General features: G+C 31.8%; 5 protein-coding genes across 6 annotated transcripts; 4 read left to right on the top strand and 1 right to left on the bottom strand.

Moving 5' to 3' along the window:
- The first annotated feature begins 2,144 nt into the window (after positions 1-2,144).
- Positions 2,145-20,343, top strand: LOC131801210 (gustatory receptor for sugar taste 64a). Of its 2 annotated transcripts, none has more exons than XM_059119445.1 (9): positions 2,145-2,789; positions 11,165-11,356; positions 11,416-11,610; positions 11,674-11,849; positions 16,873-16,995; positions 17,267-17,421; positions 17,517-17,679; positions 17,742-17,831; positions 20,105-20,343. In XM_059119445.1, exons 1-9 carry the CDS (start codon positions 2,471-2,473, stop codon positions 20,192-20,194), a joined length of 1,503 nt encoding a protein of 500 aa, XP_058975428.1. In that variant the 5' UTR covers positions 2,145-2,470; the 3' UTR covers positions 20,195-20,343. The 2 variants fall into 2 exon arrangements, with proteins under 2 accessions (XP_058975428.1, XP_058975427.1); XM_059119444.1 differs by lacking the exon at positions 2,145-2,789 and adding an exon at positions 5,698-6,445.
- Positions 20,344-24,110: 3,767 nt separating this feature from the next.
- Positions 24,111-27,042, top strand: LOC101892467 (gustatory receptor for sugar taste 64b-like). The gene is made up of 8 exons (XM_059119819.1): positions 24,111-24,472; positions 24,538-24,735; positions 24,801-24,961; positions 25,037-25,159; positions 26,092-26,246; positions 26,422-26,587; positions 26,705-26,794; positions 26,899-27,042. Exons 1-8 carry the CDS (start codon positions 24,412-24,414, stop codon positions 27,040-27,042), a joined length of 1,098 nt encoding a protein of 365 aa, XP_058975802.1. The 5' UTR covers positions 24,111-24,411.
- Positions 27,043-29,537: 2,495 nt separating this feature from the next.
- Positions 29,538-47,107, top strand: LOC131801285 (gustatory receptor for sugar taste 64b-like). Its single transcript, XM_059119818.1, has 9 exons — positions 29,538-29,559; positions 39,172-39,363; positions 39,423-39,620; positions 39,707-39,867; positions 39,925-40,047; positions 45,799-45,953; positions 46,086-46,251; positions 46,397-46,486; positions 46,724-47,107. Exons 1-9 carry the CDS (start codon positions 29,538-29,540, stop codon positions 46,874-46,876), a joined length of 1,260 nt encoding a protein of 419 aa, XP_058975801.1. The 3' UTR covers positions 46,877-47,107.
- Positions 47,108-61,415: 14,308 nt separating this feature from the next.
- On the top strand, positions 61,416-66,996 carry LOC101893328 (gustatory receptor for sugar taste 64b-like). The gene is made up of 9 exons (XM_059119817.1): positions 61,416-61,485; positions 62,250-62,441; positions 62,506-62,703; positions 62,796-62,956; positions 63,014-63,136; positions 65,758-65,912; positions 66,041-66,206; positions 66,352-66,441; positions 66,662-66,996. Exons 1-9 carry the CDS (start codon positions 61,416-61,418, stop codon positions 66,812-66,814), a joined length of 1,308 nt encoding a protein of 435 aa, XP_058975800.1. The 3' UTR covers positions 66,815-66,996.
- A 2,318-nt stretch (positions 66,997-69,314) lies between these two features.
- On the bottom strand, positions 69,315-84,160 carry LOC101889888 (gustatory receptor for sugar taste 64c-like). The gene is made up of 9 exons (XM_059119816.1): positions 84,079-84,160; positions 78,287-78,481; positions 77,987-78,187; positions 77,653-77,813; positions 75,555-75,677; positions 75,289-75,443; positions 74,965-75,127; positions 69,762-69,851; positions 69,315-69,597 (listed from the first exon to the last, which is right to left on the bottom strand). Exons 1-9 carry the CDS (start codon positions 84,158-84,160, stop codon positions 69,502-69,504), a joined length of 1,266 nt encoding a protein of 421 aa, XP_058975799.1. The 3' UTR covers positions 69,315-69,501.
- Between the last annotated feature and the right edge of the window lie 37,736 nt (positions 84,161-121,896).

Below are 121,896 nucleotides of genomic sequence, written 5' to 3'. Positions count from 1 at the left end.
TCCTTGAAAAAAATAATCTTTAAAAAATCCACGTTTATTTGGTCCTTGAAAAAAATAATCTTTAAAAAATCCACGTTTATTTGGTCCTTGAAAAAAATAATCTTTAAAAAATCCACGTTTATTTGGTCCTTGAAAAAATAATCTTTAAAAAATCCACGTTTATTTGGTCCTTGAAAAAAATAATCTTTAAAAAATCCACGTTTATTTGGTCCTTGAAAAAAATAATCTTTAAAAAATCTACGTTTATTTGGTCCTTTAAAAAAATAATCTTTAAAAAATCCACGTTTATTTGGTCCTTGAAAAAAATAATCTTTAAAAAATCCACGTTTATTTGGCCCTTGAAAAAAATAATCTTTAAAAAATCCACGTTTATTTGGTCCTTGAAAAAATAATCTTTAAAAAATCCACGTTTATTTGGTCCTTGAAAAAAATAATCTTTACAAAATCTACGTTTATTTGGTCCTTTAAAAAAATAATCTTTAAAAAATCCACGTTTATTTGGTCCTTGAAAAAAATAATCTTTAAAAAATCCACGTTTATTTGGTCCTTGAAAAAAATAATCTTTAAAAAATCCACGTTTATTTGGTCCTTGAAAAAAATAATCTTTAAAAAATCCACGTTTATTTGGTCCTTGAAAAAAATAATCTTTAAAAAATCCACGTTTATTTGGTCCTTGAAAAAAATAATCTTTAAAAAATCCATGTTTATTTGGTCCTTGAAAAAAATAATCTTTAAAAAATCCACGTTTATTTGGTTCTTGAAAAAAAAATCTTTAAAAAATCCACGTTTATTTGGTCCTTGAAAAAAATAATCTTTAAAAAATCCACGTTTATTTGGTCCTTGAAAAAAATAATCTTTAAAAAATCCACGTTTATTTGGTTCTTGAAAAAAAAATCTTTAAAAAATCCACGTTTATTTGGTCCTTGAAAAAAATAATTTTTAAAATTCACGTTTATTTGGTACGTGAAAAAAAAATAATTTTTAAAAAATCCACGTTTATTTGGTCCTTGAAAAAAATAATCTTTAAAAAATCCACGTTTATTTGGTCCTTGAAAAAAATAATCTTTAAAAAATCCACGTTTATTTGGTCCTTGAAAAAAATAATCTTTAAAAAATCCACGTTTATTTGGTCCTTGAAAAAAATAATCTTTAAAAAATCCACGTTTATTTGGTCCTTGAAAAAAATAATCTTTAAAAAATCCACGTTTATTTGGTCCTTGAAAAAAATAATCTTTAAAAAATCCACGTTTATTTGGTCCTTGAAAAAAATAATCTTTAAAAAATCCACGTTTATTTGGTCCTTGAAAAAAATAATCTTTAAAAAATCCACGTTTATTTGGTCCTTGAAAAAAATAATCTTTAAAAAATCCATGTTTATTTGGTCCTTGAAAAAAATAATCTTTAAAAAATCCACGTTTATTTGGTTCTTGAAAAAAAAATCTTTAAAAAATCCACGTTTATTTGGTCCTTGAAAAAAATAATCTTTAAAAAATCCACGTTTATTTGGTCCTTGAAAAAATAATCTTTAAAAAATCCACGTTTATTTGGTTCTTGAAAAAAAAAATCTTTAAAAAATCCACGTTTATTTGGTCCTTGAAAAAAATAATTTTTAAAATTCACGTTTATTTGGTACGTGAAAAAAAAAATAATCTTTAAAAAATCCACGTTTATTTGGTCCTTGAAAAAAATAATCTTTAAAAAATCCACGTTTATTTGGTCCTTGAAAAAAATAATCTTTAAAAAATCCACGTTTATTTGGTCCTTGAGAAAAATAATCTTTAAAAAATCCACGTTTATTTGGTCCTTGAAAAAAATAATCTTTAAAAAATCCACGTTTATTTGGTCCTTGAAAAAAATTATCTTTAAAAAATCCACGTTTATTGGTCCTTGAGTCCTTGTAAAAATATTCTTTAAAAAATCCTCGATTATTGGTCGAACTGTCCTTAAACAAATATTCTTTAAATATCCACGTTTATTTGGTCCTTTTCCAAATCTACTCCCCTTCCCTAATCTCACTATTTGTTCATCCATAATATATCCTTGCTTAAGAAAGTGATGTTTCCCTTTACACAAGGCTTCCCAGTCCCTCTGGTCACCTTATTTGTTTGTCATTATTTGCTTTTTGCAAAATTTTTTTCGCAAAACATTTTTTGCGGCATTAGTATTGTCGGCGGCGTTGCATGACAGGAATGTTGGTCAAAGACCGTACTTTATGTTCGCATTAACCGGTACTTATCTCATAAAATATTCATCATCCGAGTGGTTGACACTTCTGTGTCTGTGCAATGCAGAGGAAAACAATAACGCCCCCGTCTTGGTCATGTGGTGGCAGTTAAGATATAAAAACAGCAAACACCATAGACGACCTTTTCATTATCCGCAAAATCGTAAACGAGTGAAAACGTGAGAAATTTGGGAATTTACTTAAAAAAATATTTTGAAAAAAATCTTGAATAATTATCCTCCCATCATGAGTCAATCGAATTGCATTGATCGATTTTCGAAAAAATCAAATCTCTCTTTACGAAATGTTGTCAACAAATCGGTCGGGAAAACTCTGATTGTCGAAGAGGTGAATTATGTGCAAGGCAGTCCAAATGGCGAGGATAACGATTACGCTTTGCCTAATTATGATCGGAACGGGGATAGTGCAGATGAATCGAATAATTTTGCGGAGTCGCCGATTTATAAACCGAATAAAAATTATCCTGTGGAATCACAGCTGGAGGAGGAGGATGTGGTGGACAATAACAGTACGGATGATACGTTTCAAAAAGCTGTGAGTCCAAGTAAGTATGAGGCATTTTTACAACATTAAAATACCACGTTTGAGGTCCTTGGAAAAAATATTCTTTAAAAATCCTCGTTTGAGGTCCTTGGAAATAATTCTTTAAAATTCCACGTTTATTGGTCTTATGGACCTTGGAAAAAATATTCTTTAAAAATCCACGTTTGAGGTCCTTGGAAAAGATATTCTTTAAAAATCCACATTTATTGGACTTTTGGTCCACGTTTGAGGTCCTTGGAAAAAATATTCTTTTAAAATCCACGTTTGAGGTCCTTGGAAAAAATATTCTTTTAAAATCCACGTTTGAGGTCCTTGGAAAAAATATTCTTTTAAAATCCACGTTTGAGGTCCTTGGAAAAAATATTCTTTAAAAATCCACGTTTGAGGTCCTTGGAAAAAATATTCTTTAAAAATCCACATTTGAGGTCCGTGGAAAAAATATTCTTTAAAAATCCACGTTTGAGGTCCTTGGAAAAAATATTCTTTAAAAATCCACATTTGAGGTCCTTGGAAAAAATATTCTTTAAAAATCCACATTTGAGGTCCTTGGAAAAAATATTCTTTAAAAATCCACGTTTGAGGCCCTTGGAAAAAAATTTTTCTTTAAAAATCCACGGTTATTGGTCTTTTGGTCCTTGGAAAAAATATTCTTTAAAAATCCACGGTTATTGGTCTTTTGGTCCTTGGAAAAAATATTCTTTAAAAATCCACGGTTATTGGTCTTTTGGTCCTTGGAAAAAATATTCTTTAAAAATCCAGGTTTATTGGTCTTTAGGTCCTTGGAAAAAATATTTTTTTTAAAAATCCACGTTTATTGGTCTTTTGTCCTTGGAAAAAATATTCTTTAAAAATCCACGTTGGAGGTCCTTGGAAAAAATATTCATTAAAAATCCACGTTGGAGGTCCTTGGAAAAAATATTCATTAAAAATCCACGTTGGAGGTCCTTGGAAAAAAAATATTCATAAAAAATCCACGTTTGAGGTCCTTGGAAAAAATATTTTATAAAAATCCACGTTTGAAGTCCATGGAAAAAATATTCTGTAAAAATCCACGTTTGAGGTCCTTGGAAAAAATATTTTTTAAAAATCCACGGTTGAGGTCCTTGGAAAAAATATTTTATAAAGATCCACGTTTGAGGTCCTTGGAAAAAATATTTTTCAAAAATCCACGTTTGAGGTCCTTGGAAAAAATATTTTTTAAAAATCCACGTTTATTGGTCTTTTGGTCCTTGGAAAAAATATTTTTTAAAAATACAGGTTTATTGGTCATTAGGTCCTTGGAAAAAATATTTTTTAAAAATCCACGTTTATTGGTCTTTTGGTCCATGGAAAAAATATTTTTTTAAAAATCCATCTTGAGGTCCTCGGAAAAAATATTTTTTTTAAAAATCCAGGTTTATTGGTCTTTTGGTCCTTGGAAAAAATATTTTTTAAAAATCCAGGTTTATTGGTCTTTTGGTCCTTGGAAAAAATATTTTTTAAAAATCCAGGTTTATTGGTCTTTTGGTCCTTGGAAAAAATATTTTGTAAAATCCACGTTTATTGGTCTTCTGGCCGTTGGAAAAAATATATTTTTTAAAAAACCACGTTTATCGGTCTTTTGGTCCTTGGAAAAAATATTTTTTAAAAATCCAGGTTTATTGGTCTTTTGGTCCTTGGAAAAAATATTTTTTAAAAATCCAGGTTTATTGGTCTTTTGGTCCTTGGAAAAAATATTTTTCAAAAATCCACGTTTGAGGTCCTTGGAAAAAATATTTTTTAAAAATCCAGGTTTATTGGTCCTTGGGTCCTTGTAAAAATATTCTTTAAAAAATCCACGTTTATTGGTCCTTGGGTCCTTGTAAAAATATTCTTTAAAAAATCCACGTTTATTGGTCCTTGGGTCCTTGTAAAAATATTCTTTAAAAAATCCACGTTTATTGGTCCTTGGGTCCTTGTAAAAATATTCTTTAAAAAATCCACGTTTATTGGTCCTTGGGTCCTTGTAAAAATATTCTTTAAAAAAACCACGTTTATTTGGTCCTTGAAAAAAATATTCTTTAAAAAATCCACGTTTATTGGTCCTTTGGTCCTTGAAAAAAATTAATCTTTAAAAAATCCAGGTTTATTTGTCCTTGAAAAAATTAATCTTTAAAAAATCCACGTTTATTTGTCCTTTGGTCCTTGAAAAAATTAATCTTTAAAAAATTCACATTTATTTGTCCTTTGGACCTTGAAAAAAGCAACCTTTAATAAATCCACGTTTATTTGGTCCTTAAAAAAATATGCATTAAAAAATCCACGTTTATTAAGTGGAAGGTCCTTGAAAAAATATTCTTTAAAAAATCCACGTTTTTTTGAGTGGAAGGTCATTAAAAATATATTCTTTAAAAAATCTATGTTTATTGGTCCTTGGGTCTTGAAAAAATATTATTTAAAAAATCAACGTTTTTTGGTCTTTGGGTCCTTGAAAAAATATTTTTTAAAAAATCCAAGTTTATTGGTCCTTGAAAAAACATTCTTTAAAAAATCCAAGTTTATTGGTCCTTGAAAAAATAAAATATCTTTAAAAATCCACGCCTATTGGTTCCATACAAAATTTCCTTAAAAATCAACGTCTTTTGGTCCTTGAAAAAGAAACGTTAAAAAATCAGGTCTATTTGTCGTTTGGTCCTTAAAAAATATTCTTTAAAAAATCCACGTTTATTTGTCGTTTGGTCCATGCAGATATATTCTTTAAGAAATCCACGTTTATTGGTCTAATGGTCCTTGGACAAATATCCTTTAAATATCCACGTTTATTTCAACTTTTTATAAAAACCACTCCCCTTATCTAATCTCACCATTTGTTCGCCCCTAATATATCCTTGGGTGATGCGATGTTTCCCTTTACACAAGGCTTCCCAGTCCCTCTGGTCACCTTATTTGTTTGTCATTATTTGCTTTTTGCAATATTTTTTTCGCAAAACATTTTTTGCGGCATTATCATTGTCGGCGGCGTTGCATGACAGGAATGTTGGTCAAAGACCGTACTTTATGTTCGCATTAACCGGTACTTATCTCATAAAATATTCATCATCCGAGTGGTTGACACTTCTGTGTCTGTGCAATGCAGGGGAAAACAATAACGCCCCCGTCTTGGTCATGTGGTGGCAGTTAGGATATAAAAACAGCAAACACCATAGACGACCTTTTCATTATCCGCAAAATCGTAAACGAGTGAAAACGTGAGAAATTTGTGAATTTATTTAAAAAATATTTAGAAGAAAAAATTGAATAAATATCCTCCCATCATGAGTCAATCGAATTGCATTGATCGATTTTCGAAAAAATCAAATCTCTCTTTACGAAATGTTGTCAACAAATCGGCCGGAAAAACTCTGATTGTCGAAGAGGTGAATTATGTGCGAGGCAGTCCAAATGGCGAGAATAACGACTATGCTTTGCCTAATTATGATCGGAATGGGGATAGTGCAGACGAATCGAATAATTTTGCGGAGTCGCCAAGCAAACGTAAATCTCAAACACCAATTGAAAATATGAATTTGAATGAGAGTTTTTTTTCGATTTATAAACCGAATAAAAATTATCCTGTGGAACGGCAATCTCAGATGGAGGAGGAGGACGTAGTGGATAATAACAGTACGGATGATACGTTTCAAAAGGCTGTGAGTCCAAGTGAGTATGAGAGATTTTCAGAGCATAAAAAAATATACGATTATTTGTCTGATGATTTATTGGTATTTTGGTCCTTGGAAAAAATATTTTTGAAAAATCTACGTTGGAGGTCCTTGGAAAAAATATTCTTTAAAAATCCAAGTTGGAGGTCATTGGAAAAAATATTCTTTAAAAATCCACATTGAAGGTCCTTGGAAAAAATGTTCCTTAAAAATCCACGTTGGAGGTCCTTGCAAAAAATATTCTTTAAAAATCCACGTTGGAGGTCCTTGGAAAAAATATTCTTTAAAATCCACGTTGGAGGTCCTTGGAAAAAATATTTATTAAAAATCCACATTTGAGGTCCATGGAAAAATATTTATTAAAAATCCACGTTTGAGGTCCTTGGAAAAAATATTCTTTAAAAATCCACGTTGGAGGTCCTTGGAAAAAATATTCTTTAAAAATCCACGTTGGAGGTCCTTGGAAAAAATATTCTTTAAAAATCCACGTTGGAGGTCCTTGGAAAAAATATTCTTTAAAAATCCACGTTTGAGGTCCTTGGAAAAAATATTCTTTAAAAATCCACGGTTATTGTTCTTTTGGTCCTTGGAAAAAATATTCTTTAAAAATCCACGGTTATTGTTCTTTTGGTCCTTGGAAAAAATATTCTTTAAAAATCCACGTTTGAGGTCCTTGGAAAAAATTTTTTAAAAATCCACGTTTGAGGTCCTTGGAAAAAATTTTTTAAAAATCCACGTTTGAGGTCCTTGGAAAAAATATTTTTTAAAAATCCACGTTTATTGGTCTATTGGTCCTTGGAAAAAATATTTTTCAAAAATCCACGTTTGAGGTCCTTGGAAAAAATATTTTTTAAAAATCCACGTTTATTGGTCTATTGGTCCTTGGAAAAAATATTTTTCAAAAATCCACGTTTGAGGTCCTTGGAAAAAATATTTTTCAAAAATCCACGTTTGAGGTCCTTGGAAAAAATATTTTTTAAAAATCCACGTTTATTGGTCTATTGGTCCTTGGAAAAAATATTTTTCAAAAATCCACGTCTGAGGTCCTTGGAAAAAATATTTTTTAAAAATCCACGTTTATTGGTCTTTTGGTCCTTGGAAAAAATATTTTTCAAAAATCCACGTTTGAGGTCCTCGGAAAAAATATTTTTTAAAAATCCACGTTTATTGGTCTTTTGGTCCTCGGAAAAAAACATTTTTTTTAAATTCCAGTTTTATTGGTCTTTTGGTCCTTGGAAAAAATATTTTTAAAAATCCAGGTTTATTGGTCTTTTGGTCCTTGGAAAAAATATTTTTTAAAAATCCAGGTTTATTGGTCTTTTGGTCCTTGGAAAAAATATTTTTTTTTAAAAATCCACGTTTATTGGTCTTTTGGTCCTTGGAAAAAATATTTTTTTTTAAAAATCCACGTTTATTGGTCTTTTGTCCTTGGAACAAATATTCTTAAAAAATCCACGTTGGAGGCCCTTGGAAAAAATTTTCATTAAAAATCCACGTTGGAGGTCCTTGCAAAAAATATTCTTTAAAATCCACGTTGGAGGTCCTTGGAAAAAATATTTATTAAAAATCCACATTTGAGGTCCATGGAAAAATATTTATTAAAAATCCACGTTTGAGGTCCTTGGAAAAAATATTCTTTAAAAATCCACGTTGGAGGTCCTTGGAAAAAATATTCTTTAAAAATCCACGTTGGAGGTCCTTGGAAAAAATATTCTTTAAAAATCCACGTTTGAGGTCCTTGGAAAAAATATTCTTTAAAAATCCACGGTTATTGTTCTTTTGGTCCTTGGAAAAAATATTCTTTAAAAATCCACGGTTATTGTTCTTTTGGTCCTTGGAAAAAATATTCTTTAAAAATCCACGTTTGAGGTCCTTGGAAAAAATTTTTTAAAAATCCACGTTTGATGTCCTTGGAAAATATTTTTCAAAAATCCACGTTTGAGGTCCTTGGAAAAAATATTTTTTAAAAATCCACGTTTATTGGTCTATTGGTCCTTGGAAAAAATATTTTTCAAAAATCCACGTTTGAGGTCCTTGGAAAAAATATTTTTCAAAAATCCACGTTTGAGGTCCTTGGAAAAAATATTTTTTAAAAATCCACGTTTATTGGTCTTTTGGTCCTTGGAAAAAATATTTTTCAAAAATCCACGTTTGAGGTCCTCGGAAAAAATATTTTTTAAAAATCCACGTTTATTGGTCTATTGGTCCTCGGAAAAAAACATTTTTTTAAAATTCCAGTTTTATTGGTCTTTTGGTCCTTGGAAAAAATATTTTTTAAAAATCCAGGTTTAGTGGTCTTTTGGTCCTTGGAAAAAATATTTTTTAAAAATCCAGGTTTATTGGTCTTTTGGTCCTTGGAAAAAATATTTTTTTTAAAAATCCACGTTTATTGGTCTTTTGTCCTTGGAACAAATATTCTTAAAAAATCCACGTTGGAGGCCCTTGGAAAAAATTTTCATTAAAAATCCACGTTGGAGGTCCTTGGAAAAAAATATTCTTAAAAAATCCACGTTTGAGGTCCTTGGAAAAAAATATTCTTAAAAAATCCACGTTTGAGGTCCTTGGAAAAAATATTTTATAAAAATCCACGTTTGAGGTCCTTGGAAAAATATTTTTCAAAAATCCACGTTTATTGGTCTTTTGGTCCTTGGAAAAAATATTTTTTTAAAAATACAGGTTTATTGGTCATTAGGTCCTTGGAAAAAATATTTTTTAAAAATCCACGTTTATTGGTCTTTTGGTCCTTGAAAAAATATTATTTAAAAAATCCAAGTTTATTGGTCTTTTGGTCCTTGAAAAAATATTCTTTAAAAATCTAAGTTTATTTGTCATTTGGTCCTTGAAAAATATTCTTTAAAAAATCCACGTTTATTTGTCATTTGGCTCTTGAAAAATATTCTTTAAAAATCCACGTTTATTGTTCTTTTGGTCCTTGGAAAAAATATTCTTTAAAAATCCACGGTTATTGTTCTTTTGGTCCTTGGAAAAAATATTCTTTAAAAATCCACGTTGGAGGTCCTTGGAAAAAAATTTTTTAAAAATCCACGTTTGATGTCCTTGGAAAAAAATATTCTTAAAAAATCCACGTTTGAGGTCCTTGGAAAAAATATTCTTTAAAAATCCACGTTGGAGGTCCTTGGAAAAAAATTTTTTAAAAATCCACGTTTGATGTCCTTGGAAAAAAATATTCTTAAAAAATCCACGTTTGAGGTCCTTGGAAAAAATATTTTATAAAAATCCACGTTTGAGGTCCTTGGAAAATAATTTTTAAAAAATCCACGTTTATTGGTCTTTTGGTCGTTGGAAAAAATATTTTTTAAAAATCCACGTTTATTGGTCTTTTGGTCCTTGGAAAAAATATTTTTTAAAAATCCACGTTTGAGGTCCATGGAAAAATTTTTTTAAAAATCCACGTTTGAGGTCCTTGAAAAAATATTTTTTAAAAATCCACGTTTGAGGTCCATGGAAAAATTTTTTTAAAAATCCACGTTTGAGGTCCTTGAAAAAATATTTTTTAAAAATCCACGTTTATTGGTCTTTTGATCCTTGGAAAAAATATTTTTTTAAAAATACAGGTTTATTGGTCATTAGGTCCTTGGAAAAAATATTTTTTAAAAATCCACGTTTATTGGTCTTTTGGTCCTTGGAAAAAATATTTTTTTAAAAATACAGGTTTATTGGTCATTAGGTCCTTGGAAAAAATATTTTTTTAAAAATCCATCTTGAGGTCCTCGGAAAAAATATTTTTTTAAAAATCCAGTTTTATTGGTCTTTTGGTCCTTGGAAAAAATATTTTTTAAAAATCCAGGTTTATTGGTCTTTTGGTCCTTGGAAAAAATATTCTTTAAAAATCCACGTTTATTGGTCTTTTGGTCCTTGGAAAAAATATTCTTTAAAAATCCACGTTTATTGGTCATTAGGTCCTTGGAAAAAATATTTTTTTAAAAATCCAGTTTTATTGGTCTTTTGGTCCTTGGAAAAAATATTTTTTAAAAATCCAGGTTTATTGGTCTTTTGGTCCTAGGAAAAAATATTTTTTAAAAATCCAGGTTTATTGGTCTTTTGGTCCTTGGAAAAAATATTTTGTAAAAATCCACGTGTATTGGTCTTCTGGCCGTTGGAGAAAATATATTTTTTAAAAATCCAGGTTTATTGGTATTTTGGTCCTTGGAAAAAAATATTTTTTAAAAATCCAGGTTTATTGGTCTTTTGGTCCTTGGAAAAAATATTTTTTAAATATCCAGGTTTATTGGTCTTTTGGTCCTTGGAAAAAATATTTTGTAAAAATCCACGTTTATTGGTCTTCTGGCCGTTGGAAAAAAATTATTTTTTAAAAATTCACGTTTATCGGTCTTTTGGTCCTTGGAAAAAATATTTTTTAAAAATCCACGTCTATTGGTCTTTTGGTCCTTAGAAAAAATATTCTTTAAAAATCCACGTTGGAGGTCCTTGGAAATTATTTTTTTAAAAATCCACGTTGGTCCTTGGATTTTTTTTTTAAAATCCAGGTTTATTGGTCTTTTGGTCCTTGGAAAAAATATTTTTTAAATATCCACGTTTATTGGGCTTTTGGTCCTTAGAAAAAATATTCTTTAAAAATCCACGTTTATTGGTCTTTTGGTCCATGGAAAAAATACTCTTTAAAAAACCACGTTTATTTGTCCTTTGATCCTTGAAAGACAAAAGATTCTCTAAATTGTTTTTTTATTTTTTCTAGTTCTCTTTCTAGGCCAATGTTTTGCCATTCTACCCGTGCGTGGTATCCGACGCTCAAATCCGAAACATTTGAGATTCTCTCTAAAGTCCATTCAAGTACTCATAACATTGTTCTTCATGTGCTGCAATTTAATACTAACCCTGACAACATTAAAACACTTACTCAAGATTGGTATAAATGCGAAGAATTTTGGTGAGTAAAGGTCCCATATATACCCCCTCTATGTTAACCACATTCACCATAATTTCTAGTTGGTTTGGCATTTTTCGGCTGTGTTCAATGCTCTTGTGTTCTATTCGCGCTGTTGGCTCCCCACTGGCCGAGATTGATGCGTTATTGGTATCGCATCGAATCGATTTTTACCCAAAAGCCCTATGAGATGCCCAAGAGGAATCTGGCCTTTCGGATACGACTGGCGGCCACGGTTATTATTTTGATGTCGGTTGGTAGGTTGATTGCATAATTGTTCGAATAAATGGTTTTAAAAATGTAATTTTCCCCCTTTTCAGCTGAACATGGCCTCTATTTGGCATCAGCAGTTTTCTCCTTTAAACGAACTCAAGAGACCTGTGCTCCGCTGATCAACGCCACAGCGGATATTTCATTCAATAATTATATTCTAAAAAATTATGATTACGTTTTTCAGATTCTACCACACAACATGTTTATTGGGGTTTTTATTTTGGTAAGTACTTTTCAGTCCTTAGATTTTTTAAAGATATTATTTCAAAGATCAATAAACGTGAAAAGGACCAAAAGACCAATAAAATTGGATTTTTAAAGATTATTCTTCAAGGACCTTCTGAGCAATAAAAGTGGATTTTTAAAGGAATATTTTTCAAGGACCAAAAGACCAATAAACGTGGATTTTTAAAGGAATATTTTTCAAGGACCAAAAGACCAATAAACGTGGATTTTTAAAAGAAATTATTTTTAAAGGACCAAAAGATCAATAAACCTGGATTTTTAAAGGAATATTTTTCAAGGACCAAAAGACCAATAAACGTGGTTTTTTAAAGGAATATTTTTCAAGGACCAAAAGATCAATAAACCTGGATTTTTAAAGGAATATTTTTCAAGGACCAAAAGACCAATAAACGTGGTTTTTTAAAGGAATATTTTTCAAGGACCAAAAGATCAATAAACCTGGATTTTTAAAGGAATATTTTTCAAGGACCAAAAGACCAAGAAACGTGGATTTTTAAAGGAATATTTTTCAAGGACCAAAAGACCAATAAACGTGGTTTTTTGAAAAATATTTTTTCCAAGGACCGAAAGACCAATAAACGTGGATTTTTAAAGGAATATTTTTCAAGGACCAATAAACGTGGATTTTTAAAGGAATATTTTTCAAGGACCAAAAGACCAATAAACGTGGATTTTTAAAGGAATATTTTTTAAGGACCAAAAGACCCATAAATGGGGATTTTTAAAGGAATATTTTTTAAGGACCAAGAGACCCATATACGTGGATTTTTAAAGGAATATTTTTCAAGGACCAAAAGACCAATAAACGTGGATTTTTAAAGGAATATTTTTTAAGGACCAATAAACGTGGATTTTTAAAGGAATATTTTTCAAGGACCAAAAGACCAATAAACGTGGATTTTTAAAGGAATATTTTCAAGGACCAATAAACGTGGATTTTTAAAGGAATATTTTTCAAGGACCAATAAACGTGGATTTTTAAAGGAATATTTTTCAAGGACCAAAAGACCAATAAACGTGGATTTTAAAGGAATATTTTTCAAGGACCAATAAACGTGGATTTTTAAAGGAATATTTTTCAAGGACCAAAAGACCAATAAACGTGGATTTTTAAAGGAATATTTTTCAAGGACCAATAAACGTGGATTTTTAAAGGAATATTTTTCAAGGACCAAAAGACCAATAAACGTGGATTTTTAAAGGAATATTTTTTAAGGACCAAAAGACCCATAAATGGGGATTTTTAAAGGAATATTTTTTAAGGACCAAAAGACCCATAAATGGGGATTTTTAAAGGAATATTTTTTAAGGACCAAGAGACCCATATACGTGGATTTTTAAAGGAATATTTTTCAAGGACCAAAAGACCAATAAACGTGGATTTTTAAAGGAATATTTTTTAAGGACCAAAAGACCCATAAATGGGGATTTTTAAAGGAATATTTTTTAAGGACCAAAAGACCAATAAACGTGGATTTTTAAAGGAATATTTTTTAAGGACCAATAACGTGGATTTTTAAAGGAATATTTTTCAAGGACCAAAAGACCAATAAACGTGGATTTTTAAAGGAATATTTTTCAAGGACCAATAAACGTGGATTTTTAAAGGAATATTTTTCAAGGACCAAAAGACCAATAAACGTGGATTTTTAAAGGAATATTTTTCAAGGACCAATAAACGTGGATTTTTAAAGGAATATTTTTCAAGGACCAATAAACGTGGATTTTTAAAGGAATATTTTTCAAGGACCAAAAGACCAATAAACGTGGATTTTTAAAGGAATATTTTTTAAGGACCAAAAGACCCATAAATGGGGATTTTTAAAGGAATATTTTTTAAGGACCAAAAGACCCATAAATGGGGATTTTTAAAGGAATATTTTTAAGGACCAAGAGACCCATATACGTGGATTTTTAAAGGAATATTTTTCAAGGACCAAAAGACCAATAAACGTGGATTTTTAAAGGAATATTTTTTAAGGACCAAAAGACCCATAAATGGGGATTTTTAAAGGAATATTTTTAAGGACCAAAAGACCAATAAACGTGGATTTTTAAAGGAATATTTTTAAGGACCAAAAGACCCATAAATGGGGATTTTTAAAGGAATATTTTTTAAGGACCAAGAGACCCATATACGTGGATTTTTAAAGGAATATTTTTTAAGGACCAAAAGACCAATAAACGTGGATTTTTAAAGGAATATTTTTTAAGGACCAAAAGACCCATAAATGGGGATTTTTAAAGGAATATTTTTTAAGGACCAAGAGACCCATATACGTGGATTTTTAAAGGAATATTTTTCAAGGACCAAAAGACCAAGAAACGTGGATTTTTAAAGGAATATTTTTAAGGACCAAAAGACCCATAAATGGGGATTTTTAAAGGAATATTTTTTAAGGACCAAGAGACCTATATACGTGGATTTTTAAAGGAATATTTTTTAAGGACCAAGAGACCCATATACGTGGATTTTTAAAGGAATATTTTTCAAGGACCAAAAGACCAATAAACGTGGATTTTTAAAGGAATATTTTTCAAGGACCAAAAGACCAATAAACGTGGATTTTTAAAGGAATATTCTTCAAGGACCAAAAGACCAATAAACGTGGATTTTTAAAGGAATATTTTTCAAGGACCAAAAGATCAATAAACCTGGATTTTTAAAGGAATATTTTTCAAGGACCAAAAGATCAATAAACGTGGTTTTTAAAGGAATATTTTTCAAGGACCAAAAGATCAATAAACCTGGGTTTTTAAAGGAATATTTTTCAAGGACCAAAAGATCAATAACCTGGATTTTTAAAGGAATATTTTTCAAGGACCAAAAGACCAAGAAACGTGGTTTTTAAAGGAATATTTTTCAAGGACCAAAAGACCAATAAACGTGGATTTTTAAAGGAATATTTTTCAAGGACCAAAAGACCAAGAAACGTGGATTTTTAAAGGAATATTTTTCAAGGACCAAAAGACCAATAAACGTGGATTTTTAAAGGAATATTTTTCAAGGACCAAAAGACCAATAAACGTGGATTTTTAAAGGAATATTTTTCAAGGACCAAAAGACCAATAAACGTGGATTTTTAAAGGAATATTTTCAAGGACCAAAAGACCAATAAACGTGGATTTTTAAAGGAATATTTTTCAAGGACCAAAAGACCAATAAACGTGGATTTTTAAAGGAATATTTTTCAAGGACCAAAAGACCAATAAACGTGGATTTTTAAAGGAATATTTTTCAAGGACCAAAAGACCAATAAACGTGGATTTTTAAAGGAATATTTTTCAAGGACCAAAAGACCAATAAACGTGGATTTTTAAAGGAATATTTTTCAAGGACCAAAAGACCAATAAACGTGGATTTTTAAAGGAATATTTTTCAAGGACCAAAAGACCAATAAACGTGGATTTCTAAAGGAATATTTTTCAAGGACCAAAAGACCAATAAACGTGGATTTCTAAAGGAATATTTTTCAAGGAACGTGGATTTTTGTAGAAATTTCATTTCAAGGAACCTTAGACTTGGATTTTATATTTTTTTTTTTATTTTACGGACCTTAGATGTGGATTTAAAAAAAAAAAAAAAAAAAACATTTCAATGACCTAATGCGTGGATTTTTTAATAATTTCTATTTCAAGGACCTTAGACGTGAATTTCATAAAAATTTTTTTAATACAAGGACCTTAGACGTTGTTTTTATAAACAAATTTATTTCAAGGGCCTTAGACGTGGATTTTATACGAATTTTTATTTCAAGGTCCTTGGACGTGGATTTAATGACAATTTTTATTTCAAGAACCTTAGACGTGGAGCTTATAATAATTTTTATTTCAAGGACCTTAGACGTGGATTTTATAAGAATTTTTATTTGGAGGACCTTAGACGTGGATTTTATACGAATTTTTAATTTCAAGGACCTTAAAAGTGTATTTTTGAAGAATTTTTATTTTAAGGACCTTAGACGTGGATTTTATAAGAATTTTTATTTCAAGGACTCCAGACGTGGATTTTTGAAGAATTTTTATTTCAAGGACCTTAGACGTGGATTTTTGAAGAATTTTTGCTTCAAGGACCTTAAATTTTGCTTCAAGGACGTAAATTTTATAAGAATTTTTATTTCAAGGACCTTAGACGTAAATTTTATAAGAATTTTTATTTAAAGGACCTTAGGCGAGAATTTCATAAACATTTTTATTTTAAGGGCCTTAGACGTGAATTTTGTGAGAATTTTATTTCAAGGACTTTAGACGTAGGGTTTTGAAGAATTTTTATTTCAAGGACCTTAGACGTGGATTTTTGGAGAATTTTTATTTCAAGGATTTTAGTCGTAAATTTTATCAGAACTTTTAATTCAAGGATAAAAATGTGGAATTTGTAAGAATTTTATTTAGGGACCTTAGACGAAAATTAATTAAAAAAAAAATATTTCAAGAACCTTAGACGTAACTTTTTTAAAAATTTTTAATTTATGGACCTTATTATGGAATTTTGAAGAATTTTAAATTCAAGAACCTTAGACGTTGATTTTATAAGTATTTTTAATTGAAAGACATCAGACTTCGGTTTGACGAATTTTTATTTCAAGGTCCTTGGACGTGGATTTTAAAAGAATTTTTATTTCAAGGTCTTTAGACGTGGTTTTACAAGAATTTTTATTTTAAGGACCTTAGTCGTAAATTTTATAAATTTTCTCTATTTCAAGGAACTTAGGTGAGGATTTTATAAGTATTTTTATTTCATGGACCTTAGACATGGATTTTCTAATTTTTTTTATATCAAGGACCTTAGACGTGGATTTTCTACATTTTTTATTTCAAGGACCTTAGACCTGGATTTTCTATTTTTTTTTATTTCAAGGACCTTAGACGTGAATTTCATAAACATTTTTATTTCAAGGATCTTAGACGTGTATTTTAGAAGAATTTTTATTTCAAGGATCTTATTTTATTTTTAAGAAATTTTCCCAATAACTTTCTTTAAAAATGCTCTTATTTTTCAGATTGTCAATGGCCTGTGCACCTTTATCTGGAACTACATGGACATGTTCATAATGATGATTAGCAAGGGCATTGCCTATCGTTTCGAGCAAATAACAACACGTATAAATAAATTGGCTAACAAGGTGAGTTGGCACGTGAAACAATTTTCGCACCTCTAAATTGCTGGGCGGCAAATCGAACAAAAAAAGGAGACAACTCTTCAATTTGTCATGTCTAGACTCTCTCGAAATGAAAATTGAAAATCGTTGTCAATTTTGGGGGCAGTCAATTCTTGGGATAAAATTTTCTCCCCAATAACTTCCTTCCCATTTGCGATTACCAACAACTAAACTCCCAAGAATTGAATTTCTATTGTTTCCTCTTGTTTTTTTTTCTCAACGGATTTTGCGGCAGGAAGTACCCGAAACGGTGTTCATCGAAATACGTGAACATTATGTGAAATTGTGTGAACTGCTCGATTGTGTCGACGAGGATTTGTCGGGTATAATTTTGCTGTCGTGTATCAACAATTTGTATTTCGTTTGTTATCAATTGTTGAATGTGTTCAAGTAAGTATGGAGGTGGTTGTCAATTGTTCGCAAGGCCAAAAAGGATTCAATTGAATTTCTCTCCCCTGCACTCTCTCTCCCCCTCTCTTTTAAAGTAAACTCCGCTGGCCCATCAATTACATTTACTTTTGGTATTCTTTGTTGTATTTGATTGGCCGCACCGCATTTGCCTTCCTTTCGGCAGCATCGATAAATGATGAGTCCAAAGGTGGCCTGGCTGTGCTGCGTCGCGTCTCCAGTCGCACGTGGTGTGTTGAGGTAAGTATGTGAGTGTGGAGGCATGTGTGCATTATAAAAGCGGGATTTTGTTTTCTTTTTAGGTGGAACGTTTAATTTTTCAAATGACAACCCAGACGGTGGCATTGTCGGGTAAAAAGTTCTACTTTTTGACCCGTCGCCTATTATTTGGGGTAAGGTATAAATATTTTTTTAAGGGCCATCCCAGCAATAGGCGTGGATTTTTTAAATATTTTTTTTCAAGGGCCATCCCAGCAATAGGCGTGGATTTTTTAAATATTTTTTTTTTCAAGTAATAGGCGTGGATTTTTTAAATATTTTTTTTTTTCAAGTAATAGGCGTGGATTTTTTAAATATTTTTTTTCAAGTAATAGGTGTGGATTTTTTAAATATTTTTTTTTCAAGTAATAGGCGTGGATTTTTTAAATATTTTTTTTTCAAGTAATAGGCGTGGATTTTTTAAATATTTTTTTTTTCAAGGGCCATCCCAGCAATAGACGTGGATTTTTTAAATATTTTTTTTCAAGGGCCATCCCAGCAATAGGCGTGGATTTTTTAAATATTTTTTTTTCAAGGGCCATCCCAGCAATAGGCGTGGATTTTTAAAATTTTTTTTCAAGGGCCATCCCAGCAATAGTCGTAGATTTTTTCAATATTTTTTTTTTCAAGGGCCATCCCAGCAATAGGCGTGGATTTTTAAAATTTTTTTTTCAAGGGCCATCCCAGCAATAGTCGTAGATTTTTTAAATATTTTTTTTCAAGGGCCATCCCAGCAATAGGCGTGGATTTTTAAAATATTTTTTTTCAAGGGCCATCCCAGCAATAGGCGTGGATTTTTTAAATATTTTTTTTCAAGGGCCATCCCAGCAATAGGCGTGGATTTTTTAAATATTTTTTTTTCAAGGGCCATCCCAGCAATAGGCGTGGATTTTTTAAATTTTTTTTTCAAGGGCCATTCCAGCAATAGGCGTGGATTTTTAAAATATTTTTCTTTTTCAAGGGCCATCCCAGCAATAGGCGTGGATTTTTTAAATATTTTTTTTCAAGGGCCATCCCAGCAATAGGCGTGGGTTTTTTAAATATTTTTTTTTCAAGGGCCATCCCAGCAATTGGCGTGGATTTTTTAAATATTTTTTTTCAAGGGCCATCCCAGCAATAGGCGTGGATTTTTTAAATATTTTTTTTCAAGGGCCATCCCAGCAATAGGCGTGGATTTTTTAAATATTTTTTTTCAAGGGCCATCCCAGCAATAGGCGTGGATTTTTTAAATATTTTTTTTCAAGGGCCATCCCAGCAATAGGGGTGGATTTTTTAAATATTTTTTTTCAAGGGCCATCCCAGCAATAGGCGTGGATTTTTTAAATATTTTTTTTCAAGGGCCATCCCAGCAATAGGCGTGGATTTTTTAAATATTTTTTTTCAAGGGCCATCCTAGCAATAGCCGTGGATTTTTTAAATATTTTTGTTTTTAAGGGTCATCCTAGCAGTAGGCGTGGATTTTTTAAATATTTTTTTTCAAGGGCCATCCCAGCAATAGGCGTGGATTTTTTAAATATTTTTTTTTCAAGGGCCATCCCAGCAATGGGCGTGGATTTTTTAAATATTTTTTTCAAGGGCCATCACAGCAATAGGCGTGGATTTTTTAAATATTTTTTTCAAGGGCCATCCCAGCAATAGGCGTGGATTTTTTAAATATTTTTGTTTTTAAGGGTCATCCCAGCAATGGGCGTGGATTTTTTAAATATTTTTTTCAAGGGCCATCCCAGCAATAGGCGTGGATTTTTTAAATATTTTTTTCAAGGGCCATCCCAGCAATAGGCGTGGATTTTTTAAATATTTTTGTTTTTAAGGGTCATCCCAGCAATATTGGTGGATTTTTAAATTTTTTTTTCAAGGGCCATACCAGCAATAGGCGTGGATTTTTTAAATATTTTTTTTTCAAGGGCCATACCAGCAATTTTTAAAATTTTTTTAGGGACATCCCAGCGATAGGCGTGGTACCCCTTTTGTATTTGAGGAAGCAGTAAATTTGGTAGAGGGTGAAGGGATGTTGGAATCACAAATTGGAAATTAAGGTCTCTGTTGATATTTGGGATTCAGATATGGAGGAGGTGTTTGGAAAGATCGAGCTGGTTTTGGGCTGTACGAAGAGTTGGGAAATTAAATTTGACTTGACAGTCTTGACACATGTAAGCCTTCGTGGGCTCTAGCGTCCACTTGAGCTGAACCAAAATAAAATACCGGACTTTATTATTTCATATTTTAACATCTTATATTTTGAAATCAAAAACATATTTTTTCCCGATTTTTTTTTAAGAATTCGCAACTTTTATTCGAGATTTCAATTTAAAAAAATTTTTGAATTTAAAAAAATTATTTTAAAATCTAAGTATCCGAAACTTAAAACTTGGGGTCATAAAAAATATATTTCTGTTTTGTTTTTCAGATGGCCGGCACCATAGTGACCTACGAATTGGTTTTGCTGCAATTTGATGCACCAAATCGTGCCAAGGGTTTGCCGGATCTTTGCGGTTGAAGAAATCAAAGCGTGTGTGTATGTGTTTGTATTAAAGGAGGGGAGTTTTGTATTGAATATTATTATTTACATGACATATAAATATTGTTGTTGCTGTTTTTTTTTTTCGCTGAAGCCCTTGCGGGATATATTTTTAAATTAATAATGAGATATTGAATAAATGAAAATAAGACAAATAAGGTTTTCTTTTCTGGTATTGACAAGGGTTTGAGAATCCAATTGCATTTGCCCACAATGCGTGGGCGTTCATTAATACGAGACCACAAAAAAGAGGTCAAAATCAGTGAGGGAAAGGAGGACAGGTGTTGATGATTGACTTGGTAAGTGTAGGAATTCGGTGCGGTATTATTGTTTGTCATTCATTTGTAATTCATAGCGAACAAATTAAATGGAGACATGCGACAACATCCATGGATGGAGTGGCATACTCGCATACACACATTGATAGCCTGGCTATTTGTTATCTGTGCAATAAGGACCTGTACTCACATACACACATGCATGTGTGTGTGTGTTTTATCCTTGTTCATATTTGTTTTAACTCAAAGGTAAAGTTTTCCGTTTTCTGTGTGCTGATTTACTTGTAGTTTAAAATTTGCTCATTAAAGTCAGACGCTTTTGTCAACAGCAAAAGTTAACTTGGCGTTTTTCAATCGTGGCATCGTGTTGAGAGTGCCAGAGAGAGAGAGGGGAGTGAGTGCTAACATTGTGGTTGTATTACGATATGTGACAGTGAAATAAAAAAACTCTATGTGGAAAATATTATTTAATTAAATGTGTGATTACATTCGAAAACTATACGTAAAGTCATGGAACAGCAAACTTTCCATCAGTCAGTGCGGAAAAGTAGGTGTTGTATTTCGAAAAAAAAAAAAAACAGATCTGATTATATTCTTCATGATTTCAATTTGAAAAATATATATTTTAAAATAAGTAATTAAAATCCAGCTTGATTCATTGGTGGGAATGCTATGGCAACGTTGCTTGAGTGACGGAAAAGGCTGAGAATAGAAAAAATTCCATGGCACACATACATGGCATGTGTTGGGCATAAATTAAAAAAAATAAGAAAAATTATTTCAAGGACCTTGGGCACCATACCAGGATTTTATAAGAATTTTAATTTCAAGGATTTTATAAATATTTCTATTTCACGGACCTTAGACGACATTTTATGAACATTTTTATTTCATGGAACTTAGACGTGGATTTTATAAAAAATTTTATTTCAAGGCCCTTAGACGTGATTTTAAAAAAATTGTTATTTCGAGGAACTTAGACGTGGATTTCATAAAAAAATGGTTTCAAGTACCTTAGATGTGGATTTCTTAAGAAATTTTATTTCGAGGACCTTAGACGTGGATTTTATAAACATTTTTATTTCAAGGACCTTAGACCTGGATTTTATAAATATTTTTATTTCAAGGACCATAGACGTGGATTTTATAAAAAACAAGTAAAAAAGCTGTAAGTTCGGCCGGGCCGAACTTTTAATACCCTCCACCATTTGGTACAAATTTGGCAATTTCCTAAAAATAAAACCCGTTAAAAATTCTGTTAAAATCTTAAAAATACCGAATGCTTATACGACGACGTGGGCCTGCATAGGCAACTTTTGTCATAAATCATTACAATATTTAAATGCGAAACTTGAAGAAAAAACTGTATATAATGTAGCTAAAATCGTCAAAATACCGAATATGGGGGGTACCGTTATATGGGGGCTATACGAAGACGTGGACCTGCACAGACAATTTTCTGGCATGGGCTGAAGTATCCATTACGAACTTCACATACGAAATTTGAAACAATCCCTGTAAATAACGTCGCTAAAATCATTAAAATACCGAATATCGGGGGGTACCGTTATATGGGGGCTATATGAAGACGTGGACCTACATGGCTCATTCTTTGACTTTGGATGAAGTATCCATTACGAACTTCAAATACCAAATTTGAAACGATTCCGGTAAACAATGTCGCTAAAATCACCAAAATACCGAATATCGGGGGGTACCGTTATATGGGGGCTATATGAAGACGTGGACCTACATGGCTCATTCTTTGACTTTGGATGAAGTATCCATTACGAACTTCAAATACCAAATTTGAAACGATTCCGGTGAATAATGTCGCTAAAATCATCAAAATACCGAATATCGGGAGGTACCGTTATATGGGGGCTATATGATAACTTGGACCTACATGGCTCATTCTTTGACTTTGGATGAAGTATCCATTACGAACTTCAAATACCAAATTTGAAACGATTCCGGTGAATAATGTCGCTAAAATCATCAAAATACCGAATATCGGGAGGTACCGTTATATGGGGGCTATATGATAACTTGGACCTACATGGCCCATTTACGAACTTAACCTGCCTACTGGGAAAAAATACATGTTTGCAAAATTTTAGCCTTCTATCTCAATTTGTTCGAAAGATAGCGTGATTACAACAGACAGACAGACAGACACACAGACGGACATGGCTAAATCGTCTTAGAATTTTACGCTGATCAAGAATATATATACTTTGTTGGGTCTGACATGAATATTTCGAGGAGTTACAAACGGAATGACAAAATTAATATACCCTCCATAGTATGGTGGAGGGTATAAAAATTATTTCAAGGATCTCAGACGTGGATTTTATAAACATTTTTATTTCAAGGACCTAAGACGTGGATTTTATAAATATTTTTATTTTAAGGACCTAAGACGTGGATTTTATAAAAAAAAATTATTTCAAGGATCTCAGACGTGGAGTTTTGAAGAATTTTTATTTTAAGGACCTTAGACGTGGATTTTATAAACATTTTTATTTCAAGGACTTTCGATGTGGATTTTAAAATAATTTTTATTACAAGGACCTTCGTCATGGATTTTAAAATAATTTTTAGTTCAAGGGCCTTGTCATAGACGTGGAATTTATAAGGATAAGGACCTGAGACGTGGAGTTTATAAGGATAAAGACCTTAGACGTGGTTTTTAAAGGAATAAGGACCTTAGACGAGGGTTTTAAAGGGATAAGGACCTTAGACGTGGTTTTTAAAGGGATAAGGACCTAAGACGAGGGTTTCAAAGGGATAAGGACCTTAGACGTGGTTTTTAAAGGGATATGGACCTTAGACGTAGATTTTAAAGGGATAAGGACCTTAGATGTGAATTTTTATAAGGATAAGGACCTGAGACGTAGATTTTAAAGGGATAAGAACCGTAGACGTGATTTTTTTGGGATAAAGACCGTCGATGTTGATTTTAGAAGAAAAAGGGCCTTAAACCAGGATTTTATATGGATTATGACCTTAGAGTGGATTTTATAAGGATAAGGACCTGAGACTTCAATTTTTATAAAGGTGTATTTCAAAGACCATTACGTGGATTTTATAAGCATAAGGACCTACGACGTGAACTTTTATAAAAATGTATTAAAAGGACCTCTGACGTGGATTTTAAAAGGAAAAGGATTAGGAATTTCAAAGTATATCTTTTCCAACGTGTCTTTTTAATTTTTTTTTCAAAGGACCTCCGATTTTAAGATTTTTTATCTCAATGTGAATTTTTAAAGAATGTTTTGCCAAAGATTTTCGGAAACATAAATCTGGAGTTTTAAGGATTTTTTGAAGGACCTTTCCACTATAAAATTGGATTTTTTTTATCTAAATGTGAATTTTTAATGAATTTTTTGCCAAGGATTTTCGGAACCATAAATGTGGATTTTTTAGGATTTTCTTGAAGGACCTTCTTCACTATAAAATTAGATTTTTAAAGAAATTTTATTCCAAGGAACCTTCTCCAGGTTGAATTTTTAAGAATTTTTATTTTAAATATTTTTTTGTTGGAAAATTTCGAATTTCTTTAAGCATTTTTATTTTAAGGATATTTAAGGCATATTTTCGAGGACCTTCGGCACCACAACTATAATTTTTTAAGGAATTAAAAAATTTTGGGTCTTTTTCTAAGGGCCTTCGACTTTCTATGGATTATTTATTAACTTTTTTGATTTTTTTCGAGGACTATTTTCCCAAAGACCCTTAAAACTGCCTTTTTGATTTTTTAAATAATTTATTTACGTCTCTCCAGTCCTTTTCATATCCCAATGTTTTGGCTTATTGCCCGTCTCAAATCTGTGGCAAAAAAATGTCAACAAGCTGAAATTCAAATGGGTGAGCATACCGAGCATATACTCAGGAGTGATCCTTGTTTTGGACATCATGGAATTTGGTGTGGTTATATACTACATATGGCAGACGGGGGTGAATTTTCATACCTCTGGTAAGGTATTAGAAAGACTTTCCCCCGAATCCAAAATCCCTCATTTATTGTATTCTCGTTTTTAGGTACCGTCTCTCTTTTCTTCGTCTGCATTTGGGAGCACATCATCTTCTGGCGTCTGGCATTGAAGTGGCCCAAGCTGATGCGCCAGTGGCGCCAAGTGGAGGAGCTATTCCTGCAGGTACCCTATCAGCTGTATGTGACATTCAATATGAAATTTTGGATATGGTTTTGGTATTTGCTCATCATGTTTGGTGGTAGTTGTGAGTGGCTTCTTTTCAGAATTCGATTTAAGAACAGAAAAATACCGAAAGTTTCTTTGTTGCAGGTGAACATGTATTGCTGGTTTTCAATTCATTTCAAAAAAGTGATTTGGAGCGAAGGCAATGTAATTTGAATGTCAGCTATTGGGAGACGTTGTATGGGCGCGAGAGGCCCCATCTTAGTATGGTGATACCATTTCAATATTGGACCCTGCCCATATATGAGGTGAGTTCGAGAATGAGGGTTAATTTTTGTTGTGGGAAATAATTTCTCATATTTTGAAAATTTTCTCATTTTCAGTGGCTCAATTTAACCCTGGCATATCCTCGCTCATTTACCGATGTTTTCATTATAATTATCAGCATTGGTTTGGCGGCCCGATTTCGTCAACTCCACCTTCGCATGAAGGCGGTGCAAGGAAAGGTAACGTGGATTTTAAAAGAATTTTTATTCCAAGGACCTTAGACGTGAATTTTTAAATAATTTTTATTCCCAGGACCTTAGACATGGATTTTAAAAGAATTTTTATTCCAAGGACCTTGGACGTGGATTTTTAAATAATTTTTATTCCCAGGACCTTAGACGTGGATTTTAAAAGGATTTTTATTCCAAGGACCTTGGACGTGGATTTTTAAATAATTTTTATTCCCAGGACCTTAGACATGGATTTTAAAAGAATTTTTATTCCAAGGACCTTAGACGTGGATTTTTAAATAATTTTTATTCCCAGGACCTTAGACGTGGATTTTTAAATAATTTTTATTCCCAGGACCTTAGACGTGGATTTTTAAATAATTTTTATTCCCAGGACCTTAGACGTGGATTTTTAAATAATTTTTATTCCCAGGACCTTAGACGTGGATTTTAAAAGGATTTTTATTCCAAGGACCTTGGACGTGGATTTTTAAATAATTTTTATTCCAAGGACCTTAGACGTGGATTTTTAAATAATTTTTATTCCAAGGACCTTAGACGTGGATTTTAAAATAATTTTTATTCCAAGGACCTTGGACGTGGATTTTTAAATAATTTCTATTCCTAGGACCTTAGACGTGGATTTTTAAATAATTTTTATTCCCAGGACCTTAGACGTGGATTTTTAAATAATTTTTATTCCCAGGACCTTAGACGTGGATTTTTAAATAATTTTTATTCCCAGGACCTTAGACGTGGATTTTTAAATAATTTTTATTCCAAGGACTCGCACTTAAGGCTTAGTTCAATTCCATCCTTAGATTTTTAAAATTGTGGATTTTTAAAAAAAGTATTCTTTAAAAAAATCTTAAAACGAATATTTGTTAAAATTTACGATATTCCTCCATCTCTTCCTCTCTCTCTCTCTCTCAAAATTCTAGCCCATGCCGGCCATATTTTGGCTGGAAACTCGTGAACATTATCTGGTGCTGAGGAAACTTTTGCGGCTTGTCAACAATGAGCTATCCGCCCTGATTTTGTTGGCCAGTGCCAATAACATGTACTTCATATGTTTTCATTTATTCAATAGTTTTGTGTAAGTCCAACAAGAAAAAACAACTACAACAACGAAACATGAATTCGAATAAATCGATTTCTATGATAACATCAATGGACGTCTGAAAGGACAAAAGAACAACTTAACTTTGTCAACTTCTTCTTCTCTTTCTCCCTCTCTCTCTCTCTCTCTCTCTTGTTCTGTTTTCTTGCAGCAACATTGGTGTCGATTGGGTAGCTGAAATGGCCTTTTGGTTCTCTTTGCTCTACAACATAGTTCGGACCCTGCTCACCCTCTATCTGGCATCGTTGGTCAATGAGTATACGAAAAAAATTGTATCCTGTTTACGTGACGTCCCCTCCAGGAGCTGGTGTGTGGAGGTAAGGTTGCCAACATGCTTGTCCCTTTTGTTGTTAAGATTTCCAAAACTTTTTTTCCTCTCTTCTTAATTTTGTTTATCTTTTGTGTCATTTTTTCTGTTGGTTTCTTATTCAAAGACTCAGCGATTTAGCCAACAACTATCGGTGGATGTTACAGCCTTTACAGCGGCGGGGTTCTTCTCATTGACACGAGGCCTAATATTGGGGGTAAATATTGATTCTTTGTTGTTGTTTGTTTTGGGATTTCTTTTACATGACTTTTAATGAAAAAATGTATTATTTTTTTTTGGCTGGGAAACTTGAAACCATAGATGGCCGGCACTGTTGTCACCTATCAACTGATGGTCACCGATGTCATCAATGAGGGCTCCATCAAGCAGGTCACCGATTATTGTGAGAAATACGAACACATTGAGGATAATTTTGATTTGTACAATGAACAAAGTGTCGAATGAAATAACGTTTTTTTTTAAATAAAAAATATGTATTTTTCTAGGACCAAATAAACGTGGATTTTTAAAGATTAATTTTTCAAGAACCAAAAGGCTAATAAACATGGATTTGTTAAATATTAATTTTTTAAGGATCAAAGGACAAATAAACGTGGATTTTTTAAAGATTAATTTTTTCAAGGACAAAAAAACGTGGATATTTTAAAGATTAATTTTCTCAAAGACCAAAGGACAAATAAACGTGGATTTTTTAAAGATTACTTTTTTCAAGGATTAAATAAACGTGAATTTTTTAAGATAATTTTTTCAACGTGGATTTTTTAAAGATTAATTTTTTTCAACGTGGATTTTTTAAAGTTTAATTTTTTCAAGGACCAAACGACAAATAAACGTGGATTTTTTAAAGTTTAATTTTTTCAAGGACCAAACGACAAATAAACGTGGATTTTTTAAAATTTAATTTTTTCAAGGACCAAACGACAAATAAACGTGGATTTTTTAAAGATTAAATTTTTCAAGGACCTTCCGACAAATAAACGTGGATTTTTTAAAGATTAAATTTTTCAAGGACCTTCCGACCAATAAACGTGGATTTTTTAAAGATTAAATTTTTCAAGGACCTTCCGACCAATAAACGTGGATTTTTTAAAGATTAAATTTTTCAAGGACCTTCCGACAAATAAACGTGGATTTTTTAAAGATTAAATTTTTCAAGGACCTTCCGACCAATAAACGTTGATTTTTTAAAGATTAAATTTTTCAAGGACCTTCCGACCAATAAACGTGGATTTTTTTTAAAGATTAAATTTTTAAAGATTAATTTTTTCAAGGACCAAAGGACAAATAAACCTGGATTTTTTAAAGATTAAATTTTTCAAGGACCTTCCGACCAATAAACGTGGATTTTTTTTAAAGATTAAATTTTTAAAGATTAATTTTTTCAAGGACCAAAGGACAAATAAACCTGGATTTTTTAAAGATTAAATTTTTCAAGGACCTTCCGACCAATAAACGTGGATTTTTTTTAAAGATTAATTTTTTTCAAGGACCCAAGGAAAAATAAACGTGGATTTTTTAAAGATTAATTTTTTCAAGGACCCAAGGACAAATAAACTTGGATTTTTTAAAGATTAATTTTTTCAAGCACCCAAGGACACATAAACGTGGATTTTTTAAAGATTAATTTTTTCAAGGACCAAAGGACAAATAAACGTGGATTTTTTAAAGATTATTTTTCAAGGACCAAATGCCCAATAAACGTGGATTTTATAAAGATTATTTTTCAAGGACCAAAAGACCAATGAACGTGGATTTTATAAAGTCAAATTTTTTCAAGGACCAAAGGACAAATAAACGTGGATTTTATAAAGTCAAATTTTTTCAAGGACCCAAGGACAAATAAACGTGGATTTTATAAAGTCAAATTTTTTCAAGGACCAAAGGAAAAAAATAAACCTGGATTTTATAAAGTCAAATTTTTTCAAGGACCAAAGGACAAATAAACGTGGATTTTATAAAGTCAAATTTTTTCAAGGACCAAAGGAAAAAAATAAACGTGGATTTTATAAAGTCAAATTTTTTCAAGGACCAAAGGACAAATAAACGTGGATTTTATAAAGTCAAATTTTTTCAAGGACCAAATAAACGTGGATTTTTTAAAGATTAATTTTTTCAAGGACCAAATAAACGTGGATTTTTTAAAAATTAATTTTTTCAAGGACCAAATAAACGTGGATTTTTAAAGATTAATTTTTTCAAGGACCAAATGAACGTGGATTTTTTAAAGATTAATTTTTTCAAGGACCAAATAAACGTGGATTTTTTAAAGATTACTTTTTTCATGGACCAAATAAACATGGATTTTTTAAAGATTCATTTTTTCAAGGACCAAATAAACGTGGATTTTTTAAAGATTACTTTTTTCATGGACCAAATAAACATGGATTTTTTAAAGATTCATTTTTTCAAGGACCAAATAAACGTGGATTTTTTAAAGATTACTTTTTTCATGGACCAAATAAACATGGATTTTTTAAAGATTCATTTTTTCAAGGACCAAATAAACGTGGATTTTTTAAAGATTACTTTTTTCATGGACCAAATAAACATGGATTTTTTAAAGATTCATTTTTTCAAGGACCAAATAAACGTGGATTTTTTAAAGATTAGTTTTTAAGGACCAAATAAACGTGGATTTTTTAAAGATTAGTTTTTAAGGACCAAATAAATGTGGATTTTTTAAAAGATTACTTTTTTCAAGGACCAAAAGAACAAATAAAGGTGGATTTTTTAAAGATTAATTTTTTCAAGGACCTAATAAATGTGGATTTTTTAAAGATTAATTTTTTCAAGGACCTAATAAACGTGGATTTTTTAAAGATTCATTTTTTCAAGGAACAAATAAACGTGGATTTTTAAAGATTACTTTTTTCAAGGACGAAATCAATGGGGATTTTCTAAAAATTATTTTTTGCAAGGATTAAATAAACGCGGAGAAAATGTTCGATGATTTTCTATTATGTAAGTATGAAGACAGTGAGGGATGCCTTATAAAAGTCTAGAAGGTCTACAGGGTGAGATGAAAAAACTGCAACCAACTTCAGACTACTGTCATTTCTAAGCCACTCGTCCGACAGCTGTTAAAATTATTCCAGTGATAGCTCATAATATTATTAACCAGAGGACAAAAGAATTTTGATGAGAATTTTCCAGAAAAAAAAAAATTATTCGTGATTCGGAATTTAAGCGGGACAGTGTGATTTCTTTATATTTGGCTGGAAAACAACAATTGACTATCCTTAGAGCACTGCTGTACTTAAATGTGCATAAATCTTTTGTGTCTCGTGCCATCGCTCGTTACCGATTACGTGATACTGGTAGCTTAGCCCAACGTCAAGAAAGTGGACGGAAGAAAACAGCAACATCAGCAGAAATGATTCGAAAAATATTAAAGCGACTTGATTGAAACCCAGGTCGCACTGGTCGAGCTGGCTCGTGAGCTGAACATATCACAATATTCCATTCGGCAAATATTGAAAAATGAGCTCGGGATTAAGCTATTGAAATTCCAAAAAGTGCAAGAACTTACACCGCAACAGAAAGAAAATGGACTCAAAGGAGCTAAAAAGTTGCTTCGTTTGGCCGAAAGTGGTGGGTGAACTGCCGAATTTGGTTTTCTCCGTCTCCGATGAGAAAACATTCGTTGTCCAGCAGTTTTTAAACAACAACAACATGATGGTGTTTACTTGCCAAAGAGGTCAGCTGAAAATGTGCACTTTCGGTAGGCCACCAGAACTCAAGCCTCAAGCTGGCCATGGTGATGGTGGTGGCCGCCATAACAGCCGATGGTCTCTCTTCGCTCATATTAATAGACCGTGGCATCAGAATAAATGCCGAATATTATCACGAAAATATTCTGGAGGGTGTATTAAAGCCTTGGTGGCCCGCAAACATTTTTGCCGTAGACCTTGGATATTCAAACAGGATTCAGCACCATCGCACTCATCACCCAAGAATGGTTACAAAATGAGGTTCCTCGCTTTATTTCCAGCTCACAAAATGGCCACCAAAATCTCCGGATACCAATCCGTTGGACTATTGTGTCTGGAGTATTTTGGAAAGCAAGGTTGGCACTAAAAAATGGATTTTTTAAAGATTCATTTTTTCAAGGACCAAAGGACAAATAAACGTAAATTTTTTAAAGATTATTTTTTTCAAGGACCAAATAAATGGGGATTTTTTAAAGACTATTTTTTTTCAAGGACCAAATAAATGGGGATTTTTTAAAGATTATTTTTTTCAAGGACCAAATAAACGTGGTTTTTTTAAGGATTATTTTTTTCAAGGACCAAATAAACGTGGATTTTGTTGATGGTTTTTTTATCTCACCCTGTACCCATAGAAGCTTCGAAGTAAGACCTCATGGAAGTCTAGAAGTTAGTTTTCTTTGCAAGGAGCTCCTGGACTTCTCATATTTTTTTTGTTTGCTACAGCTCTTCCTGGAAGGAATATCAAATTATGTTAAAGAAAAAAACTTACCCCAAAACTTTTCGAAGTCATCCCAAATTTCCTACGAAAACATGTTAGTTTGAATGTCCTCCAACCCCATTCCCACCTCCACACAACGACCTTGACTCAAGTAAATCACTGTTTATGACGTTAGTACAACACAATTAAATTATTAAAATAACAACAAAAACAATAACAACAACAACAGCATACAGTGACTAACTTGTCACAGCCACGAAATTCAGATATTTTTTTTATTTTGCTGACAGTCTTTTTCTTTTGTTGTTCTTGTTGTTGTGATTTTGCAAAACCCTTGTTGCCATAATTATACCCTACAACACTATGTGTTGGGGGTATTATAAGTTTGATTGGGCCAAAAATTATGTAACACCTCGAAATATTGGTTTCCCACATAGGAAAGTATATATGGATCTTCCTAGCTCGCCGAGCTGAGTCGATCTAGCTGTGTATGTCCGTCCGTCCGTCTGTCCGTCTGTCCGTCTGTCCATGTTAATTTGTAATCACTCTACAGGTCGCAATTATGGCCCGATCTTCACGAAATTTAGAATGGAGGTGGGTCTGGGGTCAGAATAGAACCCTATTTCTTTTGGAGATGATCGCCAAATGTTTAGGGGTTGAAATGGACCAAATACTGAAAAAATGTCGGATTTTGCAGTATCTATACAGGTCGCAATTATAGACCAATCGACTTCGAATTCGCATGTAGCTAGAGTTTAGGGCGGGGAAGAAGCTACCAATTTGGGTGGTCATCGGATAATATTTAGCGGGTAAAATAGACCATATCTTTTTTGTTGAAAAAATTCAAAATTTTTCATTAAACCGCGAATATTTTAAATCCCGGAGAAATCACAAAGCCATGACAAGGTTACTTCGGATCTTTATATTGATGTTAACATCCAACAAATCGGATATATAGCAAAATATGTGCGACATATATGTCTATCAAAGAAGATATGCTTGAATAATCTCTTATATGTCGAGAACGGCTGAACTGATTTCTACAGTTCTCATTAATTCAGAATGGCCTTTTGGCAGGAAAGAATAAAAAACGCGTAAAAATATCTCTCTAAAGATGAAAATATTGATTTTGTAAAATTTTCTCATATTTTTTCAATTTTGTCATATTTTTGGCATATTTTCATTTTGAATTAAACATTTGGTGATATTTCTACAGCTAACAAAACTAAGTAGTTAGGATATCAGGATATCATATACAGATCGCATTTATGGCCCGATCCTAACGAAATTTTGCATTGGGATAAGATGAGGATCAGAATAGAAGCCTACTCTTTTTGGAGATGATCGCCATATATTTAGGGGTTGAAATGGACCAAAAAACTGCAAAATTGTCAGCAGGTCGTAATTATTGCCCGATCCTCACGCACATTTGAATGGGGGTTACTGGGCATTGCAAAAGCCAAGCAGTTTCGGATGGCCATCCAAAAATATTCAATGTGTGAAATAGTTTGCCAACTTTTGTAGACAAAATACGAAAATGTCCATTCCAGTGACTTCTTGGAGAATTCACAAATACAGGAAAGACGCACTTCTGACTATTTTTTTTAATGCTGATTTCGTTGAAGAAGGTAGTCAAATGTCTGTATCTCATATAGATGCGTTTCAGTCAAAAACCAATAATAAATGTTAATCTTTTGCCACTTCTGAGAGATTATAGGTCTTTGGGAAATATTGGTTCCAGATCTAGGAAGACCATTTACCAATAAATTGGAAATGAGCGGATTAGTTTAAGTTGCTATTATTCGAAAATTAGAGAACGAAATCTGATGGTTTTCTTTTATTATTTGTCACAATATCTTGTGGAATTCTTTCGAGTATCTCGCCTATATAAACTGTATCGTTTATTATAGTGTTGTAGGGTATTCAACGGTCGGCCCCGCTCGACTGTAGCCTTTGCTTACTTGTTTTTTAATGCAAAGTGATAATCTGAAATAAATTTAATAAATGCGTGTCACCGGCTAATTTTATTAGTCATAACTTTTTTAACTTCTCGTCGTGGTGGTGGTGGTGCAGCGGTGTGTAACGAAGAGGATAATCTAATATTGGGCAGATTGCAAGCAAGAAGCGGAACCGTGGGAGAGAATTTTTTCTTATTTGAATATGAAAGTTTTGAATTTTTGTTGTGGACAGATGAAAGTTGTTGTTTTCAATATATCAAATATGAAATTTTTGTAAAAAATATTAGGAAATTGAGGGTGGAGGTGATATTCAAAATAATTATTTGATATTTTAAAACTGATTTTTTTTCAAAACAAGTAAAATAGTATCAGTCGGTTTTGACGACAAATGTATACCCTTAGCCAATGTTCGATTATTTAAATATATTTTGACTTCTGTTATGATTATTCAAATTTTTGATTCTCTATGGAGTAGGTTCCGAAGAAATGGGCAAATATTGACCATTTCATTTCGGACCTCTATCGGATGATGTATTGCGACGAGCCTGGTTTGGACCGTGTTTTGGTTTATTCCCGGCAAAGTGCTTGCTTGAGGTCATCGACACCTTGGTATTTTTTAGTGCCTACCTTGCTTCCCGAACTACTCCAGACATAATAGTTCAACGGATTGGTATCCGGAGATTTTGGTGGCCATTGTGCGCTGGAAATGAAGCAAGGAATCTCATTTTGTAACCATTCTTGGGTGACCCGTGTTGGGTGCGTTTGTGCTGAGTCCTGTTGGAATGTCCAAGGTCTGGGGCCAAAATGTTTGCATACCTAAGGTTTTAATACACCCTCCAGAATATTTTCGCTATAATATTCGGCATTTATTCTGATGTCCATAAATGCCGAATCTGACGTCTAATGTCCGGTCCATTTATGCGAGCGGAGAGCGATTATCGGCTGTTATGGCGGCCCACACCATCACCACCATGTCCGGCGCTTGAGTTCTGGTGGCCCACCGAAGGTGCACATTTTCAGCTGACCTCTTTGACAAGTAAACACGATCATTTCGTTGTTGCTGTTCACAAGCTGCTGGACAACGAATGTTTTCTCATCGGAGATGGAGAAAACAAAATTCGGCAGTTCACAACTTTCGGCCAAGCGAAGCAACTCTTTTGATCGGCTCTTTTAGGACTATTTTCTTTCTGTTGCGGTATAAGTTCCTGCACTTTTTGGAAATTCAATGGCTTTACCTCGAGCTCATTTTTCAATATTTGCCGAATGGAATATTGCGAAATGTTCAGCTCATGGGCCATTTTTCGGCCACTGCGACGCGGGTTTCGATCAAGTCGCTTCTTTACTTTTCGAACCATTTCTGGTGATGTTGCTGTTTTCTTCCGTTCACTTCCTTGATATATGTGGAGCTACGCTACCAGTATCACGGTAATCTGTAATGAGCGATGGTACGAGACACCGATTACGAGATTTATTCACATTTAAATGCTGGAGTGCTCTAACGATAGCCACTTGGCTGGAGGTTTTCCAGCCAAATATGAAGAAATCACACTATCACCCTTAGATTCCATCGCGAATAACTTTTTTTCTGAAAAATTCTAACCGAAATGCTTTTGTACGCTTGTTAACAATATAATGAGCTGTCACTGGAATAATTTTAACAGCTGTCGGACGAGTGGCTCAGAAATGAGAGCAGTTTGAATTTGGTTGCAGCTTTTTTTCTCACTCTGTATAGTACATTTTATTACTTTTCGTACACTTATAGTGAAAAAACCACCTTTAGTACAAAAATTGAATTTTGTCGCACAGTGTAATAATAACAACAATAAATCCATTGTTGTCCGGTCAACAGAAGTAAAACAAAATTGTTATTTGTATATCACATTGTCCACATCTAAACAGTAATCAGGACATATATTATAGGAAATCAACGACAACAATGACATTGTTTACTTGTCCGGAGTTATCGTAGGAGGACAGAAGGTGTGTGTGGGTGTGTGTCCTGGCAGACTTTGTAATAATACTTGTGGTATTTTTTGTTTATCGCAGAGTTTCAGAAGATTTTTGTTTGCAAAAAGGCTTAATTGAAAATTTCCCGTATAGCCCGTAAACAAGCAAAATTTTGTGGTTCAAAAAATAATAAAATATAACAAAAAAATAAAAACTCTTAACTTTGGATTACAAAATACAAGACTTCATGGAAAAGCAAACTTTTCATCAATCGGTGCGAAAAAGTATGTGAAAAAATGTTATCTTTTGAGTGCGAAAATAAAAATTAAAAAAAAAAAAAAAATAAGTAAAAAAGCTGTAAATTCGGCCGGTCCGAACTTTGAATACCCATTGGAACCTTTTGGAACAAATTTGCCAATTTTCAAAAAAATAAATAAATAAATTAAAATCCGTTAAAAATTCTGTTAAAATCTTAAAAATGTCGAATGTAACCGTTATATTAGGATTTATATGACGACGTGGACCTGCATGGGGAAATTTTGTTGTAACCATTACAATATTCAAATGTTAAATTTGACAAGTCAAAAAGCAATAAGTTCGGCCGGGCCGAACTTTGAATACCCTCCACCATTTTGAACGAATTTGGAATTTTAAAAAATAAAATCCATAAAAAATTCTGTTAAATTTTTAAAAATACCGAATATAGCCGTTATTTTGGGGTCTATACGACGTTAACCTACATAGGCATTGTTTGTCATAAGCCATTACCATATTCAAATTCGAACTTTGAAATAAACAGTGAATAATGTAGCTAAAATCATCAAAATACCGAATATAGGGAGGTACTGATATATGGGGCCTATACGAAGACGTGGACCTGCACAGACAATTTCCTGTCACAGACTGTAGTTCCCATTACGAACTCTAAATACATAATTTGAAAAAATTCCGGTGATTAATTTCGCTAAAATCATCAAAATACCGAATATCGGGAGGTACCGTTATATGGGGGCTATACGAAGACGTGGACCTGCACAGGCAATTTTCTGTCTTATGCTGTAGTATCCATTACGAACTTCAAATACCAAATGTGAAACAATTCCGGTGAATAATGTCGCATAAATCACCAAAATACCGAAAATAGGGTGATACCATTATATGGGGGCTATACCAAAACGTGGACCTACATGGCTCATTTTTAATATCAAAAGTCCTGCAGACATAATATACATTTGAGTAATATTTGATCAACCTACTTCATTTCGATCGGAAGCTAGAGTGACTTCCACAGACGGATGGAGATCGCTAAATCGACATAGATATTTATGTAGATCAAGAATATATACAGGGTGAGATGAAAATTTCAACAAATGCAAAAAATGTCACAAATAGCATCAAATTTTTGAATATGTTTAGATTTGTTCGAATTGGTCACCTTTGGTACGAATTATGGCCATCAAATGGCCAATGAAACCGTCACACGCTGCCCGAATGTTGCTCTGCTGTATTTTGGCCCATTCCCGGCGAAGCGCTTGTTTGAGGTGATCGACACTTTGGTATTTTTTAGTGCCAACCTTGCTTTCCAAAATACTCCAGATACAAAAGTACAACTGATTGGTATCCTGAGATTTTGTGGCTATTGTGCGCTGAAAATGAAGCGAGGAGCATCATTTTGTAACCATTCTTGGGCGACGCGTGCTGAGTGCGATGGTGCTGAGTCCTGTTGGTCTGCGGCCAAAATGTTTGCGGGCCCAAGTATTTAATATACCCTCCAGAATATTTTCCTAATAATATTCGGCATTTATTCTGATGCCACGGTCGATTAATACGAGCGGATAGCGATCATCGGCTCACACCATCATCATCACCATGGCCGGCGCTTGAGTTCTGGTGGCCAACCGAAAGTGCACATTTTCAGCTGACCTCTTTGGCAAGTAAACACACGAATCATTTTGTTGTTGTTGTTGTTTACAAACTGGTCGACAACGAATGTTTTCTTATCGGCGACGGAGAAAACCAAATTCGGCAGTTCACCACTTTCGGCCAAGCGAAGCAACTCTTTAGCTCTTTTGAGTTTATTTGCTTTCTGTAGCGGTATAAGTTCTTGCACTTTTTGGAATTTCAATGGCTTTACCCCGAGCTCATTTTTCAATATTTGCCGAATGGAATATTGTGACGCGGGTTTCGATCAATTCGCTTCTTTACTTTTCGAAACATTTCTGCTGATGTTGCTGTTTTCTTCCATCCAATTCCTTGACGTCGGTCTACGCTGCCAGTATCACGGTGAAGAGCGATGGTACGAGACACAAAAGATTTATTCACATTTAAATGCTGGAGTGCTCTAACGATAGCCCCTTGGTTGGTGGTTTTCCAGCCAAATATAAAGAATTCACACTATCACGGTTGAATTCCATGGCGAATAACTTTTTTTCTGGAAAAGCTGTCACTGGAATAATTTTAACAGCTGTCGGACCAGTGGCTTAGAAATGACAGCAGTCTGAAGTTGGTTGCAGTTTATTCATCTCACCCTGTATATCCTCTCCATATGGCTGAGGAGATAAGAAAATAACCTATTTAAGTCAACACTACTCCCCAAATTTTATTTTTATACGACATGGTACATACCTTAACAAAAAACAAGTTAAAAAGCAGTAATGTCGGCCAGGCCGAACTTTGAAAAGCCTCCACCATTTGGAACGAATTTGGAAATTTTTTAAAAAAATAAAACCCTTAAAAAAATCTGTTAAAATTTAAAAAAGACAAGTTAAAAAGCAGTAATTTAGGCCGGGCCGAACTTTGAATACCCTCCACCATTTGGAACGAATTTGGAAATTTTCAAAAAAATATAATACTTAAAAAATTCTGTTAAAATTTTAAAAATACTAAATATAGCCCTTATATTGGTGTCTATACGACGTGGACCTACATAGGCATTGTTTGTCATAAGCCATTACCATATTCAAATTCGGAACTTGAAATAAACTGTGAATAATGTAGCTAAAATCATCAAAATATCGTATATAGGGAGGTACGGTTATATCGGAGCTGTGTGAACACCTGGATCAGCATAGGTCCAGGCTATAGGCTATATCATCCAATACGAACGTCAAATACGACATCTCAAACAATTTCGGTGGTTATTGTACCTAAACTCGTCGAAATACCGAATATCGGGAGGTACTGATATATGGGGCCTATACGAAAACGTGGACCTGCACAGACAATTTTCTGTCACAGACTGTAGTTCCCATTACGAACTCTAAATACGTAATTTCAAAAAATTCCGGTGAATAATGACGATAAAATCATCAAAATACCGAATATCGGGAGGTACCTTTGTATGATGGCTATACTAAGACGTTCACCTGCACAGACAATTTTCTGTCTTGGGCTGTAGTATCCATTACGAACTTCAAATACCAAATTTGAACCCATTCCGGTGAATAATATCGCTAAAATGTGTGACATGAATATTTCGAGGAGTTACAAACGGAATGACAAAGTTACTATACCCTCCATGGTATGGTGGAGGGTATAACAAAAACTTGCGGAATTTAGTGCTGTTTAGTAACCTTAATACGCTTCTAGTCCAAAATTCGAAAAACCTTCCGTTATGTTACCCTTACCCACCAACATTGACCCCGATGCAAAATATCAGCTTCAGCCATTTCGCCTGGGCATTGATGAATCAGTCACTCAATCAGCTTGTGAACGGTGCGTATGATTAATTTCGTTAATTGAAATTTCTGTGAAAGTACATCAATCATACGCCCAATGTCGCAGGGAAAAATGCGTCGGATATTTACTAGAGCTATGCCAATCTAGTTCTTTATCTATTTCCGGTCGTTTGTATGAATACTCTGCGTATGAGTAATGGGAAATTTATGAAATCACTCATACGTTTAGGAACTATGATGTACTGAGCTATGAACTAGATTGACATAATTGGCAACGGCCATATACGCTTCGTACTAGGCAAAATATAATGTACGGGGCGTATGATTTATAAAATTTAAATTTCTGTGAAATTACATCAATCATACGCCCATTAACCCAATAACTAATGTTTTTTAATAGAGACCTTCGGCTTTCTCAATGAGCTTAAATTGATTCAATTTTGCTTTATATTCTGATATAGCCCCATACCAAACCTTAAGACCTCAAACTCATGACACATAACACCAATCCCCTAATAAAAAAAAACTTAGATATTAAAAATAACTCCTTCATTTACTTGCAGTCCTTTTCATATCGCAAATTTTCGCCCTATTTCCCATCTCGAATGTCTATCATGGCAGTATTGCGAGGCTGCGCTACAAATGGCTAAGCCTTCCGGTTGCCTATGCCTCGGCCATAATGATTTTAAATTTTTTGGAATTTGTGGTGGTAATTTATTACAACTTTGTGACGGGTATTAATTTTCATTCGCTGAGTAAGATCGAAATTCAGGCAATGGAAAAAAATATTTTCAAATAATTGGATGTTTTCCAGGTACCATTGCCCTGTTTCTAGTGTGTCTGCTGGAACATTATTTCTTTTGGCGTCTCTCTTCGAAATGGCCAAAATTAATGAAACAATGGCGTCAAGCGGAGGAGGTGTTCTTCAGGACCCCCTATCCGAATTATTTGACATTTAATATGAAATTTTGGCTGTGGCTTTGGTATACGGTCATTATGTGCGGTGGATTGAGTGAGTATTTTGTTTTTATATTTATATTTATTTTTAATTAATTATTTATTATCTATTTTTGATTTTTCCCTCCTGCCCATCCCCAGTGGAACATTGTTTGCTGGTCTTCAATTTCTTTCAGAACGCCGATTTGGAACGTACCCAATGCAACCTGAATGTTAGCAATTGGGAGATCTTATATTACCGCGAGAGACCCCATCTCAGATTGGTAATACCATTCCAATATTGGATGTTACCTTTGCTGGAGGTTTGAATTTTTAGCATCAACTTTCAAATAATTGATTTTGGAAATCTCCATTTCTAGTGGCTAGATCTAACTTTGGCATATCCTCGCAACTTCACCGATGCCTTTATCGCCTTGGTCAGTGTGGGCTTGGCGACGAGATTTAGACAGATCTATTTGCGCATCAGGCATGTACAAGGAAAGGTAAGAAGGGGTTTTAAGGTTTTTTCTTAGAATATTATTTTAAAGACCAAAACTTTTACAAACTGCGATTTTTAAAGAATATTTTTGTCGAGGACCAATTAACGTGGATTTTTAAAGGACCAAAAGACCAATAAACGTGAATTTTCTAAAGACTATTTTTTAAGGAACGTCAGACCAAATAAACGTGGATTTTTTACAGAATATTTTTCAAGGATCAAAAGACCAATAAACGTGGATTTTTAAAGGAATATTTTTTCAAGGCCCAAAGGACAAACAAACGTGGATTTTTAAAGAAATATTTTTTCGAGGACCAAAAGACTCATAAACGTGGATTTTTAAGGGAATATTTTTCAAGGACCAATAAACGTGGATTTTTAAAGGAATATTTTTCAAGGACCACTAAACGTGGATTTTAAAAGAATATTTTTCAAGGATCAATAAACGTGGATTTTTAAAAGAATATTTTTCAAGGACCAATAAACGTGGATTTTTAAAGGAATATTTTTTCAAGGCCCAAAGGACAAACAAACGCGGATTTTTAAAGAAATATTTTTTCGAGGACCAAAAGACTCATAAACGTGGATTTTTAAGGGAATATTTTTCAAGGACCAATAAACGTGGATTTTTAAAGGAATATTTTTCAAGGACCACTAAACGTGGATTTTTAAAAGAATATTTTTCAAGGATCAATAAACGTGGATTTTTAAAAGAATATTTTTCAAGGACCAATAAACGTGGATTTTTAAAGGAATATTTTTTCAAGGTCCAAAGGACAAACAAACGTGGATTTTTAAAGAAATATTTTTTCGAGGACCAAAAGACTCATAAACGTGGATTTTTAAGGGAATATTTTTCAAGGACCAATAAACGTGGATTTTTAAAGGAATATTTTTCAAGGACCACTAAACGTGGATTTTTAAAAGAATATTTTTCAAGGATCAATAAACGTGGATTTTTAAAAGAATATTTTTCAAGGACCAATAAACGTGGATTTTTAAAGGAATATTTTTTCAAGGCCCAAAGGACAAACAAACGTGGATTTTTAAAGAAATATTTTTTCGAGGACCAAAAGACTCATAAACGTGGATTTTTAAAAGAATATTTTTCAAGGACCAATAAACGTGGATTTTTAAAAGAATATTTTTCAAGGACCAATAAACGTGTATTTTTAAGGAATATTTTTCAAGGACCAATAAACGTGGATTTTTAAAATAATATTTTTCAAGGACCAAACGAACAATAAACGTGGATTTTTAAAATAATATTTTTCAAGAACCAAAAGAAAAATAAACGTGGATTTTTTAAAGAATATTTTTCAAGGACCAAAAAACCAATAAACGTGGATTTTTAAAGGAATATTTTTCAAGGACCAAAAGACCAATAAACGTGGATTTTTAAAGGAATATTTTTCAAGGACCAAAAGTCCAGGAAACGTGGATTTTTAAAGGAATATTTTTCAAGGACCAAAAGTCCAAGAAACGTGAATTTTTAAAAAAATAATTTTCATGGACCAAACGAACAATAAACGTGGATTTTTAAAATAATATTTTTCAAGGACCAAACGAACAATAAACGTGGATTTTTAAAAGAATATTTTTCAAGGACCAAAAGTCCAAGAAACTTGGATTTTTAAAGGAATATTTTTCAAGGACCAAAAGACCAAGAAACGTGGGTTTTTAAAGGAATATTTTTCAAGGACCAAAAGACCAAGAAACGTGGGTTTTTAAAGGAATATTTTTCAAGGACCAAAAGACCAAGAAACGTGGGTTTTTAAAGGAATATTTTTCAAGGACCAAAAGACCAAGAAACGTGGGTTTTTAAAGGAATATTTTTCAAGGACCAAAAGACCAAGAAACGTGGGTTTTTAAAGGAATATTTTTCAAGGACCAAAAGACCAAGAAACGTGGGTTTTTAAAGGAATATTTTTCAAGGACCAAAAGACCAAGAAACGTGGGTTTTTAAAGGAATATTTTTCAAGGACCAAAAGACCAAGAAACGTGGGTTTTTAAAGGAATATTTTTCAAGGACCAAAAGACCAAGAAACGTGGGTTTTTAAAGAATATCTTTCAAGGACCAAAAGACCAAGAAACGTGGGTTTTTAAGGAATATCTTTCAAGGACCAAAAGATCAAGAAACGTGGGTTTTTAAATAATATCTTTCAAGGACCAAAAGTCCAAGCAACGTGGGTTTTTAAAGAATATCTTTCAAGGACCAAAAGACCAAGAAACGTGGGTTTTTAAGGAATATCTTTCAAGGACCAAAAGATCAAGAAACGTGGGTTTTTAAAGAATATCTTTCAAGGACCAAAAGTCCAAGCAACGTGGGTTTTTAAAGAATATCTTTCAAGGACCAAAAGACCAAGAAACGTGGACCAAAAGAACAATAAACGTCAAGGACTAATAGATCAATAAACCTGGATTTTTAAAGGTCCCATGGTCCTTGAAAAAATATTCTCCAAAAAAATCCAGGTTAATTTCTCTTTTGATCCTTGAAACATTTTTCATTAAAATGTAAATGTAGATTTTTAAGAGAATATTTTTTCAAGGACCGAATAAACGTGGATTTTTCAAAATAAATCTTTTTCAAAGATCAAAGGACAAATAAACGTGGATTTTTCAAAATAAATATTTTTCAAAGATCGTAGGACAAATAAACGTGGATTTTTCAAGGACCAAATGACAAACAAACGTGGGTTTTTCAAAATAAATTTTTTTCAAGGATCAAAGGACAAATAAACGTGGATTTTTCAAGGACCAAAGGACTAATAAACGTGGATTTTGCAAAATAAATATTTTTCAAAGATCAAAGGACAAATAAACGTGGATTTTTCAAGGACCAAAGGACAAATAGACGTGGATTTTGCAAAATAAATATTTTTCAAGGATCAAAGGACAAATAAGTGTGGATTTTTCAAGGACCAAAGGACAAATAGACGTGGATTTTGCAAAATAAATATTTTTCAAGGATCAAAGGACAAATAAACGTGGATTTTTCAAAGACCAAAAGACCAAGAAACGTGGATTGTTTAAAGAAATATTTTTCAAGGATCAAAAGACCCATAAACGTGGATTTTTCAAAGACCAAAAGACCAAGAAACGTGGATTGTTTAAAGAAATATTTTTCAAGGATCAAAAGACCCATAAACGTGGATTTTTCAAAGACCAAAAGACCAAGAAACGTGGATTGTTTAAAGAAATATTTTTCAAGGATCAAAAGACCCATAAACGTGGATTTTTCAAAAAAATGTTTTTCAAGGATCACAGGACAAATAAACGTGGATTTTTCAAAATAAATATTTTTCAAAGATCAAAGGACAAATAAACGTGGATTTTTCAAAATAAATATTTTTCAAGGATCAAAGGAAAAATAAACGTGGATTTTTCAAAATAAATATTTTTCAAAGATCAAAGGACAAATAAACGTGGATTTTTCAAAATAAATATTTTTCAAGGATCAAAGGACAAATAAACGTAGATTTTTCAAAATAAATATTTTTCAAAGATCAAAGGACAAATAAACGTGGATTTTTCAAAATAAATATTTTTCAAGGACCAAATGACAAACAAACGTGGGTTTTTCAAAATAAATATTTTTCAAGGATCAAAGGAAAAATAAACGTGGATTTTTTCAAAATAAATATTTTTCAAGGATCAAAGGACAAATAAACGTGGATTTTTCAAAATAAATATTTTTCAAGGATCAAAGGACAAATAAACGTGGATTTTTCAAAATAAATATTTTTCAAGGATCAAAGGACAAATAAACGTGGATTTTTCAAAATAAATATTTTTCAAGGATCAAAGGACAAATAAACGTGGATTTTTCAAAATAAATATTTTTCAAGGATCAAAGGACAAATAAACGTGGATTTTTCAAAATAAATATTTTTCAAGGATCAAAGGACAAATAAACGTGGATTTTTCAAAATAAATATTTTTCAAGGATCAAAGGACAAATAAACGTGGATTTTTCAAAATAAATATTTTTCAAGGATCAAAGGACAAATAAACGTGGATTTTTCAAAATAAATATTTTTCAAGGATCAAAGGACAAATAAACGTGGATTTTTCAAAATAAATATTTTCCAAGGATCAAAGGACAAATAAACGTGGATTTTTCAAAATAAATATTTTTCAAGGATCAAAGGACAAATAAACGTGGATTTTTCAAAATAAATATTTTTCAAGGATCAAAGGACAAATAAACGTGGATTTTTCAAAATAAATATTTTTCAAGGATCAAAGGACAAATAAACGTGGATTTTTCAAAATAAATATTTTTCAAGGATCAAAGGATTTTTAAAATAAATATTTTTCAAGAATCAAAGGACAAATAAACGTGGATTTTTCAAAATAAATATTTTCCAAGGATCAAAGGACAAATAAACGTGGATTTTTCAAAATAAATATTTTTCAAGGATCAAAGGATTTTTTAAAATAAATATTTTTCAAGGATCAAAGGACAAATAAACGTGGATTTTTCAAAATAAATATTTTCCAAGGATCAAAGGACAAATAAACGTGGATTTTTCAAAATAAATATTTTTCAAGGATCAAAGGACAAATAAACGTGGATTTTTCAAAATAAATATTTTTCAAGGATCAAAGGATTTTTCAAAATAAATATTTTTCAAGGATCAAAGGACAAATAAACGTGGATTTTTCAAAATAAATATTTTCCAAGGATCAAAGGACAAATAAACGTGGATTTTTCAAAATAAATATTTTTCAAGGATCAAAGGATTTTTTAAAATAAATATTTTTCAAGAATCAAAGGAGAAATAAACGTGGATTTTTAAAGGAATATTTTTTCAAGGATCAAAGGATTTTTTAAAATAAATATTTTTCAAGAATCAAAGGAGAAATAAACGTGGATTTTTAAAGGAATATTTTTTCAAGGATCAAAGGATTTTTTAAAATAAATATTTTTCAAGAATCAAAGGAGAAATAAACATGGATTTTTAAAGGAATATTTTTTCAAGGACCAAAAGATGGACGTGGATTTTTTTAAAGAATATTTTTCATTTGGATTTTTTAAAAAAATATTACCCATAAACGTGGATTTTTAAAATAATATATTTGAAATAATATTTTCAAGGACCAAAAGACCAATAAACGTGGATTTTAAAGGAATATTTAAATCTTTAAAATATCCACTTTTATTTGGTCCTTGAAAAAAAAATCTTTAAACAATCCACGTCTAGTTTGTCCTTGAAAAAAAATAATCTTTAAAAAATCCACGTTTAGTTTGTCCTTGAAAAAAAGCTTTAAAATATACACCTTTAGTTTGTCCTCGAAAAAAAGTAATCTTTAAAAATCCACGTTTATTTGGTTCTTGAAAAAAGTAATTTTAAAAAAATCCACGTTTATGTTGTCCTTGAAAAAGTAATCTTTAAAAATCCACATTTATGTTGTCCTTGAAAAATGGAATCTTTAAAATATCCACGTTTATTTGATCCTTGAAAAAAGTAATCTTTAAAAAAATCCACGTTTATTTGGTCCTTGAAAAAAGTAATCTTTAAAAAATCCACGTTTAGTTAGTCCTTAAGAAAATTCATCTTTAAAAAATCCAGGTTTATGTTGTCTTTGTAAAAAGAAATCTGTAAAAAATCCACGTTTAAGTCGTCCTTGAAAAAAGTAATCTTTAAAAAATCCACGTTTACTTGGTCCTTGAAAAAATATCCTTTAAAAATCAAAGTTTGATCCTTAAAAAGATATCCTTCAAAACCCATTCTTTTATTTTTTCCTTTAGCCCATGCCCTCAATATTTTGGCTGGAAACCCGAGAACATTATTTGATGCTTAAGAAGCTCCTGCGAGATCTCAACAAAGAAATGTCCGTTTTGATTTTCTTGTCCGGGGCCAACAACATGTACTTTATTTGTTGTCAGTTATTTAATAGTTTTACGTAAGTATATATTCTCGGAGAGCGGGAGAGAATGAGAGGGAGGAGTATCTTGTAAATTTACATTATCTTTACAAATTGTGTTTCCTTTATGTAAATATCGTTATCGTCCTGCTCGTATTCCTGTCTCTCCAGCAACATTGGTGTCGACTGGGTGGCCGAAATGGCATTTTGGTACTCGCTGCTCTACAATATTTTCCGCACAATTCTAACATTTTCCCTGGCCTCCATGCTGGACGAGTACACCAGGAAGATAATAATTTGTTTGCGTGATGTACCCTCCCGGTCGTGGTGTACAGAGGTAGGTATTCGGGGCTGTGAGATTTCATTCATATTCAATAGTTATTAAAAATGGATTTCATTTTTGTTTTGTTGATTTTGATTTTCGTTGTTCCATGGCTTGTGTCTAACTGCTCTGACTGGATAATGATGTGTCCGCACTGAAGACCCAACGCTTCAGCCAACAACTGGCGGTGGATGTAACAGCTTTCACGGCTGCCGGTCTTTTTACATTGACGCGCAAACTAATTTTGGCTGTAATGACAATTTATATTCGATGTTGTTTTTGTTGTTGCCAGATTATTTTAATTAATGGATGTTGTTTTTTTGTTGTTGTTTATTTTTCTCGTTAAATTTTGATTTTGGCAAATTTGTTGACCTGCATATCTGCCATGGATGGATATTGGTGCTGCGATGCCAATAATGATGATGATGACGGCGATGATGATGTGCAAAAATTCCTGCTGCTGCTGTTTTTTGGTTTCGTTGACTAGATGGCCAGCACTGTCGTCACTTATCAGCTGATGGTCTCCAATGTTATTAATGAGGGCGCCATTAAACAAGAGACAAATTATTGCAAACATTACGAACGCTTTGAGGAAACTTTTGCTGCTGCTGCTGGAGATAATGGCGAACAAATCTCCTAGAGCTTCGCCTCCAGGGCTAATGTAAATAATTCGTTTTGAAACATTAAATAAATTATTGAAAAATGAAGTCCATTTGAATGTTAATATAGTTGATGTTGCTATTCGCTGTTGTTAGATGGCCACATGGAGGCAAGATAAATATGAATATTTATGTAGCATAATTAAAAGTTAATAAATAATTGGTGTTAGTAAAAAAAAAACAAAAGAAGATTATATGAAAAATAAGTTAAAGTTAAAAATAATATTTTTTGAAAGAAAAATGGTGAGTTTTTATTAAAGAATATCATTTTAAGGACCAAAGAAGGTGAATTTTATAAAGAATATTTTTTCAAGGACCAAAGGACAAATAAACGTGAATTTTTTAAAGAATCATTTTTTTCAAGGACCAAATAAACGTGGATTTTTAAAAGATTAATTTTTTCAAGGACCAAAGGACCAATAAACGTGGATTTTTTAAACATTAATTTTTTCAAGGACCAAAGGACCAATAAACGTGGATTTTTTAAACATTAATTTTTTCAAGGACCAAAGGACCAATAAACGTGGATTTTTAAAGATTAATTTTTTTAAGGATCAAAGGACCAAAAAACGTGGATTTTTTAAACATTAATTTTTTCAAGGACCAAAGGACCAATAAACGTGGATTTTTTAAAGATTAATTTTTTCAAGGACCAATAAACGTGGATTTTTTAAACATTAATTTTTTCAAGGACCAATAAACGTGGATTTTTTAAAGATTAATTTTTTCAAGGACCAATAAACGTGGATTTTTTAAAGATTATTTTTTTCAAGGACCAAAGGACCAATAAACGTGGATTTTTTAAAGATTAATTTTTTCAAGGACTAAAGGTTCAATAAACGTGGATTTTTTAAAGAATATTTTTTCAAGGATTAAAGGACCAATAAACGTGGATTTTTTAAAGATTAATTTTTTCATGGACCAATAAAGGTGGATTTTTTAAAGATTAACTTTTTCAAGGACCAAAGGACAAATAAACGTGGATTTTTTAAAGATTAATTTTTTCATGGACCAATAAAGGTGGATTTTTTAAAGATTAACTTTTTCAAGGACCAAAGGACAAATAAACGTGGATTTTTTAAAGATTAATTTTTTCATGGACCAATAAACGTGGATTTTTTAAAGATTAACTTTTTCAAGGACCAAAGGACCAATAAACGTGGATTTTTTAAAGATTAATTTTTTCAAGGACCAAAGGACCAATAAACGTGGATTTTTAAAGATTAATTTTTTCAAGGACCAAAGGACCAATAAACGTGGATTTTTAAAGATTAATTTTTTCAAGGACCAATAAACGTGGATTTTTAAAGATTAATTTTTTCAAGGACCAAAGGACCAATAAACGTGGATTTTTTAAAGATTAATTTTTTCAAGGACCAACGGACCAATAAACGTGGATTTTTAAAGATTAATTTTTTTAAGGATCAAAGGACCAATAAACGTGGATTTTTTAAACATTAATTTATTCAAGGACCAAAGGACCACTAAACGTGGATTTTTAAAGATTAATTTTTTTAAGGATCAAAGGACCAAATAAACGTGGATTTTTTAAAGATTAATTTTTTCAAGGACCAGAGGACAAATAAACGTGGATTTTTTAAAGATTAATTTTTTCAAGGACCAAAGGACCAATAAACTTGGATTTTTTAAAGATTAATTTTTTCAAGGACCAATAAACGTGGATTTTTTAAAGATTAATTTTCTCAAGGACCAATCAACGTGGATTTTTTAAAGATTAATTTTTTCAAGGACCAATAAACGTGGATTTTTTAAAGATTAATTTTTTCAAGGACCAATAAACGTGGATTTTTTAAAGATTAATTTTTTCAAGGACCAATCAACGTGGATTTTTTAAAGATTAATTTTTTCAAGGACCAATAAACGTGGATTTTTTAAGGATTAATTTTTTCAAGGACCAATAAACGTGGATTTTTTAAAGATTAATTTTTTCAAGGACCAATAAACGTGGATTTTTTAAAGATTAATTTTTTCAAGGACCAATAAACGTGGATTTTTTAAAGATTAATTTTTTCAAGGACCAATAAACGTGGATTTTTTAAACATTAATTTTTTCAAGGACCAAAGGACCACTAAACGTGGATTTTTTAAAGATTAATTTTTTCAAGGACCAGAGGACAAATAAACGTGGATTTTTTAAAGATTAATTTTTTCAAGGACCAAAGGACCAATAAACTTGGATTTTTTAAAGATTAATTTTTTCAAGGACCAATAAACGTGGATTTTTTAAAGATTAATTTTTTCAAGGACCAATCAACGTGGATTTTTTAAAGATTAATTTTTTCAAGGACCAATCAACGTGGATTTTTTAAAGATTAATTTTTTCAAGGACCAATCAACGTGGATTTTTTAAAGATTAATTTTTTCAAGGACCAATCAACGTGGATTTTTTAAAGATTAATTTTTTCAAGGACCAATAAACGTGGATTTTTTAAGGATTAATTTTTTCAAGGACCAATAAACGTGGATTTTTTAAAGATTAATTTTTTCAAGGACCAATAAACGTGGATTTTTTAAAGATTAATTTTTTCAAGGACCAATAAACGTGGATTTTTTAAAGATTAATTTTTTCAAGGATCAATAAACGTGGATTTTTTAAAGATTATTTTTTTCAAGGACCAATAAACGTGGATTTTTTAAAGATTATTTTTTTCAAGGACCAATAAACGTGGATTTTTTAAAGATTAATTTTTTCAAGGACCAATAAACGTGGATTTTTTAAAGATTAATTTTTTCAAGGACCAATAAACGTGGATTTTTTAAAGATTAATTTTTTCAAGGACCAATAAACGTGGATTTTTTAAAGATTAATTTTTTCAAGGACCAATAAACGTGGATTTTTTAAAGATTAATTTTTTCAAGGACCAATAAACGTGGATTTTTTAAAGATTAATTTTTTCAAGGACCAATAAACGTGGATTTTTTAAAGATTAATTTTTTCAAGGACCAATAAACGTGGATTTTTTAAAGATTAATTTTTTCAAGGACCAATAAACGTGGATTTTTTAAAGATTAATTTTTTCAAGGACCAATAAACGTGGATTTTTTAAAGATTAATTTTTTCAAGGACCAATAAACGTGGATTTTTTAAAGATTACTTTCTTCAAGGACCAAATAAACGTGGATTTTTTAAAGATTACTTTCTTCAAGGACCAAATAAACGTGGATTTTTTAAAGATTAATTTTTTCAAGGACCAATAAACCTGGATTTTTTAAAGATTAATTTTTTCAAAGACCAAAGGACCAATAAACGTGGATTTTTTAAAGATTAATTTTTTTAAAGACCAAAGGACCAATAAACGTGGATTTTTTAAAGATTACTTTCTTCAAGGACCAAATAAACGTGGATTTTTTAAAGATTAATTTTTTCAAGGACCAAAGGACCAATAAACGTGGATTTTTTAAAGATTAATTTTTTTAAAGACCAAAGGACCAATAAACGTGGATTTTTTAAAGATTAATTTTTTCAAAGACCAAAGGACCAATAAACGTGGATTTTTTAAAGATTAATTTTTTCAAAGACCAAAGGACCAATAAACGTGGATTTTTTAAAGATTACTTTCTTCAAGGACCAAATAAATGTGGATTTTTTAAAGATTACTTTCTTCAAGGACCAAATAAACGTGGATTTTTTAAAGATTATTTTTTTCAAGGACCAAATAAACGTGGATTTTTTAAAGAATAATTTTTTCAAGGACCAATAAACGTGGATTTTTTAAAGATTATTTTTTCAAGGACCAATAAACGTGGATTTTTTAAAGATTAATTTTTTCAAGGACCAATAAACGTGGATTTTTTAAAGATTAATTTTTTCAAGGACCAATAAACGTGGATTTTTTAAAGATTAATTTTTTCAAGGACCAATAAACGTGGATTTTTAAAGATTAATTTTTTCAAGGACCAATAAACGTGGATTTTTTAAAGATTAATTTTTTCAAGGACCAATAAACGTGGATTTTTTAAAGATTAATTTTTTCAAGGACCAATAAACGTGGATTTTTTAAAGATTAATTTTTTCAAGGACCAATAAACGTGGATTTTTTAAAGATTAATTTTTTCAAGGACCAATAAACGTGATTTTTTAAAGATTAATTTTTTCAAGGACCAATAAACGTGGATTTTTTAAAGATTAATTTTTTCAAGGACCAATAAACGTGGATTTTTTAAAGATTAATTTTTTCAAGGACCAATAAACGTGGATTTTTTAAAGATTAATTTTTTCAAGGACCAATAAACGTGGATTTTTTAAAGATTAATTTTTTCAAGGACCAATAAACGTGGATTTTTAAAGATTAATTTTTCAAGGACCAATAAACGTGGATTTTTTAAAGATTAATTTTTTCAAGGACCAATAAACGTGGATTTTTAAAGATTAATTTTTTCAAGGACCAATAAACGTGGATTTTTTAAAGATTAATTTTTTCAAGGACCAATAAACGTGGATTTTTTAAAGATTAATTTTTTTAAGGACCAATAAACGTGGATTTTTTAAAGATTAATTTTTTAAGGACCAATAAACGTGGATTTATTAAAGATTACTTTCTTCAAGGACCAAATAAACGTGGATTTTTTAAAGATTACTTTCTTCAAGGACCAAATAAACGTGGATTTTTTAAAGATTAATTTTTTCAAGGACCAATAAACCTGGATTTTTTAAAGATTAATTTTTTCAAAGACCAAAGGACCAATAAACGTGGATTTTTTAAAGATTAATTTTTTTAAAGACCAAAGGACCAATAAACGTGGATTTTTTAAAGATTACTTTCTTCAAGGACCAAATAAACGTGGATTTTTTAAAGATTACTTTCTTCAAGGACCAAATAAACGTGGATTTTTTAAAGATTAATTTTTTCAAGGACCAAAGGACCAATAAACGTGGATTTTTTAAAGATTAATTTTTTCAAAGACCAAAGGACCAATAAACGTGGATTTTTTAAAGATTAATTTTTTCAAAGACCAAAGGACCAATAAACGTGGATTTTTTAAAGATTAATTTTTTCAAAGACCAAAGGACCAATAAACGTGGATTTTTTAAAGATTAATTTTTTCAAAGACCAAAGGACCAATAAACGTGGATTTTTTAAAGATTAATTTTTTCAAAGACCAAAGGACCAATAAACGTGGATTTTTTAAAGATTACTTTCTTCAAGGACCAAATAAATGTGGATTTTTTAAAGATTACTTTCTTCAAGGACCAAATAAACGTGGATTTTTTAAAGATTATTTTTTTCAAGGACCAAATAAACGTGGATTTTTTAAAGAATAATTTTTTCAAGGGCCAAATAAATGAGGATTTTTTAAAGAATAATTTTTTCAAGGGCCAAATAAATGAGGATTTTTTAAAGATTAATTTTTTCAAGGATTATATAAACGTGGATTTTTTAAAGATTAATTTTTTCAAGGATTATATAAACGTGGATTTTTTAAAGATTAATTTTTTCAAGGACCAATAAACGTGGATTTTTTAAAGATTATTTTTTTTTTCAAGGACCAAATAAACGTGGATTTTTTAAAGATTAATTTTTTCAAGGACCAATAAACGTGGATTTTTTAAAGATTATTTTTTTTTTTCAAGGATTACATAGGCGTGGATTTTTAAAGATTATTTTTTTCAAGGATTACATAAACGTGGATTTTTTAAAGATTATTTTTTTCAAGGACCAAATAAACGTGGATTTTTTAAAGAATAATTTTTTCAAGGGCCAAATAAATGAGGATTTTTTAAAGATTATTTTTTTCAAGGGCCAAATAAATGAGGATTTTTTAAAGATTATTTTTTTCAAGGACCAAATAAACGTAGATTTTTTAAAGAATAATTTTTTCAAGGGCCAAATAAATGAGGATTTTTTAAAGATTATTTTTTATCTAGAATCAATTTTTTTTGCTTTCATTCAATAAAATTAAAAAAAAAAGTAAAAAATATGGCGTTTGACTTTGTTGCAGTTTTTTTATCTCACCCTGTAACCATAGAATACTCGAATTAAGACCTCATGGAAGTCTAGAAGTTAGTTTTCTTTGCAAGGAGCTCCTGGACTTCTCATATTTTTTTGTTTGCTACAGCTCTTCCTGGAAGGAATATTAAATTATGTTAAAGAAAAAAAAGTTACCCCAAAACTTTTTTGAAGTCATCCCAAATTTCCTACGAAAACATGTTAGTTTGAATGTCCTCCAACCCCTCCCCCACTCAACGACCTTGACTCATGTTTATCTCTGTTTATGACGTTAGTACAACACAATTAAATTATTAAAATAACAACAAAAACAACAACATACAGTGATTAACTTGTCACAGCAACAAGGTCATCCTTCAGATTTTTTTTTATTTTGCTGACAGTTTTTTCTGTTCTTGTTGTTGTTGTGATTTTGCAAAACGCTTGTTGCCATAATTTTTTAATGCGAAGTGATAATCTGAAATAAATTTAATAAATGCGTGTCACCGGCTAATTTGATTAGTCATAACTTTTTTAACTTCTCGTCGTGCTGGTGGTGGTGCAGCGGTGTGTAACGAAGAGGATAATCTAATATTGGGCAGATTGCAAGCGAAGCGGAACAGTGGGGGAGAATTTTCTATTTTTTTTTTTTTGGAATATGAAAATTTTGAGTTTTTGCTACTGGGTGTGTGGGGACAGATGGATATCAAAGTTCATGGTGATTTTTTGAGAAAACTTACATGGCGGAATTTTGGAAAATATTTATATTTATTTTGAGATTGACATTAACCTTAAAATAATAATAATAAATAAATAATAATTCTTTTTTAGGGTGAAATGCATTACCCATTAGACGATGTCGTCACAAACGTCCTATGTCGGACTCAAATGCTACCGGCACAGCTTACGCATAACTTCGAGGTAGTTCTTTTATTTGGTGTAAATCATTCCATTCATCGGTTTGTAATTGTGTCCAGGTCTTGCCACTTGGCTATTAGTACACCTCCGACAAAGACTTCTACCGTCTCCCAGATACTCTCACTCTGCGTAATTTCCATATGGCTAGAGACGGTATAAATATCATTTGATACGGCCAAAACGTGCCCCATCGAAATAACGGTTTTAGAGCCTAGGTCTCTTTGAACCAAATACGTTTCAGGACATTTGGAGGCGATCTAGCAATGTCCGTCCGTCCGTCTGTCTGGCTGGTGCACACAATAACTCTCGAAGGGAGTATCCGATTTGATCCTAACTTAGTACTTCGTAATATTATTGTCAAACATAGATCGAGTTCGAAGATGGGCAATATCGTTCCACTCTTTTTGGTCCTCTCCCACAAAATATTAAAATTTTCAAAGAAAATATTTTACTGCACAGAGAGAGAGATAGAGAGAAGGGATAATCCGAATTTGCTCCAACTCTGCGTATCTTAATATTTGTAATATTTGTTCTGGGTCAGGTGTGAAAATGGACCATATCGGTCCACTCCATCAAGTACCTCCCCCACAAAGTATCAACATTTTGAATAATTATTATTTCCATAAAATGTGATATACGTGTCCGATTGTCTTCAAATTTCAGACATGACAATATTTTTATTAACCCAAAGTCTGGTGTGAAGATGAAATATATCCGTCCACTCCTTCTGGTACCTCCCCCACAATGGGTAAACATTTTGAAAAACTATGAAGCTCATAAAATGTGAAATTAACATCCGATACCATTCAGACTTGGCACTTCCGAATATTTCTATTGACCTAAGATCTGGTATAAAGATGGTAGAGATCGGGCCATTTCTTCTTTTACCTCCCCCCTCAAAGGGTCAAAGTTTGGAATAACCAAAATGATCATAAAATCTGAAAGAATCACTTGATTCTCTTAATAATTCACAAATCCCATTATTTCTACTAACATAAGTTCTGCTGTAAAGATGGGATATATTTTGGTCTACCCCTTCGGGTATCTCCCCCACAACAGATCAACATTTGGTTTAGCCATAAAGCTCGTAAAATGCAAAATTATCATTCGATTCTCTTCAAATTTTATAAATCTTAAAATTTCTACTAACAAAAGATTTGCTATAAAGATGGGATATATTGGTCTACCCCTTCGGGTATCTCCCCCACAACGGGTCAAAATCTCGAATAACCGTGAAGCTCATAAAACGCGAAATGGGCATCCGATTCCTTTGAAAGTAGGCCAATATTTCCAATTCCAATATTTCAATCAGTACAACGTCTGGTGTGATGATCAGGTTTTCAATACATATATTTTTTTGGTACAATTCCAAAACCACTTCATATCTCAACCCTAAACACCTATATCGACTATAATTAAAATGTTAATACCATTTAGTACCTTTAACCTTTAGTACCATATTACCTTTAACTTTGCTACCACATTCCAAATAGATTTACACAAATCCAATTTGTACCCAATTTAGTACACATAAGTATGAATTTCTGAAAACCCAGTGCTCTACTCCAACTTTAATTTCAATTTTAAATTTCAGGTTTAGAGCCCGATCGGTCCAAAGCTTCCTACATACCTCAATCATACACTTCAAATTTCTAAAACTACCCCAATACTCCATTCATACAATCCCATTGAAAATAGAATTTCCATAACTGCCCACATCATAGAATCCAATGAAAATCTTGACTGTACCAAATTTTGTACCAATTATTACAAATAAGTACGAATTTCCAAAACTTTCCACATACGCCAATCATATACTATTATTATTTCAAAATTTCAGGATTCCAACTCTATCGGTTCTCCCAAAACGTAAATTGTAAACCAGTAAAGAAAGTCTTAAAGTCGGGCGGAGCCGACTTTATGATACCCTACACCACTTTGCTAATTTAGTAGAGCTCCGCATAACAATTAAAAGTTTTTTTATGGGAGAATTCAATCATACACGCTATGATTATAATTATAATTTAAAATGCAAAGGACTAAATATGCCGAAGCATTTGTATCTTTTAAATTCGGAATTGTATTGCCCATTTGGTGCACAATTAATTTGAAATCGGATAAAAATATGTTGAAAGCTATATCCAAATCTGAACCGATGTTGATAAAATTTGGCAAAGATATTTCTGAGCTGTATTTGATATATTTCCCTGAATATCGTTGTTACGGAGTGCATATTACAGCTGTGGATAACAAATATAACAAATCGGATGAATAATATATATGGAAGCTATAGCTATATTTGAACCGATCTTCACCAAATTTGACATACTAGCTTCTAGACTCAATTCGGTCGTAAGTGCCAAATTCCATCCCATTTGGACAAATATTATACGTTTGGTGCACAATAAAAGGTAAATCGGACGAAGTTATATATGGGAGCTATATCCAAATCTGAACCGATCTCGATAAAATTTCGCAAGTGTATTTCTGAGCTGTATTTGATATATTTCCCCAAATATTATTGTTGCATAGTGCATATTACGGCGGCGGTGGACAAAAATAACAAATCGGATGAACAATATATATGGGAGCAATATCTATATTTGAACCGATTTCGATCAAATTTGGCATACATATTTTCAGGCCTAATTTGGGTGTATATGCAAAATTCCATACAATTCTGACTAACATTACACGTTTGGTGCACAATAAAAGGAAAATCGGACGAAGATATATATGGGAGCTATATCTAAATTTTGACCGATTATCTCCAATTTCAATAGGGTTCGTCCTTGGGCCAAACAAAAGATCTGTGCAAAATTTCAATAAATGCGACCTGTACTTTGTTTACAAAAATACATGGACAGACGGACAGACGGACGGACGGACGGACGGACATGCATAAATCGACTCAGAATGTGATTCTATGCAGATCATCAAAAGGAACTATGGGTCTATCTCGTTTCCTTCTGCCTGTTACAAACAAATGCACAAAGACATAATACCCTGACCACCTTGTGGTGTAGGGTATACAAATTGCGTACCATTTAGAACACATAGGTACTAATTTCCAAAACTAAGTACATACCTCAGTGCTACAAACCATCCATTTTGCACCATGCAGTACATAAAAGTACGAATTTACAGAATATACTACACGCATACATCCTACACTCTAATAGTAATCTTATTTCCAAACTTCAAGCAGGTTTCCAGCTCCATCCGTTCCTCCAAATTCGAATTGTACCAAATTTCGTACCGTTTAGTAATTTTCGTATACATGAGTGCACCATTTTGAAACTGACCCCTTGCATCACTGACCCTACTCCTCAACCTTGATCGCCATTTCAAAATTTCAAGTTTTTTGCTCCAATCAAAACGGTACCAAATATAGTACATCTTTAGTACAAAATTGAATATTGTCGCACAGTGTAATAATAACAAAAATAAATCCAATGTTGTGTGGTGAACAAAAGTAAAAATAAATTGTTATTTGCATAGCCCACTGTCCACTTCTAAACAGTAATCAGGACATATATGATGGGAAATCAACGACAACAATGTCATTGTTTACTTGTCCGGAGTTATCAAAGGAGGACAGAAGGTGTGTGTGGGTGTGTGCTCTGGCAGACGTTTTGATAATACTTGTGGTATTTTTTTTGTTTATCGCAGAGTTGTAGACGTATTTTTGTGTGCGAAAAGGTTTAATTGAAAATTTACAATTTTGGAGGAAGAAAGCCAAATTTAGCGGAATTAAGAAATTAAATAAAAAAAAAATTGAAAAAATATAAAAATTCTTAACTTTGGATAATAAATATAATAATTCATGGAAAAGCAAACTTTTCATCAATCGGTGCGAAAAAGTATGTGAAAATGATTTTTGGACTGTGAAAATGAAAAATTAAAAAAAAAAAAAAAAATATTAAGTTCGGTTTTCAAAATACAATAAAGTGGAAGGAAAACGTTACATGGGTGCCACACCAAAACGGAAAGTTGTCTAGAGAATTTTTTTCTACAAGGATTATTATTTTTTACGAGTCTCAAACAGCAAATTTGAAACGATTCTGTGGAAAAATGTGGCTAGGATCATCAAAACACCGAATATTTTCATACACCGAATATTTGAAGTACAAACACCAAATTTTAAACCAATTCTGAAAAATATGGCCCAAATCGTAAAAATACCGAAACATTAAAAACTCTTAATAATATCCTCAAAATCCAATACCAAATGTAATAATATTTAGTACAATTATAATATACATTTCCAAAATCTCCTTCATATCTCAATGTCAGATACCAACAGAGACCTCAATAGCAAATTTCGTGATTCCAGCCCTATCCTTTTATCCAAATTAAGTACAATTTAGTGCTTTTCGTACAATTATAGTTCACATTTCCAAAACCATCTATATATCTCAAATCCAGATTCCAACGAAGACCTCAATATCATATTTCGGAATTGCAGCTCTATTCCTTCACCCAATATAAAACTTAGTACCACTTAGTACTTTTCGTACAAGACTAGGACTCATTTTCAAACCACCATGAAATCCCAAACACAGATACCATCCGTAATCTAAATATTTAATTTCAGATTTTTATCTCTCTCTCTCTCTCTCTCTCTCTCTATCTCTCTCTTCCCACAGTACCAAATATAGTAACATTTAGTACCTCTTGTACAAATATAGGACTCATTTCCAAAGTCGTCTTCATATCTTAACCACATACACTAAGAGTGACATCAAAAATAAAATTAAGGATTTCATGGCTATTCTTCACCCAATACCAAATTTAGTACTTTTCGTACAATTATAGTACACAATTCCAAAACCACCATCATATCTCAATTCCAGATATCTCAATGTGAAATTTGAGGATTCCAGATCTATCCCTTCGCCCAATACCAAATTTAGTACCTTTCGTACAAATACAGGACGCCTTTTCCAAAAACAACCGCTAAATCCCGGACACAGATAACATCAGTAATCTAAATATTAAATTTCAGAATTGTATATCCCTACCACCAACCCCAATACAAAATTTCAGAATTCCAGTTTCATCCGTTCACCCTAAACCAAGCTGTTTCAAATTTAGTACCATTTAGTACAGTTCGCACACTTATTACACATTTTCAAAACCCCCTTCATATCTGAAGTGCATATACCAACAGGGACATCAGTATAAAATTTGAGTATTCCAGCTCTATTCTTTCACCCAATATCAAATTTAGTACCATTTGGTACTTTTCATACAAATATAGGACTTTTTTTCCAAAATCATGGCCAAATCCAAACACAGATACCATCAGTAATCTAAATGGCAAATTTCAGAATTTTGTCTCTCTCTCCCTTCACCCAATATCAAAAATAGTACCATTCAATATTTTTCGTACAACTATAGTACAAATTTCCGAAACCACTTCCAAATGTCCAGACTTCACATGAACAGCACTAATACCAAATTTCAGATTTCAAGCACTATCTGTTTACCCAATAAAAAATTGTACCAAATATAGTACTATTTAGTACTTTTCGTGCACTTGTAGTACACATTTCCAATACCACCTCTTTACACATCAACCTCATTTCCAAGATCTGATTATCATGGCAAATTCCTCCTCTAACCGTTCATATAATTTCAAAAGGTACCAAATTTAGTAAATTTTAGTTCATTTGGTACACGTACATACAGGGTGAGATAAAAAAACTGCAACAAACGCCATAATTTTTATTTTTTTTTTTAAAATTTATTAAATGAAAGCAAAAATATCGGAAATAGCATCAAATTTTAGAATAAGTTTAGATTTGTTCGAATTGGCCATCTTTGGCATGAATTATGGCCTTTAAACCGCAAATGAAACCGTCACACGCTGCCCGAATGTTGCTTTGCGGCATTTTGGCCCATTCCCGGCGAAGCGCTTGCTTGAGGTGATCGACACTTTGGTATTTTTTAATGCCAACCTTGCTTTCCAAAATACTCCAGACACAATAGTCCAACGGATTGGTATCCGGAGATTTTGGTGGCCATTGTGCGCTGGAAATGACGAGAGGATCCTTATTTTGTAATCATTCTTGGGTGGCGCGTGCTGAGTGCGATGGTGCTGAGTTCTGTTGGTCTACGGCCAAAATGTTTGCGTGCCCAATGCATTAAAACACCCTCCAGAATATTTTCGCCATGATATTCGGCATTTATTCTGATGCCACGGTGGATTAATACGAACGGAGAGCGACCATCTGCTGCTATGGCGGCCCACACCATCACCATGGCCGGCGCTTGAGTTCTGGTGGCCAACCGAAGGTGCACATTTTCAGCTGACCTCGTTGGGAAGTAAACTTGATCATTTTGTTGTTGTTGTTTAAAAACTGCGGGACAACAAATGTTTTCTCATCGGAGACGAAGAAAACCAAATTCGGCAGTTCACCACTTTTGGCCAAGCGAAGGAACTCTTTAGCTCTTTTGAGTCTATTTTCTTTCTGTTGCGGTGTAAGTTCTTGTATATTTTGGAATTTCATTGACTTTACCCCGAGCTCATTTTTCAATATTTGCCGAATGGAATAATAAAGTCTGGAGAGGCTTTATGGATTCATCAAACGTCAGAGATGTTTTAGAGGGAGTGTTAATACTACAGAGACCATGTAGAGCCGTGAATGACCAGTAAGACTATATGCACCAACTGACAGGCAAAGGCCTGACCTGGTTGCATGGTTTTTCCATGGTTCTCTTCTTTGCCTGAAAATGGTTAGATGGTTAGCCAAGCGAGTGAGAGTTATTGACAGTAGAGTGGGATGGTTCATTGAGGCTCCATGACTCCTTACGAGTCATTTTTCGGCCACTGCGACGCGGGGTTTCAATCAAGTCGCTTCTTCACTTTTCGAACCATTTCTGTTGATGTTGCTGTTTTCTTCCGTCCACTTCCTTGACGTCGGGCTACGCTACCAGTATCACGTAGTCGGTAACGAGCGATGGTACGAGACTTGAAGGATTTGTTCACATTTAAACGCTGGAGTTCTCTGACGATAGCGTGGTTTTCCACCCAAATATAAAGAAATCACATTATCACGCTTGAATTCCATCACAAATAACCCTTATTTTCTGAAAAATTCTCACCAAAATGCTTTTGTATGCTTTTAAACAAAATAATAAGCTGTCACTGGAATAATTTTAACAGCTGTGGGACGAGTGGCTTGGAAATGACAGCAGTCTGAAGTTGGTTGCAGTTTTTTCATCTCACCCTCTCTAGCCATATGGCTGGGGATATAAACATTTAAACATAAAACACCCACAAGAGACCTCCAAAAATAAATAGATTCCGATTTTGATCCAACCTTCCATAGATAAAAAATTTTCTTAAATTCTTCTTCCCCACTCTTACCCGGCTGCTTCATTTGAAAGCGTGGATTTTTTACATAAAATCTTTGACAAATCTTCCAAGGTTGTGGTATTAGGATCCTCAATATTCACCAGCTGTGGAATATTGCTACAGGCCAAACAATTTTCCGACTTTTCCGCAGCATAGGTGTACGTATAAATGCCATCGATATCATTGAAGTTCATGTAATTGCACATGCTGTCGTAACAACTGCCACTTTAAAAATTTCGTGTCACAGGCGGCAGCAATAACAGCATTGGTACTAGCCACTGCCGGGATAATATGTTTAATTACACCCTGGACGAGACGATACGTAACACCCGTAATGTTATATTGCGTTGCCCGCTCCAAGGCTCGCTCATAAACCCAGGCAATGTGCTGAGGATCATCGCCATCCACCGCACATCTCCCCAAATTTGATTTTTATACGAATTTATCGGATTTTTATCGGAGTGCTTTTTAGTACCCTTAGTACATATACAATCCGAAATTCTAAAAACCTACCCACCAACATTGAGGCTGATGCAAAATTTCAGCTTCAGCCATTTCGCCTGGGCATTGATGAATCAGTCACTCAATCAGCTTGTGAACGGGGCGTATAATTAATTTCGTTAATTGAAATTTCTGTGAAGGTACATCAATCATACGCCCAATGTCGCAGGGAAAAATGCGTCGGATATTTACTAGAGCTATGCCAATCTAGTTCTTTATCTATTTCCGGTCGTTTGTATGAATACTCTGCGTATGAGTAATGGGAAATTTATGAAATCACTCATACGTTTAGGAACTATGATGTACTGAGCTATGAACTAGATTGACATAATTGGCAACGGCCATATACGCTTCGTACTAGGCAAAATATAATGTACGGGGCGTATGATTTATAAAATTTAAATTTCTGTGAAATTACATCAATCATACGCCCATTAACCCAATAACTAATGATTTTTAATAGAGACCTTCGGCTTTCTCAATGAGCTTAAATTGATTCAATTTTGTTTTATATTCTGATATAGCCCCATACCAAACCTTAAGACCTCAAACTCATGACACATAACACCAATCCCCTAATAAAAAAACTTAGATATTAAAAATAAATCCTTCATTTACTTCCAGTCCTTTTCATTTCACAAATTTTCGGCCTATTTCCCATCTCGAATGTCTATCATGGCAGTATTTCGAGGCTGCGCTACAAATGGCTTAGCCTTCCGGTTGCCTATGCCTCGGCCATAATGATTTTAAATGTTTTGGAATTTGTGGTGGTAATTTATTACAACTTTGTGACGGGTATTAATTTTCATTCGCTGGGTAAGATCCAAATTCAGGCAATTGCAAAAAAATAAATATTTTAAAATAATTGGATGTTTTTCAGGTACCATTGCTCTGTTTCTGGTGTGTTTGCTGGAACATTATTTCTTTTGGCGTCTCTCCTCGAAATGGCCAAAACTAATGAAACAATGGCGTCAAGCGGAGGAGGTGTTCTTCAGGGCTCCCTATCCAAATTATTTGACATTCAATATGAAATTTTGGCTGTGGCTTTGGTATACGGTCATTATGTGCGGTGGATTGAGTGAGTTAAAATTATTTTTTTTAATTTTATTTTTAATTAATTATTTATTATTTATAATTAATTTTGGATTTTTCCCTCCTGCCCATCCCCAGTGGAACATTGTTTGCTGGTCTTCAATTCCATTCAGAAAGCCGATTTGGAACGTACCCAATGCAACCTGAATGTTAGCAATTGGGAGATCTTATATGGCCGCGGGAGACCCTATCTCAGATTGGTAATACCATTCCAATATTGGATGTTACCTTTGCTGGAGGTTTGAATTTTTAGCATCAACTTTCAAATAATTGATTTTGGAAATCTCCATTTCTAGTGGCTAAATCTAACCTTGGCATATCCTCGCAACTTCACCGATGCCTTTATCGCCTTGGTCAGTGTGGGCTTGGCGACGAGATTTAGACAGATCTATTTGCGCATCAGGCATGTACAAGGAAAGGTAAGAAGGGGTTTTAATGTTTTTTCTTAGAATAAATTTTTAAAGACTAAAATTCCTACAAACTGCGATTTTTAAAGAGTATTTTTGTCAAGGACCAATAAACATAAATTTTTAAAGGAATATTTTTCAAGGACCAAAAGATCAATAAACGTGAATTTTTTGAAAAATATTTTTTTAAGGACCTTCAGACCAAATAGACGTGGATTTTAAAAAAATATTTTTTCAAGGACCTTCATTCCAATAAACGTGGATCTTTAAAAAATATTTTTTCAATGACCTTCATTCCAATAAACGTGGATTTTTAAAATAATGTTTTTCAAGGACCAAAAAAACCAATAAACGTGGACTTTCTAAAGAATATTTTTTCAGGACCAAAGGACAAATAAACGAGGATTTTTTAAAGAATATTTTTCAAGGACCATCCGACCAATAAACGTGGATTTTTAAAATAATATTTTTCAAGGACCATCCGACCAATATACGTGGATTTTTAAAATAATATTTTTCAAGGACCCAAAGACCAATAAACGTGGATTTTTTAAAGAATATTTTTCAAGGACCATCCGACCAATAAACGTGGATTTTCAAAGGAATATTTTTCAAGGACCATCCGACCAATAAACGTGGATTTTTAAAGGAATATTTTTTCAAGGACCAAAAGACCGAGAAACGTGGATTTTTAAAGGAATATTTTTGCAAGGACCAAAAGACCAAGAAACGTGGATTTTTGAAGGAATAATTTTCAAAGACCAAAAGGCCAATAAACGTGGATGGACCAAAGACAAAAGTAATCTTTAAAAAATCCTCGTTTATTTGGTCCTTGAAAAAATTAATCTTTAAAAAATCCTCGTTTATTTGGTCCTTGAAAAAATTAATCTTTAAAAAATCCACGTTTATTTGTCCTTTGGTCCTTGAAAAAAGTAATTTTTAAAAAATCCTCGTTTATTTGGTCCTTGAAAAAATTAATCTTTAAAAAATCCACGTTTATTTGTCCTTTGGTCTTTGAAAAAAGTAATTTTTCAAAAATCCACGTTTATTTGAACTAAGTTCCTTGAAAAAATTAATCTCTATAAAATCCTCGTTTATTTGTCCTTTGGTCCTTGAAAAAAGTAATTTTTAAAAAATCCTCGTTTATTTTGTCCTTGAAAAAATTAATCTTTAAAAAATCCACGTTTATTTGTCCTTTGGTCTTTGAAAAAAGTAATTTTTCAAAAATCCACGTTTATTTGAACTAAGGTCCTTGAAAAAATTAATCTCTATAAAATCCACGTTTATTTGTCCTTTGGTCCTTGAAAAAAGTAATTTTTAAAAAATCCTCGTTTAGTTGGTCCTTGAAAAAATTAATCTTTAAAAAATCTAAGTTTATTTGTCCTTTGGTCCTTGAAAAAAGTAATTTTTAAAAAATCCTCGTTTATTTGGTCTTTGAAAAAATTAATCTTTAAAAAATCCACGTTTATTTGTCCTTTGGTAATTGAAAAAAGTAATTTTTAAAAAATCCACGTTTATTTGGTCCTTAAAAATTAATCTTTAAAAAAACCTCGTTTATTTGGTCCTTAAAAAATTAATCTTTAAAAAATCCACGTTCATTTAGTCCTTAAAATAATTAATCTTTAAAAAATTCGCCTTTATTTGTCCTTTGGTCCTTGAAAAAAATTAATCTTTAAAAAATCCACGTTCATTTAGTCCTTAAAATAATTAATCTTTAAAAAATCCGCGTTTATTTGTCCTTTGGTCCTTGAAAAAAGTAATCTTTAAAAAATCCGCGTTTATTTGTCCTTTGGTCCTTGAAAAAAGTAATCTTTAAAAAATCCACGTTTATTTGCCCTAAGTCCTTGAAAAGAAATAATCTTTAAAAAATCCACGTTTATTTGTCCTTTGGTCCTTGAAAAAAGTAATCTTTAAAAAATCCGCGTTTATTTGTCCTTTGGTCCTTGAAAAAAGTAATCTTTAAAAATCCACGTTTATTTGCCCTAAGTCCTTGAAAAGAAATAATCTTTAAAAAATCCACGTTTATTTGTACTTTGGTCCTTGAAAAATGTTCTTTAAAAAGTCCAGGTTAATTTCTCCTTTGGTCCTTGAAAAAATAATCTTTAAAAAATACACGATTATTTGTCCTTTGGTCCTTGAAAAAATTAATCTTTAAAAAATCCACGTTTATTTTATCCTTGAAAAAATTAATCTTTAAAAAATCCACGTTTATTTGGTACTTGAAAAAATTGATCTTTAAAAAATCCGCATTTATTCGGTCCTTAAAAAATCCTTTAAAAAATCCACGTTTATTTGGTCCTGAAAAAAATTAATCTTTAAAAAATCCACATTTATTTGGTCCTTAAAAAAATTAATCTTTAAAAAATCCACGTTTATTTGGTTCTTAAAAAAATTAATCTTTAAATAATCCACGTTTAGTTAGTCCTTAAGAAAATTCATCTTTAAAAAATCCAGGTTTATGTTGTCTTTGTAAAAAGAAATCTGTAAAAAATCCACGTTTAAGTCGTCCTTGAAAAAAGTAATCTTTAAAAAATCCACGTTTACTTGGTCCTTGAAAAAATATCCTTTAAAAATCAAAGTTTGATCCTTAAAAAGATATCCTTCAAAACCCATTCTTTTATTTTTTCCTTTAGCCCATGCCCTCAATATTTTGGCTGGAAACCCGAGAACATTATTTGATGCTAAAGAAGCTGCTGCGAGATCTCAACAAAGAAATGTCCGTTTTAATTTTGTTGTCCGGGGCCAACAACATGTACTTTATTTGTTGCCAGTTATTTAATAGTTTTACGTAAGTATATCCTCGGAGGGAGTGAGATAGAGAGGAGGGAGTATCTTGTAAATTTACATTATCTTTACAAATTGTGTTTCCTTTTTGTAAATATCGTTATCGTCCTCGTCGGGTTCCTGCCTCTCCAGCAACATTGGTGTCGATTGGGTGGTCGAAATGGCATTTTGGTTCTCGCTGCTCTACAATATTTTCCGCACAATTCTAACATTTTCCCTGGCCTCCATGCTGGACGAGTACACCAGGAAGATAATAATTTGTTTGCGTGATGTACCCTCCCGGTCGTGGTGTACAGAGGTAGGTATTCGGGGCTGTGAGATTTCATTCATATTCAATAGTTATTAAAAATGGATTTCATTTTTGTTTTGTTGATTTTGATTTTCGTTGTTCCATGGCTTGTGTCTAACTGCTCTGACTGGATAATGATGTGTCCGCACTGAAGACTCAACGCTTCAGCCAACAACTGGCGGTGGACGTAACAGCTTTCACAGCTGCCGGTCTTTTTACATTGACGCGCAAACTAATTTTGGCTGTAATGACAATTTATATTCCATGTTGTTTTTGTTGTTGCCAGATTATTTTAATTAATGGATGTTGTTTTTTTGTTGTTGTTTATTTTTCTCGTTAAATTTTGATTTTGGCAAATTTGTTGACCTGCATATCTGCCATGGATGGATATTGGTGCTGCGATGCCAATAATGATGATGATGACGGCGCTGATGATGTGCAAAAATTCCTGCGTCGGTGTCTAGATGGCCAGCACTGTCGTCACTTATCAGCTGATGGTCTCCAATGTTATTAATGAGGGCGCCATTAAACAAGTGACAAATTATTGCAAACATTACGAACGCTTTGAGGAAACTTTTGCTGCTGCTGCTGGAGATAATGGCGAACAAATCTTCTAGAGCTTCGCCTCCAGGGCTAATGGAAGTAATTCGTTTTGAAACATTTAATAAATTATTGAAAAATGAAGTCCATTTGAATGTTAATTTAGCTGATGTCGATGTTACTGTTCGTTGTTGTTAGATGGCCACATGGATGTAAAATAAATATGAATATTTATGTAGCATAATTAAAAGTTATTAAATAATTGGTGTTAATGAAAAACAAAAGAAGATTAAACGAAAAATAAGTTAAAGTTAAAAATAATATTTTTTGAAAGAAAAATGGTGAATTTTTCTTAAAAAATATTATTGCAAAGACACAACAAGGTGGAATTTTTTAAGAATATTTTTTCAAGGACCAAATAAACATGGATTTTTTAAAGATTAATTTTTTCAGGGGCCAAATAAACATGGATTTTTAAAGAATATTTTTTTCAGGGACCAAAGGACCAATAAACGTGGATTTTTTAAAGATTAATTTTTTCAAGGACCAAAGGACCAATAAACGTGGATTTTTTAAAGATTAATTTTTTCAAGGACCAATAAACGTGGATTTTTTAAAGATTAATTTTTTCAAGGACCAATAAATGTGGATTTTTTAAAGATTAATTTTTTCAAGGACCAAAGGACAAATAAACGTGGATTTTTTAAAGATTAATTTTTTCAAGGACCAAAGGACAAATAAACGTGGATTTTTTAAAGATTAATTTTTTCAAGGACCAAAGGACAAATAAACGTGGATTTTTTAAAGATTAATTTTTTCAAGGACCAAAGGACAAATAAACGTGGATTTTTTAAAGATTAATTTTTTCAAGGACAAATAAACCTGGATTTTTTAAAGATTAATTTTTTTCAAGGACCAAAGGACCAATAAACGTGGTTTTTTTAAAGATTAATTTTTTCAAGGACCAATAAACGTGGATTTTTTAAATATTATTTTTTTCAAGGACCAATAAACGTGAATTTTTTAAAGATTATTTTTTTCAAGGACCAATAAACGTGGATTTTTTAAAGATTATTTTTTTCAAGGACCAATAAACGTGGATTTTTTAAAGATTATTTTTTTCAAGGACCAATAAACGTGGATTTTTTAAAATTAATTTTTTCAAGGATCAAATAAAAGTGGATTTTTTAAAGATTACTTTTTAAAGGGCCATCTGACCAATACACGTGGATTTTTTAAAGATTACTTTTTTCAAGGACCAAATAAACGTGGATTTTTTAAAGATTACTTTTTTCAAGGACCAAATAAACGTGGATTTTTTAAAGATTACTTTTTTCAAGGACCAAATAAACGTGGATTTTTTAAAGATTACTTTTTTCAAGGACCAAATAAACGTGGATTTTTTAATGATTACTTTTTTTAAGGAGCAAAGGACCAATAAACGTGGATTTTTTAAAGATTAATTTTTTCAAGGACCAATAAACGTGGATTTTTTAAAGATTTTTTAAATATTATTTTTTTCAAGGACCAATAAACGTGGATTTTTTAAAGATTAATTTTTTCAAGGACTAAATGAACGTGGATTTTTTAAAGATTAATTTTTTCAAGGACCAAAGGACAAATAAACGTGGATTTTTTAAAGATTACTTTTTTCAAGGACCAGAGGACAAATAAACGTGGATTTTTTAAATATTAATTTTTTCAAGGACCAAAGTACCAATAAACCTGGATTTTTAAAGATTAATTTTTTCAAGGACCAACAGACAATTAAACTTGGAATTTTCAAAAAAATATATTTTCAAGGATCAAAGGACAATTAAACGTTAATTTTTCAAAAAAAAATATATTTTCAAGGATCGAGGACAATTAAACGTGGATTTTTCAAAAAAATATATTTTCAAGGATCAAAGGACAAATAAGCGTTGATTTTTAAGAATCAAATGACAAATAATCGTGGATTTTTCAAAAACTATATTTTCAAGGATCAAAAAACCCATAAACCTGGATTTTTTAAACAATATCTTTTCAAGGATCCAATTACCAATAAATGTAATTTTTTTAAAGAAGATTGAATTTTTAGAAGAATTTTCCAGACAAACTTTTTTTAAGGACTCTTTTTCAAGATAATTAGGCACAATCTAGGCTTCACATTAATATTTTTTCAAAAATGACAACGTTCATTTCTAAGAATATTTTTTCAGAATAGTTAGAGCCATTCAAATGTAGATTTTTGAGGATATTTTTTCATGCATGAATTTTTGCAAGGACAAAGATTCTATCTGATCAATGAACGCCTATTTTTTTAATTTATATTTTTCAAGGAGCATAAGATATTTTATATTTCAAAGTATATTTTTCAAGGTCTATTAGAGCCCCAAATCGTGAATTTGTTAAGAATATCTCCTTTATTTTTCTAATATAAAATATTTTTTTGGTTATTGGTTTAGAATATTTTATAAAATGTCCACCTCCCATTTCATAAAAATTCCATTTTTATATAACTCTAAATTGATTATAAATTTTGTTTTTGTTACATACATTTCGATTTTATTACCACATAAAAGACCAGTTACGACATAAATATTTACTTTTTGAAGAAATAAACAAAATATGTATAAAAACGACACAGCTTAACACACATATCGATAAACATTAAAATAATGCATACACAAATATAAAATACATAATCTTTTAACATTTTATCTGCTCATGGCATTCTTAGACATCATCATCCAAAGTGGAAAAAAAACCAAAAGGAATACATTCAACCCTTCCTTTGATTACACAGTGGTGTGTGGACATCATTGCCATCCACTTGATCGAGCAGGACGAGTTCATAAATAACCAAAGTGCCGGCCATCTAAAAATCACAAAAAAAAAAAAAAAAAAAAAAAAAAAAAACATGGAAGATAAGAAAATAAACATTTCAGTATTTTGACAATTTGCTGAAAATATGTGACCGATAATAAAATAATGTTTTGTAATATTGAAATACCAATTTAGTATTTTTATTTCGTTACTCACAGCCAACATAAGACGCCGGGTAAGGAAAAAGAAACCCTTGCCACTTAAAGCAATCAAATCGGATATAATGATTTCATTGAGTCTTTTGAGCTGAAATGGAAAGAAAGAAAAGTAGATAATAAAAAGATTCAGGTTTTCAAAAAAAAAAAAAAATAATAAATAAATAAATAAATAAATAAATAAATCAATAAAAAAAATAAATAAATAAATAAAAAATAAAAATACATAAATTAAAAGGAAAAAACAAATAATAATAAAAATAATTATTTAAATAAAAATTAATAATTTAAATTAGGTAATTAAGCTCTGCATTTTTTTTCTCCAAAAATAAGAAATAAAATAAATAAAAAAAAGTAAAATAGTATATGTCGGTTTTGCCGACAATTGTATACCTCCAGCCTTGAGTTATGATTATTCAAACTGTTTACCCTTTATGGGGGAGGTTCCGAAGCAGTTGGCCAATATTGACCAATTCGTATCAGACCTAAGAATGATGAAAATATTACAACGTGCCAGATTTGGACTATATCACCCACTTCCTCACATGAAATATGTGCAAACTATTGGAATATGTGGAAATATGGGTGAGGTACCAGATATAGCGGACCATTTTACTTCATCTAAAACAGATAACAATACAGGGCGACATGAAAAAAACTGCAACCAATTTCAGACTGCTGTCATTTCTAAGCCACTCGTCCGAGAGCTGTTAAAATTATTCCAGTGACAGCTCATTATATTGTTTACAAGCGTACAAAAGCGTTTTGGTGAGAATTTTCCAGAAACAAAGTTATTCGTGATGGAGATTCAAGCGTGATGGTGTGATTTCTTTATATTTGGCTGGAAAACCACCAACCAAGTGGCTATCGTTAGAGCACTCCAGCATTTAAATGTGAATAAATTGTTGTCTCCTGCCATCGCTCATTACCGTGATACTGGTAGCGTAGCTCGACACATGTCAAGGAAGTGAACGGAAGAAAACTGCAACATCAGCAGAAATGGTTCGAAAAGTAAAGAAGCTACTTGATCGAAACACGCGTCGAGTCAGTGGCCGAAAAATGGCTTGTGAACTGAACATATCGCAATATTCCTTTCAGCAAATATTGAAAAATGAGCTCGGGGTAAAGCCATTGAAATTCCAAAAAGTGCAAGAACTTACACCTCAACAGTGAGAAAATAGACACAAAAGAGCTAAAGAGTTGCTTCACTTGGCCGAAAGTGGTGAACTGCCGAATTTGCTTTTCTCCGTCTCCGATGAGAAAATATTCGTTGTCCAGTAGTTTGTAAACAAACAAAATGATCGCGTTTCCTTACCAAAGAAGTCAGCTGAAAATGTGCACCTTCGGTTGGCCACCAGAACTCAAGCGCCGGCCATGGTGATGGTGTGCGCTGCCATAATAGCCGATGATCGCTCTCCGCTCGTATTAATCGACCGTGGCCTCAGAATAAATGCCGAATATTATGGCGAAAATATTCTGGAGATGTATTAAAGCCTTGGGCACGCAAACATTTTCGTCGCAGACCATGGACCAAGACTCAGTACCATCGCACCACTCAGCACGCGCCGCCCAAGAATGGTTACAAAATGAGGTTCTTCGCTTCATTTCCAGCGCACCAAATGGCCACCAAAATCTCCGGATACCAATCCGTTTGACTATTGTGTCTGGAGTATTTTGGAAAGCAGGTTGGCACTAAAAAATACCAAAGTGTCGAACACCTTCGCGCTTCGCCGGGAATGGACCAAAATACTGCAGAGCAATATTCGGGCAGCGTGTGACTGTTTTATTGACCGTTTGAAAGGCCATAATTCGTGTCAAAGGTGAAAAAATCGAACTAATTCTAAAATTTGATGCTATTTCCGACATTTGTTTGCTTTCATTCAATAAAATTTAAATTAAAATTTAATAGAAAAATTTAAAAATCATGGCGTTTGATTTTGTTGCAGTTTTTTTTTTTATCTCACCCTGTAAGTTAACTAAGGTCCGCAATTTTTCTCAAAAAAGATTACTTTTTCAAGGCCAAATAAACGTGGGCTTTTAAGAGATTCCTTTTTTCAAGGGCCAAATAAACAAATAAACGTGGATTTTTCAAAAAAATATTTTCCAGGGATCAAAGGACGTGGATTTTTAATGAATTTTTTTTTAGGGACCAAAGGACAAATAAAAGTGGATTTTTCAAAAAAAAAAATATTTTTCAGGGATCAAAGGACAAATAAAAGTGGATTTTTCAAAAAAAAAATATTTTTCAGGGATCAAAGGACAAATAAACGTGGATTATTCAAAAAAAATATTTTTTAGGGATCAAAGGACAAATAAACGTGGATTTTTCAAAAATATATTTTTCAAGGACCAAAGAACAAATAAACGTGGATTTTTCAAAAATATATTTTTGAAGGATCAAAGGACAAATAAACGTGGATTTTTCAAAAAAATATTTTTCAGGTATCAAAGGACAAATAAACGTGGATTTTTCAAAAAAATATTTTTCAGGGATCAAAGGACAAATAAACGTGGATTTTTCAAAAAAATATTTTTCAGGGATCAAAGGACAAATAAACGTGGATTTTTCAAAAAAATATTTTTCAGGGATCAAAGGACAAATAAACGTGGATTTTTCAAAAAAAGTATTTTTCAGGGATCAAAGGACAAATAAACGTGGATTTTTCAAAAAAATATTTTTCAGGGATCAAAGGACAAATAAACGTGGATTTTTCAAAAAAAAATATTTTTCAGGGATCAAAGGATAAATAAACGTGGATTTTTCAAAAAAATATTTTTCAGGCATCAAAGGACAAATAAACGTGGATTTTTAAAAAAAATATTTTTCAGGGATCAAAGGACAAATAAACGTGGATTTTTAAAAAAAATATTTTTCAGGCATCAAAGGACAAATAAACGTGGATTTTTAAAAAAAATATTTTTCAGGGATCAAAGGACAAATAAACGTGGATTTTTTAAAGAATATTTTTTTAGGGACCAAAGGACAAATAAACGTGGATTTTTTAAAGAATATTTTTTTAGGTACCAAAGGACAAATAAACGTGGATTTTTTAAAGAATATTTTTTTAGGGACCAAAGGACAAATAAACGTGGATTTTTTAAAGAATATATTTTAGGTACCAAAGGACAAATAAACGTGGATTTTTTAAAAAAATATTTTTCAGGGATCAAAGGACAAATAAACGTGGATTTTTCAAAAAAATATTTTTCAGGGATCAAAGGACAAATAAACGTGGATTTTTCAAAAAAATATTTTTCAGGGATCAAAGGACAAATAAACGTGGATTTTTCAAAAAAAATATTTTTTAAGGATCAAAGGACAAATAAACGTGGATTTTTAAAAAAATATATTTTTCAGGGATCAAAGGACAAATAAACGTGGATTTTTCAAAAAAATATCTTTCAGGGATCAAAGGACAAATAAACGTGGATTTTTAAAAAAAATATTTTTCAGGGACCAAATACAAATAAACGTGGATTTTTTAAAGAATATTTTTTTAGGGACCAAAGGACAAATAAACGTGGATTCTTAAAAAATATTTTTCAGGGATCAAAGGACAATAAACGTGGATTTTTCAAAAAAATATTTTTCAGGCATCAAAGAACAAATAAACGTGGATTTAAAAAAAAAATATTTTTCAGGGATCAAAGGACAAATAAACGTGGATTTTTTTAAAAAAAATATTTTTTTAGGGACCAATGGACAAATAAACGTGGATTTTTCAAAAAAATATTTTTTAGGGATCAAAGAACAAATAAACGTGGATTTTTCAAAAAAAAATATTTTTCAGGAATCAAAGGACAAATAAACGTGGATTTTTCAAAAAATATTTTTTAGGGATCAAAGAACAAATAAACGTGGATTTTTCAAAAAAAAAATATTTTTCAGGAATCAAAGGACAAATAAACGTGGATTTTTCAAAAAAATATTTTTTAGGGATCAAAGAACAAATAAACGTGGATTTTTCAAAAAAAAATATTTTTCAGGAATCAAAGGACAAATAAACGTGGATTTTTCAAAAAAATATTTTTCAGGGATCAAAGGACAAATAAACGTGGATTTTTCAAAAAAAAATATTTTTCAGGAATCAAAGAACAAATAAACGTGGATTTTTAAAAAAAATATTTTTCAGGGATCAAAGGACAAATAAACGTGGATTTTTCAAAAAAATATTTTTCAGGGATCAAAGGACAAATAAACGTGGATTTTTCAAAAAAAATATTTTTTAAGGATCAAAGGACAAATAAACGTGGATTTTTAAAAAAATATATTTTTCAGGGATCAAAGGACAAATAAACGTGGATTTTTCAAAAAAATATCTTTCAGGGATCAAAGGACAAATAAACGTGGATTTTTAAAAAAAATATTTTTCAGGGACCAAATACAAATAAACGTGGATTTTTTAAAGAATATTTTTTTAGGGACCAAAGGACAAATAAACGTGGATTCTTAAAAAAATATTTTTCAGGGATCAAAGGACAATAAACGTGGATTTTTCAAAAAAATATTTTTCAGGCATCAAAGAACAAATAAACGTGGATTTAAAAAAAAAATATTTTTCAGGGATCAAAGGACAAATAAACGTGGATTTTTTTAAAAAAAATATTTTTTTAGGGACCAATGGACAAATAAACGTGGATTTTTCAAAAAAATATTTTTTAGGGATCAAAGAACAAATAAACGTGGATTTTTCAAAAAAAATATTTTTCAGGAATCAAAGGACAAATAAACGTGGATTTTTCAAAAAAATATTTTTTAGGGATGAAAGGAACATTTCAAATAAAAAAACATTTCACCGTTCTCCTCTATAATAATAAAGGGATTAAGCCTGACCATTTTGCAATAGGAAATTTTTAAAATTTCAATTTTTTTTAAGAAATGTGGTGTCTATAATTTCTTTACTGGGACCCCATTTCCCTCAAAACCTTCCTAAAAATCGTTTACGAAACCCACACGTTTCTCTGGAAATCTAATTGACAAATGGTCCACGTTTTAGCAGAAAAAAACGTGTCTAACTGATTCCTAAAATCAGTTCTGCTTCCATCCCCAAAGACGTTTTATCGTTTACTTTGAAAACTATTGGTTTTTTTTGCATCCCTTTCTTGGCGATTGAATTTCCATCAATCAAATTTCGAAAATAGTGGCTAAACATGATTGACACTTTGTTGCCAAAGAAAAATTTTAGCCCTCCACCCCTTCTTACCTCCAAACACCAATAGGCGGTGGGTATTTCATAAATTGTGCTCAAAATGCCATAGGCCGTCTCATTAATGGCTGCTGCCGACCACATCATGTAGAAGGTGCGTATGGCCACATGGAGCAGAGAGAACCAAAAGTAGATTTCGCTCATGAAATTGTCTCGATAGCTGGAACGAAAAAAAGAAAATTTATTGAGGCGGACACTTTTGTCCACTTATTATATGGTTCAGTGCCGACATTTGAGGCATTTTATTTATGAATATCCATTCCTTCAACCATTCATCCAGCTATCCTTCCTACCTCCCTCCCTCCTTCCCAAAATACTTACAGAAATACATGGAACGTCTGAACGGCTAAAAAATATAAATTCTGTGCACATGACAGCATCACCAAGCCAGACAAATCCGTGTCGTATAGCCAAAGTAAATCTGTCAATGCAAGAAAATCCTTGCGTACGCCAAGCCAAAAGTCATTTGACATATGCTGTCAAATAGCAGAGGAGATTGAATGTAAACAAAAGGGGAGGAGGAGAGAAAAAAAAAACGATATGTGACCCATTTTTGAAAGAGAGTTAGAATACACACACACACTCACCTTTTTCTGATGACACTGGACGTGCCATTTGAATTGATTGAAACGCACCGCCAAACTTTGCGACACCAGAATTAGAAAAATATCCACAAAATTCCATATGAATGTCATTGATATGGTTATCCACTGGATGGGAGAGAGAGAAAGAAAAAAGAGAAGGATATATGATTGATGAAGGTAAAAAGGATATTTATGTGGTACGCTACTCCACGTGGATTTTGCAGAGAATATTTTTTCAAGGACCAAGAAACGTGGATTTTGTAAAGAATATTTTTCAAGGACTTTTTATATTTCAAGGACTATTTTTTTAAGGACCAAATAAACGTGGATTTTTTAAAGATTAATTTTTTCAAGGACCAAACGTGGATTTTTTAAGATTAATTTTTTCAAGGACCAAATAAACGTGGATTTTTTAAAGATTAATTTTTTCAAGGACCAAATAAACGTGGATTTTTTAAAGATTAATTTTTTCAAGGACCAAAGGACAAATAAACGTGGATTTTTAAAGATTAATTTTTTCAAGGACCACATAATAAACGTGGATTTTTTAAAGATTAATTTTTTCAAGGACCACATAATAAACGTGGATTTTTTAAAGATAAATTTTTTCAAGGACCAAATAAACGTGGATTTTTTAAAGATTAATTTTTTCAAGGACCACATAATAAACGTGGATTTTTTAAAGAATTATTTTTTCAAGGACCAAATAAACGTGGATTTTTTAAAGATTAATTTTTTCAAGGACCACATAATAAACGTGGATTTTTTAAAGATTAATTTTTTCAAGGACCAAATAAACGTGGATTTTTTAAAGATTAATTTTTTCAAGGACCACATAATAAACGTGGATTTTTTAAAGATTAATTTTTTCAAGGACCAAATAAACGTGGATTTTTTAAAGATTAATTTTTTCAAGGACCACATAATAAACGTGGATTTTTTAAAGATTAATTTTTTCAAGGACCACATAATAAACGTGGATTTTTTAAAGATTATTTTTTTCAAGGACCAAATAAACGTGGATTTTTTAAAGATTAATTTTTTCAAGGACCAAATAAACGTAGATTTTTTAAAGATAAATTTTTTCAAGGACCGAAGGACCAAGATACGTGGATTTTTTAAAGATTACCTTTTTCAAGGACCAATTAAACGTGGATTTTTTAAAGATTAATTTTTTCAAGGACCAATGGACAAATAAACGAGGATTTTTTAAAGATTAATTTTTTCAAGGACCAATGGACAAATAAACGAGGATTTTTTAAAGATTAATTTTTTTCAAGGACCAAATAAACGTGGATTTTTTTAAAGATTACTTTTTTCAAGGACCAAATAAACGTGGAATTTTTAAAGATTAATTTTTTCAAGGACCAAATGAACGTGGATTTTTTAAAGATTAATTTTTTCAAGGACCAAATAAACGTGGATTTTTTTAAAGATTAATTTTTTCAAGGACCAAATAAACGTGGATTTTTTAAAAATTACATTTTCCAAGGACCAAATAAACGTGGATTTTTTAAAAATTACATTTTCCAAGGACCAAATAAACGTGTATTTTTTAGAAATTACATTTTCCAAGGACCAAATAAACGTGGATTTTTTAAAAATTACATTTTCCAAGGACCAAATAAACGTGGATTTTTTAAAAATTACATTTTCCAAGGACCAAATAAACGTGGATCTGTTAGAGATTAATTTTTTCAAGGACCAAATAAACGTGGATCTGTTAGAGATTAATTTTTTCAAGGACCAAATAAACGTGGATTTTTTAAAGATTAATTTTTTCAAGGACCAAATAAACGTGCATTTTTTAAAGATTAATTTTTTTCAAGGACCAAATAAAGCTGGATTTTTTAAAGATTAATTTTTTCAAGGACCAAATAAACGTGGATTTTTTAAAGATTATTTTTTTCAAGGATCAAATAAACGTGGATTTTTTAAAGATTACTTTTTTCAAGGATCAAATAAATGTGGATTTTTTAAGGATTAATTTTTTCAAGGACCAAATAAACGTGGATTTTTTAAAGATTACTTTTTTCAAGGACCAAATAAACGTGGATTTTTTAAAGATTAATTTTTTCAAGGACCACAAGTACCCTCTTACCTGCAATAGGGGTACCAACCACACCGTGTAGTCTATCAGCGAAAAGAACTGCCAACGCTCTCGCATGTAATAGTTTTTCCAAAACCCCGCCGTTAAGTTGCATTCCTTGATCTGCAGATGATTGCTGTAAATACCGCTGCCCACATAGCACAAGTGTTCCACTGGCTCGAGGAATAAACAATGACAGCATCAGCAGCAGTAAACAAAACAGCACCCACAACAAAAAGGAAATAAAACGGAAAACCGGAAACAATAACAAAAAGTGGCAACACAAATCAAAATACAAAAACAGAAGAACAAATAACTTCAACTACACACACACCCTCATACATACCCACCGAGCTCACGAGAAACAGGGTCCCCGTCAGACGAATGCGACGACTTAGCATTTGCGATTCTGGACATGCCGCATAGGGTCCCCGCAGAAATATCACTTCCAGGCGTCGCGTGGACTTAATCAAATTTGGCCACTTACGTGATAGCCATAGGAAAACAATGAAGCCGGTGAGGCACCCAATGCTGAAGCTCAAAGGTCCTGCAAGAGAGGCAGCATATATTAGAAGGGCACTTGTTTTGGCTGTGCAATGCAAGTGATATGTTTATGGCAAACATTGTTGCTGGCTGGCATCCTCACCTGTTGTTGTTAGCATTATGCCCATTTCGGTCACCACCTTCAGGGAGAGAAACAAATCCATGGTGGCGAACAGGCACAGCGTCAGTGTCACCAACACCGGCAGGCTACACCATTTGAAACGCACCAGGGCGATATCTGCCCTGGGCCATACTCCCAGAACCGGCATGGTGCCAAAGAAGCGTGACAACACCAAGACTACCAAAGAAAAAAAAAACAAAAAAAAAAAAAACAGAACAAAGATGAAGAAGATGGGGATGAAAAATAGGCGAAAAAACGGTGGAGTGAAATTTCACACGTGGCATAAAAAACATAAATGCTGTGACTTTTTTCGCACACGTGTAAAATTTGGCTATAAATTGATTGACAGCGAGGGAGAGAGAAAGGGCAGGAGGTATGGAGAGGTAGAGACTCAAGTGGCTTTGCAGGTGTATTTAATGGAGAGTGGGGTTTGGGTCGAATATAAATTTGTTTTAAGTTATTTTAAGATTATTTATTTTTCTTAATATTTAGCTAACGTTTTTTTATTTATAGAGAAAAGTTGAATGCCAATCATAAATTTTGACATAAAGTAAAGCCTAAACCCGAATGTAGGAAAATCCTTGGAAAAGGCGGAAAACCATGTTGTTGAAAATAAATTTCAAACAAAACAAGTAAAGAAAGTCCAAAAGTCGGGCGGGGCCGACTTTATGCTACCCTACACCACTTTGCTAATTTAGTAGAGCTCCGCATAACAACTTAAATTTTTTATGGGAGAATTCAATCAAAAACGCTATGATTATAATTATTATTTAAAGTTCAAAGGACTAAATATGCCGAAGAATTTGTATCTTTTAAATTCGGACATGTATTGCCCATTTGGTGCACAATTAATTTAAAATCGGATAAAGATATATATGGGAGCTATATCCAAATCGGAAGCGATCTTGATAAAATTTGGCAAAGATATTTCTGAGCTGTATTTGATATATTTCCCTGAATATCGTTGTTACGGAGTGCATATTACGGCTGTGGGTAACAAATACAACAAATCGGATGAACAATATATATGGGAGCTATAGCTATATCTGAACCGATCTTCACCAAATTTGACATACTAGCTTCTAGACTCAATTCGGTCGCATGTGTCAAATTCCATTCCATTTGGGCAAATATTAGACGTTTAGCGCACAATAAAAAGTAAATCGGACGAAGATATATAAGGGAGCTAAATCGAAATCTGTACCGATCTCGATAAAATTTAGCAAATGTATTTCTGTGCTGTATTTGATATAGTTCCCCAAATATCGATGTTACAGAGTGCATATTACGGCTGCGGAGGACAAAAATAACGAATCGGATGAACAATATATATGGGAGCTTGAGCTATATCTGAACCGATTTCGGTCAAATTTGGCATATTTATTAGAAGCCGTAATTTGGTCGAATATGCAAAATTCCATACTATTTGGGCTGATATTACACGTTAGGTGCACATTTAAAGACAAATCGGAAGAAGATATATTTGGGAGTTATATCTAAATTTTTGACCGATTATCTCCAATTTCAATAGGGTTCGTTCTTGGGCCAAACAAATGATTTGTGCAAAATTTCATGTGGATCGGGTAATAAATGCGACCTTTATATAGACAGACAAACGGACGGACATGCCTAAATCGACTCAGAATGTGATTCTATGCAGATCATAAAAAGGAACTATTGGTCTATCTCGCTTCCTTTTGCCTGTTACAAACAAATGTACAAAGACATAATACCCTGAAAACCTTGTGGTGTAGGGTATAAAGGAACAGTCGGGTTTACCGCCTGATGTATACCCTCAGCCAATATTCGATTATTTAAATATATTTTGACTTCGGTTATGATTATTCAAATTGTTGACCCTCTAGGTAGGTTCCGAAGGAATGGGCCAATATTGGCCATTTCGTATCGGACCTTAATAAATATTATATAAATATTGCGACGTGCCAGGTTCGGAATATATTCGAGGTAACGAATATATGATAATTTTTAGAAAATGTTGAAATGTTCGGTACCATATATGTGGCACCGAATTATTCCATTTTTATACTCCATCTAATATGGATAAAAATATTGGTATAAGCAAAATTACAAGAAAATCGAAATCTTGAACCCTATTTGGGGGAAGTACCAGAAGAACTGCTCCGATCTCTATAAAGATCTGTTATAAAGATTTTGTGCTGTTGGAAATATTGAGATTTGCCAAGTCTGAATGGATTCGGATATTAATTTCGCATTTTATGAGAAGACTTTTTCGTATTTTAGACAAAAATGTGATTGATGATGGAGAAACCCGCCTGGAAAAAGCTGGATTGAAAAAAAAAAAAAAAAAAAAAAACAATTAGGTGCTCTATTGAGACCCAGAACAAATGAAGTCTTTTTTTATAGTTTTAAGCATTTTGGCACTTTCAAGCAGTTTCCCTATCGTTAACCGCAGTTTTGATTAAAAAAAAAATAAAAAAATCGAGTGGTATGAAGTTACTTTGAAACAAGAAAAAAAAAAGATCTTAGTTCGGCCGGGACGAACTTTTAATGCCCTCCACCACTTTGAAGGATCTTGACAAAATTAAAAAAAAATCCGTCGAAAAATACCTCTTAAATGAAAACCGCAAAGACGTGGACCCACATAAGTATTTTTTTTTGTTATAGGACGTAGTAAAGTTTCCGAACTTCAAATACGAAATTTGAAACAATTCCGGTGAAAAATTTCGCTAAAATCATTAAAATACCGAGTATCGGGGTTACCGATATATGAAGGCTATACGTGGACCTATTTAGACAATTCTCTTCCAGGAGGTAAAGTACTCAGAATGAACTCCTTGTGTAGATTTTCAGACAATTTCATTGAAAAATTTAGCTAAAATCATAAAAAACCCGAATATAGGGAGGTACCACTATATGGGGGCTATACCAAAACGTGGTACCTTCGCAGGCAATTTTCTATCATAGGCTGTAGTATTCATTACGAACTTCAAATACCAAATTTGAAACAATTCCGGTAAATAATGTCACTAAAATCAACAATATACCAAATATCGGGAGGTAAAGTTATATCGGGGCTATACAAAGTCTTGGACCTGCATAAACAATTTTCTAACACAGTCTGTAGTACCTATTAGGAACTTCAAATACAAAGATTCAAACAATTCCGGTCAAAAATGTCGCTATAATCAGCAAAATACCGAATATCGGGAGGTACCGTTATATGGGGGCTATACGATATCGTAAACCTATTCAGACAATTTTCTTTCAGGGGGTCAAGTACTCAGAAGGAACTCCTTGTGTAGGATTTCAGACAATTTCATTAAAAAATTTAGCTAAAATCATAAAAAACCCGAATATTGGGAATACCGTTATATGGGGGCTATACGATATCGTGGACCAATACATCCCATCTTCGAACTTCATTTGCCCGCAGACAAAAGACTGATCTGTGCAAAATTTTAGTTTCCTATCTTTATTCGTTTTGACTCTGGCGTGATTACAACAGACGAACAGACAGACATACGGAATGGCAGACAGGGCTAAATCGTCTTAGAATTTTACGCTGATCAAGAGTATTTACAGGGTGAGATAAAAACCTGCAATAAAGTCAAAGGCCATAATTTTTGCATTTTTATTTTAATTTTATGGAATGAAAGCAAAAACTGTCGGAAATAGCATCAAATTTTGGAATAAATTTAGTTTTGTTAGAATTGGTCAGATTTGGCACGAAACTAGTATATTTTCTTTCAAATTCTTTTCGGAATTTAGTGCTTTTTAGTACCCTTAGTACACTTCTAATCCGAAATTCTAAAAACCTAGCGTTATCTCAACCTTATCCACCAACATTGACCCCGATGCAAAATTTCAGCTACAGCCATTTCGCCTGGGCATTGATGAATCAGTCACTCAATCAGATTGTGAATGGGGCGTATGATTAATTTCGTTAATTCAAATTTCTGTGAAAGTACATCAATCATACGCCCAATGTTGTCGGGGGAAAATGTATCGAGTATTTACTAGAGTTGTGCCAATCTAGTTCTTTATCTAGTTCCGGTAGTTTGTATGAAAACTGTGCGAATGAGTAGTGGGAAATTTCTGAAATCACTCATACCTTTAGGAGCTGATATACTGAACTATGAACTAGGTTGACACAACTCTCTAGATGATGACGGTCATGTACGCCCGGTGCTTGGCAAAATATAATGTACGGGGCGTATGATTTATAAAATTTAAGTTACTGTGAAATTACATCTGCAAATAACCCAATAACTACCGATTTTAAATATATACATTCTGCTTTCTCAATGAGCATAAATTAAGACAATTTTGGTCTATCTTCTGATATAGCCCCACACCAAAATTTGACTTCTCGAATTCACAAAAAATCCACCATTTGTTAGGAAGTGCTTGAAAATATTGCACAATTTAAGCCCGGAAGTCGCCAAAAGACAATTTTTCAAAAATTTTAAAAACACTTCAAAAATCCACAATTGTTGTCTGGAGGTCATTGATGAAATTTCTTTGAAAACCCCGATTTTTTGAGGAAGATTTTGTTAAAAAGTTCTTAAAAATTCTTAATTAATATTTTTGTATGTTTTGTCAATAAGGCCAGAAAGCCTATTATTGTTTTTTTTTTTAAGTTCGGCATTGGCTTCAATATCTAAGCATCAGATCAAAGTTCAAAGTTGTGTAGGGTTGACGCACTTCATAAATTTGTGATAGAAATATGAGGATGCGCGAAGTCTAGAGTCATTTTGAACATCTTCTATGAAAAGACCACCAGGTCTTCTATGAAAAGACCACCAGGTCTTCTATGAAAAGACCACCAGGTCTTCTATGAGAAGACCACCAGGTCTTCTATGAGAAGACCTCCAGGTCTTCTATGAGAAGATCTCCAGGTCTTCTATGAGAAGACCTCGAGGTCTTCTATGAGAAGACCTCCAGGTCTTCTATGAGAAGACCTCCAGGTCTTCTATGAGAAGACCTCCAGGTCTTCCACGAGAAGGCCTCCAGGTCTTCTCTGAGAAGACCTCCAGGCCTTCCACGAGAAGGCCTCCAGGTCTTCTCTGAGAAGACCTCCAGGTCTTCCACGAGAAGGCCTCCTGGTCTTCTCTGAGAAGACCTCCAGGTCTTCCACGAGAAGGCCTCCAGGTCTTCTCTGAGAAGACCTCCAGGTCTTCCACGAGAAGGCCTCCAGGTCTTCTCTGAGAAGACCTCCAGGTCTTCCACGAGAAGGCATCCAGGTCTTCTCTGAGAAGGCCTCCAGGACCTCCAGGTCTTCTATGAGAAGACCTCCAGGTCTACTATGAGAAGACGTCCAGATCTTCTATGAGAAGACGTCCAGGTCTTCTATGAGAAGACACCTCCAGGTCTTCTATGAGAAGGCCTTCTGGTCTTCTGTAAGAAGACCCTCTTGTCTTCTATACGAAGACTTTTACTTTCAACAGCGACTCAAGCATTAGTCCGACTTCAATTCATAGACTCCGATAGACTCCGATTCCCCAAATATGCCTTTAATAACATCTTATTATTGAAATGTGCATACGCAAATCTATAGGACCTTCATAAATGTGAAATGGGAACTTGTACTGGAATAAGGCTAGCTTTAAATAATAACACACACACACAATTATCATGCCTTCGTGTTACACATTTCCTAACAAAGAATAAAATCTCAATTAAAAATCTAAATTTAAAAAAATTAAATCTAACCCAAACACTTTCTGTTCTGCTTATCCTTTCCCTTCTTTCTCCATCACGCTCTCCTTCTCTCTTTTTTTTAAAACACTTACATGGTCCTAGAGCATGGTGTAACGTATTTGTAATGCTCCTGGTGCTTTGCTCCTCATATGACTGCACTTTAACTTGGACCATCTGTTCGGTTGGCTTCGATTTCTGATCCGGTTGCTACTGATGTGGATTTCACGTATTTGCTACACTTTTACAACACGTTCAAACACTCTCCCGAACACACACAGACACACTTTTACTCACACCGATACATGTAACAGTTTCGCACTTATAATTGCAAATACTTCTCGGATTGCAGAGTTTTTAATTTGGCTAAACTACTCTCGTCCGCAGCTGGGTAAAATTGAAAGAGTTTAGAATTTTATCCACTTGTCCATTAGCATTTTATGGGAGTTTTGTTGTCCAAGTGTCCGAAGTGTTTGTGTGAGTGTATGTGTGTGTGTTTGGCCAGTTGTAATGTTTCTCCATGAACAACAGAATGTTGGATGTTTTGTATTTAAATTCCATGCATTTGGGGCTCTGGTAAAAGTAAATGTTTATTAAATTAAGATAGAGATCTGACGATGCAGTGCGGTGTTTGATGGAAGAGGGTGAGGTGATAAAGAATGATAGAAAATTAAAAAAATGTGGACTTTTATAGAAGACTAAAGGGTCTTCTCATATAGAAGACCAGAATGTCTTCTCATATAGAAGACCAGAAGGTCTCCCCATGTAGAATACCCGAAGGTCTCCTCATATAGAAAATTAGAAGGTCTTCTTATATCGAAGACCAGAAGAGAAGACATTCTGGTCTTCTACATAAGAAGTCCTTCTGCTATTCCATATTAGAAGACCTTCTGGTCTCCTATAAGAAGACCTTAGGTCTTCTATATACGAAGACCTCCAGGTCTTCTATACGAAGACCTCCAGGTCTTATATACGAAAACCTCCAGGTCATCTATACGAAGACCTCCAGGTCTTCTACACGAAGACCTCTAGGTCTTCTATAAGAAGATCTCCAGGTCTTCTATAAGAAGATCTCCAGGTCTTCTATACGAAGATCTCCAGGTCTTCTATAAGAAGACCTCCAGGTCTTCTATACGAAGACCTCCAGGTCTTCTATACGAAGACCTCCAGGTCTTCTATACGAAGACCTCCAGGTCTTCTATACGAAGACCTCCAGGTCTTCTATACGAAGACCTCCAGGTCTTCTATAAGAAGACCTCCAGGTCTTCTATACGAAGACCTCCAGGTCTTCTATACGAAGACCTCCAGGTCTTCTATGAGAAGACCTCCAGGTCTTCTATAAGAAATCTTCCTGGTCTTCTATACGAATACATCCAGGTATTCTAAACGAAGACTTTCAGGTCTTCTATACGAAGACTTTCAGGTCTTCTATACGAAGACTTTCAGGTCTTCTATACAAAGACTTTCAGGTCTTCTATACGAAGACTTTCAGGTCTTCTATACGAAGACTTTCAGGTCTTCTATGCGAAGACCTGCTGGTCTTCTATACGAAGACTTTCAGGTCTTCTATGCGAAGACCTGCTGGTCTTCTATACGAAGACTTTCAAGTCTTCTAAACGAAGACCTCCAGGTCTTCTAAACGAAGACCTCCAGGTCTTCTAAACGAAGATCTCCAGGTCTTCTATACGAAGACCTCCAGGTCTACTGTACGAAGACCTTCAGGTCTTTTGTACGAAAACCTCCAGGTCATCCATACGAAGACCTCCAGATCTTCTATACGAAGACCTCCAGGTCATCTATACGAAGACCTCCAGGTCATCTATACGAAGACCTGCAGGTCTTCTGTACGAAGACCTCCAAGTCTTCCATACGAAGACCTCCAAGTCTTCCATACGAAGACCTCCAGGTCTTCCATACGAAGACCTCCAGGTCTTCCATAAGAAGACCTCCTGGTTTTCCATACGAAGACCTCCAGGTCTTCCATATGAAGGCCTTTTCTATGAGAAGACCTTCTGATCTTCTATGAGAAGACCTTCTTATCTTCTATGAGATGACCACTTGTATAAGATGACCTTCTTCTATAAGAAGACCTTCTGGTTTTCTATAAAAAACCTTTAGAAGACCTTCTGGTCTTCTATAAAAAACCTCCTGGTCTTCTATAAGAAGAAAAATTGAATTCTTGTCTTTCTCTTGACAACCTATACCTTATCTTCCGTTTTCTATATCCTCTTTCCATTCCTCTCAAATATCACGTTTGACCACCTTTCGTGATACATTTTCTGCCTTACATGCACATACACATCTACCGACACCTCCATTCTTGACCAAGCTTGCATGTCATGATTAATGGCATATTCTGGCTACACGCTGTCGTTTTGCTGGCCTGAAGAGATTGTAAACTTTAACTGCCGTCACTGATATGGATCTGGTGTCTAAAACATCAACGCCCACTGTCCACAATTTGTAGTGGGGGAAGGGGGTGTTGTTATCCCTTCGAATTGATTTTCCTTCTAAAGAATTCAATTTGTGTATGCGTTACTGTTTTTCGCTCTGAGGGAGTGTTGAAAAGCGTGTTTTCCTTTTTCGGATATTTTTTTTGAAGAGCTTTTGTTGCAGAAATGTGATTCGTGCTCAGTTGACTATTGGAATTTTCTTCGTCGGCTTTAAAGAGGAATTATGTGAAACAAAGAATGCGGTTTAAAAGGAAGTAAGGAATTTATTTTATTTTTTAAGATATTTTTATTTAAAGGCGGAAATTTGAAATTTAAAGGTCTGTATTTGGAAGGATGGGGGCACACCTTAAATTTGTATTTATTTGAAAAAGAAAATTGTAGGTGTCATTAAAACTCAGTTTGGTTTATTCTTATTATATTTCAGGAAACAAAGGACGAAAAGGATAAGGACAAGAGATTTCAACATGCCATAACTTGGCCTATTACAATATTATCTCCTTGAGTTCTTATTATAGTCTTTAACATATTTTTATTCCCAAAATAATTTTGCAGAGTTTTCAGTATCCCAGAAAAAAAAAATAAATAAAAAAAAATAAAATTATTAAATACAGAAAATATCCTATGGTTGTCAATATGATATCAACTGGACTTCGTGTCTATTATAAGTAGGATAATTATCAGAATAATTTTACATAATTTTGAATTAAATTTAAAATTTGATTAAAATTTTAAATTTCTTTTTTTTTTCAAAAATCTTTTTTTATACCCTCCCCTAGTATGGAGGGTATTTTAAGTTTGTCATTCCGTTTGTAACACCCCGAAATATATATTTTAGATCCCACAAAGTATATATATTCTTGATCAGGATAAAATTCTATGTCGATTTAGCAATGTCTGTCTGTCCGTCTATGAAAATTGGTATTGCCCCCAAATAATGATACCTCCCTATTTCGGTATGTTGATGATTTTAGCGACATTATGTACCGGAATTAATTCAAATTTTGTATTTAAAGTTCGTAATGGGTACTACAGCCTAAAAGAGAAAATTGTATGTGCAGGTTCAAGTCTTCGTGTAGCCCCCATATAACGGTACCTCCCGATATGCGGTATTTTGATGATTTTAGAGACATTATTCACCGAAATTATTTCAAATTTGGTATTTGAAGTTCGTAATGAATACTACAGCATGTGACAGAAAATTGTATGTGCAGGTCCAAGTCTTCGTATAGCCCCCATATAACGGTACCTCCCGATATGCGGTATTTTAATGATTTTAGCGACATTATGTACCGGAATTATTTCATATTTTGTTCGTAATGGATACTACAGCCTATGCCAGAAAATTGTCTGTGCAGGTCCGTGTTTTATAACCCCCATGGTACCTCCCGATATTCGGTATTTTGATGATTTTAGCTACATTATAAACAGATTTTTTTCCAAGTTTCGCATTTGAATATTGTAATAGCTTATGACAAAGTTGCCTATGCAGGTCCACGTCGTCATATAGACCCTAATATACGGCTACATTCGGTATTTATACCTAGACCACAAGGTGGTCAGGGTATTATGTCTTTGTGCATTTGTTTGTAACAGGCAAAAGGAAACGAGATAGACCCATAGCTACTTTTGAGGATCTCCATAGAATCACTTTCTGAGTTGATTTATGCATGTCAGTCCGTCTGACCGTCTGTCCGTCCGTCCGTCCGTCCGTCCGTCTGCCCATGTATTCTTGTGAACAAAATGCAGGTCGCATTTATTATCCGATTGAGATGAAATTTTCCAGACAACATTTGTTTGGCCCAAGGACGAGCCCTATTGAAATTGGAGATAATCGGTAAAAAATTAGATATAGCTCCCATATATATCTTCGTCCGATTTGCCTTTTATTGTGCACCAAACTTGTAATATCAGCCCGAATAGTATGGAATTTTGCACATACAACCAAATTAGGCCTGAATATAAGCATGCCAAATTTTATCGAAATCGGTTCAGATATAGCTATAGCTCCCATATATATTGTTAACCCGATTTGTTATTTTTAGTCCTCCGCAGCCGTAATATGCACTCTGTAACAACAACAAAATTTGGGGGATATATGTCAAATACAGCACTGAAATAATTTTCTAATTTTTTTCGAGATCGGTTCAGATTCGGATATAGCACCCACATATAACTTCGTCCGATTTACCTTTGATTGTGCACCAAACGTCTAATATTTGTCCAAATGGAAGGGAATTTGGCACATACGACCGAATTGAGTCTAGAAGCTAGTATGTCAAATTTTGTGAAGATCGGGGTTCAGATATAGCTATTGCTCCCATATATAATGTTCATCCGATTTGTTGTATTTGTAACCCACAGCCGTAATAAGCACTCCATAACAACGATATTCAGGGAAATATATCAAATGTAGCTCAGAAATACCTTTGATAAATTTTATCGAGATCGGTTCAGATTTGGCGATAGCTTCCATATATAACTTCGTCCGATTTACCTTTTATTGTGCACCAAACGTCTAATATTTGTCCAAATGGAATGGAATTTGGCACTAACGACTGAATTGAGTCCAGAAACTAGTTTGTCAAATTTGGTGAAGATCGGGGTTCAGATATAGCTATAGCTCTCATATATACTGTTCATCCGATTTGTTGTATTTGTTACCCACAGCCGTAATATGCACTCGGTAAAAACGATTTTCAGGTTTTTCTTTGCCAAATTTTATCGAGATCGTTTCCGATTTAGATATAGCTCCCATATATATCTTTATCCGATTTCAAATTAATTGTGCACCAAATGGGCAATACAAGTCCGAATTTAAAAGATACAAATGCTTCGGCATATTTAGTCCTCTGAACTTTAAATTATAATTATAATCATAGCGTGTATGATTGAATTCTCCCATAAAAACTTTTAATTGTTATGTAAAGCTCTACTAAATTAGCAAAGTGGTGTAGGGTATCATAAAGTCGGTCCCGCCCGACTTTAGGACTTTCTTTACTGGTTTTTAATTAAATTTAAAAATGGATTATAATTTAAAATTTCAAATTTTTTTTTGTTTCAAAAATCTGTTTTTTTTTTTATCAGTGAGAAATTTTTCTCTAAAATATTTGGAATGTCCTTTCGAAGCAATTGCCTTTCATCAGCTTCTAAACTACTTTTTTCTCATTTTCCTCCTTTGATTAAAAATATATTTCTTTTTCATTAAAATTTGAAATCTCCAATTGCATCCTTGATTATAAGTCATCATCTCCATTGCAAATTAAAGAAGTGCTCCATTCGACCAGTAATAAATGTCCTGTAATGAGTTAAGATAACTTTGTGTGTGTGTGTTTGTGTGCATGCAAATTGTGTTGTGGCCTTTTGAACTGCATAAGTGATTTGTCACTCTTTCCCACCTCTTCATTTGTGTGATTGCCCTGCATTACCAAAAGGCATTTAATTGTTTGAGTTCCTTTGTCGTATCAAACAGATTTTTGGTTTGTGGGACAATTCATACTTGTCAAGGAGATATGCAATCATGACTTAGGTATGCACATAGGGGCCATATGTTTTATTTCTTAGGAAATATATTTAATGCTGAAAATTATGGGGAAAGAAGGGCCTTCAAAAGAGGCCTTTTTAAAATTTATTTTTAATACATTAAGTAAGGTCCGTCAAATACAGGGTGAGATGAAAAAACTGCAACCAACTTCAGACTGCTGTCATTTCTAATCCACTCGACCGACAGCTGTTAAAATTATTCCAGTGACAGTTCATTATATTATTTGCAAACGTACAAAAGCGGAGGCACCGTTACATGGTGGCTATATGAAGACGTGGACCTGCACTGACAATTTTCTGTCTTAGGCTGTAGCATCCATTATGAACTTCAAATACCAAATTTAAAACATTTCCGGTGAATAATCTAGCTTAAATCGCCAAAATACCGAAAATAGGGAGGTACCATTATATGGGGGCTATACCAAAACGTGAATCTATACCGACAATTCTCTGTCACAGGTTGCAGTACCCATTACGAACTTCAAATGCCAAATTTGAAACAATAATGTTTTCAAAATACCGAATATCGGAAGGTACCGTTATATGGGGGCTATAAGAAGGCGTGGACCTGCACAGACAATTTTCTGTCATAGGCTGTAATATCCGTTGAGAACTTCAAATAACAAATTTGAAACAATTTCGGTGAATAACGTCGCTAAAATCATCAAAATACCGAACCTACCGGAAGCTAGAGTGATTTCCAAAGACGGACGGACATCGCTATATCGACATAGAATTTTATGCTGATCAAGAATGTATATACTGTGTGGGGTCTAAAATTTTTGTTTCGAGGTGTTACAAACGGAATGACAAACTAAATATACCCTCCATACTATAATGGAGGGTATAAAAAAATCTAGTCTCTCCGGATCTTCGAAGAGTTTAAGATGGACTTAAGCACATATTAAAATGAAAGACTCTGGTTCATTCCTATCGCCCTGTTTATTTGGACACTATTTGGAAAAATTTTTGTAATTTTTTAACTGTGCTCCCCGTGAATTTAAGCTCTACGCCTTCACTCAATACCAAATTTAGTATTTTTTGTACAATTGTAATACACATTTCCAAAACAAGTTATTTTCTTAATTAGAGATACCAACAGAGACCTCAATATTAAAATTGAGGATTCCAGCCCCATCCTTTCATCCAATACCAAATTTAATACTTTTTGTACAATTGTCGTACGAACTTTTTCCAAAACCAGATACCAATATCAAATTTCTGTATTTCAGTTCTATTCCTTTATCCAATACCAAATTTAGTACCACTTAGTACTTTTCGTACAACAATAGGACCCATTTCCAAACCATCGCCAAATCTCAAACAAAAATATCGTCTGTAATCTACATCTCAAATTTCAGAAATTTATCTTCCTCCCTTGACCCAACACCAAATATAGTACAATTTCGTACTTTTCGAGCAATTATATTACATATTTCCAAAACCTCCTCCATGTCTCAATCGCAGATACCAACAGAGGCCTCAAAATTAAATTTCAGGATTTCATCTCTATCCCTTCACCAAATACCAAATTTAGTACCATTTAGTGCTGTTCGTACAATTATAGTACACATTTCAAAAATCACCTCCATATCCTAAGCACAGACACCAACAGTGACATATATTTTAAATTTAAGTATTTCAACTTCCTTCATCCAGTACCAAATTTAGTACTATTTAGTAATTTTCGTACAATTCTATTACAAATACCGAAATCACCTCCATATGTCCAGTTTACACATAAACGGCGACCCTTTTACCAAATTTCGAACTGCAATCACTGTCTTTTCACCCATTACCAAATCGTACCAAATAAAGTACTATTTAGTACTTTTCGTATAATTATAGTACACATTTCCCAAACCATATAACATTTTATACTATTTATAATAACAGACTAGGTTCTTTTCTCAACTGCAGATGTCAATAGAGACTCCTACCTCTTCCCAATCACTCAATTCTAATAATATCGTGTACCTTATTTTTATTTTTCGTACTCTTATAGTTCGATTTTTTTGTTCCTTACAGACCCCCAAAGTATTGTATTCTATGGGAATTATTTTGGATTTTTGAACAGCTAATAGGAAAATATATGTTTGTAGTCGAAAGCTAGAATATGTACCTTCAGATTTTTTCTCTCAGCACTAAAGGTGGAATTAGACTAACTACCAAATTCCTTTGTCCTCTTTTAAATCCTCTTGATTTTGTCCAACTCTTATGGCCACCCTGTCAACAACTTGGCAGCCACATATTTTCTAATGTTATTATCTTTACTTTAACCTTTATGCAGTTCCGACTTCTTTCACTCGCCTGTCGTTATGGCGATGCCATTTTAGAAGATTTTCCACAAAAGAAAAATTACACCAAATACCACAAAAGAGAAATTTCTTTAAGATTTTCCTGTGGACTTCTGTGTTTAGGACTGCCTTGCAATTGCGGCAAAAAGAAAAGGAGCCACAAACAGAACCGACAATCGAACAAAACTGATTCCCTTTCTCAATAAAATTAAATTTCATTATTGCAATAATTACCACCACTTGAAGGGAGAGGGGGTGACATGATGAGAGGTGAAGGTGGTTGAGTGCTGGAGAAACAAGTGAACAGTCCATCACCGAAGCGGTTAGCCTTTTGTGAGTAAATATTTGCTTGGCCAAAAGGTTCCCACCCCCCGAGAGTGTTGAAAGACCACAACATTTTTATCTTGTATTGCGACTTGACAGAAGTGTAAAAAGGTTGTCAATATTCTTCAATATCAATGTTTGTGTGTGTGGGCGGGTGTGTGTGTGTGTGGTAGGCTTGTTTATTTGTTTGGTCAAGTAGCAATAATTGCATTTACTTATGTTTTTGTTGTTGTTGTTACAAAGAATTATTAACATTGTCGTTTGTTATTGTTATTGACTTTTATTGATATTGGTTTTAATTAAAAATTTCTGTTGGATAATGTTCAAATACAATTACCAGGATTCTTTTGAGGTTATTCAAGTGTTTGGATGTGGGTGTAATGGAAATTACTGGCAATGTCTGGAGGAGGATATGGGGTTATGGAATTGCGATAAAGAGGACATGAGCAACAAACATATTTTTTCAAGGACCAACGAAACGTGGATTTTTTAAAGACTATTTTTTCAAGGACTTTCAGAGCAATAAACAAGGATTTTGTAAGAATATTTTTTCAAGGACCAAAAGACCAAGAAACTTAGATTTTTTAAGGAATTTTCCCAAGGACCAAATACCAATTAATCTGGATTTTTTTCGATTTTTTTTTCAAAGACTAAAGGGATAATAAATGTGGAATTTTTAAAGAATATTTTTTCAGGAACTTTAGAGTAATAAACATGGCTTTTTTAAAGAATATTTTTTCAAGGACCTTCGGAGCAATAAATATGGATTTCTTAAAGAATATTTTTTTCAAGGATCAAATAAACGTGGATTTTTTAAAGAATATTTTTTTAAGGTTCAAATAAACGTGGATTTTTTTAAAGAATATTTTTTCAAGGACCAACAAAACGTGGATTTTTTAAAGAATATTTTTTTCAAGGATCAAATAAACGTGGATTTTTTAAATAAATTTTTTCAAGGACCAACAAAACGTGGATTTTTTAAAGAATATTTTTTTCAAGGATCAAATAAACGTGGATTTTTTAAAGAATATTTTTTCAAGGACCTATAAACGTGGATTTTTTAAAGAATATTTTTTTCAAGGATCAAATAAACGTGGATTTTTTAAAGATTATTTTTTTCAAGGACCAATTAAATGTGGATGTTTTTAAGATTAATTTTTTCAAGGACAAATAAACGTGGATTTTTTAAAGATTAATTTTTTCAAGGACCAAATAAACGTGGATTTTTTAAAGATTAATTTTTTCAAGGACCAAAGGACAAATAAACGTGGATTTTTTAAAGATTAATTTTTTCAAGGACCAAATAAACGTAGATTTTTTAAACAATACTTTTTTCAAGGACCAAATAAGCGTAGATTTTTTAAAGATTAATTTTTTCAAGGACCAAATAAACGTGGATTTTTTAAAGATTAATTTTTTCAAGGACCAAATAAACGTGGATTTTTTAAAGATTAATTTTTTCAAGGACCAAATAAACGTGGATTTTTTAAAGATTAATTTTTTCAAGGACCAAAATAACGTGGATTTTTTAAAGATTAATTTTTTCAAGGATCAAATAAACGTGGAGTTTTTAAGGAATTTTTTTTCAAGGACCAAAGAACCGTGAATATTTAAAGATTACTTATTTCAAGGACCAAATAAACGTGGATTTTTTAAAAATTAATTTTTTTCAAGGTCCAAATAAACGTGGATTTTTTAAAGATTACTTTTTTCAAGGTCCAAATTAACGTGGATTATTTAAAGAATATTTTTTTCAAGGATCAAATAAACGTGGAGTTTTTAAGGAATTTTTTTTCAAGGACCAAAGAACCGTGAATATTTAAAGATTACTTATTTCAAGGACCAAATAAACGTGGATTTTTTAAAAATTAATTTTTTTCAAGGTCCAAATAAACGTGGATTTTTTAAAGATTACTTTTTTCAAGGTCCAAATTAACGTGGATTATTTAAAGAATATTTTTTTCAAGGACCAAATAAACGTGGATTTTTTAAAGAATAATTTTTTCAAGGACCAAATAAACGTAGATTTTTTAAAGAATATTTTTTCAAGAACCAACAAAACGTCGATTTTTTAAAGAATATTTTTTTCAAGGACCAACAAAACGTCGATTTTTAAAGAATATTTTTTTCAAGGACCAACAAAACGTCGATTTTTAAAGAATATTTTTTTCAAGGACCTTCCAATCAATTAAAGTGAATTTTTTTAAGAATATTTTTTCAAGGACCTTCCAATAAATAAACGTGGATTTTTTGAGAATATTTATTCAAGGACCTTCCAATCAATAAACGTGGATTTTTTTAAGAATATTTTTTCAAGGACCTTCAAACAATAAAAGTGATTTTTTTTAAGAATATTTTTTCAAGGATCTTCCAATCAATAAACGTGGATTTTTTAATAATATTTTTTCAAGGACCTTCCAGTCAATAAAAGTGAATTTTTTTAAGAATATTTTTTCAAGGACCTTCCAATCAATAAACGTGGATTTTTTAAGGACCTTCAGATCAAATAAAAGTGAATTTTTTAAATAATGTTTTTTAAGGACCTTCAGATTAAATAAAAGTAATTTTTTTAAATAATGGTTTTTTAAGGACCTTCAGATTTTTCAATAGAATATTTTAGTTTTTTCAAAAATTATTTCTGCCTCGAAAAGTTGTTTATATTAGAGCTAAAAGGTCCTTGGATTTTCTACGAATATTTTTTTTCAAATTCTTGTGTTGCGATGTATCTACTCTCTCTCTCTCCCATTTAACACAGGTGCCTTGGTGTAGGTCACATCGTCTTGGATTGTGATTTTCATCGTCCCCGGGGACCTTCTCCCCCATAAACCTGAATTTGTACACCAAATATGCAAAACACCATGATTTCATAGAATTTGTTATAAAATTCAAGGATTTTCATTTCATATTCAAAAAGATACCATTTCAAGAGTATAATAATTTTTCCAATTCCTTATGAGTTGGCGTAATAATGACAATGACAATTCCTTAAGAATTCAGGCATCTAATTTATTCCAATGGCTTTATTCGTAAGAAGTGGGTGAGCCGAAATGCAAAATAAAACTGCCAACGCGAGAACTTGTTACACCAAAAATGGTTGACATTGACATGCAAATATTTTGACATTGCAAATATCTAAGCGAATTTGTTGTTGCTGCCGCTATCGGTGTTGGGGGTATCCATTGAAGTGAGTGACATTGATGGAGGTAGACAGTTATGAGTGACGCAATATGACATGAGATTGAATTGGTCGACCCACTTTCACAAAAACATCCTTTAAAGGGAACACCAAATATGAGATATTTTTAAAGTTTAAGCTTATTTTGTTTTCGAAATAATATATTTTAATAAAAAATCCACGTGTATTGCTCTGAAGGTTCTTGAAAAAATATTTTTTTTAAAAAATCCACGTATATTGCTCTGAAGGTTCTTGAAAAAATATTTTTTTAAAAAATCCAGGTATATTGCTCTGAAGGTTCTTGAAAAAATATTTTTTTAAAAAATCCACGTATATTGCTCTGAAGGTACTTGAAAAAATATTTTTTTTAAAAAATCCACGTTTATTGCTCTGAAGGTCCTTTAAAAAAATATTTTTTAAAAAATCCACGTTTATTGCTCTGAAGGTCCTTTAAAAAAATATTTTTTAAAAAATCCACGTTTATTGCTCTGAAGGTCCTTTAAAAAATATTTTTTAAAAAATCCACGTTTATTGCTCTGAAGGTCCTTTAAAAAATATTTTTTAAAAAATCCACGTTTATTGCTCTGAAGGTCCTTTAAAAAAATATTTTTTAAAAAATCCACGTTTATTGCTCTGAAGGTCCTTTAAAAAATATTTTTTAAAAAATCCACGTTTATTGCTCTGAAGGTCCTTTAAAAAATATTTTTTAAAAAATCCACGTTTATTGCTCTGAAGGTTCTTTAAAAAATATTTTTTAAAAAATCCACGTTTATTGCTCTGAAGGTCCTTTAAAAAAATATTTTTTAAAAAATCCACGTTTATTGCTCTGAAGGTCCTTTAAAAAAATATTTTTTAAAATATCCACGTTTATTGATCTGAAGGTCCTTTAAAAAAATATTTTTTAAAAAATCCACGTTTATTGCTCTGTAGGTTCTTGAAAAAATATTTTTTTAAAAAATCCACGTATTTTGCTCTGAAGGTTCTTGAAAAAATATTTTTTAATAAAAAATCCACGTTTATTGCTCTGAGGGTTCTTGAAAAAATATTTTTTTAAAAAATCCACGTTTATTGCTCTGAAGGTCCTTTAAAAAATATTTTTTAAAAAATCCACGTTTATTGCTCTGAAGGTCCTTTAAAAAAATATTTTTTTAAAAATCCACGTTTATTGCCCTGAATGTCCTTGAAAAACTATTTTTTTTTAAAAATCCACATTTATTGCGCTGAAGGTCCTTGAAAAATATTTTTTAAAAAATCCACGTTTATTGCTCTGAAGGTCCTTGAAATTTTTTTTTAAAAAATCCACGTTTATTTGTCCTCTGGTCCTTGAATAAATATTCTTTAAAAATCCACGTTTATTGATTGAAGGTCCTTGAAAAAAATATTCTTTAAAAAATCCACGTTTATTGATTGAAGGTCCTTGAAAAAAATATTCTTTAAAAAATCCACGTTTATTGATTGAAGGTCCTTGAAAAAAATATTCTTTAAAAAATCTACGTTTATTGATTGGAAGGTCCTTGAAAAAAATATTCTTTAAAAAATCCACGTTTATTTGTCCTTTGGTCCTTGAAAAAATTACTCTTTAAAAAATCCACGTTTATTTGTCCTTTGGTCCTTGAAAAAATTACTCTTTAAAAATCCACGTTTATTTGGTCCTTGAAAAATTACTCTTTAAAAAATCCACGTTTATTTGGTCCTTGAAAAAATTACTCTTTAAAAAATCCACGTTTATTTGGTCCTTGAAAAAATTACTCTTTAAAAAATCCACGTTTATTTGGTCCTTGAAAAAATTACTCTTTAAAAAATCCACGTTTATTTGGTCCTTGAAAAAATTACTCTTTAAAAAATCCACGTTTATTTGGTCCTTGAAAAAATTACTCTTTAAAAAATCCACGTTTATTTGGTCCTTGAAAAAATTACTCTTTAAAAAATCCACGTTTATTTGGTCCTTGAAAAAATTACTCTTTAAAAATCCACGTTTATTTGGTCCTTGAAAAAATTACTCTTTAAAAAATCCACGTTTATTTGGTCCTTGAAAAAATTACTCTTTAAAAAATCCACGTTTATTTGGTCCTTGAAAAAAATACTCTTTAAAAAATCCACGTTTATTTGTCCTTTGGTCCTTGAAAAAATTAATCTTTAAAAAATTCACGTTTATTTGTCCTTTGGTCCTTGAAAAAATTAATCTTTAAAAAATCCACGTTTATTTGTCCTTTGGTCCTTGAAAAAATTAATGTTTAAAAAATCCACGTTTATTTGTCCTTTGGTCCTTGAAAAAATTAATCTTTAAAAAATTCACGTTTATTTGTCCTTTGGTCCTTGAAAAAATTAATCTTTAAAAAATCCACGTTTATTTGGTCCTTGAAAAATTAATCTTTAAAAAATCCACGTTTATTTGGTCCTTGAAAATAGTAATCTTTAAAAAATCCACGCTTATTTGGTCTTTGAAAAAATTAATCCTTAAAAAATCCACGTTTATATGGTCCTTGAAAAAAGTAATCTTTAAAAAGTCCTCGTTTCTTTAGTCCTTGAAAAAATATTCTATAAAAAATCCACGTTTATTGGTCTTTTGGTCCTTGAAAAATTATTCTTTAAAAAAATTGTCGATTATTGCTCCTTTTTCCTATTAGCCCATTAGTATTTGGTCAAAAATAAAATGCAATTAAATTTCATAATTTTTGACGCACGATTAATTTTCTAAATATTTTGTTTTTTGTTGTTATTTAACTTTTTCAATGACCTACTTGAAAACTGCATTAATTTCCATAAATCTCGTTAATTTTAAAACCACATCCTTCATAACTGGACTCGTTTGGGGTGTGGAGCCTTCAAGTGTAAAAAATATTCAAACACCAAATAATTAATGTAAAATGTGTTGCCTACTTTTGGGAGGGGAGAACACAACAATGGGAGTTGCTACAGTTTGTTTTTTTCACCAATCATGTTTGATGAATGGACAAATATTTTTCCAGCTCAATGAATGAATGAGCAGTGAGCCAACCTTTAGGCAAGGATATTTGCCAGTAAGGGGTTCGGGTGTATGCCAAAGTAATAATTATTGTGGAAAAGTTGAAAAAAAAAAAAAAAATACGCCAACATGCAAAAATTACATTTTGCAAACCAAAACGACAATAATAACAACAAGAACAATCATTAAAATAATAATAATAATAATTCAAAACAATTTGCCATTTCCAGGGGGTAGCAACATTTCCAACCAGGTTCAGTTGGCATTGTAATGTGGAAAACTCAACATTGGGCCACACCGTGAGAGAGAATATTTTTCAATTTTTTTCTCGAATAAAATTGAAAAAAAAAAAAAAAAAAACCGGCAAATTATGAAAATTCTTGCAACGCAACGTAATCTGAGTTCCTCAAAACGCCATTTGTTGGAAATTAAATTTTGGCAACCACATCAAATATTAAACAATGAACATGAGTAAGTTGCATGTGGGAGTGTTCGTATGTGTAATTTAGGCTAATTTAATTTTGAGTGTGTGTGTGTTGGTAAAAGTGTTTTCTCTTTATATATGAACTGTTTATTTGCTCGCTCTTCACACACACACACACACACCAAAATATTTATCTTTAACTGTTAAATTATGCAAATGTGTTTTTTTGCCTACTTTGTAAAGGTTTGTTGCCTACTTTTAGGCTAAGCAGTGAAATGACCTACTTACTTTCCTTCGAGGAGATGTAAGACCGTGTGAGAGAGAGACACAATCTTAATTATAAATAAATGTTTGCATAATTTAATAATGTCTAATGAGAAGAAAGTTGTTTACATTTTTAATGGGGTCTCCACCCCCAATCTCATAAATCCTAATGCGACGACAACAGATGAGAAAATTGTGGGCAGTGAATTGGAATTTGGTTGCTGCTGCAACAATTGTTCTTATTCCAAAAAAAAAATCCAGACAATTATAAATATTTCTTCAAGAATATTGTCTAGCACGTGTAAAAATGTAAAATTGAGCTGGCATTTTCAATAATCATAAAGTGGTTAATTAGGGACAAAGGCAATGGGAAATTTTTTGAGAGCAATGAAAAGATTTGGGTGATTATTTATTTATTGGGATGCTGGCAAGTGCCTGTAATTTTGTTTGGGTTATATTGAAAGCGAAAAGTATGGGGGAACGATTTTAATTACCATTGGAACAAACACGTGTGTCTTAGGCACGTAAGTCATAACTAATTTCTTTGAGATTTTTTTGAAAAAAAAATATTTTTTCCACGAAATTCTTAAACAATATTTTGTTTAATCCATGATTTTTTGGCCAATAACTCTTCCAAAAATAACTATTTTTGGCTAGGAAATTAAAAAAAAGAATTCTTAAGGATTCATGACATTGGTCAAAATGTCCTATTTTAAAATCCTAAGTTTGGAAAAAATACTTTTGGAAAATACTCATCCTGTGCCCTTGAAATAATATGTTTCGAAAATTCGGCGTTTAAATGGTTTTTCAAAAGAAGTATTTTTAAAAAATGCACGCTTTGTAGTGGACCCCGAGGAAGAAGTCATGATTGGACAAGGACTCCTTAAAAAATTCAAATATATTGGTCTTTTGATCCTTGAAAAAATTAATCTTTAAAAATATCCACGTTCTATTGGTCAATTGACCAAAATCTACGTTCTATTGGCCGATTGACCAAAATCCACGTTCTATTGGTCAATTGACCAAAATCCACATTTATTTGGTCCTTGAAAAAATATTCCTTAAAAAATCCACGTCTGAGTTGGTCCTTGAAAAAATATTCCTTAAAAAATCCACGTTTATTTGGTAGTTGAAAAAATATTATTTATTCTCTTGTCCTTGAAAAAAATATTCCTTAAAAATCCACGTTTATTTGGTCCTTGAAAAAATATTATTTATTCTTTGGTCCTTGAAAAAATATTATTAATTCTTTGGTCCTTGAAAAAATATTATTAATTCTTTGGTCCTTGAAAAAATATTCTTTAAAAAATCCACGTTTATTTGGTCCTTTGGTCCTTGAAAAAATATTATTAATTCTTTGGTCCTTGAAAAAATATTCTTTAAAAAATCCACGTTTATTTGGTCCTTTGGTCCTTGAAAAAATATTATTAATTCTTTGGTCCTTGAAAAAATATTCTTTAAAAAATCCACGTTTAATTGGTCCTTTGGTCCTTGAAAAAATATTCTTTAAAAAATCCACATTTATTGGTCCTTGAAAAAAGTAATCTTTAAAATATCCACGTTTAATTGGTCCTTTGGTCCTTGAAAAAATATTCTTTAAAAAATCCACATTTATTGGTCCTTGAAAAAAGTAATCTTTAAAATATCCACGTTTATTGGTCCTTAAAAAAAGTAATCTTGTTTTGTTGGTCCTTGAAAAAATAATTTTCAAAAAATCCACGTTTATTGGTCCTTGAAAAAAAGTAATCTTTAAAAAATATTTAATATAATCTTTATTGGTCCTTGAAAAAAGTAATCTATAAAAAATCCACGTTTATTTGGTCCTTGAAAAAATTATTCTTTAAAAAATCCACGTTTATTAGTCTTTTGGTCCTTGAAAAAATATTCTTTAAAAAATCCACGTTTATTTGGTCCTTGATAAAATATTCTTTAAAAAATCCACGTTTATTTGGTCCTTGAAAAAATATTCTTTAAAAAATCCACGTTTATTTGGTCCTTGAAAAAATGTTCTTTAAAAAATCCACGTTTATTTGGTCCTTGAAAAAATACTCTTTAAAAAATCCTCGTTTATTTGGTCCTTGAAAAAATATTCTTTAAAAAATCCACGTTTATTTGGTCCTTGAAAAAATATTCTTTAAAAAATCCACGTTTATTGGTCATTGAAAAAATATTCTTTAAAAAATCCACGTTTATTGGTCCTTGAAAAAAAGTAATCTTTAAAAAATATTTAATATAATCTTTATTGGTCCTTGAAAAAAGTAATCTTTAAAATCTTGTCTTGTGTAAACCAAATCCTTGTAAAAATTTGTACAGGAAGTCCTGGTTAAAATGTTCTTTATTCAAATATTGGTGCAGACTTTTTTAAAAAGTTCATTATTTTTGCCCAGGTATTATTTTTAAAAATATTTTCCACATTAAATCTTTATATTTTAAGTTCTTAAATTTTTATTTGAAAAATCCTCAAGTTGTGCCTTTGGAAAATTATATTCACTGATGGAGTGGTTTAAAAAAAAAATTTAAAAATTCACGTTTTGTAGTGGACCCTGAAGAAAGAGTTCACGATTTTTAAACAAGAAATTCTAAAAAAAAATTCAAAAACTTACAACTTTGAGTAAAGAACCGTGAATAAAAAATCAATTACTTTTTTAATGATATTATTCTTGCAAAAGGAATGTCCTGAAATCCTTGTAAAAATTAGACAAGGAAGTCATGGTTAAAATATTCTCTTTTTATGAAATATTGGTAAAGAAATTTCATGAGCAATGACATACACCCTCTCTAGCAATATGGCTGAGGGTGTAAAGAATACTTTAACCAGGACTTCCCGGACTAATTTAAGGACATAAGATAAGCATGTTATAAACAATTTTGGCAATATTATCATTCAATTCAAACAGTCACTAATTTGTATACCCTCAGTCATATGGCTAGAGAAGGTATACACAGGGTAAGATACAAAAAACTGCAACAAAGTCAAACGCCATAATTTTTAAATTTTATTGAATGAAAACAAAAAATGTCGGAAATAGCATTTAATTTTAGAATATGTTTAGATTTGTCCGATTTGGTCACCTTTGCCACGAATTATGACCTTCAAATTCCCAATGAAACCGTCACACGCTGCCCGAATGTTGCTCTGCGGTATTTTGGTCATTCCCGGCGAAGAGCTTGCTTGAGGTGATCGACATTTTGGTATTTTTTAGTGCCAACCTTGCTTTCCAAAATACTCCAGACACAATAGTCCAACGGATTGGTATACGGAGATTTTGGTGGTCATTTACGCTGGAAATGAAGTGAGGAACCACATTTTGTAACCATTCTTGAGTGGCGCGTGCTGAGTGGGATGGTGCTGAGTCCTGTTGGAATGTCCAAGGTCTGCGGCCAAAATGTTTGCTTGCCCAAGCCTTTTATACACCCTCCAAAATATTTTCGCGATAATATTCGGCATTTATTCTGATGCCACGGTCGACTAATACGAGAGGAGAGCGACCATCGGCTGTTATGGCGGCCCACACCGTCGCCATGGCCGGCGCTTGAGTTCTGGTGGCCAACCGAAGGTGCTCATTTTAAGCTGACCTCTTTGGCAAGTAAATACGATCATTTGTTTGTTGTTGTTTACAAACAGCTGGACAACGAATGTTTTCTCATCGGAGACGGAGAAAACCAAATTCGGCAGTTCACCACTTTCGGCCAAGCGAAGCAACTCTGTGGCTCTTTTGAGTCTATTTTCTTTCTGTTGCGGTGTAAGTTCTTGCACTTTTTTGAATTTCAATGGCTTTACCCCGACCTCATTTTTCAATCTTTACCGAATGGAATATTGCGATATATTTAGTCACGAGTCATTGATGGGCAACTGCGGTGCGGGTTTCGCTTATTTACTTTTCGAACCATTTCTGCTGATGTTGCTGTTTTCTTCCGTCCAGTTCCACTTTCTTGACGTCGGGCTACGCTACCAGAATCACGTAAACGAGCTTCGGTACGAGAAACAAAAGAATTATTCACATTTAACTGCTGGAGTGCTCTAACGATAGCCACCTCTGGTTTTTCAGCCAAATATAAAGAAATCACCCTATCACGCTTGAATTCCATCACGAATAACTTTTTTCCGGAAAATTCTCACCAAAATGCTTTTGCAAGCTTGTAAACAATATGATGAGCTGTCACTGGAATAATTTTAACAGCTATCGGACGAGTGGTTTGGAAATGACAGCAGTCTGAAGTTGGTTTCAGTTTTTTTCAGCGCGAGGTGTTTTCGAGGTGTTACAATATTTTGAAAATAATCTACGATCTATAGCCAGGAAGGTCTTGGAAATACTTTGACAAATATTTGTGAAAATTCTACTAACTGTAGACGGGAAATCGTTTAAAAGTCCTTAAGTAGTATTTTTAAAAATCCACTATCTTTAGACGGGAAGTCCGGAAATCAACGAATTAAGACAACAATTTCTCAAAAAATCGTTTGTCAAATATTTTTAGAAAAAATCCACAATTTTTAGTCAAGATGCACTTCAAAGGCTATTCAACAAATATTTAAAAAATTGCTTGATTTACAATTGGAAAGTCCTTAAAAAACCCTTGACAAATATTTGAAATAAAATTAGTAATTTTTAGCCAGAAAGTCCTTAAAAATTCTTTTAACGACTATTTTTAAAAATTTATTATCGGGGAGTCTTTCAAAAGTCCTTTAAAAAATTTCCATTTATAGCTGGAAAGTTCTCCAAACATTCTTTGCTGGGAAGTCATAAAGAAGTGATTGAAGAATTTAAAAAAAACTAATGATTTTTAGCCGAAAATCCTTAAAAATCTATTAACGGAACAAAATTTCAATGAAATCCACAGTTTTAAGACCCGAAATCCTTTGTCAGACATTTTGTAAAAATACACCTATTTATAGCTGGAAAGTCCTTTAAAAATCCGTTAATAAATATTTTTAAAGTACCCAATATTAATAGAGGGGAAATGCTTAAAAATCATTTTTCCAAATATTTAATAAAAAAAACTTCGAATCATTCGAATTTATTTTTTTCTAAAAAGCCACAAATTATAGCCAGAAAGTCCTATAAACATTTTTTTTGAAGAATATGTTTCAAATTCGTGATTTATAGCTTGGAAGTCCTTAAAAAGGTCCTTATAAAATTTATGTTTTAAAAATTCCACGATCTATAGCCATGAAGTTGTTGGAAACGCTATTAGCTAATATTTTTTTAGTCGCAAAGTTCTTAAACATCAATTAACAGATACTTACAAAAAATATACGATATGTATCTGGAAAATCCTTTGATACATTTTTTATTGAAAAGTCCTTAAAATATGTTTGGCAAGCATTTTTAAAAAGTCCGCGTTTTATAGCTGAAGTCCCTTAACTTTTCTTTGATAAATATTTCAAAACAAATCTAAGATTTACGAAAAGGAAATCCTCATAATGTCTTTGAAAAATATTTTTTTAAGAATCTACGATTTGTTCTTAAAATTCCCCTCTCCGGAGATATATTTTATTTTTACGATATTTTCCCATTTATTAACATCATATCCTTGTGACCCATATATTTTCACCATTAACCATTTATCTTCATTCTTTTTTTCAGTTCCATATTTTTTCATATGAAATCGGCCAATGGTAAACAGAGCCAACGTAAATCTCTGATGATGAAATGTAAGAAATCCACAACTGCCATCCCTCCCCATACCACATTTTTATTGCAGAATATGAAATAATTGTCTCCCCCTTACATGTGGCATTTTACAAATGTTCAAGACTTAATCAAAAAAATATTTAAAAAAAACATATCTTTGCAGTAAAACATCAGATCTTACGCAGGGGTCGCAAAGAGGATTACATGCACGTGGGAAGTTTTCAGGAAGCCATACGTCCAGGTGTTGTAAAATGAATAATCATTATTTTAATTATGAGTATTATTTGTTGTTGTTGTTTTATTGTTTTGTTTTCGGAATTTTTATGACGGTAATGAAATGGATATTTTGTTGTTGTTCTTCTTTTTTCTGTTCAGTTTTACTTATGGCTCAAATATTTGCTCTGATGCCGGTGGAGGGCATCACATCGAATTCTTCGGACGATTTACGTTTCTCCTGGACATCGGTGCGTACCTGGTATTCGTTTATTGCAACTGTCCTCATTGGCATTTGTTCGGCCTTCAATATTGCCTATGCTTTTCGGGGAGTTTTCAATTTCGATTCAGTGGGTAAGTGGATTTTCTGTGGTTGGTCTTAATTGTTTTCAGTTTATGGACGTTTAAAAGGCCAAGGAAAATTTTGAAGGATTTTACAAAAGGTTTTGGCAAATGTGGTTTAAAGTCCTTGGCTATTTAAAAAAGTATTTTATTTTTCCTCTTTTAAAAGGAGATCACAAATAATAGCTAAAAACCCCGAAATGTCAATATTTAAGGAGTTATGGCCATTTTAAAGTATGCTATTTTTCCTATCTAAAAAAGTGATCAGAAATAATAGCTAAAAACCCCGAAATGTCAATATTTAAGGAGTTATGGCCATTTTAAAGTATGCTATTTTTCCTATTTAAAAAAGTGATCACAAATAATAGCTAAAAACCCCGAAATGTCAATATTTAAGGAGTTATGGCCATTTTAAAGTATGCTATTTTTCCTATCTAAAAAAGTGATCACAAATAATAGCTAAAAACCCCGAAATGTCAATATTTAAGGAGTTATGGCCATTTTAAAGTATGCTATTTTTCCTATCTAAAAAAGTGATCACAAATAATAGCTAAAAACCCTGAAATGTCAATATTTAAGGAGTTATGGCCATAGCCATTGACAGTATGCTATTTTTCCTATCTAAAAAAGTGATCACAAATAATAGCTAAAAACCCCGAAATGTCAATATTTAAGGAGTTATGGCCATTTTAAAGTATGCTATTTTTCCTCTTTTAAAAAGTGATCACAAATAATAGCTATAAACCCCGAAATGTCAATATTTAAGGAGTTATGGCCATTTTAAAGTATGCTATTTTTTCCTCTTATAAAAAGTGATCACAAATAATAGCTATAAACCCCGAAATGTCAATATTTAAGGAGTTATGGCCATTTTAAAGTATGCTATTTTTCCTCTTTTAAAAAGTGATCATAAATAATAGCTATAAACCCCGAAATGTCAATATTTAAGGAGTTATGGCCATAGCCATTGACAGTATGCTATTTTTCCTATCTAAAAAAGTGATCACAAATAATAGCTAAAAACCCTGAAATGTCAATATTTAAGGAGTTATGGCCATTTTAAAGTATGCCATTTTTCCTATCTAAAAAAGTGATCACAAATAATAGCTAAAAACCCCGAAATGCCAATATTTAAGGAGTTGTGGCCATTTTAAAGTATGCTATTTTTTCCTCTTATAAAAAGTGATCACAAATAATAGCTATAAACCCCGAAATGTCAATATTTAAGGAGTTATGGCCATTTTAAAGTATGCTATTTTTCCTCTTTTAAAAAGTGATCACAAATAATAGCTAAAAACCCCGAAATGTCAATATTTAAGGAGTTATGGCCATTTTAAAGTATGCTATTTTTCCTATCTAAAAAAGTGATCACAAATAATAGCTAAAAACCCCGAAATGTCAATATTTAAGGAGTTATGGCCATTTTAAAGTATGCTATTTTTCCTATCTAAAAAAGTGATCACAAATAATAGCTAAAAACCCCGAAATGTCAATATTTAAGGAGTTATGGCCATTTTAAAGTATGCTATTTTTCCTCTTTTAAAAAATGATCACAAATAATAGCTAAAAAACCCGAAATGTCAATATTTAAGGAGTTATGGCCATTTTAAAGTATGCCATTTTTCCTCTTTTAAAAAGTGATCACAAATAATAGCTAAAAACCCCGAAATGTCAATATTTAAGGAGTTATGGCCGTTTTAAAGTATGCTATTTTTCCTATCTAAAAAAGTGATCACAAATAATAGCTAAAACCCCGAAATGTCAATATTTAAGGAGTTATGGCCATTTTAAAGTATGCTATTTTTCCTATCTAAAAAAGTGATCACAAATAATAGCTAAAACCCCGAAATGTCAATATTTAAGGAGTTATGGCCATTTTAAAGTATGCCATTTTTCCTCTTATAAAAAGTGATCACAAATAATAGCTATAAACCCCGAAATGTCAATATTTAAGGAGTTATGGCCATTTTAAAGTATGCTATTTTTCCTCTTTTAAAAAGTGATCACAAATAATAGCTATAAACCCCGAAATGTCAATATTTAAGGAGTTATGGCCGTTTTAAAGTATGCTATTTTTCCTATCTAAAAAAGTGATCACAAATAATAGCTAAAACCCCGAAATGTCAATATTTAAGGAGTTATGGCCATTTTAAAGTATGCTATTTTTCCTATCTAAAAAAGTGATCACAAATAATAGCTAAAACCCCGAAATGTCAATATTTAAGGAGTTATGGCCATTTTAAAGTATGCTATTTTTCCTCTTTTAAAAAATGATCACAAATAATAGCTAAAAAACCCGAAATGTCAATATTTAAGGAGTTATGGCAATTTTAAAGTATGCTATTTTTCCTATCTAAAAAAGTGATCACAAATAATAGCTAAAACCCCGAAATGTCAATATTTAAGGAGTTATGGCCATTTTAAAGTATGCCATTTTTCCTCTTTTAAAAAGTGATCACAAATAATAGCTAAAAACCCCGAAATGTCAATATTTAAGGAGTTATGGCCGTTTTAAAGTATGCTATTTTTCCTATCTAAAAAAGTGATCACAAATAATAGCTAAAAACCCCGAAATGTCAATATTTAAGGAGTTATGGCCATTTTAAACTATGCTATTTTTCCTATCTAAAAAAGTGATCACAAATAATAGCTAAAAACCCCGAAATGTCAATATTTAAGGAGTTATGGCCATTTTAAAGTATGCTATTTTTCCTCTTTTAAAAAATGATCACAAATAATAGCTAAAAAACCCGAGATGTCAATATTTAAGGAGTTATGGCCATTTTAAAGTATGCTATTTTTCCTATCTAAAAAAGTGATCACAAATAATAGCTAAAACCCCGAAATGTCAATATTTAAGGAGTTATGGCCATTTTAAAGTATGCTATTTTTCCTATCTAAAAAAGTGATCACAAATAATAGCTAAAAACCCCGAAATGTCAATATTTAAGGAGTTATGGCCATTTTAAAGTATGCTATTTTTCCTCTTTTAAAAAGTGATCACAAATAATAGCTAAAAACCCCGAAATGTCAATATTTAAGGAGTTATGGCCATTTTAAAGTATGCTATTTTTTCCTCTTTTAAAAAGTGATCACAAATAATAGCTAAAAACCCCGAAATGTCAATATTTAAGGAGTTATGGCCATTTTAAAGTATGCTATTTTTCCTCTTTTAAAAAGTGATCACAAATAATAGCTAAAAACCCCGAAATGTCAATATTTAAGGAGTTATGGCCATTTTAAAGTATGCTATTTTTCCTCTTTTAAAAAGTGATCACAAATAATAGCTAAAAACCCCGAAATGTCAATATTTAAGGAGTTATGGCCATTTTAAAGTATGCTATTTTTCCTCTTTTAAAAAATGATCACAAATAATAGCTAAAAACCCCGAAATGTCAATATTTAAGGAGTTATGGCCATTTTAAAGTATGCTATTTTTCCTATCTAAAAAAGTGATCACAAATAATAGCTAAAAACCCCGAAATGTCAATATTTAAGGAGTTATGGCCATTTTAAAGTATGCTATTTTTCCTCTTTTAAAAAATGATCACAAATAATAGCTAAAAAACCCGAAATGTCAATATTTAAGGAGTTATGGCCATTTTAAAGTATGCTATTTTTCCTATCTAAAAAAGTGATCACAAATAATAGCTAAAAACCCCGAAATGTCAATATTTAAGGAGTTATGGCCATTTTAAAGTATGCTATTTTTCCTATCTAAAAAAGTGATCACAAATAATAGCTAAAAACCCCGAAATGTCAATATTTAAGGAGTTATGGCCATTTTAAAGTATGCTATTTTTTCCTCTTTTAAAAAATGATCACAAATAATAGCTAAAAAACCCGAAATGTCAATATTTAAGGAGTTATGGCCATTTTAAAGTATGCTATTTTTCCTATCTAAAAAAGTGATCACAAATAATAGCTAAAAACCCCGAAATGTCAATATTTAAGGAGTTATGGCCATTTTAAAGTATGCTATTTTTTCCTCTTTTAAAAAGTGATCACAAATAATAGCTAAAAACCCCGAAATGTCAATATTTAAGGAGTTATGGCCATTTTAAAGTATGCTATTTTTCCTCTTTTAAAAAGTGATCACAAATAATAGCTAAAAACCCCGAAATGTCAATATTTAAGGAGTTATGGCCATTTTAAAGTATGCTATTTTTCCTCTTTTAAAAAGTGATCACAAATAATAGCTAAAAACCCCGAAATGTCAATATTTAAGGAGTTATGGCCATTTTAAAGTATGCTATTTTTCCTCTTTTAAAAAATGATCACAAATAATAGCTAAAAACCCCGAAATGTCAATATTTAAGGAGTTATGGCCATTTTAAAGTATGCTATTTTTCCTCTTTTAAAAAATGATCACAAATAATAGCTAAAAAACCCGAGATGTCAATATTTAAGGAGTTATGGCCATTTTAAAGTATGCTATTTTTCCTATCTAAAAAAGTGATCACAAATAATAGCTAAAACCCCGAAATGTCAATATTTAAGGAGTTATGGCCATTTTAAAGTATGCTATTTTTCCTATCTAAAAAAGTGATCACAAATAATAGCTAAAAACCCCGAAATGTCAATATTTAAGGAGTTATGGCCATTTTAAAGTATGCTATTTTTCCTCTTTTAAAAAGTGATCACAAATAATAGCTAAAAACCCCGAAATGTCAATATTTAAGGAGTTATGGCCATTTTAAAGTATGCTATTTTTTCCTCTTTTAAAAAGTGATCACAAATAATAGCTAAAAACCCCGAAATGTCAATATTTAAGGAGTTATGGCCATTTTAAAGTATGCTATTTTTCCTCTTTTAAAAAGTGATCACAAATAATAGCTAAAAACCCCGAAATGTCAATATTTAAGGAGTTATGGCCATTTTAAAGTATGCTATTTTTCCTCTTTTAAAAAGTGATCACAAATAATAGCTAAAAACCCCGAAATGTCAATATTTAAGGAGTTATGGCCATTTTAAAGTATGCTATTTTTCCTATCTAAAAAAGTGATCACAAATAATAGCTAAAAACCCCGAAATGTCAATATTTAAGGAGTTATGGCCATTTTAAAGTATGCTATTTTTCCTCTTTTAAAAAGTGATCACAAATAATAGCTAAAAACCCCGAAATGTCAATATTTAAGGAGTTATGGCCATTTTAAAGTATGCTATTTTTCCTCTTTTAAAAAATGATCACAAATAATAGCTAAAAACCCCGAAATGTCAATATTTAAGGAGTTATGGCCATTTTAAAGTATGCTATTTTTCCTCTTTTAAAAAGTGATCACAAATAATAGCTAAAAACCCCGAAATGTCAATATTTAAGGAGTTATGGCCATTTTAAAGTATGCTATTTTTCCTCTTTTAAAAAGTGATCACAAATAATAGCTAAAAACCCCGAAATGTCAATATTTAAGGAGTTATGGCCATTTTAAAGTATGCTATTTTTCCTCTTTTAAAAAGTGATCACAAATAATAGCTAAAAACCCCGAAATGTCAATATTTAAGGAGTTATGGCCATTTTAAAGTATGCTATTTTTCCTATCTAAAAAAGTGATCACAAATAATAGCTAAAAACCCCGAAATGTCAATATTTAAGGAGTTATGGCCATTTTAAAGTATGCTATTTTTCCTATCTAAAAAAGTGATCACAAATAATAGCTAAAAACCCCGAAATGTCAATATTTAAGGAGTTATGGCCATTTTAAAGTATGCTATTTTTCCTATCTAAAAAAGTGATCACAAATAATAGCTAAAAACCCCGAAATGTCAATATTTAAGGAGTTATGGCCATTTTAAAGTATGCTATTTTTCCTCTTTTAAAAAGTGATCACAAATAATAGCTAAAAACCCCGAAATGTCAATATTTAAGGAGTTATGGCCATTTTAAAGTATGCTATTTTTCCTCTTTTAAAAAGTGATCACAAATAATAGCTAAAAACCCCGAAATGTCAATATTTAAGGAGTTATGGCCATTTTAAAGTATGCTATTTTTCCTATCTAAAAAAGTGATCACAAATAATAGCTAAAAACCCCGAAATGTCAATATTTAAGGAGTTATGGCCATTTTAAAGTATGCTATTTTTCCTCTTTTAAAAAGTGATCACAAATAATAGCTAAAAACCCCGAAATGTCAATATTTAAGGAGTTATGGCCATTTTAAAGTATGCTATTTTTCCTATCTAAAAAAGTGATCACAAATAATAGCTAAAAACCCCGAAATGTCAATATTTAAGGAGTTATGGCCATTTTAAAGTATGCTATTTTTCCTATCTAAAAAAGTGATCACAAATAATAGCTAAAAACCCCGAAATGTCAATATTTAAGGAGTTATGGCCATTTTAAAGTATGCTATTTTTCCTCTTTTAAAAAGTGATCACAAATAATAGCTAAAAACCCCGAAATGTCAATATTTAAGGAGTTATGGCCATTTTAAAGTATGCTATTTTTCCTCTTTAAAAAGTGATCACAAATAATAGCTAAAAACCCCGAAATGTCAATATTTAAGGAGTTATGGCCATTTTAAAGTATGCTATTTTTCCTCTTTTAAAAAATGATCACAAATAATAGCTAAAAACCCCGAAATGTCAATATTTAAGGAGTTATGGCCATTTTAAAGTATGCTATTTTTCCTATCTAAAAAAGTGATCACAAATAATAGCTAAAAACCCCGAAATGTCAATATTTAAGGAGTTATGGCCATTTTAAAGTATGCTATTTTTCCTATCTAAAAAAGTGATCACAAATAATAGCTAAAAACCCCGAAATGTCAATATTTAAGGAGTTATGGCCATTTTAAAGTATGCTATTTTTCCTATCTAAAAAAGTGATCACAAATAATAGCTAAAAACCCCGAAATGTCAATATTTAAGGAGTTATGGCCATTTTAAAGTATGCTATTTTTCCTATCTAAAAAAGTGATCACAAATAATAGCTAAAAACCCCGAAATGTCAATATTTAAGGAGTTATGGCCATTTTAAAGTATGCTATTTTTCCTCTTTTAAAAAATGATCACAAATAATAGCTAAAAACCCCGAAATGTCAATATTTAAGGAGTTATGGCCATTTTAAAGTATGCTATTTTTCCTATCTAAAAAGTGATCACAAATAATAGCTAAAAACCCCGAAATGTCAATATTTAAGGAGTTATGGCCATTTTAAAGTATGCTATTTTTCCTATCTAAAAAAGTGATCACAAATAACAGCTAAAAACCCCGAAATGTCAATATTTAAGGAGTTATGGCCATTTTAAAGTATGCTATTTTTCCTCTTTTAAAAAGTGATCACAAATAACAGCTAAAAACCCCGAAATGTCAATATTTAAGGAGTTATGGCCATTTTAAAGTATGCTATTTTTCCTCTTTTAAAAAGTGATCGCAAATAATAGCTAAAAACCCCGAAATGTCAATATTTAAGGAGTTATGGCCATTTTAAAGTATGCTATTTTTCCTGTTTTAAAAGTGATCACAAATAATAGCTAAAAACCCCGAAATGTCAATATTTAAGGAGTTATGGCCATTTTAAAGTATGCTATTTTTCCTCTTTTAAAAAGTGATCACAAATAACAGCTAAAAACCCCGAAATGTCAATATTTAAGGAGTTATGGCCATTTTAAAGTATGCTATTTTTCCTCTTTTAAAAAGTGATCGCAAATAATAGCTAAAAACCCCGAAATGTCAATATTAAGGAGTTATGGCCATTTTAAAGTATGCTATTTTCCTCTTTTAAAAAGTGATCGCAAATAATAGCTAAAAACCCCGAAATGTCAATATTTAAGGAGTTATGGCCATTTTAAAGTATGCTATTTTTCCTCTTTTAAAAAGTGATCGCAAATAATAGCTAAAAACCCCGAAATGTCAATATTTAAGGAGTTATGGCCATTTTAAAGTATGCTATTTTTCCTCTTTTAAAAAGTGATCACAAATAATAGCTAAAAACCCCGAAATGTCAATATTTAAGGAGTTATGGCCATTTTAAAGTATGCTATTTTTCCTATCTAAAAAAGTGATCACACATAATAGCTAAAAACCCCGAAATGTCAATATTTAAGGAGTTATGGCCATTTTAAAGTATGCTATTTTTCCTGTTTTAAAAAGTGATCACAAATAATAGCTAAAAACCCCGAAATGTCAATATTTAAGGAGTTATGGCCATTTTAAAGTATGCTATTTTTCCTATCTAAAAAAGGGATCACAAATAATAGCTTAAAACCCCGAAATGTCAATATTTAAGGAGTTATGGCCATTTTAAAGTATGCTATTTTTCCTCTTTTAAAAAATGATCACAAATAATAGCTAAAAACCCCGAAATGTCAATATTTAAGGAGTTATGGCCATTTTAAAGTATGCTATTTTTCCTGTTTTAAAAAGTGATCACAAATAATAGCTAAAAACCCCGAAATGTCAATATTTAAGGAGTTATGGCCATTTTAAAGTATGCTATTTTTCCTATCTAAAAAAGTGATCACAAATAATAGCTAAAAACCCCGAAATGTCAATATTTAAGGAGTTATGGCCATTTTAAAGTATGCTATTTTTCCTCTTTTAAAAAATGATCACAAATAATAGCTAAAAACCCCGAAATGTCAATATTTAAGGAGTTATGGCCATTTTAAAGTATGCTATTTTTCCTCTTTTAAAAAGTGATCGCAAATAATAGCTAAAAACCCCGAAATGTCAATATTTAAGGAGTTATGGCCATTTTAAAGTATGCTATTTTTCCTATCTAAAAAAGTGATCACAAATAATAGCTAAAAACCCCGAAATGTCAATATTTAAGGAGTTATGGCCATTTTAAAGTATGCTATTTTTCCTCTTTTAAAAAATGATCACAAATAATAGCTAAAAATCCCGAAATGTCAATATTTAAGGAGTTATGGCCATTTTAAAGTATGCTATTTTTCCTATCTAAAAAAGTGATCACAAATAATAGCTAAAAACCCCGAAATGTCAATATTTAAGGAGTTATGGCCATTTTAAAGTATGCTATTTTTCCTATCTAAAAAAGTGATCACAAATAATAGCTAAAAACCCCGAAATGTCAATATTTAAGGAGTTATGGCCATTTTAAAGTATGCTATTTTTCCTCTTTTAAAAAATGATCACAAATAATAGCTAAAAATCCCGAAATGTCAATATTTAAGGAGTTATGGCCATTTTAAAGTATGCTATTTTTCCTATCTAAAAAAGTGATCACAAATAATAGCTAAAAACCCCGAAATGTCAATATTTAAGGAGTTATGGCCATTTTAAAGTATGCTATTTTTCCTATCTAAAAAGTGATCACAAATAATAGCTAAAAACCCCGAAATGTCAATATTTAAGGAGTTATGGCCATTTTAAAGTATGCTATTTTTCCTCTTTTAAAAAGTGATCGCAAATAATAGCTAAAAACCCCGAAATGTCAATATTTAAGGAGTTATGGCCATTTTAAAGTATGCTATTTTTCCTCTTTTAAAAAATGATCACAAATAATAGCTAAAAACCCCGAAATGTCAATATTTAAGGAGTTATGGCCATTTTAAGTATGCTATTTTTCCTCTTTTAAAAAATGATCACAAATAATAGCTAAAAACCCCGAAATGTCAATATTTAAGGAGTTATGGCCATTTTAAAGTATGCTATTTTTCCTATCTAAAAAAGTGATCACAAATAATAGCTAAAAACCCCGAAATGTCAATATTTAAGGAGTTATGGCCATTTTAAAGTATGCTATTTTTCCTATCTAAAAAAGTGATCACAAATAATAGCTAAAAACCCCGAAATGTCAATATTTAAGGAGTTATGGCCATTTTAAAGTATGCTATTTTTCCTCTTTTAAAAAGTGATCACAAATAATAGCTAAAAACCCCGAAATGTCAATATTTAAGGAGTTATGGCCATTTTAAAGTATGCTATTTTTCCTCTTTTAAAAAGTGATCACAAATAACAGCTAAAAACCCCGAAATGTCAATATTTAAGGAGTTATGGCCATTTTAAAGTATGCTATTTTTCCTCTTTTAAAAAGTGATCGCAAATAATAGCTAAAAACCCCGAAATGTCAATATTTAAGGAGTTATGGCCATTTTAAAGTATGCTATTTTTCCTCTTTTAAAAAGTGATCGCAATAATAGCTAAAAACCCCGAAATGTCAATATTTAAGGAGTTATGGCCATTTTAAAGTATGCTATTTTTCCTCTTTTAAAAAGTGATCGCAAATAATAGCTAAAAACCCCGAAATGTCAATATTTAAGGAGTTATGGCCATTTTAAAGTATGCTATTTTTCCTCTTTTAAAAAGTGATCACAAATAATAGCTAAAAACCCCGAAATGTCAATATTTAAGGAGTTATGGCCATTTTAAAGTATGCTATTTTTCCTATCTAAAAAAGTGATCACACATAATAGCTAAAAACCCCGAAATGTCAATATTTAAGGAGTTATGGCCATTTTAAAGTATGCTATTTTTCCTGTTTTAAAAAGTGATCACAAATAATAGCTAAAAACCCCGAAATGTCAATATTTAAGGAGTTATGGCCATTTTAAAGTATGCTATTTTTCCTATCTAAAAAAGGGATCACAAATAATAGCTTAAAACCCCGAAATGTCAATATTTAAGGAGTTATGGCCATTTTAAAGTATGCTATTTTTCCTCTTTAAAAAATGATCACAAATAATAGCTAAAAACCCCGAAATGTCAATATTTAAGGAGTTATGGCCATTTTAAAGTATGCTATTTTTCCTGTTTTAAAAAGTGATCACAAATAATAGCTAAAAACCCCGAAATGTCAATATTTAAGGAGTTATGGCCATTTTAAAGTATGCTATTTTTCCTATCTAAAAAAGTGATCACAAATAATAGCTAAAAACCCCGAAATGTCAATATTTAAGGAGTTATGGCCATTTTAAAGTATGCTATTTTTCCTCTTTTAAAAAATGATCACAAATAATAGCTAAAAACCCCGAAATGTCAATATTTAAGGAGTTATGGCCATTTTAAAGTATGCTATTTTTCCTCTTTTAAAAAGTGATCGCAAATAATAGCTAAAAACCCCGAAATGTCAATATTTAAGGAGTTATGGCCATTTTAAAGTATGCTATTTTTCCTATCTAAAAAAGTGATCACAAATAATAGCTAAAAACCCCGAAATGTCAATATTTAAGGAGTTATGGCCATTTTAAAGTATGCTATTTTTCCTCTTTTAAAAAATGATCACAAATAATAGCTAAAAATCCCGAAATGTCAATATTTAAGGAGTTATGGCCATTTTAAAGTATGCTATTTTTCCTATCTAAAAAAGTGATCACAAATAATAGCTAAAAACCCCGAAATGTCAATATTTAAGGAGTTATGGCCATTTTAAAGTATGCTATTTTTCCTATCTAAAAAAGTGATCACAAATAATAGCTAAAAACCCCGAAATGTCAATATTTAAGGAGTTATGGCCATTTTAAAGTATGCTATTTTTCCTCTTTTAAAAAATGATCACAAATAATAGCTAAAAATCCCGAAATGTCAATATTTAAGGAGTTATGGCCATTTTAAAGTATGCTATTTTTCCTATCTAAAAAAGTGATCACAAATAATAGCTAAAAACCCCGAATGTCAATATTTAAGGAGTTATGGCCATTTTAAAGTATGCTATTTTTCCTATCTAAAAAAGTGATCACAAATAATAGCTAAAAACCCCGAAATGTCAATATTTAAGGAGTTATGGCCATTTTAAAGTATGCTATTTTTCCTCTTTTAAAAAGTGATCGCAAATAATAGCTAAAACCCCGAAATGTCAATATTTAAGGAGTTATGGCCATTTTAAAGTATGCTATTTTTCCTCTTTTAAAAAGTGATCACAAATAATAGCTAAAAACCCCGAAATGTCAATATTTAAGGAGTTATGGCCATTTTAAAGTATGCTATTTTTCCTCTTTTAAAAAATGATCACAAATAATAGCTAAAACCCCGAAATGTCAATATTTAAGGAGTTATGGCCATTTTAAAGTATGCTATTTTTCCTATCTAAAAAAGTGATCACAAATAATAGCTAAAAACCCCGAAATGTCAATATTTAAGGAGTTATGGCCATTTTAAAGTATGCTATTTTTCCTATCTAAAAAAGTGATCACAAATAATAGCTAAAAACCCCGAAATGTCAATATTTAAGGAGTTATGGCCATTTTAAAGTATGCTATTTTTCCTCTTTTAAAAAGTGATCACAAATAATAGCTAAAAACCCCGAAATGTCAATATTAAGGAGTTATGGCCATTTTAAAGTATGCTATTTTTCCTCTTTTAAAAATGATCACAAATAATAGCTAAAAACCCCGAAATGTCAATATTTAAGGAGTTATGGCCATTTTAAAGTATGCTATTTTTCCTCTTTTAAAAAATGATCACAAATAATAGCTAAAAACCCCGAAATGTCAATATTTAAGGAGTTATGGCCATTTTAAAGTATGCTATTTTTCCTATCTAAAAAGTGATCACAAATAATAGCTAAAAACCCCGAAATGTCAATATTTAAGGAGTTATGGCCATTTTAAAGTATGCTATTTTTCCTATCTAAAAAGTGATCACAAATAATAGCTAAAAACCCCGAAATGTCAATATTTAAGGAGTTATGGCCATTTTAAAGTATGCTATTTTTCCTCTTTTAAAAAGTGATCACAAATAATAGCTAAAAACCCCGAAATGTCAATATTTAAGGAGTTATGGCAATTTTAAAGTATGCTATTTTTCCTCTTTTAAAAATGATCACAAATAATAGCTAAAAACCCCGAAATGTCAATATTTAAGGAGTTATGGCCATTTTAAAGTATGCTATTTTTCCTATCTAAAAAGTGATCACAAATAATAGCTAAAAGCGCCGAAATGTCAATATTTAAGGAGTTATGGCCATTTTAAAGTATGCTATTTTCCTATCTAAAAAAGTGATCACAAATAATAGCTAAAAACCCCGAAATGTCAATATTTAAGGAGTTATGGCCATTTTAAAGTATGCTATTTTTCCTCTTTTAAAAATGATCACAAATAATAGCTAAAAACCCCGAAATGTCAATATTTAAGGAGTTATGGCCATTTTAAAGTATGCTATTTTTCCTATCTAAAAAAGTGATCACAAATAATAGCTAAAAACCCCGAAATGTCAATATTTAAGGAGTTATGGCCATTTTAAAGTATGCTATTTTTCCTATCTAAAAAAGTGATCACAAATAATAGCTAAAAACCCCGAAATGTCAATATTTAAGGAGTTATGGCCATTTTAAAGTATGCTATTTTTTCCTATCTAAAAAAGTGATCACAAATAATAGCTAAAACCCCGAAATGTCAATATTTAAGGAGTTATGGCCATTTTAAAGTATGCTATTTTTCCTATCTAAAAAAGTGATCACAAATAATAGCTAAAACCCCGAAATGTCAATATTTAAGGAGTTATGGCCATTTTAAAGTATGCTATTTTTTCCTCTTTTAAAAAGTGATCACAAATAATAGCTATAAACCCCGAAATGTCAATATTTAAGGAGTTATGGCCATTTTAAAGTATGCTATTTTTTCCTCTTTTAAAAAGTGATCACAAATAATAGCTAAAAACCCCGAAATGTCAATATTTAAGGAGTTATGGCCATTTTAAAGTATGCTATTTTTCCTATCTAAAAAAGTGATCACAAATAATAGCTAAAAACCCCGAAATGTCAATATTTAAGGAGTTATGGCCATTTTAAAGTATGCTATTTTCCTCTTTTAAAAAGTGATCACAAATAATAGCTAAAAACCCCGAAATGTCAATATTTAAGGAGTTATGGCCATTTTAAAGTATGCTATTTTTCCTCTTTTAAAAAATGATCACAAATAATAGCTAAAAACCCCGAAATGTCAATATTTAAGGAGTTATGGCCATTTTAAAGTATGCTATTTTTCCTCTTTTAAAAAGTGATCACAAATAATAGCTAAAAACCCCGAAATGTCAATATTTAAGGAGTTATGGCCATTTTAAAGTATGCTATTTTTCCTCTTTTAAAAAGTGATCACAAATAATAGCTAAAAACCCCGAAATGTCAATATTTAAGGAGTTATGGCCATTTTAAAGTATGCTATTTTTCCTCTTTTAAAAAATGATCACAAATAATAGCTAAAAACCCCGAAATGTCAATATTTAAGGAGTTATGGCCATTTTAAAGTATGCTATTTTTCCTCTTTTAAAAAGTGATCACAAATAATAGCTAAAAACCCCGAAATGTCAATATTTAAGGAGTTATGGCCATTTTAAAGTATGCTATTTTTCCTATCTAAAAAGTGATCACAAATAATAGCTAAAAACCCCGAAATGTCAATATTTAAGGAGTTATGGCCATTTTAAAGTATGCTATTTTTCCTATCTAAAAAAGTGATCACAAATAATAGCTAAAAACCCCGAAATGTCAATATTTAAGGAGTTATGGCCATTTTAAAGTATGCTATTTTTCCTCTTTTAAAAAATGATCACAAATAATAGCTAAAAACCCCGAAATGTCAATATTTAAGGAGTTATGGCCATTTTAAAGTATGCTATTTTTCCTCTTTTAAAAAATGATCACAATAATAGCTAAAAACCCCGAAATGTCAATATTTAAGGAGTTATGGCCATTTTAAAGTATGCTATTTTTCCTATCTAAAAAAGTGATCACAAATAATAGCTAAAAACCCCAAAATGTCAATATTTAAGGAGTTATGGCCATTTTAAAGTATGCTATTTTTCCTCTTTTAAAAAGTGATCACAAATAATAGCTAAAACCCCGAAATGTCAATATTTAAGGAGTTATGGCCATTTTAAGTATGCTATTTTTCCTCTTTTAAAAAGTGATCACAAATAATAGCTAAAACCCCGAAATGTCAATATTTAAGGAGTTATGGCCATTTTAAAGTATGCTATTTTTCCTATCTAAAAAGTGATCACAAATAATAGCTAAAAACCCCGAAATGTCAATATTTAAGGAGTTATGGCCATTTTAAAGTATGCTATTTTTCCTATCTAAAAAGTGATCACAAATAATAGCTAAAAACCCCGAAATGTCAATATTTAAGGAGTTATGGCCATTTTAAAGTATGCTATTTTTCCTCTTTTAAAAAGTGATCACAAATAATAGCTAAAAACCCCGAAATGTCAATATTTAAGGAGTTATGGCCATTTAAAGTATTGCTATTTTTCCTCTTTTAAAAAATGATCACAAATAATAGCTAAAACCCCGAAATGTCAATATTTAAGGAGTTATGGCCATTTTAAAGTATGCTATTTTTCCTCTTTTAAAAAATGATCACAAATAATAGCTAAAAACCCCGAAATGTCAATATTTAAGGAGTTATGGCCATTTTAAAGTATGCTATTTTTCCTATCTAAAAAAGTGATCACAAATAATAGCTAAAAACCCCGAAATGTCAATATTTAAGGAGTTATGGCCATTTTAAAGTATGCTATTTTTCCTCTTTTAAAAGTGATCACAAATAATAGCTAAAAACCCCGAAATGTCAATATTTAAGGAGTTATGGCCATTTTAAAGTATGCTATTTTTCCTATCTAAAAAGTGATCACAAATAATAGCTAAAAACCCCGAAATGTCAATATTTAAGGAGTTATGGCCATTTTAAAGTATGCTATTTTTCCTATCTAAAAAGTGATCACAAATAATAGCTAAAACCCCGAAATGTCAATATTTAAGGAGTTATGGCCATTTTAAAGTATGCTATTTTTCCTATCTAACACAAGTGATCACAAATAATAGCTAAAACCCGAAAGTCAATATTTAAGGAGTTATGGCCATTTAAAGTATGCTATTTTTTCCTCTTTTTAAAAAGTGATCACAAATAATAGCTATAAAACCCCGAAATGTCAATATTAAGGAGTTAGGGCCATTTAAAGTATGCTATTTTTCCTATTCTAAAAGTGATCACAAATAATAGCTAAAAACCCCGAAATGTCTAATATTTAAGGAGTTATGGCCCTTTTAAAGTATGCTATTTTTCCTATCTAAAAAAGTGATCACAAATAATAGCTTAAAAACCCCGAAATGTCAATATTTAAGGAGTTATGGCCATTTTACAGTATGCTATTTTTCCTATTTAAAAAAGTGCTCACAAATTACTAGCTAAAAACCCCGAAATGTCAATATTAAGGAGTTATGGCCATTTTAAAGTATGCTATTTTCCTCTTTTAAAAAGTGATCAAAATAATCGCTTACAACCCGAAATGTCAATATTAGGAGTATGGCCATTTTAAAGTCTGCTATTTTCTCTCTTAAAAATGATCACAAATAATAGCTAAAAACCCCGAATAGTCACTA

The sequence above is a fragment of the Musca domestica genome, unplaced genomic scaffold (assembly GCF_030504385.1).
Source record: "Musca domestica strain aabys unplaced genomic scaffold, Musca_domestica.polishedcontigs.V.1.1 15, whole genome shotgun sequence".
NCBI lineage: Eukaryota > Metazoa > Arthropoda > Insecta > Diptera > Muscidae > Musca > Musca domestica.
This window is presented reverse-complemented; position numbering and strand designations above follow the sequence as displayed.

What these genes read in the sequence shown, in the direction of transcription:
- LOC131801210 (XM_059119444.1), top strand. Translation starts at nt 6,061, where the DNA reads ATGAGTCAATCGAATTGCATTGATCGATTTTCGAAAAAATCAAATCTC. An exon ending in TATAAATGCGAAGAATTTTG is followed by an intron (nt 11,357 to 11,415) that starts GTGAGTAAAGGT and finishes CATAATTTCTAG; the next exon opens with TTGGTTTGGCATTTTTCGGC. An exon ending in CAATTGTTGAATGTGTTCAA is followed by an intron (nt 17,422 to 17,516) that starts GTAAGTATGGAG and finishes TCTCTTTTAAAG; the next exon opens with TAAACTCCGCTGGCCCATCA.
- LOC101892467 (XM_059119819.1), top strand. Translation starts at nt 24,412, where the DNA reads ATGGAATTTGGTGTGGTTATATACTACATATGGCAGACGGGGGTGAAT. An exon ending in GGACCCTGCCCATATATGAG is followed by an intron (nt 24,962 to 25,036) that starts GTGAGTTCGAGA and finishes TCTCATTTTCAG; the next exon opens with TGGCTCAATTTAACCCTGGC. An exon ending in CCAGGAGCTGGTGTGTGGAG is followed by an intron (nt 26,588 to 26,704) that starts GTAAGGTTGCCA and finishes TCTTATTCAAAG; the next exon opens with ACTCAGCGATTTAGCCAACA.
- LOC131801285 (XM_059119818.1), top strand. Translation starts at nt 29,538, where the DNA reads ATGTTCGATGATTTTCTATTAT. An exon ending in GGATGTTACCTTTGCTGGAG is followed by an intron (nt 39,868 to 39,924) that starts GTTTGAATTTTT and finishes CTCCATTTCTAG; the next exon opens with TGGCTAGATCTAACTTTGGC. An exon ending in CCCGGTCGTGGTGTACAGAG is followed by an intron (nt 46,252 to 46,396) that starts GTAGGTATTCGG and finishes TCCGCACTGAAG; the next exon opens with ACCCAACGCTTCAGCCAACA.
- LOC101893328 (XM_059119817.1), top strand. Translation starts at nt 61,416, where the DNA reads ATGTTTAATTACACCCTGGACGAGACGATACGTAACACCCGTAATGTT. An exon ending in GGATGTTACCTTTGCTGGAG is followed by an intron (nt 62,957 to 63,013) that starts GTTTGAATTTTT and finishes CTCCATTTCTAG; the next exon opens with TGGCTAAATCTAACCTTGGC. An exon ending in CAGTTATTTAATAGTTTTAC is followed by an intron (nt 65,913 to 66,040) that starts GTAAGTATATCC and finishes CTGCCTCTCCAG; the next exon opens with CAACATTGGTGTCGATTGGG.
- LOC101889888 (XM_059119816.1), bottom strand. Translation starts at nt 84,160, where the DNA reads ATGGTCCAAGTTAAAGTGCAGTCATATGAGGAGCAAAGCACCAGGAGC. An exon ending in ACACCATGCTCTAGGACCAT is followed by an intron (nt 78,482 to 84,078) that starts GTAAGTGTTTTA and finishes TTTCTTTGGTAG; the next exon opens with TCTTGGTGTTGTCACGCTTC. An exon ending in CAGACGTTCCATGTATTTCT is followed by an intron (nt 75,128 to 75,288) that starts GTAAGTATTTTG and finishes TTTTCGTTCCAG; the next exon opens with CTATCGAGACAATTTCATGA.